This window comes from Xiphophorus hellerii, chromosome 5, assembly GCF_003331165.1.
Source record: "Xiphophorus hellerii strain 12219 chromosome 5, Xiphophorus_hellerii-4.1, whole genome shotgun sequence".
NCBI classification, from domain to species: Eukaryota; Metazoa; Chordata; class Actinopteri; order Cyprinodontiformes; family Poeciliidae; genus Xiphophorus; species Xiphophorus hellerii.
In genome coordinates, this window is record NC_045676.1 from 20,960,275 (window position 1) to 21,104,453 (window position 144,179).

General features: G+C 39.3%; 1 protein-coding gene across 1 annotated transcript; it reads right to left on the minus strand.

Moving 5' to 3' along the window:
* Positions 1 to 6,708: 6,708 nt before the first annotated feature.
* On the minus strand, positions 6,709 to 115,368 carry LOC116720185 (xylosyltransferase 1-like). Its single transcript, XM_032563311.1, has 11 exons — positions 112,526 to 115,368; positions 62,423 to 63,005; positions 54,963 to 55,135; positions 54,676 to 54,878; positions 46,880 to 46,960; positions 44,854 to 45,070; positions 44,256 to 44,432; positions 38,286 to 38,551; positions 30,395 to 30,593; positions 17,465 to 17,798; positions 6,709 to 12,113 (listed from the first exon to the last, which is right to left on the minus strand). Exons 1-11 carry the CDS (start codon positions 112,820 to 112,822, stop codon positions 11,791 to 11,793), a joined length of 2,853 nt encoding a protein of 950 aa, XP_032419202.1. The 5' UTR covers positions 112,823 to 115,368; the 3' UTR covers positions 6,709 to 11,790.
* Between the last annotated feature and the right edge of the window lie 28,811 nt (positions 115,369 to 144,179).

The window sequence follows — 144,179 nt, forward strand, 5'->3', positions numbered from 1 at the left end:
TATTTGTATGCAGAGTGGCAGCAGTGCCCAGATGGCCACTTATCACTTTCTTGGGTCGATACTTGTCTTTGCTGTGAGCTGTGCGGTGGAATGGTTGCAGACTTTACTGTGAAGTTTTCACTATTTTTGAACATCAAGAAAATACCAATGTACACTGATAGCACCGAACGCTGATTAATGATTTTGTTTCAGAAATACTAGTTTTAATGAAACGACCACCTGAGTTGTTTAAATTTTTTTGGTCCATAAAAATAAAATATAACTTTTTTGATGTTATCTCTAATGTAAAAAAAAAATAATTATCTTCAGTGTTTTTTTGTTTGTTTGTCTTGAGCCCTGGAAGTGTTTTATAGATTTCATAAAAAAACAACTTTCATTCATTTTACAATGATGACGATGGCTTTGCAGAAAGATAAGCTTGACTGCGGAGCAGTTTTGCTAGATGGGATGTGAAATGTGAAATTCTGATACGTAGTATCTCAGAGCTGCAGGCTGCACAGATGGAGGATGAGGGATGAGAGGGAAGAAGCAAGTATCTTTCAATTTGAGTGTTTGTGGGAAAGTTAAACATGTAGCATTTTATATGAGGGAAATAAGATGGAGTGACGAGCGCACGGCGCGTATCAGGTTTAAAATTTCTTCTGCTGCAGACAGAAAGAGGAGAACTGTGAGTGGGAGTAAAGATGAAAGCCGAGGACAACATAAGTCATATTTACCACATAAGTCTGATGCATCTGTAATTCAATACGTCTCATACCAATCTTACTCACAGCTGCAAAGGTAACTGTAAAGTTTCATGTTTAGGGAAAAAGTTTTCTGTTAAATTAAAATGAAATAATGAGCAGGAGTTCATTGGCATTGAAGTTGTTTAAGAGATTAAGTGAGAGTACTAAAATCTTTGTTCTTAAAGAGGACTAACCCTGAGAAACCCAACATCTATAACAACCATTTTCACTGCACTTGTGATATTCAAAAATCTTTGTGAAAATAAAATCTCAAAAGTGAACTTGTGTCGCTGCGTTGCAGAACCAACCTTTCCTGTCTTTCAGGTTGCTCATCCTCTAAAGGTTTGGCTAATTTCTCTCCTTTGCTGAACAGCTCCAGCTTTGGCAGAATGAATGCAAAGTTTCTGAGGTTTTCAATTTTCAACTCTGGAAACATGCCTTGATTGGACTTAGATCTGGACTTTGACATATCAACACGTGCTTTCATCTACTCCATCACAGCTCTGAACATATGTTGAAGGTTGTGGTCCTGCTTGAATGTCTTTTCCAGGTTTTAGGTCATGTCGAACACTGCTAAAGATGGAGAAACAACTTACCGTTACAGAAACATCATTTGTGGCCATTCTAACTTACCCTTACCGACTGACTCTGGTCCGTACAACTAGCAATAGCAGAGAACAAGGAGGAGTGACCCTCCTCCATGCTTTTCTCCCCCATTTTGTGTTGGTTGTTCACTGATTAATCTAACTTGTCCTGAGACAGGAGTGTGTTTGTGTATAGTTGCACCCCGCCTCTAACTCTATGACTGCTGCAGATAAGCACCAGTCCCCCCGGTGACCCTGCATGGATAAGTGGGTTTAGATAATGGATGTTTGAAATTACTCACCTGAAACATCTTCCTTTTCAAGATTCATTCAATATAACCCTAATAAAGAATGAGACGGCTGACGCTGTCAGTAAATATTGTCCACAAATCCCTAGAGAGGAGTTGAGTGTCTGCCCATTTTTCATCATTTACTGTGTGGTTTGGTGTCTCATATCCGTGCCTGTCTGTTGAGGTCTCAGCTCTAAAGATTTTCTTAAACCGGGCTCAGGATTAGGTTTCATAGAAACTCCAGTCACACTCTTTTGTCACATCACATGAATTCTTGCAGAAGCTTGTGTTAGTTTTCCTTATAAATGGCATACTTCTATTTGTTTCTTTTCAAAAATAACTGAAAGTGGCAGCATCTGTCTAATGCTGGCACAGCTTACTCTTAAACCTGGAAAAGTCATGAGATGAGACTGAAATCATAATCAGAAACTATTCTGGGAACTAAAATACCAGATGGAATTCAAAGAAAACCAAAATTGGAGCTCATACATGTTTCGTCAAAATGAGGCAGAGCGGTGGCTGATTGCAAGAACAAATAGAAATTTAAAACTATGGAGGGGCGACAAAAAACCTCCAGTTTTGCTATAAAATAATACACATTTTTCATGTAAATAATGCGTTTCAGAGACTCAGAAAATAGGATGATTCGTACATTTGCAAGCCTGTAGTGTTTGTGTTCATCAATAGATTGCTCTGGAATAGAACTTTGTAAAATACCAACACATTAAACCCTGGGGAAATATCTCTTTGTGAGGTCATCTCATTCATTAGTTTCTTAATTAGTCTGGTTATTTGCAGGCAGTAATTAAAACACATTACATCACAGTTTTCTTCAATCTCAAGAGAGTCAAAATGTTTGCTCGTTGTCAAATTAATAAATGCAGCTATATCTTTGGGAAAATGTGAAAACCTCGAATCTCTCAAGGTAACAATTTAGCTGTGTATCATCAACTGATGGTTTTTAAGGATTTACAATAACAAATTATAGATTCATAACATCATAAAGTTACTATATAGTGTTAGATCTGTGACTTTCACATCACAGTAAATCCAAAGATGCTTCAAAGCCTCTCTACAGTATAAACTATTTTAAATTGTGACAGACATGCTTTCCCATTTGGAAAGCACATACATTGATGTGCATAAATATAGAACAGCAGAAGCTCGTGCTAATCAAGCTGCTTTCTCCCACTAGGGCAAATCTCTCTGAGAGGAAAGTAGATGGAATCTGTAGTTTTCCTTTGATTAGCGCCTCGCAAACACTCGACAGAACTGCTGTATGTTAGAGAGCGTCTGGGGAAATCACACACAGGACGAGGAAAGTCTGAAATTGTGCGCTTGCATGTCGTATGTAAAACTGTAAACAATTGAAAGTTTAAAAATGCCTAACCCTGACGCACACAAAAAAATTATGTTAAGTGAAGAGAGGATTTAAATTAGAAAGCAGAGGAGCACTGGGCTTTTGAAAAGTATTAATCACCCTCATATTTGGCACACATTGTCACATTAAATGTTTAAATTTTGAATTGTGATGTGAAAGGAAAGTGATCCATCCATTAATGGTCTACCAGCCTACCTGGCAGACATGCACAGATAGACATTATTAGGTGCTAGTGCCCCTGTACTTTTTCTTTTTGACAAAAAATGTGTCCTTCTGAAATGTTTCTTTTTTTTATTGCATGCTGTGTGTGGCCCGAGACACTTATAGCTATCAGAACATCTATGAGAAGTCATCTGTTCCAGGCAAAAGTCGGAAATCTTACGACAGGAACCTTCGAAGCAAGTTTGATGGAGGGAGCTCTGACAGAAATGTTTTGTGGATGAGGCTATTTAAGTTTGTGACTATCACGTGACAAGATGTGAAAAACTATAAGTAGCATGAATCCTTTTGCATCCTTGTAATGTAGCTGTGTTTAGGTGACAAATGCCGGGGGGAGTCAAATTATTTACCAAAAGGCCCCTTCATTGAAGTCAGCTTGTCATCCTTCACTAATCACACTTTCCAGCTGAACATTGTTGACAGATCTGGATGGCAGTTTTATGAACCCAACCACAGGGTTAAGGGAAACTGTCAGATGTCAGATGTAGTTATTCTAAGATTAGAGGAGCTTAAAAATGCGCCTGAGCTGACGGAAGAGGTGTCATTCTCAAATATCACATCCAAAGCAGCAGTGAGGACGGGGGAGCAACTGGGTTCACTTTGTCGCTTTCCGGAGTGATTTAAAATCCTCTTCATCAGACAAATGAAACTCCTTGTACACAAAATTTATGTAACACTTTTAATGGACCTGACGCCTTCACTGAAAAAAGAAAAAGAAAATCTGTGCTGTATCTTGGTGCCATTTTTCAACATTAACAGCTGCAGGTCACCATATTTCCTGACTACTGTTTTATGGTGTCTGCAAAGCTAAAAGGACTTTCTTATATACTTTGGTTTTCTGGGGCTTTTAAGGTATTATTTGGCTTTAAAAAAACATCTTATGGTTGTTAAATATTGTAAGTTGAGTAAATTTATCATTTTGGAAATTATAAATGTACTAAACGAACACAATTTTTGGATTGCTGATACCAATTCATATTTCTTTTTCAAGAACTATAATACAAAAACTATATATCTAAGACGTTACCAATATTTCCCTACTATGTTTCTGCAGTGAGGAGCATGAGAGAGCGGCCAACTTTAAACAAGATTTAGCTTTTAATTTTAAGCAGACAAAAGTGTTATCAGCTAATGTTTTAGGCTATCTATACAAAAAACAGCCGTCATTCTGTGTGTGCCATGGAGAATATAAATCTGTATCCCAGCCTGTTCTATGAACAACAGAGGAAAGGCCAGAAGAATAACACACGCTTGCCCGCATAGTGCGGATCTTCTTCACTGCACAGGAACCTGAATGAATCTCAGTGATGTTGCAAAATGGCGTATTAAATATGTTTTACTTATATATATATATATATATATATATATATACAGTACAGACCAAAAGTTTGGGAACACCTTTTAATTCAATGAGTTTCCTTTATTTTCATGACTATTGACATTGTAGATTCACACTGAAGGCATCAAAACTATGAATAACGTGTGGAAATATGAACTAAACAAAAAAGTGTAAAACAACTGAAAATACCCCTTATATTCTAGTTTCTTCAAAGTAGCAACCTTTTGCTGTGATTACTGCTTTGCACACACTCTGCATTTTCTTGATGAGCTTCAAGAGGTAGTCACCTGAAATGGTTTTCACTTCATAGGTGTGCCCTGTCAGGTTAATAAGTGGGATTTCTTGCCTTATAAATAGTCATGAAAATAAAGAAAACCCATTGAATTAGAAGGTGTGTCCAAACAGTTTGGTCTGTACTGTATATATATACAGTACAGAACAGAGAGAATATATATATATATATATATATATATATATATATATATATATATATATATATATATATATATATATATATATATATATATTCTCTCTCTCTATATATATATATATATATATATATATATATATATATATATATATATATATATTCTCTCTGTTCATCCTCAGACATAATTTTCTCCTCCACACTGAAAGGTCTTATGAGACCTGGTAGCGCTCAGTATGCTGCTCAAAACTAACATTTTTGACAACCCAATTGAGACCAAACAGCTAAGGTTATGACACTAAATGAATTGTTTGGTGAGACTCTTTGTTTTTAAGAAGGAACCTACCCACACACCCGCATGTAGTAAACGTAGTAAAACCGTGGTACTTGTGAGAATTCACCGAGAATATTTTATTGGAACAATTCATGTTTTTTAAAGTGTAAATAAGTGTGCTGGAAGTGGTGATGTGCAACATGTGTGCTGCAACAAACCTTTCTGCTTGGATTTATTTGACAGAAAATCCCTTTTATGTTTTTTTTTTTTTACAGACACATTCTGTCCTCTACATAGAGGAAAGTCGATCAACCAAAATGTACAGTTAGCCTTGGTTATATCCAGCAGCTTATTCTTGACACTCAGCAGTCGGCTGAAACTGCAGCCTCAGAAAACCTAAGACGTTCTGAACAAATAAGAAGCTGCTGCGTAAGAGCAAGAAAGTAAACCACTACGGTTCCCATGAACCTCCGTCCTGCGGTTCATGCTGTACAAACCTCTATTTGGAAATTGGAGCAGTGGACCTGGCCACCGCTCTGAGGATTAGGACGGGGAATCTTTACTCTTCAGTGTATATAAAATCCTGAATGGTACCATTCATAATAAACACTCTGACCAGATTGCCGCAGCGTGTAGTGACGAAAGGAAGGTCTGCAATCTGGATTAACCGCAGCGACTCAATACGTGAGATGCCCTCTGAAGCCACTGCTGTCACAGGATTACATGACCTGTAAGATAAAGAAAGTGGCCAAACCACTTGAGCTGCTGGATGTTAATGTGAGGGTTAGACTTATGACAAGAGAATAAAAGTGACTGTCTCTATGAAGGCTAGAAACTGTGATGCGCAATTTTATTAATATAACAAAGCAAAGTCTTTACAAGCTATGATGAAGCGCATTGCTATCAGTAAAGTGATTCTGCTTAAAAAAGCATTTAATTCGAGCTCTGCCTGGTTTATCTGTTCTGTTTTGCTGTATTTTAATAAGATGTCAGGTTAAAGGTTTTCTTAAATAGCCCAACAGTTTGGTATGAACAACCGTGCTTTTGATTGTCACAGAAATTAAGTACCTTTAAAACGATCTAATAAATGACACTGTTGACTTTTCAGTATGAAATAAATAAAATATTTCCTTTTATTTGATTATGTGTGAAGTATTTGCTCCAAATATTAATTTTTATTTTTATTAAAAGCCTTTAAAACTGTTTAAAACATTTTATGTATTTACTATTAGCTAAGCTTGTTTCAAAAGTTGAACAAGGAAAAAAAGCAAAGGGTTTGAATACTCACATAAATGTGACTTCTTGGTTTTTTTTCAATGAAATTGAAAAAATAAAAACGAAAAAAAAACCTCAAAACCGTTTTTCCACATTGCCATAATGTAATATTTGTATGTATAATTTAGAAAACAGCAATTAATTTAATACAATTAGGAACAAAGTTTTAACATAACAAAATGTGGAAGAAGTGAAACGCTATGAATCCATCCTTTTTAATAATACATCCAGTTCATATCACATATTTACTGCATTGTAGGTCAGTTAGGATCACCAAAATAATTTTTTATGATCCTGGCATTTAGCAAATAAAACACCATTTGCTAACCCTGCAGACCCATAACAGGAAACAATTAACCTACAGGTCCACAGATCGGAGGAGGCAACCCATAGAGAGAGGTTGGAACAAGAACCATTCTTGGTAAATTGCGGCTCATTAGAGGTTCAGTGCTGTAGACCGCGGTACATCACACATCCACATGAGCTGCTGTTTTACAGAATTTTATTTCCAAAAAGCAGTCAAAGAAAAGTAAAACAAGCCATTTTGATCAAACAAATTCCCAAAAGGGAGGAACAAGAAAAAAAAAGAAAAGAAAGAAAAGTCGATCACAGCAAGAGAAGGCCTGATGATATATACAACAGCAGACATCAATTTGGTGTCAGAGTTACTGATAGATCACTTGATGGACTCATGGCTTTCTTCACATGAGGTCAAAAAGACGAAAAAAAAAAAATAAAAATTTCTGTAATGGACAGAGAAGGTTCTAAAAATCAGCTAAGGCACACTGAGCCTCTCTGAATAAAATAACACGGGGGACATGATGAGTCAGAGATATTTGTGCAACAGATGCTCAACAATACATTCCAGCAAGAACAACAACAATCTGGATTCTCTGGGACACGTATAGGCAAAGGTTGCCTTTTCTCAGCAGTCGGAAATACTGAAACATCTTATGTCTTTTACTTGATAAAACACTGAATTCACTCTTTTTGTCCAGTTAGCAACACTTTGGAAAAAAACAAAAAACAACTCTTCACACTTCAGTGTCAATTCGCCACCTTTGTATTTACACGAATGGTGTTCTTTTGAAACAACATTTCAATACAAAATACCTATATACAGTACATCTTCATTTGTTAATCATTTTGTTACAAAATATGACTTTTCACATTAAGTTACATTGAATTAATTTTATCCAAACCTGCCAATGAGCTTACAGCGTAATAAGTACTGTGTGTGTGTGACGCAGCGGTTCAGAGCACGGCGGTCAGAATGAGGACGTTTCACACCAGAAACAGTCGATTTGAAAGGGAAGAGAGACAGCAGTTATAATCCTGCCCATCTGACAGAGAGGCAAGGTGAACTTGACGTTAATGAACAGTAATGTCTCTTCATTAGCCTGTGCAAAACCACTCATTTAGCTCATGTGATGACTAAACAATGCTGACAATCACAGATTGAAAACCTAATTGGCTTCAGATGAAACTGTTTTTCAAGGTAAAGCAAATATGTGACTGAACTCCTTGTTCAGGATCAGTTGCCGTCCCGAGTGTGGTTAAGTTGACGCAAGTGTCCGGAGATTGTCTTGATGAGAGAAAAGGTACTTTAAAGAGAGCAGAGCTGACAAGGTGCCATGTCTAATAAATTATTCATTTTTTGCACTCAATATACAATATAATATTCACTTGAAATTGTACATTTTTTGTCACAGCATGAAAACTACAACCACTCACTGTCATTCGGAAACAACACCAAAAGACACAGTTTCTCCTTCAAGTCCACACGTTGTCCAGAGTATTTGCTTATAAGGACAGTTTCTATTTTTCCTACAGATGCAGTGCTCTGCAAGATTTAAACTTTTTCCATGTTTGTCACATTACAACCACAAACTATAATGTATTTAATTAACATTTAACGCAACACAAAGAAATGAAAAACTGTGAAGTGGAAACAAATCTGGACCAGTGGAAAGGAGAAAGCTCGTTTAAGAAGTGGCATTTGTGTTATATAGGGAACGTTGCAAACGTGTGGAGAAAGGAGCTCTGGGTGGGACGAAAGCAAAATTAAGAGACAACATTGTGAGAGTGCTTTTCTTCGCTACAGACAAATAACTTAGTAGGATTTGCTCAAAAGATGCTAAATTGTGGAAGCGAGACACTTAAAAAGTGAGCTGGATGCTCACCTTTCAGCAGGACAACGACTAAGCATATAGCCAGAGCTACAATGGCTCTGCTCCAATCAAAGCGTATTCTTGTGTTAAAATTGCCCAGTCAAAGTTCAGGACTAAATCCATTTGAGAATCTGTAGAATAACTCAAAAATGGTTGTTCACAGATACTCCACATTCAATCTGGGGCCTTGTACGCACAGGAACGGTTTCAGAAAAGCTTTCATTCACGTGAACCTGCACAAACACGCCACTGGACGTTGCTTTAAACATGCCAAACCCATAGGGGGCAGTGTAACGCAAAGCTAAAACCTATATCAGCCAATCAGAATGTTTAAAAAATAACAACAACTTCCTGTTAAAAATTAAACATGGCGCCAGCTGGCCCATATGTGTGGACAGATAGGTTGAACTTTATATTATTAAACACAAGACGATGTCTATTGGGAATCACATGATTAAAGCAAGTATGTGGAGACATGGCGCAGTATTTGTCACAGACTGTAATATGCAGAGCCCTGCGGCCTGAGCTACGTTGAAAAAAATAGGCAAATATTTCAATCTCAGACATAAAACAAAATCAAGCGTCTTATTTCCTTTCACTTCGTAACTGAGCATTGCAAAGTGTTGGGCTAACATAATAGTACGATGTAGAAGAGTTTGTGCTTGTAACATGACAAAATGTTAAAAAGTTCAGGCACCGTTTTTCTCTTGTGAGCTTCACTGAAAACAGCCATGAAAGAAACCGGGACGAGAAGGTCTTATTCAGACAGGACAACACAGACACACACACACAAGTGCGGGCCATAAAAACGTACAATATTAAGTTCGGGGTGATGGCCTTTGTAAATAAAGGCGGCTTTCATTACAAAAAAATACTCATCATGCTGCCAAGGCAGCGTTGCAGTTATTTAGTCACTGACTAAAAATATCAGTATTAATATAAACTTAGAAATAAATAACAATACCTCTTCCTCACTCATACAATTTTGAAGATACTTGAATAATTATGTACAACAGTAGGTGTTGTGAAATGACTGGAATAAACTCAACAAGCACAAGACTTTTAAGGTTAGCTTAAGGTAATTTAGTTTCAAGTTTGAGGCAGATTGAATTAAGAAAAGAAGAAACTATTACTTTCTTCTCTTCTGCCTGTCATAAACCCTGGCTGTTATAAAAAAAAAAAGAGTCTAATCTATGTAAATGTTAAATCTAAAAACAAAGTAACACAACTTACAAATGTCTACAAGCAGGTTTTTTGTGTGTAATATATATTTTTTCCAATTAACTAATTATTCAAAAAAGGCATTTTTATCCCGACAAAACAAAACCAGCCACAGCTGCTCTGAAACCTAATCAGGCACTCAACTGCAGAAATGTGTGATTTTACAGCGCCCCACACATTAATCGGCACCCCTGGTAAAAAGAAAAGAAAAAAAAAATACAAATTTAAAAATTAAATTAAATCCCTGTGAAACTGAATAAGTTTTCATTACTTCTTTTTAAAATTGATCATAAAGTCTGGAAATTTATCTTGGTAAATGGGATGTTAGAAAGACTAATTTCTGGCCTGACTGTTCAAAATGCAAACCAAGTAAGGCAGATGTGTTACTTGCCTAAGGCTGTCCATGTCTACATGGATTGTCAAGATAAACAATATTTAAATATGATCAACATAAAAAAGGAAGTTAGGTGCTATTTGCGTCACAGCAGATACCAACTGAGCAACTTTAATGTCCCCAAGTTGGCACACAACTTCGCACAGCAGCGCTGTGGAAATGCAGACACTCAGTCCCTCCCCTTCCTGCTGAGGCTCACCTGAACTATCCAGGTTGAAACAATGTGCTGCTGGAAGTTTAAAAATCTGCTAATTTTGCAGATCAGAAAAGCTCCCAGTTAGTAAGGAGTTTGGTACGAAATGGTGAAAGAGCAAAAAACCCAGAACATCCATTCAGATCCTGGATTACAATGTTAAAACCATTTTTCTTCCAATTGATTGCACGGATGAATTCTGAATTCTTCCTTAAACACTTTTGCATTTTTAGGTGTTCTAGTTTAGTTTTTGCTAAACAAAAAAAAACTTAAATAAAAGTTTGTTTTTTTTTTGAATTACTAATTATTTATCGGTTGTGTGTACAATGAGAAATATTGCCGAGGAGCAATTCGTTACTTTTGATCTGTATTACAAGGAATCCTTTGCTTTTACAATCAAAAATTGATATTCAATGTTGTTGAGTTGAAACTTTACCATCATGACGACCCTCATGTCTACAGTCGGCGTGATAAATAAAAAAAGCTTAAAACAGCTGGTAGTGTGACAAAAAAGGTTGCATGAAAAGCAAAGCTTAAATTGCTAACATGCAGAGTGAGGGGGATGGTAAAGAGGTAAATAAAAATATCCAAAAACACACTTGGAAAATTTTTCATCAGGAGATTATATTACTCCAGTAAGAGATGTACTTTTTTTTTTTTTAAGGCTTCTTACATATCCTTACCAGGGGTGCCTCTATATAGATAGATATAAGGGCTGGTGTGTTTATCTAATAAATAAAATCTGAGCTGTCACAAAATGTTACTAATCTGTTTAGGGGTGCTTATCGGTCAGTTGTTGTCATAGTGTTTCTGTTGATGAGGTTTTAGGAGCCAGGTTTGTATCAGTGCTCGGCTACCTCCTGGTGAATCTCTTCCCACTAAGGCTTCGTTGCAGCAGTGTCGACAGTTCAGACTCGCATGGCCACACAGCCCAAAAGCAGGGCGTCGCAATTCATTGGGCTGCACAGTAAAAAGCTCCAAAATTGCAACGTTTTATCACAGTAAAACTCAGCCATGAAAAGAAAAATAAATACACTGAGAAAGTGAAATAGCAAAGCCAGCAAAATCCCCTCAAGGAATAAACTCTGTGGGAGGTTCAGAGAAATGCTTCCCCTCGCTTTTAAGACAGCCTTACCCACAGCACGCTGATGGACGCCACCTTTTTTCATTTGCTTCTGCTCAGAGGTGCAGAGGAAGAGCTTCTCCTCTTCCTCCCTCCCCCTACCCCTTGCAATAAGCCTCTCGAATAAATAAAACCAAAGTGTCACGGCCTCCCGTCCAGCTGGAGGCCTCGCTGCTACCTTATGCGGCCGTCGGGGTGCGGCGCTCCCAGTTGGGATTTGGGATCCGGGCTCATGGAGCTCCAAGGGCTCTTGGCACAGGGCTGCATGACGGGGCAGGCGGTGAGGCCAACGGCGCAGATGTCGGCGGCCTCCCACAGCTCTCCCACGAGGCCGTCTACCCAGCCCTCGAGCTCCGGTCCGGTGAGGGCCGCGTTCCTCTTGGCTTGCTCCACGTAAGCCAAGCTGACGGGGATGTTGAGCACCGGGTTCAGGCCGTGGAAGCTCTGCTCCATGTAGCTGTTCTTTGCTGGCCCGTTGTGGAGCCTCAGCGTGTCCTCTGAAGACAGGGAGGAAACGACAAAGAGTCAGGGATGAGCAGTAACGAAAGCAGCTTTTTTGTAATCTAAGGTTAAGGGCCGGAACTTTAACCTACTAATTTTTATTAATTAGTTAAAGGAAAAAATGACATGGTAAAGAAAAAATGACACATTTAACCGCAGTGTGGAGTTTGACCCCATATTCCATCTGAACTGGTGATTAAATTAGTGAATGGGGAACAGAGTGCTCCATGAGCTGCATTGAGGTTCCCCTCCTCAGTCTGGCTGGCGTTGTGGAGCAAGTGATGAGAGCGGTGCTGTTTAATAACCACAATCACATTGCATAAACAAAGGAATTTTGCCAAATATTTTTGGTCCAGTTTCTTAGCACACTAGCAATAAGGCAAAACCAACTTACAAGCAACTTTTCAGCAAGATATAAGAGCTTGTTTTAGGTCAAAACCTCCTAAATATTGATGAAAAAGTACTGGTTATTAGTGAAATAATATTCCAGTGGAACAAGACATTTTATTATATTGGAAAAATGTCTCTAAGAGTTAAGATTTTGTGTTTTTCCAGTGCAATGACTAAACATCGCAGCATAACGTTATTGTATTCTAAATGTAAACTTTCTAGATACTCATGACTATGGAGCTCCAAAACTGAAAATCTAAAGCCGAAGAATATCTGTGATGAAATCAAACATCCTGATGAGAGGAGAGGAAAAAGAATCAATCAAATCAAATTGTATTTGTATGGCACATTTCAGCAACAAGGCATTTCAAAGGCATCATAAAAATACAACAATATGCTGAACATGTGAAGACACACAGCTGTTGTATTGAGCCAAGCTCCAGTGTTGAGATTTGTTCCTCCACTAGATGCTCCTCTCTTTGCCTTTTACAGTTACGTTTTAACTTGGTGGTGCATTCGCATCCAATTAAACTCTGGATGATCTTTGCTGAAATACCTCCAAAAAAGCTAAGTTATTTCTCAAAGTTCTTCCTCAACAGTTCATGAATAAAATACTTGTCTGTTTCTAACAAGGTTTATCGTTGTATAATTTAGTTTTATTAGCTGATCAAATCTAACCATCTTGTTCTAAACCAGCCATTTTTCAGGTGCTTCACCATTGAAATCATAAATTGTTATCCAAAAATCTCAACATGCTCCGAGTCTAAACACACCTTGAAGCATATTTCAAGGTGTGGATCAGGGCGAAATATAAGCAAATGTTACTGTATTTCTTTTCCTAGTAAACATGGACGGCTCAGTGTTTACCAGCTGGACGGTCACTGGAATGCGTAAAGAAGACTGGAATTCGAATCTCCTGCATTCCTTCATGTAAATATATATTTCTTCATAAGCATGTCGTAAAACTTTGTTGACATGGTGACGTAGACTATGTGTGCCTCTTTGAGTCAAAGTTAACTTGCTAATAGTTTAAAAACTAATAATTCAAGAAGCTTTTCTTTTATGGTTACCACATATTTCCTTCCCTGGGTAATAATAAAGACTGTACTAATAAACTATTTATTTTGTAAAAAAAATTAAATAGAGGCCACCTTCTGATAAGCCTCTGTCATTTAATACAATTAGTATACAATACTAACACTGTATTGTCGTGGATGTTATTCATCATCTTGGTTAAATTTAATAACAATAAAGCTTGATAAATCATTTAAAGGTTATTTCAACACTGAGCATGTAATATACAAACAGTGCTTGAACGCACCGTGAAGCTACCATTCGTTTCCATTACAACATTATTTAGAAGTTCAGTGGCCTGACTGCAGGCCAGAACTGAAGACTGGTGTTGAATGACTCCAAAAACACACTGATGTGCGGTTCCCATGCAGACATCTTGTGACTACACCACCTGAACAATCATAATTGGGTCAGGCGAATCTGATTATAATATTAAAATCAAAAATTCTGTTATTTTATCTTCTATCCTGGTCTACATTTGAAGGTTCGATGCAAATGAAGCAGTCACTCTAAATCTTTGACAACTGAAAAGTGGAAGAGAATAATGAAGGATGTGAGAATTTTTAGAGCCCAGTTTCAGTGTGCAGATGCTCAAGACTTAAGAAAAAGAACTCCACTACCACACAAGTCTACTGCTGAGCCAGAAAGGCCCAATTTCTCTACTTATTTATAACAGGAACTAGAGCACTAACTGTTCAACAAGTCAGAATCAAACTTTTCAAAATACAAAATGCTTTGTACAGCGGTGAGACCTGGGAATTAGGTACAAACTGGTTCATAATTTGCTTGGATTTAAATCTGCAATTCGATCTCCCAAGTGTGCTTTTGATGTGGTGTGCCACATTGTTGCAATGCCAGATTTATGTAAACAGAAGGATCCAAGACATGCCCTCATTCCTGTTTCCTGTGATGACAAAGCCATGGAAGGGAGGCTATGAAATCACAAACACAGCTTCTCTTTTAAAGCACCCACTCCACCCTGGGCTCCAGTGAAGCTTTAAATTCCTCACTGGTCTCCTAACTGGGATGCCAGCCATCCCTTCGAAGCATGGCTATGGAGGAAGGAAAAAAAAAAACACTCCTCCCCTCACACCCAGATGTTTGCAGACATCAGCGTTTTTCACACACTTGTGACAGAATGATGCAGTCAAACCCGAGGTGCAGTCAGCACATCAGACGGTTCGCTTTGTGTTATCGCTGTGTGTTATAAAGCTCTGCACCTTGAAAGACTGTTTCTGCATCTAATGCGTGTGTGTGGGTGCGTGTATGTGTGTGTGTGGGGGGGGGTGTGGGGGTGTGTGTGTGCTGTTGCCAGATCATAAAGTTTTACCAGCACTGCATGTAGGAAGGGAACATGGTGCCAGACACAGCAGTAAGTTATAAGCAGTAAGATGAAACGCTGAAACCAAAGCACATGCTGGGAGTCAAGAATGCAGTTATTCCATCTGATAGCGTAGTTTTTAACAGAAAAATATATGAACAAACTGTGGTTCAGTACATCCTTCTTAGAATGTAATTGCTGTGACCGTCTTTTTTTTTTTTTTTTTTTTTTTTAGTGAGAATGAAATACGAAAACCATAACTTCATATATCAACCACACACCTGCTGGAGCAAACTAATATTGTTTGACACTCTTAGGATGGAAATGGAGATTTATTGATGGCGAATTAAAATTGTCCATATAGCTACTTATATTTCAAACCTTTTTCTCATATCCAAGCATTTTTGATACCAAGTCCACTTAAAAAAAATATTGGTAATTGTCCCTAAAGCAACTTTCTTTTTGTTCCATGTTTTTGGAATAAAACATGAAAATATCCATCGTCAGACAACTTCCGTTTCTTAAAATTTTTAAGTGTTTTAAAAACTTCTCAGAAAGAAACGAGGCCTGGAACAAGTAAGCCTTAATATAGTGGATATTGGTTTCAAATACTTTAACACCTTCATAGTTTTATTTCTACTTCAGCTTCTGTTCATGTAAGAAAATCTAGGCTAATTTATCGTTGCGCCCCCAATTTCAACTGAAGCCTGACACACTCACGACTTCCTACTGTCCCAGCTCAGAGCGCATGTGTTCGGTGAAAACGTTTCGGTTGCAGGCAGAGCAGAGGCGGGACACAGACGCACCACCATGAGTGGAAAAATAACTTACCTGGACCACTGTCAGCACCACCATTTACTTGTGACTAATACGTGACACAAAAACACATATTAGTCATGTGTCGTCTCATGAGAGACTCGCATGAGGCGACAGATGCAACTTCATGTGTTGTTTCTCTGCATCATTAAAGTAGCTCAGGCGGATTATTAAACCAAGCCTTCTTGGTTTAATAATCTGCCTGAACTGAGGAACTGATTACGCCGAAGTCGGCATCTCAGCTCTCATGTGACTTTCAGAGGAAACTGGTGGCTTATGGACTGGAACACTGCAGTCTTGTTTCTTGCCCATGCTGACTGATTGATTTAATTGTGTCATTGTTTTTAGAGGGCTAAGTGCGCTGTTGTTTAACACTCTGTTTAGTATGTATGAGCTGCTCGCTGGGTTATTAGGGGTGACTTGATGACAAATAACCAGGGTCTGTAGAGGCCCGAGGCTTGATTAGAAAGGGCATCACTGCAGATACAAGGCTGCGTGCGGGTGTGTGTGTATGTGTTTGGACCTTTTGGGACACCTAAATCAGCAAACATTACTTCATGGTCAATGTAGCCGCTCAATATAGCATCTGACATAATGTCAGTGTCGGCGAGAAAAAAAATTATAAACACAAGACAACTTCAGCGACTGCCTTTTAGTGGAATGACATAAAGTTGGAGTTAAAACACTGACTCCAGGTAAAACGGCCAGAGATTTAGATGTGAGCAGAGAATAATGTGAAAGTCTGCACACATCAGTAATATGCAAAAATAATATTTTAATCAAGTAAGTTTTACTTTCAGCCCACGATTAATGTCCATGCCATGACTCAAATTGTCTTACTAATTAATATTCAGATTAAAAGAAAGATGTAAGGACTGAAAATTTTGTTTTTCATTAAAACAATTAAAATTTAGAATTAAGATGGACTTTTAGAAGTGGGATTCTGTGAAGAGGTAATGAACAGTCAGTATCTTACCTGAAGAGATGACTAAACAGAATTTGATTATGCCCTTTTGCATTACAGTTTATGCATTTCATATTAAAGATCTTGTGTGTCTGGGCTTGTTTGAGTCAAACATAACAAAACATGATTATGTTACTTGAAGGGATTATCTAAGGAAAAAAACGGTGGACATGTATCAAAACAATGTCCCTATAATTTCTACAATATCTCAGTTGTTTTAATTTCACAGTAGTAACGAAACAATTCCTTGGAAACTGAAAACATTCTGTTTTAGATAAAGTCTTACACAGAAAGGTTATCTGCAGACTACCATGCTGTTCACTGTAAAAAAGAAGGTTTTTTTTGTAATCATCAAAATCAAACGTGGCATTTGTGTGAACGTCAATAAAACTCAGTTTGGATGAACCTCTGAAACATTTGAGATTGAAGTCTTAAAATGGTAGAAATCAACTTTTTATCTTCGCTCCATTTTAACAAGAAGTTGGCTTGAGCTAACCGAGGGACCAAATCTAATCCATGTTCATTAGAGTGAGGTCGCACAGAGAGCAGCGACTGAAGGAAAGACACCGACTGCTGATTAAAGTGGTTTGTGGCTTCAAGGTGTACGAAAGTTTTAAAATGTTTCTGTTTTAAAAAACCCCCAAATTTTCCACCACACTGATCCTCATAATGAGAAGGGAGAGAAATTGCTGGAGTTTTCTCTGGCTGAAATCAATGTCACGTTCAAGCTGTAATAAATGAGAAATGCTGATTACAACAGAAGGTATATGAATGTTTCTCACCTTGTCTTATAGGCTGGTGCTTGCTATAGGCCAGCGGAACGATAAGGAAACGAATCTCGGCCACAGGGCTCCAGTTATGTAGGATTCGGACGTTCCAGACTCCGGGTCGCAGCGGCTGGTTGAGTGGCGGACGATAGTGGGTGAACTCTGCACTCGCGTCGATCAGGATGTCGTAGGTGGCTGCGATGACGTTGGTGGGGTCGATCCAGACCACAGTGACTGTGACGTTTGGCCCTTTGTTCCACTTCTGCATGCCTACCGTCTCATCCATGGGGCCCATCAGGCCGCCGATGTTCCTGAACATGCGCTCTTTAGCGTCCCACTCTGTGCCAATCTGAGAGAAACAAAAGGAAAATTGAGAGGAGTGAGCATAAAGACTTGTGGAAAAACGAGGGCACCCCACAACAACCTGTGGGTTCTTCTCACATATTTTAACATATAATTATTTCATATCAATTTGAACAATACTACCAAAGCTGAGTAATGTAAATATACAATAAAAGCTAAAGAAATGTTCAACATTTTTGCAAAATGCAGTAACAAATGCATTTAGCTTGATGTGCACTTGAATGTTGAAGTGAGAGTGAACGCTCTTTTCACTGCATATGGAAGAATGGAGGACATTCAAAACAGCTCACAACAAGCACATTTATCCTAAGAGCCAAACACAATATCTTAGGGTTTAACTAAACCCTATGATGTAAGTATAGGACCCACGGCAGACTTTTGCTACTGTGGATATGACAGCGTACACAGCCTGTACAATCAGCATAAACCTCAGAAACTGCAGAAGATTAACTTTCATGACGGGTGCGCTCTAAGAAAAACAAGAAGTCCACAGTGAAGTTTACCAGAGAAACATTTTTTCCAGGCCTGGATGTCTGGGAAAATGTCATTTTGACTAAAATTGAATTATTTGGACACCAGAGCAGAAGATTTTATTCTCAAACAATATATAGTACTCCAGGAAAAGAAATTCATGTCAGCTATGAAGCAGTAAGTGTCATGGTTTGGAGACCTGGTAAGTCCACTATCACCGATTTTACCATGTATCAGAGGATTCTTTTTTTTTTTCCATTTTTTTCTCCGAAGAGTTTTTGCGGCGCTAGTGGCTCGTATTTTTTCAATAGTAGGCAGACAGGAAGGAGGGTGAGGAGAGGGGGAAGACATGCGTCAAAGGTCTACGGGACCGGGAGTCGAACCCGTGACGTCCGTGTCGAGGACTAAGGCCTCCAAACGTGGGGCGTACTAACCCCCTGCGCCACCACAGCACGCCCCAGTATCAGAGGATTCTTGAGGAATATGACTATTAGAAGTATTTCACTGAAGTTATTCCAGCCAAAGAAGGTTCAGCTTTGTTGATGTTTTATTCCAAGAAGTAATGAAAAGTACATTTTTGGTGTTTATCTGTAGCTACACCACTTTGTTTTTCAAACATAATCAATAAGATCATTCATGTTAGAGGAAATGAATGTTTAATGTGGTATTCTAAAATTTTCAACGCTGTGTATATGCTATAAATTCCCTCTTAGGACTTTATGCAGACCTGAATAATAAACAGAATGTCACTTTCTACAGAAACGTTTTTAACCCCCACCAAAGCTGCAGTAAATTATCATGAGAAGCAGTCCCCAGCATGATTTTTCCCATCAATCAAAATCTACCTCAGTCATCACAACTGCCCTCCACTGTTAAAGAACGCACATGGCGACAAGCCTGATCCGTTTCCTCTTCCACATTTACGGTTTTCTTTCAGACGTATGCTGCAACGCGCTGGATTGGGAGACAGGCGAAAGAAACATGCGGTGACGCCCTAACCACATCCCCAAGGTGTGAGTGGCAGTGGCAGAAGGCAATGGACACCTTTACTCACCGAGAGACAGACTCGTTCTAAACAGTGAAGAAGATTACAACCTCAGATCAGTGAATAAAAAGCCAAAACAGTGGAAGACTCTAAGTATATCTAGACGCATCCATTATAGCCTTTTTTGACAGGAAAAAACACGGCAGTCTAGAGAGAAGAGATACATAAAAAGGGGCTTTCAAACGTTTCCACCAGCACTGGAAGAGGCTGCATTTTCTGTGACAATATATAGAGAAATAAAGTGAGAATAAAACCGAACAGGCAGTATCAGTGAGTAAAATATATCTGAATATGAATTAGAAACATAAAGTACAGCTGTGGAATATGAAAGAAGCTGACAGCTTGGATTGCACCAGAAGACTGTCTGAGGAACAACGAGCCTCTTCAGGGTATTATTTACAGAAAGCTTATTAGCCTTATAGTTAGTGTTCGAAGATTTGCAGAGCATTGGTTTTTAACGTCAGTTTAAAAAATGCTGTCAAAGGGATAGCATAGATTGTTTGAAGTCAAATTCTCTGATGTTTTCATTAGTGATATTTATCTTCAGAGATGCAACAACAAACTGGCTTTTGACAGTAACTGACCGAACGCCGCTACGTCACACGGACAGCAGCACTGCGGAACCGGGCTGTATTTGAAAAGGCGTTTCAAAATGAAGTCAGCAATAGCACAAAGATGTAACAAAAACTGAATTTTTGATGGCTATATTGGACTTGGGAATGTTGGCAAACTTTTGGAAATCTGAGTTAGGGTGCTGATCTAAGCATCCTGTGAATGCAGACACCGATTATTGTCTTAGTAATGCTAATCGCTGTTTTCCATCGACTGCTCTCTTGCATGCACAACGCGACGTTTCTTCTGCTCCTAATATAAATTAATGACCACTTACAGCAAAAAAACGACAAAAATCGTCATCCTTAAGTCTCCACATATTGAAGTGGACACGTTTGTCTGCTGCTGCTGTTTTTGTTGCAGTCCCTCCCTGGATCTGGAATTATGTTACTGCCTGTGGCGTCTCCTCAACTATCTCTCTTTATGCTGATGTGAGATGAAGTTCAAAGAATCTCTTTTATTAGGGACACAGCCAGGGCACAGCGACAAAACCGCGTTTTATTTATCTGAAGGTTAAGTCAAAATTTTAGAAAACAATCTTATAGTGTGTTAGTTTTTTAAGTTCCTATATACCAAACGCCTACTTTTTAGTGAGTACGTTTTTTTAACCTAAGCTAAAACCAGTGTCTATGTTGAAAATGCCCTTGACAGCAAAAACTGCTGTAAGCCAATTATTACAGCTGCCAATGAGTCTTTAACGTCTAAGTGGAGGACTTTAGTTGGAGGCCAAGCATAGCATCTCAAACAGAACTTCAGTCATAAGTCCTTACTTTGACTAGACCACTGCAAAAGCTACATTTTAACTATTTATTTTGCCAATTTAAAATTTCCTTCTGCTTTGGATCATTTTTCGCGCTGCAGCTGTGCCAATGATGGAGAAACAACTTCCTGTTACAGGAAAACCGTTTAGCCACCGTCATCGGTGGCAAAACCGATGCAGCATATCTGCTGCATATCAACCGATATGCAGCAGATATGCTGCAAGGGAGAGGGTATGCATACACAAACATGATTGACAGGACTAAGATCCTCCTCCTGGCTCTGATTGGTCATTTCTGACTGGGAGCCGTGCATTTCTGCAAGTGGCTGAAGGACAACTGGGAGGAGGCAGAGGAGCTTGATTTTTTTTCACAGATTATCTATCTCATATTGTACTGTCATGACAAAAAAAAAACACAACAGACAAAAAACTTTTTTTTTATGTAAAAGTTACATACGGCAGCTATAATAAATAAAATAATAATTTGAAAACTGCATTTTGCACTCATATCATTTTCATCTTACACTAAAGTGTGTTTCTGTTTCACCATTTTTGTTTCAGAGTGTGATATATATATATATATATATATATATATATATATATATATATATATATATATATATGTATATATATATATATATGTATATGTATATATAACATCTGAAGCAAAAGAACCCTTAAGACTCAGCAGCAAAAGAGTCTTTAAAATGTTTTTTTTAGTTGAATTTGAATAAAGAAAGGATATTCGGATGGATGGATAGAGGGAGAACAAATCTAAACATCAGGAAAGCTAAATGAGTATGCAAAAGGAGACATGGAGCCGTGAGGATGATGAGGAAGGCAGCAACACACACATACATATGTATGTGTGTGTTGCATGCGCATATACACAAAACTGACAGAAAAAAATGCCTGGGGCATGCTGGCAGAAATGTGAGAGGAAAGTCTGCTTTTGGAAGCGCTCATTGTGACAATGGTAGCTGATTAATACAGCCTCACCCTGCTGGAGGATCAATGGCTGACTGGAACTGATTCAGTATTACATCCTCCGAGAGCTTAGATTGCTGTGCACGGTAAAAATAGACATTACTTGCTTAAATGAAACCAACAGGAAAAGACAGAGATTCTTGGCCATCTGGTAAAGACACCTTGCTTTCATCTCAATTACTGGAGATTTTTCTGCAGTTCCAGCATTGTGGAGCGTGATCTGCTTTCTATTGCGAATCAGCTGCCTTGTTTGGCTTTTGTATAGCTTTTTGCATTAAGCCAGATGGACACACACACACACACACTGAAGCCTACAATCAAGCTTTTCAAAGTTATGCAGTATTATTGACTGAATGTTGAATTATGTTCCAGGGAGAGCTTGGAAACGGCCGTCTAAACTTAAGGTTGCGGAAAACAAGGCTGCCTATGCTTACGCGTCGCAGGTAGGAGGGAAGCTCAAGAGACTTGGATCTTGCCCTCAGTTTATTTGGCAACAAGCATTGATTAAGTGCAACATGCAGTAAATAATGAACAGAAGGTTCTGCTGCAGTCCAGACAGCACATTTTTCAAGCCGTTTCAAGTCAGACGAGTGGGCAGCATACCCTTTAAGCTCTACAGGCCTTACTCTAACTGAACATGCATTTTAAGCATACAGAGTTTAATAGGAGGCACATAAACACTGCTTGACAAGCTGTCTGCCTAATAACCAAAAGCCAAATCCGCTCCTTGAGAAGAAGAAGAAGACAGTATTGTAAACATGCTGCTGTTTACTTTGGGCAGCACCAGAGAAAAAAGGCTTCAATGCAAATGATTGAGTTGGATATGAAAAGTGTGTTGTGTCCATTTGTATTTAACCCTGTTTTCTCTGATACCACTATATATAACATAATACAATAAACATCGCAAAAGTTCTGCGAGGTAACGCAAAAGAAAAAAAAAAATCTTCTTTGTCCCCTAGGGGGCGCCGTAAGATTCAGTTTTATGGCTTACAAAAACCTACATAGAAAACTAACAAAGAACACAACCCTGAACAATACCATGGCAAAACATGGTGGTAGCACCATCATGCTGTGGGAGCGTAGGTCAAAGTTTATAGGAAGATGGATGAAGCTAAATACTGAGCTCCAAAATAGGAGAAATAGTTAAAGGCTGCAAAAGTTTTGATATTTAGGCAGTGTTTCTCTTCCTAGCAGAACACTATCCATACAGTCAGAACTAAATGGTTTAGATAAACTGTATTTATGTATTAGGCCTGGTGAAAATCCACACCTAAACCCAATTTGGAAATAGTGGAAAGAAGAAGAACGGGCACAAAAGTATCAGTTTCTAGATGCATGAAGCAGCGAGACACTTGACGTGCAGTCAAAGGTAGTTCAACAAAGTGTTAACTTGAAAGGGCTTAAAGCAAATTTTGTTATTTGTTTATTTTTGACCTCCAACTGTCTCCAGTGATCTGAAGTTGAGTGTAACCTTTCTGAATGCAGAATAAAGAAGTTCAAATAGTTTGGAAGGTCTTGTTCATGGGTACAAATTTTAACATGTTTAATGCAAATTACGGCCGACAGTTTGTAGTCAAACAACGTTCACAGCATTCGCTTATTACAATAGCTGGAAGTTTGATGAAAAATTAACTATTAACTTCTTCCAAAGCAGGCCAAAGAGAGATTACCTTCTGGCCCTTTTCAGCTACAGCCTACAGCGTACAATGACCTCCACATTTAGCTTGTCACTAGCTGTGTGTCTACTCATTAGGTTTTGGCTTAAGACCAATACCCAATTAAATCGCATGACCTCTCAGCAAAGCCCAGCCTTATTTCTCTGATGGATGATTGGCTTTTTTGAGGAACTAATACTGAACTGGCAGCTTTGTCATTACTTTTCCCCCCAGTGTTTGGATCCCTATTCTTTAATAGATCTCGCTCTAATCACTCAAAGTTTTATGTAAGCTTGAAAGGAAGAAAGTTGGAAGGAGAAACTCCTGATTTAGCAACTTTTTATATTTCACTTTTATTACTTTCCTGAACATACCCCCTATATACAAACGTTCCCTCCACATCGCGAGCTTGGCGGCGCCAATAGTCTGACACCTCCATTAAATAAGGCAGGTCAGTTTGATCAATCAGGGGCATGGATAGTCTCGCTCTACATCTGGCTTTGTTTGAAACCACAGGGCATGAGCACCCCTGGAGGCTCATTAGTGACACTTTTTAGAGGAGGAAAATGAAACACAGGTGAACAAACTTCAGACTTTTACAAGAGAGGGATTCCAGGAGCAACGCTGACTGATTCCCACGGGGCTCTCTTTAACCCGCAGGGAAAGATTGATGAATGCTAAGAAAGACACGGGGCAAAGATGGATGTGACGAGACGGATGATGAGAACATGTGTCCAACTCTGAGGAAGAACTTTTGGCACCAAAACAGACTTTGGTTTATAGTTTAATCGATCTTAAGCAAGCCCCTGTAGCTTTTGATTGTTAAAAAAGAATGGTAAATGGACAAAGTAAAAATGACTAATGACCTGAAAGTTATTTAGACCTCACCTTGAGCTTACAAAGTACAAATTTCAAACTGTCCTTATTTAGTTGACAAACATTAAGTTAAAATGAATAGATCTGTGAGTGAAAAACTAAGTACATCTCAGGAACAACGTTTAGCAATGTATCCCTGGACGCTAAGTGTTGTTTTCTGTTGACTATTAGAGTTTAAATTTATGGCCCGACTCAATCCTGACCCAAATCTCTGGTCAGATGAGGCCAGAGTTATTTGTTTGATGGTCAGGTCTGGTTCGAACCCAGTAAGCATTCCTGCACAGCTGTCTTCCGGTTCGACCCCAGCAGTACAACCAGGCCAAGACTTTGACTGAGCCATTGCAGCACCCTGATATGATTCTTTTTCACCAATTTAATTTGTCTGCTGCTATATTTGAGGCCACTAGGCCTGTCACGATAACAAATTTTGCTGAACAATTAATTGTCTCAAAAATTATTGCGATAAACGATAATATTGTTTGAAGACCTTTTTACACTGATGTAATGGAAATGACGTAATAATGCATGCGATTTCCTGCCAAAGATATATACACTTTATTTTCAAAAGAACACTAAACACTGGAACTGATAAACAAAATAAACAAAACTACCAAAAACAAAAATAAAATGGATTCTCAGTCTCCATTAACAAAAAATTTACTTGAAAAAAAACTAAACAACATAAAGCCAAAGTGGAAATAAATACTGCATTCAACCAAAAGAGTAAAGATTATGAAGTCTGTATACCATGTTGCCCTTCAGTAATAATTAGATTTAAATAGAGAAAATGGGCACATCTACTACCTGATGCAATAATTCACACTACAAGGTTTTTTTGCCCCTATTTTTCCCCTTAAGACAATGTTAGAACACCGGCCGTTCTAACATTGTCGCTTACGATTTCGTAACCGATCATCCTGTAGTGTTTGGTGTGTTACGGAAGATCAGGGCTGCTCAATACGTCGATCACGGGAAGGTTTTGAGTTGTTCTCGGCAGTAGGTGACAAACTGAAAGCCGCCAGGACGATGAGACCAGAACTTCCTCTTCTGACGCGCTTATCAAAATATTCACTCAGATCCTAAACGTTTGTAGCTTCATTAAAGAATAATATATATATATATATATATATATATATATATATATATATATATATATATATATATATATATATATATATATATATATTTTAAATCAACAAAACCTGTTAAAATTTATATTCTCAGTAATTATTGTTTCAACAAGGTGTTGCGCAATTCAGTGCGTTTCAGTTCCATTAACAAAAAAAGGCGACAAAGACCGACTGACTAGCAGAGCAGGAGTTTACATTAGCTAATCAACCAATAATCGAGAAATAAATACCAAGTCTGGAAACTTGACATAGTAACGGACTGAATGTTACGTTTTTAACGTCGCTGCCCCGTTGCGGGGCGCAGTCGGTTGCCACGGCAACGGGCGTGCTTAACGACAAAGAGAGAGAGAGTAAAACGGTAGGAAAATCTCACCGAGGAAGAAATATACTGCATTAGGTTTTCTATCACTTTATTAACCTCCTGAGACCCGGGCTTTTGTTTGATGTGCATTTTTTATGTCTCCTTACTATTTGGGATTAGTATGACCTAATTTTAGTTGAAATTAAATTTTAGCTTTCTATGTGCTTTTGAACTATGTCAAAACCAATGCCCTCATATAAGGACAATGGGTCTGTTTTTGCATATACATTTTTTCCTTGTCATTTGGGATTATAAGGACCCAATTAGCCTAAAAATGAAATTTTAGCTTTCTACAATAAGTGGTTATCTCAAAACCCAATGTCCTCAGATGATGACATTGGGTCTATCTGTGTGACGATAAGACCATTCAATCAATGTTATTATTTACATCTGTGTTTCACAGTATGTACATTTACTCTGCTTTCTGTCCAGACTTTCATAATGAAGACACCATTGGTTAACAAAGTACAAAACTTTATTTTATACTGTCAACAAACATAAAAGTGCAGATAAAAGTGTGCAGCTTTTGCATGGAAAAGTGCAAACTTTATGAACTTCATTATGAACATGTCATAGCGAGCTCAGTCATTAATTCAAGTATTCCTGCTTGCCTATGTGAAAGGCTTTGCATGGAAAAGTGCAACGTTTATGAGCATCATTATGAACGTGTCATAGCAAACTCAAACAATAATGTAATGATAAAAATGCACAATCTATTTCCTTGTAATAGGAAATAAAAACTTGCTCCACTGGCAAATTATTCTACTTATTTTTTAGTGAAAGTTCGCTTGAAACAAGTGGTGATTGTCTAAAAACAAGTTACTTTTTACAGGATGAGTCTTATTTTAAGTGTAATAAGACTTATTTTGACTAGAAATTAGACATTTTGACTAGAAATAACACAAATGCTCTTGGAAAAATTTTACGTTTTTGCACTGAAGGTAGACCTGACGTCCTTAAAGAAGTACGTCATGTTTACAGACGTTGTAGCTTGCTAATATTACTCAAATATATCAAATAAGCATGCCACGTGAAGCTACAGACATTATTGTGCATAAATAAACTAGTTTCAATCATAAAATTTGATTAGGATTTTTACCTTGTCCATGTTTCTGTCGGGAGCTGCCGTAGAAGACGTTCGCTGTCATCCCCGCCATGTTGTTTTTTTTCAAATGAGTGTAATTTCATTATGAGACCACTAGGTGGTGCAGGCAGGGCCCCCATATGAGGGCAATTGGTCAAAATTCTTACAAATTAAGTATCATGGTGCAGAACAGCAAAAATGTAATGTCCTCATATGAGGATGCAGGGTCTCAGGAGGTTATTTCTGCTATAACTGATGTATATTCGCATATAAAATAAGTCAATAAAGTTTAATTTACAATTTTTATGTCTTCGTGTCATGAGGTAGATCTCAGCCGGCTGGTGAGAGAAAAAGTAGATCTTGGTCTCAAAAGGTGCAACCCTGCGGTAGATCGTCGTTGCCGCTCCGATCTAAATCAGGGGTTTTCCCCGACTGGGAGCCTGTTGAATGTGACAGGTAGCCAATCAGAAAGCGCGGATTCTCCTCCGCGCTTTCTGAGGGGAAATTACGTCGGGGAATCCCAAACAGCTGACACGGCGCAACCCGAAGTCCAGCGGACATTGGAGATGATATGTGGAAACAACATTAATGTTTATTCAACATGCAAAGAATATAGAAATGACAAGAGGAGGAGTTGGAGCGAAATTGCTACCGCAGTTGATAAACCCGGTAACTTTTCAGCTGTTCTTCGTTAACGTGACGTAAATAGGTTCTAATGATTTTGATTCAGTCAGGACTTTACGCTGACTCTAGTTACATGCATTGCAGGTAGATTGTAGTAAAGCATTGATTAATGCCTGGTTTTAAAATTAGTTAACTGAACTTGTAGCCATTATTTTGTGCCCATTGTTGGACACCACACGGCAGGAACGAACCCGATCGAACCGTTATACCTAGGATTTCTGTCGGCTAATGTGTGGTCTGTCAGGTTTTAAAAATGGGCCGACAATCGGCCGACAGCTCTAAGATCGTGTAGTGTGCGCTGGGCTTTACACTGAGGAAATGAGGAAGGGAGGAGTCGGTGGAGAGCACCGGAGTTGAGCCTTTTTTCATTTAGTGTCATTAACAGAAAGAGAAAAAGGCCGGAAGAGACGATAGTGCCGATAATTAAAATGACGTCGATAGTTTTAATTTATCGTAAGATTAATTGATTTATCGTTTATTGCAGGCCTAGAGACCACTGTCCTACTGAGGGCCCAATTTGGTCGTGTGTCAGCTGTGGGACAGATGACCTCACATTTGACTCTGACAGTATTGGTGTCCAGGTTCTGTGGCTTTGAAACGAGCCTGCAGCCTTGCTAGGCTGCACACATCTGCAAAGATTAGCATTTTCCACAAGAGTATAATCTATTTTAGTGCAGAGTGATGGGTTTCAAATGGTTTAGAAAAGGTTTTATAACCCTTTCCAGGTTATTGGCAGAAACAATTTGGTCATTTACAACTTTGCATGGTATTTATGACACTTCATTACGCTTCAAACCCACACCTGAAAAAAAAACTCTGGCATTTATAGACGTGCAATAACCTTCTGATGATCAGTTAAACAAGTGCATTTTATTAGTGACACCTATTAAATCCTGTTAAAAGGAGCAATCAAACTCACATATACAGTATATATATACACATAGACACATTTATATATATTTACATTTTGGCTGTTAATAAAAAAGCTAATTGCTTGCAAGGTTCCAATGACGTGCTTGCTCATCCTTTGTTTATATTCCTGTCCCAACTAGAGTATTTATTTCCTCTAAGACTGATCTCACCAAAGCTTTTGTGATAATTGAACAGATAGGCTTTTTGGTGGTATTGCTCTTACCTACTGGTTTTATGTAGAGTTGGTGACCCCAGGATCCCACTCTTTGAAGTGGTTCTCCAACATTGAGCTTTGGAGATATTTTTTATTTATTTTGTATTTTTTTTTATCTTCTTTACTACGTATATTCTCAATACTGTGTGGTGACAAAAAAAAGAAGAACATGTCTGGATTATATTTCCAAGAAGTTTTGATCAAATAATAAAAAATAGATGAACAAAATTAGGTAAATTCATTTTATAGGACTCCTTTAATAAGCTATGTGCTATTGGCTCTGTGAAACACAATTAAAAGATTTTTTCCTGCACTGAATAAATGTACTTAAGCTAAAGCTTAGGCTACTAAAACAAAGAGCAAACTATTTTTAAGGCCTTTAATACATCTTTCCAGGGGTGCCCATAAATGTGAAGGGTACTGCATGTATATCTGTATAAATTTGGAACAATGTGCTACGAGCAAGGATAAAACTGGTTAGATTCACGCAGCAGAGTAATAAACCTCTCAATGTCAAATCCGTGCAATAAGTGAAATACTAATTTTAACTGTGTTGGCTTCGAGTGCCTCTATATTAAAAGTTCAAAAAGAGCCATACACGCGGCCGGGAGGCAGAGAAGGAAGAGTGCAAAGAAAGAAAGAAACGTGTCTGGCTTTGTACATATCTAAAGAAGGACAGGGAACACGTTGTTCAGCCAGCCGCGTGGTTTATCTCGGAAACTACAGTTGTAAAACCTGAGTAATATGGTTCATATCTGCTAAGTTGACAAAAAGCACCGACCCTCTGCAGCAGAGTCAGGCTGTCTCATTTAAGCTCTTGCTGCCGGTTTTGACTGACAGACGGACAAACTGAGTGACAGTCAAGGCGCTGCAGCCGACGACGAATGCTTTCCAAAGCTTAGCATCCAGATAAAAGCCACCGCTCACATTGCTTCTCTGTCACTCACGGCTTCGCAGGCCTGACACACAGAAAGCGTCTCTTTCTGATTCCTTCTGAGTCGGTTCCCAAAGGTGAACAAGGTGAAGGTGAGTGTGAGTGTGCTGGTTGCAGGCTCGAAACAAAGCAAACAAACTCACTGACAGATTTGTTGACATTTCTGCACCTCGCAAAGCAGGATAACGCCGGGAGAAAAAGGTCAATTTATATTTGCTCAGTTAATTTCTTTCTAGACTAGACTGGCTGTCGCATCACAGCTGAGTGACTGTATCCTAAACAGAAACAAAGATTAACATAACAAGACAATCAGGGGAAGCATCCCGGTGTGAAGGTGAGGAGTCATTATATTAGGAGGCAACAAACGAGCGACACGTGAGGCACTCATCTCCGTAGACTCGGGTGCATTCAATCAACTCGCATTTTACAAGGCCATCACAGGCAATGGTTTAATTGTGTGAAGATGTGCTGCTATAACTATGGGCAATAAAGGAATGAATAAAATGTCACCGTAGCGATAAACTGCAAATAATGTATAATTATAGATTTATTCTGGGGTATTTTTTGGCCTGGATACTCCCAGGTCTGCAGAACCAGAAAATTCCCCGTTTGATGACGTGAAGAAGGCCGAAAGATCTCAATAGCAACCAACCATGCTCCGATTTAAAAACATTGTAAAACACAGGAGAGCCAGTCGTATGTAGTTTGTCCTGCAAGAGTTACAAGGACATTTCTAAGCTACTGAGACTCTAGTAAACACTCTGATGGCTTTCTGGTTGTTTTATTTTTTTTTGCCAAAATATGTTCTTGATTTAAAAAAAATAAATAAAATCAAACTAAAAACAGATAAGACTCACCTCGGCAAACTGAAGCCGGCTGAATGTGCTGCCTGGAAGCGAGGTCAGCTCAAAGTTCCTTTTTGGTGCCACCCAGGTCTCCATGATCTCCAGCTTGCTTGTTGCCAGGTTGGTGGCATGGTGCTTGACCAGGTAGCCCTGGAACTGGTCTAGGTGGAAGTAGAGATGCACTGACACAGGGTGGCCCATTGGGAAATACCTGACACAATAAAAAAAAGGATAAATCCATCAGAAAAGCCTCAGACTATGGAGCAGCTTTTCACAGATAGGACTGTAAAAAGGGAGAAAGGAAGATTTTCAGGATTTATTTAGGTAATGTCTAGAGGGAGTCTGCCTTGCACATGCTAATGTGGCCGGATGCAAATGTGTACTTGCTGTAAAGGTTAGTGGGGAGTCAATGTGCTCTGTAATTGTGTGACATGGTGGACATTAATTCAGTGACCTTTAAACAGAGATGTAATCTGTCAAAGACATGTCGACAATACAGATTATTCCAGGGAAGTGCTGCTCGTCGGCTGTTAAACCCACACTTATATGACTGGAGTTTATATGTTTTATTATCTGGGCCTGAACACTGAACATTATTATGAAGGACACTATTATAACAAAGCTACCCCATTATAACAAAACTATCCCATTATAACAAAACTACCCCTTAAATCATCTAACCTGGGTATTCTCATTACTTCCATAAGTACAGGTTCATCTTAGATAAGGATCAGAAACATGATCAGCAATTTAAAAAAGAAATTCAGCACAACATAAAAAAGGTGGGGCATTTTTGAAAGAGGTCAAAAAAAAGATGGGTGTAACTTTTGAAAATTTTCAGTATGACAAACCCAAACAAACATTTACTGTCTTTTTTTTAGATTTGCTGCTAAGATTAGGCCTGATCAAAAGGAAAATGAAAACAATAGAATGCCCCTATAGGATATATTTATACAGTTTAGGAATCTGTAAGTACTAATTATAACCTGATTTAAACATGTTTTTTTTAGCCTCAGTGCAATTTACTGACTATTTGATATATATTTGACAGTTCATATGATTTGTATATGTTTATTATGTCAATCAATCAATCAAATTTAATTTGTATAGCACTGTTCAGCAACACGGCATTTCAAAGTGCTTACATCATAAAATCACAAAAATACAAAGTCATAGTAAAGTGTCTTTATAATACTCACCTAATTTTCCATGCGTACCTAATATCATTTGAAAGCAGCGTCAAAGACATCCATACATGTATCATTAAAACTCATCCATTTCTCCTTTAGATACAAGAATAAAAATAATTATGCTAGCCAAAATGCACTAGTGGTTGAGGTAGCACATACACAGCGGCGGTGGGTCACCCTGATCTGACCTCACAAATGCTAAACACAGTCCTACCTCTTGTGAAAATCCTTCTCAAAATAGCTGAAGCTCTAATAATTTCAAAGATGCGGCCTACTGCTTCATGTTACGGCCTATGCATTACAAATGGGATGCAGTTAAAATTAAAGTGTGTATGAAAGCAAGTGTCTCAATACCTTTGGTAATATAGTGCACCTTAAAACTCTTGTAAACCACAAAGAGAATAACGGCAAATAACATATCTATTGTTAAGTGGGTGTGTGAGTACTGATGCGAGAAAAGGAACAAAGAACAATGTAAGCTGGCAGCATGGAGTTGAACTGGGTCATCCAGTTATCTGAAGCAGAATGAAGATCTCGCCCTGTGATTAGAGTGTTTATTTGTGCGTGGCTTCATATGTGGCAGAGGGCTGCCCTGAGGCCAGACAGCCGCAGCAACTTCTGGAAAAACATAAAAGGATTGAGAGTGGGCGATGTTGGGGGATGCTCAACAGCTGCTGACTGCTCATGTTCTCACTCCTTCTCACCCAGATTTCTAATCTCTGTGTATCCCAAACTCCTTATTCCACGTTTTCTTGTGTACACACACACACACTCACCCACACACACCCACCTTAACACAAACACACAGTGTTCCCCCCAGCTCCCCTGTGCAGCAGGCAGCCTCATCAGTATTCAGCTAAAGCACCAAGAGTCAACCAGAGCTAGCAAACGCTACCCTGACAAGCAGAACAGCAAATACTTACACCCCCAAGGATTGCATTGCACACTCCCCCCAATCTCTTGCTTCGTTTTCTGTGTCTTTCTCCTTTCCTTTATTTTTGCCCCCCCTCTTGCAGCTCTTGGCGCTTTTCTTTCACCTTGCTTTACCTCGGCTCTCAGGTCTCTCTGACCTGCCTTTCCAAAAAGTCGATACGAGAGGCTGAGCGAAGGGGGCCGGACAGCAACCTGCACAGAAGCTCCATTCAGGCTTTTACTGCTCTGCCTCTCCAAGAAAGTCACAGCAAGCTGCTAAAAGATCCAAATCACTCTTCTTGTTCGTCTACTCTCTTTCACCATAGTCTTATGCCGAAGCCAAACCACCCATCTGTTAGTCTCAATGTATGCTTTGCATGCAGGCAGCAACAAACACCTCTGCCATATGAGAGCAAACTTAGCACAACAGGCAGTTCCTATAAACAAACTCCTAAGTAATCATTTTTGCTGTGACATGCGTCAAGGTAAACCCTGATCGATTGAATTACTTGGCTCCATCGGTAAAATTTCAGACCGATAAAATATAAAGAAGACAGCTCAAGGCACGGGGCTTTGCATCGTTTCACTGGACTAATTACACATTCAGTCATTATGCCGACAAACCAGAGAGAGGCCAGATATGTACAAGTGTAATTTTTATTTGTCTCCATTTTATTTATCTCATTGTTCTTAAAGCTTTTGTGTGCTTCTTCCAAACTGTTTCAATGAAATCTATGAGAGATTATTAAATTAGAAAAAGTTTTTAATGCAAAGAAGGGAATGCAATGAATAAAGAATTGTGTTTTTGAGAGAACATCCACATCTAAATGTTTATCATTAAAAAAAAAAAGAACTTAGAGAATCATTTTGTCACACTGCAGCAGAAGTATCAAACTATGGGGGGAAAAATAGAGAAGATCCAAAGAAATTCAAACTTTCCAAGGAGATTTTTCTGTTCAAGGAAAACAAGATGTATGTGAACTGTAGCATTTGTCGATCTTATTGAGAGATGTCTTTTAAAGGCTTTTCTAACTAAATAACTGCTGTGTAGTATGTTATTTTTATAGATCAAAATCTAAAAATTTAAAACAGCCTCTACCTGAAGAAGGCCACAGTCTTTGATCAAAGTTTTATTTAGATTTACAAAAGTTAAGAAATGTTGGTAGGTGAGTTCATTAGTTTCTGAGCCCATTACTAACATCATTATGTAATAAATGCATTGTGGTTCTTTTAAATGTGATTGCTTTTTTCTTCTCTGATGTTAACACATAAATTAGGTATGAAATTTGTACTGATTAGTCTATTTAGCTGTAAAACATTTCAATACACTTCATTCACTGCACACAAATACCTGCAAATCCTTGACACCCCCTCTAAAAATGTTTTTGTAATTACTTCTTTTAATAGTTCAAATACTAAATACACTATAATATGCATTAATGCACCCAGTGGAAATTGACATTGCATAGGACACTAAGCTAAAATCTACAGTCTTCCTTTTCTCCACTCTTGGGGGAACAGCCAATCAATACCAATGAAGGTCTTTCCTTTTAGAGCTGCTGTTCAGTGTTGTTTAATGTTGCCACAACATGTTAGTGAAAATACATTTTCACTTACTGATGAAAAACCTAGAAATTTACCTGCTTCATCACAGACCATGGGAGCTCAGGATTATAAGAGTATCAGAGAACTAAGAGCAGCATTCAAATTATGGTTCACATTAGAATATAATATATTCTTGGGAGGACAAGAATGTCCCCCTTCTCCAACTAACTACCGGGATTGTGGCAGGATTCTACAATTTGGTATTTTTATCAGTAGTTTCACTTAGTAGGAGTATAATTTGCTGATGTAAACACTCACACTGTCCCTGAGCAAAACAGACAAACAGGATTAAAAGCTCAAACAGGATGAATGAATCTGTGAAAGTCCTGTCACTAAAGATACTGCTATGTATTTTCTCATTTAACTTTCTCCTTTTGCAGAGAATCATTCTTGCTCCTTTCACCCTCTGATGTTTTTCCTCGGAGTCTGCAGACTCTCTGCTGTAAATCAAAGAAATTGCTGTAATGGTCGTAAAGCCTAGAACACAAACATAAACCTGAGGAAAAAAACGATTAGATTCAACCCTATGACTTTATTTAGCTCTGGATCTGGACTGAATTTACTACTGTACATGGTGGCATATTTTTGAACAACACCTGTTTATACATTTTAGTTCAGTTTTGTATTTTTAACCTGCTTTATGACTAGATTGCATCTATAAGACTTTTATCCATTTATTTTGGCTCTCTGTGACCTTGTGTTTTTGCTCATGCATTGATCAATTTTTATAGCTTTAGAACCGTCTTAGTATTGTTGTGTCTGGGTTATGTTTTCTGACTCTGGTCTTGTAGTATTTATGATACAGCAATATAGACGAGTCATGGTATTTTGCTATAAAGCAAAAAAAAAAATTTTTTTTAATATCTGAATATGTGAGAAGAATTAAACTCACTGTAAAATGCAGCAGGAAGTTGTAACTGGAAAAAATAAGTAAATAAAATTTGTCTATATTTGTTTATTGTTGCAGGATTATGAGGGAGTTTGGCGTCTTTTTCCCGGCGGTCATTAGGTGAGAGTTCAGGGTAGATTAGTCATACCTGCATACTTCCACTCTCACATGCACAACTTTATCTCAAATAGACACACATCATTTGTGACCTCTGGGTTTTTAACCATTTACAATTGTCCCCATTGCTTCAATTTAAAAAAAAAAAAAAAAGCACTACGTTGCCAAAAAGTATTGGGTCACAACTCCAAATGAATTAATTCAGTTGGTTGAACCAGATAACAGAAAGGCTAATTGGAACAGCTCCTATTACATACCATACATTTATTTTTAGGTACGCTGGTCCTCAAGACACACTGCCTGGCATGGTCTAGATGTTTTCCTGCATCAGCACACCTGATTTCAATTGACATCTGATTAACAGGGGTTCACTGAACTGCAATCATCTGAATCAGGTGTGTTAAAACAGGGAAACATCTAAAACATGCAGGGTAATGAGTCTTGAGTTAGGGTTGGGAAACGCTGCTCTATGGAAAAGATCCAGTGCCTGAATTAAAAAAAAAATCCCTATAGCTGGCAGTCATTTTTTTTGGTTTGACGTATGGAAACCGCGAAATCTGTCTTCCTTTCATCTCTTGCTTTTACCTGGAACATTTTAAAGAACGTTTACATTGCAGACCGGACAGTGGGTGGTAGAGGGGTTTGCTACTGCTTTATTTTCTGCATATGAGGAGGAAATCACACAAAGAGGTGATTGATTCTGCAATGCCACCCAGATTTACTAAACAAATGAGACAGTCAGTTCACTTAAGTGGGTCTAAAACTTTCCCAAAGCATGATGTGGACTCGCCATTTGGAAGACGACCAACAAAAGCAGTTCAACTCAATTCAGTTCATTTGCATCGCCTCACATCTAGGGCTACCACTAATGACTGCTTTATACGAGCTCTTCTGTGGACAAATGATGAATTAACTGATTGATCTAACCACTTGATTTTCCTTCTTTTCTCAAACAGAAGTTTGAAAGTTTCTCATTTCTGAGTAAAAACAGAGCAAGAAATTAAGTTGTAGGTACATTTTGTTTCATTTTTGTAACAAATGTGAAGAAGTATGAGTTCTTTTATAGCACTATCTGAAAATGCCTCGACTTGAATCCTTTGCTTTCGAACTGCTACAGCAGACAGACCGCCTGTCTATCTTCATAGAGTCTATTAAGTAGATTTCTCAGCCAAAAATGTGTCTTTTTTCAAATGGTCATGCTTTATGGTTGTGCTCCTGTGAGGAGCATCCAAACCATTAGTTTATCATCTGTTGTTTGCACAGAACCAGCCAATGAGTGAAGCCGACCGCGACGGATGTATGAAATGACAGGCACGCATTCCTGCAGCCTGCTACAGTAGGAAGGAGAGGAAAATATTTGTTATTTTTGTTAAACAAAGGTAAAGTGATAAAAAACAATTATAATTCAATAAAAATGATGTATTCACTAAGAGTTTTAATGTTAATGATATTACAGTCAGCTTAATCAGTCATAACAGTTAGTCACAACAGTCCTAATCAAATCACACCAAATGTATACTTTTAATGAAAACAAGAGGGTCCAGCTCCAATTTGATTACCACCCTTCAATTCATTTCAGGCAGAACTGCAATATTCACCTTCAGACTAATAGCACAAAGTCAAAATCTAGCCAATTAAAATGCCATTTCAAACAATCTGATTAAAGAAATCACAAAATGCCAGTTTCAGTTGAAAAAAACCCAGCAATTTGCTGTTTGAAGAAAATTCAAAAAACTTGATTTTGTTTTAATCCCTCACCATGTGCAAGAACTGAACAACAGTGGAGAGGAACATGTCCCCTCTGACAGGAAGTGATGTCAAGCAGAACCAAGATCATGATCAGGCTTGACCAGCGAGTCAAGGAGATGAGAGGATAAGAAGAAAGCACAACCACAGACCCGACCGGATGTGATGAATATGTTTTGTACAATTTTTAGATCGACCGTCCCTGACCGCTGACCAGTTGTTTGTAAACTCAAAAAAATTGAATTTTTTTCTAATGACTACTGTACCAAGTGCAACCACATCCAGTTGGCACGTCACTTGTCAATGAGGAAGTTGTTCCTGAGGGAGGAAGACTCAAAGTTAGCCAGTATCAATAAGGTGAAGTAAGAATGAATTACACACAGAGATGTGAGAGGTGTTTCATAAATTAAAGAAAAAAAGCTTTTCTATGACAAGTCCATACAGGTCTGCTGTTCATTTAGGCCAGGGGTCTCAAACTCCAGTCCTCAAGGGCTGCAGTCCTGCAGTTTTTAGATGTGCCACAGGTACAAAACACTGGAAGGAAATGATTTAATCACCTCCTCCTTGTGTAGATCAGTTTTCCAGAGCCTTAATGACCTAATTATTCTGTTCAGGTGTGGTGCAGCATCTAAAAGTTGCAGGACAGCGGCCCTCGAGGACTGGAGTTTGAGACCCCTGACACTCTATTATGCTAAAACCCTGCTTCACAGTGACACCTCCTTCACACACAATGTTAACTATGTTCCTTATAAAATTAAGAATTTACTGGAACTGTTATTCTCAATAAGAAAAAAAAACTGAACTTACCTAAGATTGGTATCGGGTAAAAACTTTACCAAAACGAGATTAGTGCATCACAATTAGCTTCTGTTTGGAAAAGTTTTTTTGAAAAAGGAAAACCAAACTAATAAAAACAAAATTACACCAAATGGCAAGTACATCAAATTGACATACAGCCTTTTGTTCTTTTTATTTCAACCACATACAATGTGTTAACAGCACTCTGAAATTCATTCATTCCTACTAATAATAGACCAGGCTGGCTTTCTGCGGTATGACCTACATAGCCTCATTATCGCAGAGATAAATTGATGGTGTCATATTGTGTTACAAAATGAAAGGCTTTAGCCAGGCCTCCCAGTTGCTTATTGAAGTTATCCATTGTTATCCTATTTCCATGATATGTGATCTTATGAGGCGATGCACCAGGAGAAACACGGAAGGCCATTTATGTGCTGCACAATGTGGTTTCCAAAGCTAATAAAGGTGCATCTGGTTTCTGAGAAGACAAAGAACTGGACAAACACAAGCTGCAGGTGTGTAATAGCAGCAATTACAAGAGTGGTTGTAGTGAAATAAATGCTGAAGAGCTACATGCTTGTGTATCGGTAAATGCACACGCATGTTTACCCTCTCAAGCGCACACATTTTTATGAAAACCAACCTGCAGCTGTGATCGTTTAGGTTCCCCTGAAGCGAGGCCGCAGCCCTCACCAGGCCCATCCGCGTGAAGGAGTGGTAATACGTGAGCAGCGTGTCCGACAGGCTGGCGACGCCATCTGGCTCGTCGTAAACATTCTCCCAGTACGAGTTCAGTCCCAGCGTCCCCTGAGGAAACGGTCCAAACAGGTAGGCGTCCAGCTGGTTCACTATCTCCTGGTTCACGCTGGCCTCAAACTTCCTGGCAAAGAAGGTGGGCCGCACCGTTTGCTGCAGGAACGCAGAGCGAGGCGGGAGGCGAGCAGAGGAGCGAAGCAGGGACAGAGGAGATAAAGAGAAGAAAAAAAAGAGGAGAAGATTATTAAACGGTGGTGTGCCAGGATGTGAGGGGAACGAAATGTGATGTGTGAGATATGTGTGGAAGTGATAGGTGGGCAGAGAAGAGAGAAAAAGAAAATGCTGATAAGAGGTTGAGTAGGGGGGCGGCTGAAGGCAGCAGACCGAAAACGGGGAAATCGTTTTCTTAGAGATTTGTGAATGAATTAGAATCTGTATTAAATCAAAATTGCCCTCTATTTGGTCTCACTTTTCAATCTGCAAATACATTTGTGTTAAAGGCTCCCAATGGTAATGTGTCAGTATTACCAAAATGGCTACAAGAGGAACTGAAAAAGCTTAGGGTGTTTAATGCTTTCACAAAATACATAGATATTAAAAAATGAAAAGTTAAATAATATATAAACTTTAAATCAGGAATTTATATTGTGCCTTATCCCAAAACAGGTTTGTTTTGCTTTCATCAATGATTGCATCCAGTTCTTTCAATATTTACTTACAGTAGTTTAGTATAAGACTGTTTTGCATTTTCTAAAGCCAGTTTTAATCTGGGTTTTGGATTTTTGTCCCATCAGTCTAACCTAAACTGAAATATAGAGGATATTTCAAAACCTAAGAGCTTTATAGCAAAAGCCACACATGGTAGTGGTAGTATCATACTGAGGGTCAGTTTCACTGCCTGCCTATGGCACTAATGCATTGCAGTCGCGCTGCCAATTGTCAAAGGCATATTTACTCAGATATTAGGGACGGTGTATGAATATATCGGAGCCTGGAGACAATATCCACATACAAACATTTAAACCCTCACCACCCAGTTGCTATTTTAAAAATCACTGAAGTTCTCTTTCAACATTCGTTTCGGTATCTCACTATGTGATGTGGCGACTCCCGTATTGCCAGATAAGCTTACTCGAAGACCAAAAGATGCATCCTGCAGTTATCTAAGTGTGGATCCCACGCCCAGAACTGTGTGAGCCAGAGTTGGTGCCGTGACATCCAGTCTATAGAACCTGGTGAAGGTGTGAGGAGTTGCCCAGCTGGCAGCATCACATACATCCTCAAAAGGTATACCCTGAAACAGTGCCCAGGATGAGGCCATGCCACGAGCCATGCCATTCCGTAGATCCGCAGATCTACGGAATGAGCTCGTAGATCTGCAGGGGGTGCAAGGCCTTTACTCTGATAGGCCATAGCAATAGCTCCGACTATCCAATGGGAAAGGCGTTGCTTTGTTAGAGGTTTCCCTTTATGTGGTGAAGCCCAGGACACAAACAGCTGCTCAGATTTGCGAAAACCAGCTGTTTTCTCCACGTAGATCCGAAGCGCTCGCACAGGGCAGAGCGTATGCAGTCGTTCATGCTCCTGAGAGGAGAATGGTGGAGGGCAGAAAGCCATCAACTCCAAAGGGCGGCATGGCAAGGCCGGGTAAAAACCTTTGGTATATAAGCCGGATTGGGTTTCAGTAAAACCTTATGATTCCGCTCAGTAAACCGCATGCAGGAGGGGTTTACTGAAAAAGTTTGAATGTCGCTCACACATTTGGCAGAAACCAATGCGACTAACAAGGCTGTTACAAATCTCTTAATTGTAATTTAAAATAGGTAGGGAAGAAAAAAAATTCTTATTTCCCAGCTATCTGCATTTAAATGTGGGCAGAGTTGGAAAGTATGATTCAACAGAAACTTCCGACTAACATGCCCCCATTTTATCTGTCTCAGTCTGGTCTTTGCCTCCAATTCATCCACATCTTTTTCCACTTCTTTGTCCATGCCACGTCGTTTATTCTGTGGTTGATGATGCGTCATGAAATTCGCCTCCTCCACAGCTTGGCTTAGACTCAAAGACATCTAACGTTAGTCCCAGACATCAAAACTATTTATCTTGCAGTACCAAACACGTTGGTGTTACCTGCAAAGAAAAAAAAAAACCCTTAACCGATAAAAGAGGAGACCTAATGAGGTGGTTGCTCATTTTCTTGGAATTCAGTTTTTTTTTCTCATGTAGCAGTAAGTGTGGGATGATGTACGGCAAGCCGGAGGTGTTAAATTAAACATAGATATGCTTCCAGAGTGAGGGGCCCCCGGCTCACATTCTGTGGAGTCGTTTGAAAGAACTGATTTGTTTTTTCTGAAACATGCTAAAGTATATCTTAGTAAATTAGAATAACATAAAAACGTTCTTTATTTTAATGATGCAGTTCAAATTCATGTATTATACAAATTAAATACACAGAGTCTGACACAATGCATGTGTTTGTTTCTGCTAATCTTTATGATTGTGGGTTACTGCTAATAAAAAACAAACTTCAATTTATCAAAAAGAAACATCAACTACATAATAAAAAAATCACAAAACAAAAATGTTATATTTTGACTTTTTTTTTTTTGGCTTACACGATCTTGAGAAAATTGACTTGGCAGTTGTCCATCACTCCTTGTCACCCGTCACAACCAGGGTGAGTCAATAAAAGGTCATTGCTAAAGAAGCTGACTGTTTCTCGAGTATATTAGTAGTAAGTCGAGTAGAAGAAAAGCGTGAGGTAGAACTTTTCTGTTTCCGGTAAATGTGATATTTATATTAGGATCGCTTTTAACACATGAACATACTGCTTCAAAGTATGTCTGTGTACATTATGTGCGCTCAACACTTGGTTGAGACTCATTTTGCATGAATTACTACAAAACGCAGCATGCTGTGGAGGCAATCAGTCTGTTGTTCTGCTGAGGTGTTCAGAAAGCCTATAGAGCTTTAAAAGCAGCTTTTAGCTCGTCTGTGTTTTTGGATCCGGTGTCTCTCATCTTCCTCTAAACAATAGTTCATAATTTTTCTCCGAGGTTTAAATCAGGACAGTTTGCTGGCCAATCAGTCACTATGGTCATTAAAGCAGGTATTCTTGATGGGAAGTGAAATCAGCTTTTCCATAAATCTTGAAAAGCAATAAGAGTGTTGCACCCTGGAAATAGTTAATTTAGATTATAATTTTTTAAAAGTTATGGATAAAACACTACATTAATTTACATAATGTATTTTATTTGCAAATTATATGCAGATACACAGACAGGCAGGTAGACGGATTTTATTGTAGATTATGCAATTTTATTGTTTAAAACATTATGTCTAGTTATTTTTGTTCAGGCGCATAAGTTTTACAGAATTTGAGGTATGTGCTATGTCACTGATAGAATCAAAAGTAGAAAAAGAAACTGTAATGTGACTGTCAGTGCATCCATGGGTATAACATATAACATTTCTGTGAAAAACAAAATTCTGAAGGTTTTATGTAATATTTACATTTTCTGAAAAACTGAATTTGGATTTCCATTAGCTGTAAGTCACACGCATTAAAGTTAACAGAAATAAACCATTTAAATATGTCACTCTCTGTGTAATTTTTCCCAGAGATAACAGGGAAAAACCACAAATAATAACAAAAAGATCTCAAACTCTCTCAAGTTCCCCAAGATAATTAACTTTAAATTGACTTTATTTGAGACTTTTCCCTGTCTAAATTGTTACTTAATTGATATAATATTGTTCAAAAGATATTTCTTGTTAGCATTGCTTAATTTCATGCGTTTTCTTTTAGTCCATCTTTCTCCACTGTGTTGGCCAGGACTTTGGTTCAGCTTGCAAGGTTTTGAATGCAGTTCATGTATAAATTAACATCATTACTAAAATAATTTATAAGAGCATCAGTTAGTCCTCTCACAGGGCTGCTTTGTTTCCAGGGTCAGACCTCACTGACACCATGCTGAATGCCAAGCGGACCCTGCAGCAGCGCCAAGGAGCTCAGGGCAATGTTTTGGCACCGATCTGCCAGAGACAGAAGCGAGACAACCGGGTTTGGCAAAGGGAGAGTGGAGGTCAGTGTGATGGCTGGTATTTGGAGAGCATTGCACATGAAGTGACTCACCACATGAAGGATATGAGTAAAAATGAAGCTAAGCTGAGGCAGACGGTTTATGGTTACTTTGTTCTTTTCTGTTTTAAGAGCCGTCTGAAAGTCAAATAGTGAAACAAAGTTACTTTATTTGTGATAAGCTGGCCAAATCCCCTTTCTCTCTCTCAATACCAAAGGCAAACAGGACCTAATTACTGTCGCTGCTGCTTTTCTCTCCTCTATCAGGGTCATCCTAATGGAGATGTGATTTTGCACATATTGACAGTGAATGCTGTGGGACGCCGAGCGTGAGAGGACTGGTTCGTTTTATTACGATTGACTGCTGTTGATTTTCTACTAAATGCTGCACTCATGCGTTAAAAGGAGACATTATTTATGTTGATTTTAGTTTTTAAAACCGGCCCTCAGGACTATATCTGATATGTATGTTGGTAATTATTTGTGCGACCTTTGTTTTACCAAAACAACCTTTCTAAACTTTTGTAGTTTAGGAGAAGAGTAAAAGAAATAGGGGAATCCTTTTGTTCAACATCAGCATTAAGATAAAAAAAATTGCTTTTAGTTACATTGTTATGAAGTTTGTTCCAATTAGATTACTTATTTTATTGCTTGTTTGTTACACTTGAGTGTTTCAGATCACGTAGTTTGATTAGAGAAACAAAGCAGAGAGTCATAAATATAGAAAGCAATTTTCAAAATTAACTTATAAAAGTTATCCAAACTAACTAGCCTGATGTCAAAAAGAAACTGCCTCTTCAACCTGATGACTAAAGAATGAAGAGGTTTTTTTGCATCAATTTGGAAGAATTTTGTCTCACTTGCAGAATTAGTTTTATGTAGGGCTGTTTCCAATCAATCGATTTGATTGATTTATCAAATTTTCTGTCTTGTAAAGATGTAATTTTCAAAACATTTGGATGTTTTTGTTTTTTTTTTACAAATGCACTTCTAGGGTTTCCATAGTTCAGACTGATGTTATCCAACCCAACAACTAGCAGCTTGTGTGACAACCATGTTTTACAGCTTAAAGAAGGAATGGTTGAAATAAAAGCCAGTTTTCAAAATATATTTTCTCATTCTATATTTTTTTAACAGAAAACAGTGAAGAAAAAATTTATTAAAATCAGAAACTGCATGTGGAATAAAAACAAATCCGAGATTTACTATCGGATTTTACTATCAGTTTTACATCAGTTTTATCTGATGTAAAACTGAGCCCAGCCTCAATTTTACATCAGATACAGAACTTTAAGAAAGTTTCACTGATGTCTCGTCATACCAAATAATATTTTCCAAAAGCTGTTGGAGATCATCAAGATGTTTTCTAACAGATGTGCAATTTTGAGTTATTTTTGATCAGGTGGGGTTTTTTGCCTTGAAACTCTCCTATGGAGGTCATGTTGCCTAATCTGTTCCCCGTTGTTCAGTTATAAACACTGACCTCAACTAAGGCAAGTGAGAGCTGCTTTAAATGTTGTTCATTCAGGTTAAGTTCAACCAAGTTTGTCTGATGTCAAAATTTGTTTTATCTGCAAAAAAAAACAGAAGTTGGTGCACACTGTTTCTTTACACTATTTTTGAATGTTTTGTCTTTTACTAATAATAACCCTACAAAACTGATGTTATCAGGAAGAAGGAAAAATATGCATCTGTCACCAAGACACCAGTTATTATGAATTTTGACTTCAAGGTGTTGCTGTTGACCAATCAGAACAGCCGGCGTGTTGCGTTTACCTGGAAGCGGTGAAAGTCTGAAGGCTTGAAGTCATTGGGCGAGCATCCACACCAGTCCACGATGTGCTTGTACTGACATTTGCAGCCCAGTTTACGGTTCCAGTTGGTGATGCGCAGGTTGTTGTCCACCATGCTCTCGCAGTGGGCGCTGTTCTCCAGCACAGTGTGGAAGAACGACTGGGAAATGAGGGGCAAAAATAGGCGGCGAGATAAGGAGGGAAAAATAAAAGAGATGGAAAATTAGAAAACTGTGCGCCTGTTGTTTTTTCACATAATCCACTTGACAAGAGGAAATAAGATTGGGAGCAGGAAAAAAATGGATTTACTACAGCTCTTGATAAACATTCAATTTCCCTGCAGAGGTTTATGTTGTTTCCCCCCAACCTGAGTTAATGGCTGCTAGGTTAGGATCTTAAGTCTTGCCTTCACTCTCAGACTCAGTGTCCGCCTTTGAGTCATCTCACATTAACAAAAGGAGAACAGTGTGACTGTTGTTTGTTAAATGATGCAGCGCAAATACAAAGCAGGGCCTGCAAGTTAGAGAGTAAAAAAAAAAAAGATGTGACCTTGTCTGTGTTTGTGTGCTGGCCTGTGTTACCTCAGCAGGCAGCAGCGTGTACGTGTAGAATCGCTTCATGTTGGTGACCAGATCGTCCTTGGAGTTGATCACATATTCCACAAACATGCGGTTGAGGAGGAACCAGTCAGAGCCGCCGTCCACAGAGATGCCTTCTGGGATTTTTCGGTCACCCAGCCTCCACATGTGAGTGTCACACTCATAGAAGAGACGATCTAGACCCTGCTTACGGATGAACCTAATAGAGACGAACAGGACGGTCACACAGCTGACTACTGGACAAAAATCTTCTTTCATGAGATAAAGATTGTAGAAAAAGTACAAAAATGTATCTAAGATTTTTTTTTCTTGGCAGTTATTCTTAGAAAATGGTTTCACATTTGTGAGAAAAATATGGGTTGAGTCTATGTGATGGCTACCAATCCTAAACAGTGCCTCTTTAGGCTCCGTTCACACAGAAGGCAAATGCGACCCAAATCTGTGGTTTTCCCCAAAATGCAACTTATATCCAGCTTTTTCAACGCTGTCTGAACACACCAATCTTTTCACCCCCCAAAAAATCCGATCTGTGTCACTTCCATGTGTGCTACTGATTCGGATACATATCCAATTGTTTTCAAAGCGTCTGTTGTCTTAACTGTCACGCTGCATTTAATCTGACTTTTATGTCATCGATGTGAGACGTGTCATAATTCGGCACCAGACAAAGCCACATGTGGTAAGTCGGGATGTAAACAATGTCTGAAAATTACAATTGTGAACTTATGAAAGAAGTGCGTCACTGAAGCGCATCACAATCAGACCACTGCTGGGTCTGACTACACATCCAAACCGATTTCTCTACAGAAGTTGCAGTCAATGTTCCACAAAAAGCCATCGCTATTAGTTATGCTTTCTTATTAGCGTTCTTCATGTTGTTATGATTTTGTGGCATTGTTGGCTATAAACATCAAAATCGTTCAATAAACTCCTCCATCCATTATGACTTCTGTAAACAATGCTTGCTGAATGACATCAGTGTTTTTCTTCTGCGCATGTGGGTCACTTTGGGGACGTAAACCGGTCACACAGAAATCTCATTTCGGTCGAGCTTAATTAGTAGTATAAATAAAAAAACAAAAAATAAGATCAGAATTGTGCACCAAGAACTGCTATGTGAATTTTATTCTCTATTCCCTAATGATTATCTTTACTATAGGTTACACCTTTGAGACAACATTTCCATCCTTGTTCCAAACCCAATATGAAACCTAATTCCCCATCTATTTTGGAGACACTCCTCTCTGTAAAGATACAAAAAATGTGAGCAAACGGCACAAAAAATTCACGCAGAAATACTGCACAGAGAGCTGGGCAGCTACAACTTCTCACTAAATATTTCACTACACCCGCTGCAGTAACAGTGACAGCCTACAGACACAGCAGGTGGTGTTACTCCTGCGAACAGATCAAGTGTTGGATGCGGGGAGTCAAATTTAGGTCAGGCAGGTCAGACTGCTCCCTCTGCTATCTGAATGGTGATGTGTTGAACCGGTGCCACACGCTCAGACATTAATCTTTGTAGTAAAGAGGTTAGAAGCGATTAATGCAATCGTTGAGATGTTTGATTTTATTAGTCGTGCGCGTATTTTAATAAACAAGAAGCTCCTCTGTCAGAGAGAATCACGTGATCAGACACAGCGGCCACAATCACAAAAAGGTACCGCTGAGTCACACTGACTCATGCGTGCTTGCGGGACATTTGTTCCCTCTGCTTTGGGTCTTTCTGCCCACGGTGCTGAGCGATGAGTGGCCGACCACGAGGGCGCGACCGGGCAGAGAGAGGGGTGGCGTCAGCACCGAGCGGCGCTCTGGCAGCAACCTCTCCTCACCAAGAAGGTTAATTAATGGAGCCCACAGATGGGGGCTAATTGTGTTATGATTCTCTGTCCACGTTGTGTTGGCACACGAGCTGCAAGTGTGGGTGCGAGTGTGGAAAAGAGACAGAAGGAAGGAGAGGGCTGCTAGAAGTGAGGTTAAAAAGGAAGATTCAAAATGTACACCTTACCTGGCATTGTCCCGGCCGTGGGACTTAATGAAATTCAGGTCTCTGTACTTGGACAGGAACGCCACCAGCTGGTTATTGTTCCTGAAATAAAAAGAGAATGACTTACTCTTGACTGGGAACATATGGTGGGCGCTGTATAATGGAGGGAAATTGATTCTCCAGCACAAATTATAGGTTTAATGACTTTTTGGAGGACAGTTACGCAAATGGGTTCATCTGTTACAGTCTGGTTGTAAAAGACGCCTTAAAAAATATATAAATTATGCTGCATTTCTAATTAGCAAACGCCTGAGAACAACACAGAGAGAACAAAGTGTAACAAACGGAGAGTTGAGACTGAGAACTCAAGATGCTTTGTGAGACATGCGCCTGCCGTGACTTTGACTCATGTTTGTCCGAGTTTTGAACTAATTCAGGTTTTAAGTCGACTCTGTAAGTGCTGGAACATCCGCTGCACCAAAGAGAGAAAGCGATGCTGTTGGCTAAAAATAAATGAGAAGTTTACAAACATTTATCAGTGGTACAGAGCCATTAATCTTTGGCCTTCAATAATATATTCACTCCCTCAAAGCTCTAAACAAGTGTGTTATGGTTTGTGGATTGGTAGGATGAAAGTGCGTGCCTGAGGTAGGCAGAATCATATTAACAGTGATTTATAGAGGAAAAAGTGTATTACAATCTAAAGATTGGTAAACTGGCACAAAGTGGGCAAAATCATGTAAATGTGTGTTTCTCTACCTGGAACTCAGGGATCACTGTCTGCATGTTTTAGGTGTATAACGGCTGTTAAATACCTGACTTAAATAAATGTCTGATTGACAGAATGCTAAGGACGCAATGCGACCAAATGAATCAGATGTGCTGGAGCTGAGATGCATCTAAAACATGAGATATGAGACAAACTGTAAACCGTAACTGGATTGTTACTGATAAACACAAGGAGACAACTTACGACAAAAGACCTCCATACACATACCTGAGCCTGTATGTATAATTTTGACTCAGTTAATGAATATCCACAAAAAATATTTTCTGCACCCAGTTTTTTGCTGCATAATTGTTTGAATCGGGGCAAAGAATGAATTACAGTAAGCATTTATCAGGGAGAAGGTTGACTGATTAAGTCATCCAGGTGAGGGAAGGGAGTGATAACCCCGTTTTTCAAAACTCCTCAAAAATCACAGAGGAAAAAAAAAAAACAGGCCTTGCTACTTCTGTTTCACAGCATCTTGGAAATGTGAGTGATGGGGTCCTTCATGGGTCCTTGTGTTTAAGCTCTTATTGCTGCTTTAAAACAGGGAGAAAGAGATGATGTATGTTCTGCCATCGTTCATAAATTTGTCTTAAGCTGGTGTCAGGCAGATCGGATGTGTCTTCTGAGGGATAAATTCATTAAAAATAATGACTAAGGACGGAAATCTTTTTAAAATTCAAATCTGGCATGCTCTAGCTCCGCGCGGTGTTGCTGCTAAAGGAGAATTGACCAGCCACGTGCTCCTAATATCCGCGTGTCGGCACCGTTAAACAATGAAATAGATGTTTCCTTTCTAACTTTAAATCCATTCCCAGCTTCCTTTTCACATTAAAGTTTACAACCCTCCACATTACAGCAATATAAACTCATTTGGAGTTGCAGCTGGCTTCTGTGAGTGTTTGTAATGCCACAAAACCAAACTTATAAATCTCCTGTCTTAAGTGAGCACAGAAATATCCCCCCTTATGTCGACAACAATAGCTTTTTACATTCCAAACTGCACATACAGCAAGCAGAGGACTCGACTGGCAGGAACAGCTCAAACATTCCTAAGCAAAAAAGGGGTGGGGGGAAGATTTGACATTTTATACAGGAATATTTGAGGTTTTAAAGGGGATCACTGAAGGACTTCAAGTCACACATACCAATCAATTAAAGATGTTGCCTGTGCTACTCCTCCACTTCCTTCAAGCTGTTAAAAGCTATTTAGGGTTACACAAAAGACCGTGTCGCTATCCGCTATTTTGATCAATGCCTCCACGCTGCTCTGAAGCTGTAGAGGGGTCTGCTTCCACCAAGACATGGGCCAGACAGGCTAAAAGCTTTGCTCTGCAGGCTCTGCCCCAGTCAATGGCTCCAACATCTCATCTGCGCCGGAGCCTTTCACGACGGCTGGGATTGTCTTTCTGAAAAAGAGCAGTGAGGCTCAAGGATCAGTGGGGGGAGAGACAAGTGCATATTAATGTCATTTTCCCCTGAAGGAGCAATTTCACAGCCTGGGGGGTTTATCTTAGGAGGTCTTGAGCCATAAAGTCTAACGGATGATGTGCTGCACAGACCTCTGTCTCCGTCGCAGCTCCCCCCAACAACTCCTGCACACGCTGTCTATCTGCTGGTATGCACACTGGCAGTGCAGCGTACAGTCCTTGCGCACAGACACACAATGCCTTCAGGCAGGAGGGCAGACACACACACACACACACCCCGACAGAAGCAGGGGAATTCATGTCAAGCTCCAGATTTGCCACCTGAGTGGTCACCCTGTCCACTGGGTGCAGTTTGCTAACTGTCAGCCCTGTGGCCGCCCTGTCTCGCAGTGCTGTTCACACACAGAGACACACTCGTACCTGAGAAAGCCTTGTACAGGTCTTTATAGTGCTTAACCTTTCAAATGTTGATTCATTGCATCCACAAATTGTAATGTATTTACTAGGATTGTTTGTTTTTATTGTTGTTGGGTTTTTTTTTGCCACAGCCCAACACAAAGATGGGCAAAAGCAGGAAGTAGAAAGGAATGGATACTCGGATTTTCAAAACCTTTTATGAATAAAAAAATGGAGAGCTGAGTGAATGCCTAAAATGATTCACTCAGCTTTAGTGTAATGCAATTTTAGGTAGTTTTAATTACAATCTTTTACTGTAAATCTTTTGAGGTTTGTCTGTACCAGATATTTTTCTGTTACGCTAATTTTTTTTAAGACTTGCCACAGCTTCTCAACTTTTAGGTCTGGACTTTGACTAGGTCCTTGTGACACCTGGACATTTTTATCAGCCACTTACAAGTTTGTCGTTCTGCCCTGTTCCAGCAAAAGAAAACATTCCCCGAGCATGATGCTTCCACTACCATGTTTCATTGTGGTGGACTGTTGGTATAACAGCAACAGGACTATCCAAAGAACCAAATGAGAAAGTAATATTATTTACAAGGATATATATGAGATCTGAAACCTTTTAGACTTCCGTTTGACATCTGTGCAACCCCTGCGACGCAGCACAGTCTCACCCTCTCAGGCGCCTTTTCTGTGCTGTTGCCTTTTTCTCACACAGAGCAACATGCTCAGTAACTCGCTGCTTCCTCTGGTCATCAGGCTGGGCAGCTTCTTGTCATAGTGCCCTAAATGAACAGCTGTTGTAACTACATGATGCAGTTCGGGCAACGTGGTCTACTTTAAAAGTGCATATTCAAAGTTTAAAAAAAAAAAAATCAAAATGTGAAATCGTCTGACGCTTCCTGCACAACTGAGTCGAGTCTCCTGGGCTTTTCAGTATCACAACTTCCTTAGTTACCTGTCAGATGTTTTGTATATAGGCCAAAGAGTAGCTTCTGCTGTATGCTTAGTATCCCCTACATTGATTGTGGCAACACACAAATAAGAGTTATGACTTTACTTCTTGTCACAGAGCTGTAGAGTGCAGGGTCATATTTTGGAAAGTCTATGATTGTATCATACGCTTTCTACATAACATCTTCTCTAACAAACCACTTAGTTTAAGTCAGAGACAGGTGACTCTGTCTACTAATGCTAGGTATCCTTGTTTTTTATGGACTCTTTCATAATTTTACTACTTCTTGCAGACATCAAATCCAAACAAAATAGAGGTGACAAAACGTGATTGTGTCTGCTGTGAGGAGAATCGTAACAATGAGGCACAGGTTCCTCCACTCATCACTGTTTTTCCAACAGGATCTACAATCACCTCACTTTGATAGAGTGAGTCACGTTTATTTTCCAAATCAGGAATGGCATCCACAAGACTGAAGCTCCGCAATTTTATTACCCCACATGAATACCATGTGATGCCGATGAGTCAATCATTGCCCCACAAAGCTGTGACTTCAAAAAAGAAGCGGTAAAGTCTATAAAAGATTTTTTATTTTTTTTTAAAGGAGCCGGCAGAGATTAAAGCTGGGAAAGAGGCCTGCGCTCGCTGGCAAAGAGGGCGTGTAACTCATCCTCCACCCCGACTGGACTCACACAGACACCAATGCAAACATGCATGCTATATCTCCCCGGTGGACACACAGCAGCCTCTCAACCAGCGACTCTGGGATTGCCTTTGAGAGCCATCCATGCGGCAGAACAGACAATATCAGGGAATTAGCGAGGAAATAATGCTTGTCTCCAGTCCCACTGATAACAACAATAACAGTCAGGCAGTCCAGGGCCGAGGGGCGCCCCCCCGCATTCCAGACTGCAACAACGCACGGCATTCACACCGGGCGACAACATTTAGGGACAAAAATGATTGTATTTGTAGGAAGCAGCAGCTCAAGCTTAAGTTTATGAGGTGAATTTATTGGCTGGATGACGGCTCAGGAGGTGGAGTTTTCTTTTCATGCTTGCTACAAATTTTCCAGATGCAAAATTCTATGTTTCTTTGCCGATTAATTTAACAAATCACTATGTGTATGGACGCCTAAATGTCCCACAATTCATTCATAGTCTCATAAAAAAGATTCGAAGCATGTTGCATTCTGCAAAGTCTTACATTTATCCAAATATAGTTTACTCTGTTTGAAATATAGAGTAATACAAAATTGCCCCTCCCCCATGTGCTGCTATTGATTGCAGGCCTATAGAAGGCCTCTGCACTTTTCACTCTCCTGCAAAAAAGACAAAATGATCTCTTTGGAAATTTTTCAAACACAGAAGCCCAGAGGAGCACCGACCATCACTTGTATAAGTTAGAAAACCAGGAGCAGCATTTTTTATCAGCAGGTTCTCTACTTATAAAAAACCACAGCAGATGGCTAGATTCAACAATCAGGTAATATAAGTTAGTAGTATTTGTGTTACTTTATGAAGAGCTGCAAAATCTTTTAATAATCTCAACAATAAGCATTTAGCATTTCTTCTTTTTACCCATTTTTGCTATAGGTAGCACAATCACAGCTATACTGTAGTAATGTCAAGTTCTTTTTTTCGGCAGAACATATAATCACTGCTTTTCATGTTTTAAATAGAAGCAATTTGGTAATGTTGAACTTTTTTGTGATGTCACTGTGAAATTGTGGTATTCTTACTCATGGTTATCATAGTGGCCTTTGACTATCACAGCACAAACAGACATGCTAAAAAAGCACGTAATTGTTTCTTTTTAGGCTGCAAAATGATGAGCAACACACAAACCGTGTTTCAAGGAGAAAATAAACCATCGAAGCTCAGTGTAATTGCATTTTATAAATCCATCAACGTTATTTTGTTTGGTGCCTTTAATTATTCAGCTAAATATTAGTCTAGTTAAGAACTGTAATATAGTAGCTTTGATGGTCCTCGAAGAAGCTCTCTATCCGCTGATGTTTTTGAGAGAGTGAGTACAAAATAATAATGTAGAGCTGATTGTTACACAGAGAAAATATAATTTTTTTTTTTTTCTCAGATTCCCTCCTGAAGATAGGAGACGGGGTTGTCAACTGGAAAAAAGGCTGAATGGGTCTCAGCTTGTTGCTTGAGGGCACTTGAGCAGCAATGGGCTCACTCTCACTTAGGCTGGAACCCAGACCTGGCACTTACAGGAAAAAAAATTAATAAAAAAAAGATCTGCAAGTTCAACTCAATAAAAACACGCACTTCGCAGACTTGGTTAAAGACATGCCTTGGCTGCACATGCACTTCCTAAGCAAAGATACAAGAGTGCAATTTCCATATTTTCATATTGCATGGATCCAAATCGTGCAGTTTCCTCTCATTCCCCTCCTCTAACCGCCTATTCGTTCTCCTTTTCCTGTCATTTCTGCCTCTCTGCTCCTTCTTTCGCTCCATCAATCGTTTCGTTTCCCAGCAGACGGGGCTTAAAAACCTCCACTGTCAGCCGTTTTCCTAACACCAACACCCTCCACATGCAAATGATAGAAAATAATAATAATAAAAAAAACCCAGCACACTCACAAATACGTTTAATCAGACGGCCTAACAAGCGTTTAGAGAGAATAAATCTGCACAACTTTGCACAAACAGCGGCTGAGACCAGAACTAAGATGGCAGCACACAATTTGTGCAAACAGTATTGATGCAGAGATACAAAAGCAAAGCATGCCATTGATTAGGCCAAAACAGATGAGACTGAACCAGCCCATCATCCGAATCCACATGTGCTCCAGCATCTTCGCTCCAGCTGCAGAGACATCGCGGCTTTTCACCCGGTGGCCATTACAGCTTGTCTAAATTCAACTGGTGGACATCTGGCTGTGCTGAGGAGATAACTCTCTCCTTAATAGGGGGATTTTAATTGGCTGCTGTGGAGCTACATCAAAAACCCAGCAGACCCTCAAGTCCCAGAAGGACTGTAAACTCACACCAGTGATGAAAATTTCTCCTCCAAAAGGCTATTTCCATGACTTCATGTCTCGCCTGTGTAGACTTTGCAGCAGTTAATTACACTTTACAGCTTCCTAAGTGGGATGTTTTTGAGTTGGAGGGATGATTCTCGGACGACGAGGTCCACAACAGACCTGGAAAGTCAATGGGTATTGACCTTAGGCAATTAAATCGCAGTAAGTTAAACATGTAAACTGTTCAATGTTGTGAGAACTAGAAGGCAGACGCTTGGAAAAAAAAGGGTAGGAATGAACAGTGTTTAAGAAAGCAGAGGTGCTACATCATTGATCTGTTTGGTTTGACTGTATTTAAAGCTCACAGTTAACGACAGAAGCATAGACTGGAGAGTATCGGATTACTTGTGCATTGACTCAGAGTGGGATAGTACTGTGGTGACAAGATGCTTAAAAGGAAAATCCTTTTCTACATTACACTGCAATATCTTCACTGTGACCTCATGTCTTTATTTTAAAGATGCCAACATTTCTTACTACAGAATAGTATTCTATGGCAAAAATATTGTTCTTGTTATGTTTAAAGGTGGTTTTTATCAATAGTTCTCTGGGACATTGTTTTTTGGGGGTTTTTTTATAGATTTTTAGTCCAGTACCTGGCTATTTCAGATCGTTGTAAATCTGGTCAATTCAGTCATATGACTCGTACATAAAGGCTGTTACAGAGCTGTATTTTGAATTTATGTCCTAATTCTTAAAAGAAATGAAAGACACCATTCACAAATGAATAAAAACAAAATTTTGGCAGTCGATGTTGTCTTGTTGTACCTCTGTTTCTACTGACTTAACATATTTTATACTCATTTGACAAATGTAAAGTATTTTCTTGTTTTATAGTTGAATGGAAGGTGAACGGTTCTGCTCTAGAACATTCTACTCTATTTTTCCTACTCACTGACTATAGTCTCTTATTGTTTAGCTATGCTAGCTGCTCTGACTGCACTAGTAACAAAGTAAGACCCTACAGCATCTGCTCCTAATATAAATAATAATCAGCTGTATAAGGAAGTCAGCAAAACATCTTGAATGCTGTTGTTATGTGTTCTGCTTAAGACAAATGCTTTTAAGAAAACAAGAACTAACATCTAAAAATTCTGATCCACGTTTCCTAACACAGAACAGAATGGGAAGATTACTCATCTTTATGGAGCCCTGCATATCTTTATTTCAGCCGCCAGGCTTTTACTGTAACGTGAGGTCCTCTGTTACCTGATAGGATAGTCGGCAGCGCTGAGATTGATGAAAAAATCCCAGCTCCAGTCCCTCATGGCCAGCAGGTCAGCCATGCTGCGCAGATACATGGTCAGCAAACTGGCTCCCCCCCAGATGGTGGCCATGCGCCAGGGCGTCACCCTCACGTTGGGATACTGAGAAGCGAGGGCCTGCACCTGCCTGTGCAGGTAGTTGGAGCGCTGAAAGAGAGAGGGGAAACAAATTGTGTTTTGGAGTCGCGTGGCTCCTGTTTTAGACCATGTTTCAGGTTCTCTGCAGCTCACCTGGTCGACGTGGATGTAGTAGAAGTGAGAGGTGTGGTAGATGGCTTTGAAGAGACGTTGGAACTGGCGAGAGGCTCGTCCGTGAATCACCAGAACAAAAGCTATTCTCACTGGTTTCAATGGAAAGCTCTCCACAGAGTCTTCATCCCACTGGATGTTCACATTGGCTTTACCTTCATAGGTTGACAGACAGCAAAGAGTTTTGTATTATTCATGGGAAATTACTAAATCAAACCAGAATAAAGGGAGTAAATGCAAAGAATGAGTCATAGTCATTTTTTTAGGGTCAGCTACATTAGAGAAATTAGGCCAAAGAGTCTTCTTTTGTCCGATCCTTTTTATCTGTTTGGGCAATTTTACCTATTTTTATCAGGCACATTTGAAAGTTAATGCTTGAGACCACAGGGATAAATGATTCCAGGCTGTTTCTAGACAAAATATGTATTTTAATATGACAGGTAAAAGAAAAAGACAACACTGAGATAGTGCACTCTTGGTACATAACGTCAAAGAAGCTAAAGGAAAAAAAGAAAAATAAGCGTAGAAATGTTATGGATCATCTATCTATCTATCTATCTGTCTGTCTGTCTGTCTGTCTGTCTGTCTGTCTGTCTGTCTATCGAATTTGCACAGTTATGATTCATATAGGTTTATATTGTTGCATGTATCTTAAAAAAAAGGGGATCCAACACTGGTCCGCACTCCATTTAAACAAGGGGGAAAAATAACCACTCCAGACTGAGTGCTCAGTGAGATGTTAACACCCAAATTTGTCACAATTACAAAACCAAACGAGAACATAAAAACAGAATCAGGAAAGATGTAATGCTACAGAAGCTCAACGCTACAAGTCGCTCATTCAGTTGTCATTTGATTGAATTGGAGCCATTTCAACAATCCCAGCCACATAAAATCTGCTGTAACCACTGTCCTCCCACAGACAGGAATCCTATGAGAGGTTCCTCCGGGAATCCGGGCGTAGCTTGGAATGACAGAGTGCCGTCATACCACAACAGGCCAAACTCCCCAAAGACGCCTTGGACTTTGCAAAAGATGACAACAGTATGAATGTGAGCACACACACCCAGGTTGTGGCCTGTCAAGTGAAACAATCCCAGAGGTCCGTGGAGAATTGTTGGAAACATGGCTTAGCTTCATTGGATGGCTTTCTACCACGCTTAAACAACCCTTAAAAATTTATACCAACATAAATCTTATGATGTAAAATAAACTGTAGAGATTTTAAATCAGTACAAAAGAGGAACGGACTTTCATTGAATCCCTTAAAGCTGGTAACCTCCCCTGCTCTTCCCCTCAAAAAATTATCATGGGCATTGTTTGTTTTTAAAATCTTTAGCTATCACAGCAAATGCACACAGAGAGTGTATGAAAGATTTCTGTTCACTAAATATGCCTTGGGCTGAAACCTCAAATTACTATAATTTAGGGTTACAGCTCCCAAGAGCCTGTCTGTAGTGTAGACACGGGGAACCTAAGGGAATACTGACATGTGGACTGTTTATTCGCCTGGCATTAAGGAAAAGCCCTTTCTGCAGGCCCCGAGGCCTTGTAATTACAACGGGTTTCGGTGCATGTATCTGTCATATCCATATTCTGTAGAAAACGATTGCACTTGCTGAAATTTAAGGTGGATTTGCTTAAAGGCCAACGACAAGAGTAAGGATCACTATACGCTCGCTTGGTTCTAACTGGCTTTACCTCCCGTCATCCCGTCTGTGTAGCACAGAGTTTGTGCTACACCATTTGCACATGTGTGCGTGTGGGTGTGTGTGTGTGTGCTCTGAGGGAAATCTGCTGCGGGCCGTATCAGATTGAACAGTAATTGGTGACCGGCTAAGAAGATCCACTGGCTTGCTTTGCAGTCAGATAATTGGCCAGTCGCTTCTCAAAGCACTCCAAGAGTGTGAGCAAGACTGTCTGGCTGAACTAATGAGCACTTCTGTGCGCGCTAAACATTTTTTTTTATTGTCAATTTGGTCAACCTGTTCATCTGCAGAAGAGCAGCTTTGCGTGGCGTATTCTCTGAGCAGACTGTGTACCTGAGCTAAGAGCTTGCTATCAATCTTTGAAACTGCCTTTCCCTCATCTGCTATCATCCCGCACTCTTCCTCCATCATCCTGTGTAACGTCTGGCTCTGACACACCCTCCATCTTAAATGCTCATATGAGAGGTTAGAAGAAGAGCTGAGTAAGGTCCCAGAGGGCATGTACCAAATTGCATTAGAAAATGTCTCAAGGATTGTCTCTGCTTTAAAAGAGAAGAAAAAGAGACAAAGTGAGATTTGCAGATAAAAAAACCCCGTATGAATAACAAAATTGGTATTGCATTTGATGTTTTCAAAGTGTCATATTTGGTTTATCTTCAGGCAGACAGTGTGAAGGCACATTTTCATATCTTTCCGCAGATTTCCTATTGGATTTACTGCAGTTTGACTTGGCCATTCTAGCACATGAATATACTTTGGTCTTTGTAGCTCTGGCTGGATGTTTATGGTCGCCCTGCTGGAAGATGAATGCCAACTCCAAGTCTTTTACAAACGCGAGTAAGTTTTCTTCCAGGATTTTATTTGGCTCCATCCATCTTCTCCGTGGCTAAATAAAAGAATGATGCTGCCACCACCATGTTTCTCCGTAGCGGTATCTATGCAGGTTAATGTGTGAAGTTCCATATACTGTATGTCAGTAAGATCTGTACTAGATAACATAAAAACAAAAGCCCAACTAATTTACAACTTTATTACATGACATTATGAAACCCAAAGGCTGTGCTGCAGTAAACCAGGCCATAAGATAGGCCTCCTGGTTTATTACTTTTTATATTATGGATGGTCTGGCTTTAGCATAACGTTTTCCTTAGAAGCTGCAAGTAAAATAATAGTTTGGAGAAGTAAGTGGGCTCTTGTTCTTTTGGTTAATTTATTTACTTTTTTTCTGGATTTTTCTTTTTTTATTTACTCTTATATTTCTTACCACAGTTTGTAGGGTACTGTAACAGCCGTAATTGTGTAGTGTCTCTTTAAGATACTCTAGTATCGCTAATGATATCACAAGTATGCGCGAAGCAGCGTGGGAGAAATGTGCTGAGACTGACATGTTAGCTCCCTAACTTTTCTAGCGACATGACTGGAGTGCGCGCTCTGCTCTGGCTGCCGCATCAACAGGCAGCTGCTTTCTGATGGGAGCAGAAAGGCCTCATTTGGAAAAAGATCCAACTGAATAGTGATAAATATTGGTAGAAAAATGATGACTGTGTCATAAACCATGAAGAATTATTTAGATCTATTGAAAAATATAAATAATTAGTGGCCATTTTTAAAATTCTATTGAGACCATCCTATTGAAATATATCTCAATAAATAGTTAGGAGTGACCTGGCAGTCCTTATTGGACAATTGCAGAATTGGACTAAAAGTCATGAAAGCACTTGAAGTTCAGATATTTGTGAAAGACTATTGTACTGTAATGCTTGGCTTGTGTTTAAGGGACGAGAGGAGGCGGCAGACTCGTCAGGACGGTCAAAAACTCACAACCACACTGGTACTAGCAATTCCACAGTGTTGTCCTTCAATAAACACTCTCTTCACCAACCTTACAAAGCCAGGTTGAACGGCTGCTATGTTATCAAACATGAAAATGAGCAGAGTCCAAACAACCTGTAACGTTACGAAAAGTTAGCATGTGAGGGTGAACATGTTCCCCCTAAATTCAACGACTCTAATGCAGAACTAACACAATCGCTAATCTAGCCGAAGCCTTGAGGATTGAAAGTCGATCAAGCCAAATTGGGCATTTTTGGCTAACAAGGTTAAGACTTGATTGGGAAGGGAGGAGAAATAACACGTTGGCAGGCAGCAGGCGGACGAAGAAAAAGAAAAGTGATTTAATTTAGTTGTTGTGTTGTTACAGCCCAGCCACCAGGGGAGAGCCCTTTTCAATTTCTTTGTCTCTTTTGATCAAATTGTCAGTTCGAGTGGGGCTGCGACTTGCTGTGCGAGATGACAAGAGATCAGGCACAGACGGCAGACGTTCCCGCTGATGAGGAAAAGGAATGCGCCAAAGTTGCAAAGTCATTGTGCTTCGTCAAGTTACAACAACAGGAGCCAGGGCAGGAGAGGTATCTCAGCAGAACAGGCAGGAGGTATAATAGGTTTCTCCTCCTCTCCTGCTGTCTGCGTTGCATACAGTCCGCTGCCTTGCGTGCGCTCGCATGGGTGTGTATGCAATGTTCACTTCAACATGCCTGCTGATGCGTGCAACTCGCTGATGGCTGCCGGCGCAACAGATTTTGTTTACAGAATCCACAACCAGCCTGCAGATGTCCATAAATTTGTGAGCGTGGTGCGTCTGAAAAAGATGAGGGAACCTGTGTTCTGTGGCCAGCTTGACAAAACAAACCAAAAAACCAATTTGGGGAGAACACAAGCAGCATCCCAATTTTATCCAACAATTTACTCCACCAATTACACATTGGAGGGGTGAGAGCGGAGGACGTATCTCGGCTTTGATGAGAAATTGCAATTACGAGACGAGGAAATTTTTCTCCGTCTACTTAAGCTTCACTATAGACCTACTGTCTGTACTTAACTTTGTGAAGTGGTTACTTTTGTTGTTTTCTCTGGGGGGGGGGGGGGGGAAGAGCCTTCACGGCAAAGATTAGGCAGACGTAATGAGAAAAGTAACATGTAAAAACAAGACAAAAAGGCAGGAAAATAATTCGGAATAACTTTTAACAAGATTTTCTCCGAATGATAGCTCCCCAGAGCCCTTAATTTCATTCCACTTAATGTATTGCTCACTCCTATTTTTTATCTATAGCTCCTGCTTTCCTATAAAAGTTGCACTGAAACATTCAATTTAATTCTACTTATTTAAAGACACAGTGACATGTTTTAGGAGGAATTGTCTAAATCATTGTCATTACCATAAATTAATTGCAGTGATTTTGTAGATGGCTAACTTATGTTCCAAAAAATTTACATTTAACTTGGTGTGTACGGTTCTGAAAAAAGAAAAAAGTATTTGTTCCTTTCTGATATCTTCTTGTTTTGTTTTTTGTTAAAATTTTCTCAAACCATCACACATGTTTCAGTTTCAAAGATAACCTAAGTAATCAGTATTTCGTTTTTAAATAATGATTTCATTTGTTAAAGGAAAAACCAATCAAGCCTCACTCTCAAATGATTCATTTCCATGTTAAATCATAAAGAAACTGTGACAGTTACCATTTTGGTTTGGTTTTAGGACTCAAACCCAGGCGTTCCCACTGACTGACCTGGGGAACCAATAAATAAATGAAAGAAAACCTGTCTGACATCCTGAAGTGGGCTCAAAGATCAGAACAGAAAGAATACAGAAAAACGATGAGAGAGCTTCAGGAGCCACTTTCCCCAGTCCGGGTCAGTGTTCACGATTTAACAAGGAAAGGTGTCGGGAAAAATTTAATCCATGGGAGAGCTCTGAAGAAAAGAAAAAAAGAAAGAAAGAATAAGAAAAAAGCCTACAAAGGCCTGTCTCAAATTTGCCATCTTCATCATCTTCAAAACTTTGGGAAAAAATATTCTGTGAATTAACAAAATAAAAGTGGAACTTCAATGAAGTTGCGTGTCGTGTTGCATGTGGGATTGAACTAAACAGTCAAACGCGATGGCGGCAGTGTGATGGTCTGAGCCTAATAAAATCGTTGTTTTTGCTCTCTAACGGACAGTCAAAACAGCCAAGTTGAACCCTAGAGAAAAAAATATAAATAATTGAGGGTTTTGGAGAGGCCGAGTCAACGTCTGGGCTTAAATCCCGTAGAGATGATGTTGTCTGATCCTAAATAGATTTTACAAGCTCAAAAACCCACCAATGAGACGGCAATAAATAATCCAATAAGGGATTACTGGCTAAAGTTTCTCTTCAGCAATTGAAAAGACTCATTGCCAGTTGGTAGTTTTAGCTGCCAAGGGTGGTACAATCTACTACCTTTTTACTTTTTTTCATACATCAGAACTCTGTAAGGAACCAAATACATTTTCCCCCAACACTGTTATACAAGTAACTTTACAGCTTCAAGCAACTATGCAAAACTCTCTGTGGACTGGAGAACTCGGCGTATAGTGAGGATGCTTCCCATTTCAAATGCTGCTCTGTCAGCAGCACTGAGGACAGCGGCGCTTAGTGCAACACTGAAATGTGAGGAGCGACTGAAAGAGAAGTGTCACAGCAAAATGGCAGCTCTTTTTCACAATTCCAACTAGAGGGAGAAGAAGAGGAGGGGGCATTAGTCGCAAGGAATCTTTGGAAACTTTTTAATCAGAAAATTCGTCTGGTGACAGCTCCGACAATCAGATCATATCCTGAATTTGCATTCAGATGTCTCAGTGTTGGCTGAGATGCAGTGATACCTTTTCAAACGGTAATTATAATTTCTAGTCACAAATGAGTTAGAATGTCTCAGAGGAAGCTTAGGAAAAAAGCTGTTTGCCTGAAATACGTATTTCTGTTTGATTTTAAAAAAGTTAAATGGCCATTCATAGCCATCAACTTTAACATAATCTGTATTTTCCTATAGAAACTAGATTCAACACATTTGAATGACGCGCAACTTTTTATGAACTGTGCAGTGCTGTGAGAGCTCGCGTACAGCCAGCTGCACTTTGCAAAACAAAAGCAAAACCACACCATCGTCCACTACTTCCTGTTGTCTTCTTCGTCCTTTTCACCAGTAGCAACATCTGGCTGTTCATCATGTGAGTCGTGTGATGTAAAAAAAAGTGTTTCAATGTGGCTGAAAAATTCTCATTCTAGTGCAAAAGCGTTTTCTCTAGCAATGTGAGTTTTTCTTTTGAAATTGCTGCATTTCCGTCAAGTGGATTTATTTTTGTAATTGCAATTTGCGCAATTTTACAGTTGATGGAAACGCAGCTACTGTCTCTTTTTAAGACAGAGCAACCGACCCCATTAACTACTACAGCTACTCTTTCTGTTTTTCTTTCCCATAGAAAGTACTCTTGGCTCAGTGCTTCTGCTGAATTGTGTCTCCTTCCAAGATGTAGCTAATTTGTTTATGGCTTTTGCAGCCATAAACCCTGTTGTATTCTCACAGTTAATGTCTCCAGAGAAAAAAGTCCAGACTCATTGCTTCAATGTTTAGTGGTGTCACTTTCCTCAAACAAAATCATTGATGGAGCTATTGTGGTAGTTAAATATGTGTATACACTTTGTAGTTATCTTTTCCTTACAAAGTATCCCTGACCTGGTGCTTCCATTCTTTCCAACTCCTGCTGCAATCTAGATCATCTTACTGGAACAGATTCACACCGTTCTTCTTGATTGGAAATTGTGAAAGAAAGTTTGCGTAATCAAATAAAAGCCACACAAATTGGTAGAGCATTCAAATTCTGCCTCTCATGTAAACATAAAACCTTGACAGCCCTTCGCTAGAGTAATGCACTTACCTTCAATAGGGCAATAACGAGTTACTGCATCAGGCATTAGCTGGCCCTCTTTGTGTCTACAGTAGACTTCAGCAATCTGTTGCCGGCACTCCTTGCTCTTGGCTCTGGACAGGGCAGAAATGGCTTCCTTGCCGCTGATCTCACATTGCGGCGGCTGATCGTACGTCACCTCCAGTGTTGGTGTAGTCGCCTGCTTCCCGTGTGGATGCTGATGTCTGTGCTGGGACTGGCCAGGCTGGTCAAGTGAGGCACGAGTGTGCTGCTGCTGCAGGCCTCCGGCGATGCCCTGGCCACCAGGATAGGAGGCATTGTTTCCCAGTTCTAGGGACTGGTGGCCTATGGGCAAAATCTCATTGGAGCTGCGGCCCAGTCTGGGGGAGCTGTCGTGCCACGCCTGCTGCTGGGTGTGGGGCTTCCCTTGCACACGCTCCCGCTGCTTGCTGCTGGTGGCGCCTACAGATTGCCGGTGCGAACGGGCACCAAAATTACTATTATCTATGTTCTCAAAGTCTTTCGGCACCGAGTTCTCATTGTTGCTGTCAACTCTGCTTTTCTCCTTCGGCCGGTGGGAGTAATACCCGTCCTGGAAGGAGACAGGTGGAGCAGAGGAGGAGAGAGAAGAAGGAAGTGTTGGGTAAATAGAGTGGAGACAGAGGTAAGAGGAAGAGCAAAGGGGGGACACAAACAAGAAAAACAAGATCAGGACTGAGCGAGCATCATGCATATCAAGTGTTGGATTAACAATCAACATGGCATTAATGACTAGGCAGCACGACACTGAACCAAGAGCCATGAAATGAAGCAGCAAGGCATCACAGGGTGCTACATAACTCAAGGGGATACAGGTCTAGGGACTCTGTTGCTCTGTGCCATCATCAGATTAGCCCTTGGTTTCAATTAAAATCTCCTTCAAACAGACCCAACGCTCCGCAAACAACACCAAGAGGGAATAAAGATGCAGAACATGACTGAGCGTGAGCGTAGATGAGCAAGTGTGCGCGCGTGTCTTCTCTCTTTTGCTTGAGACAAATAAAAATGCAAAGAAATTGCAGAGGCGTGGCGTCTGACTGCACTGCTCAGCACTGCATGGCTGCATAGTGGAGATAGTCTCAGAGTGAACGGGATTGTTTGCTTGTGCCCGTCCTCTGTTTTTCTAGCAGAATAGGCTGAAAGCATAGGGGAGCACGGGGCACAGCAGCACAAAAATCTGCTAGTGAGTGACACAGCAGTGGAGGATGAAGGATGAAGGAGCACTGGCACAGGGTGAGAGCTATGTTGATTTTCTCTACTGAAATGTTCTGTGATGCATGAAACGGGAAAAAAAACAGAAAAAGCTGCCGCCAACCTGCTGTAATGCACCCTTCTACAGAAGCTAATCTGAAATTTGAAAGGGAAAAAAAAATGAAGGTGGGAAACAGGACGACAAAGAGCAGCCGAGGAAAGACATATAGGGGGCTTTCAACCAATTTAAATATTTTCTTGGCTTAAGCCCACAAAGTTTCTTTGAATTTTACAAGGATTTTAAGTAAAACATTAACTGAAAGTAGCATAGAACTGCGAAGTGAAGCTAAAACTCATGAAATTTGTCAAATTATTAAAAATGAAATGTTAAAATGTGAAAAAAATTACCCAGAGTTTGGATCTTTTTACCAGGCACTACAACAGCAGGGATCATAGATATGTTTGGAAAATAAAGCCTGTAAGAGAGAATCAGAACCAGGACAGGTGAGAAGCAAGAGAGAGAAGCGAGATTGGTTGAAAATGTCTTTCCACCCCTACAGCCAGGTCTGTTATCGCCCCGTTGACCTTTCCTCGCTGTAAACACCTTGTACTCGCACAATTACAAAGGTGGGACACTTTCACGCTCAAAGAGACAGGAGGGGGGATGATATTATACGGCGCAATGCAAAACTGCAGGGAAAACAAGGCGGGGGACAACGCTCCCATTGTCATTTCCCTCTAAGCTTCCTCCTTGGCGGAGGCCTGGTTCTCACTAAATTAGATGCGTTAAAGCTGCCTGCCTCTCTTCTCCTCTGAATCTCTGCCTCTTCCCTCGCTCCTGCCCTTCACACTTCTCTTCACACATCTCGTTCCCTCCCCTCCGCTTCACTCCGATCATCCCTCATCCTTTCTTGAACATCTCCCTCCTCTTCTCTGATCATCTGCTACCCATTTTGCCTCTCACACCTCACTTTCTCCCTCTTCTCACCTCCTCTTTATTAATCCACCACTTTGCCACCTCTCCTGCCTGTCATAACCTCTCCCCGTCTCCCCTTTGCCCTTGTCTGTGACTACTTTCCTCCCCCGCCATACCCTCACAACTAGTTTAAACAAGGCTGTGTTTCTTGTGAATGGCAGAACTTGTTAATCCTGCGTGTAACAGCTGCTTAGGCCGGTGATCACCTAAAAAGAAATCCCTGCCTCTGAGTTTCAAAGGGAATGCTTTAGGAGACTAATCCACGCAGTGCAAGTCACTGGATGTTTCCAGAGGTAAAATGAGGCTGTGTGCAGTCATGATTATGTCTGTAAAGCTCGTGCTTGTAGTGGATTTTGTTCAAAATGTGCACGACGGAGAGTGTTGTTCTTTGTTTAAAGCAGAAAGAGTGAAGTAGAAGCAGCATGTGTTTGCCCTGGAGGCACTTGTGCTCTGATCCCTGCTGAGAGAGATATGAGAAGATGAGGGACACAGTTAAATTGGAAAAATGCCTGGAAAAAAAAAACACCACCACAAGTGTGTGCCTCAACTTAGTAGCAGACAGACACGACGCAGAAGTTAGAGAGGTAGATGCCAGTAGTTAAAAGCTTTTCTTGCTTTTAAAATAAGACCGTTTTTTTTCTCTCTCTAGTGTTCTCTTGTTAAATTAAAAATGACAAGTCTGGCATGAGGTGACGATGTGTTGTTGGACTTGTAAGGCACGTACTCCCCACAGCAAAGCTAATGGTAGAGAGTCTAAATCTTTTACACTTTGTGGGAGAGCATAAAATCCTTTAACTTCGCTACCAGGAAGACAAGCTGGGGCGTGATCACGCAGACAATTCAACATAGAGGATCTAACGTCTTCTAGACAACGTATCAAGAGATGCGGCGAGCAGAATCCTTTTTGATTTCTGATCTCAGGTCTTTGGAAAGCTTTGACCTGGCTTCCTGCAGTGGTTGATAATCAATTATTTATATTGGTGGCAGCGAGGCTGCAGGGGGGAGCAGTGGGTTGCGGTGTTGGAGCGCAGAAGGAACGACAAAGGAGTGAATCTCTTCCTAAAGTCTTTCTGCATAGAGTTGGAAGATTCTTTCCCACTCCAACTAATTGGTTTAGACAGGGTTTCTGTGTAACTAATGGCTTTGAGGACGTGGAACACCTCTGACAACACAACAAAAACACCCTCATACATTTTACGGATTTTTTTGATTTTGAATAATGCCATACAAAGACATTGATTAAAATTGTTTATCTTTATAGAGTTTGCAAAATTTCTGCCTTATATTGTTCCAGATCTTTGCGATTTTGATTTGAGTTACTAAAACCAATACAGTGAAGCAGCCCCTTGTGGCCTGAAGTCCAAACGAGTGGCATGTGTAAGCAGAGACTGAGGAGATTCCTGTGAATCCACAACCTTCACACGGTGTTCCTCTCTTCCTCCTTCTGTGAGCAAAGGACTCCAGTAGCTGTGCTGCTGTTTAATCTCGAGGACCGGGAGGAAACGGTGGGACACAGAATTAATAGCGGAGGCACTCACTGAAGATAGAGCTGCCTTGGACTACAGCTGGGGCATGGAGCTGCAGGGAGCTATCGATTGTTGCTGGGGATGTGTTTTCCGCTCCCTGGGAATGTCAGGGAGGCAAAGCGGGGATTGCCTGGCATATGGCGAGGTGGCTGTGCAGACACACACGCACAAATGAGCACAAGCAGGGAGCGCCCTGAGCTGTGCTGAACAGTGAGGAAAATGCAGAGGGGGTAAACAAGAAAAGAAAAGAAAAATCATCCATCACTGGTAGGTACATTTAGAGAGAGGCCCAATGGAGCTGGGAGTTTCAGTTCCCCCTCTGGGGATGGTTTAGTCCATTTCTCAATACTAAGCTGGCCCTTTCCACTTTACCTCATTTCCTCTCCCACTGGGGGAAATAGTTCACCTGTCCTTTTTTCTCTGTTTCTCACTTCCTTTTGCCTCGATCTTCTGTGCAGCAAAGGGGAGAAAAAAGCACATATCTGTCTTTCAGCACCTGTCCAGCTTCACCCTTCTCCTCATCCTCCTCTTCTCTGGCATTTTATTCCTTGCTCTCAGTAAAAGAAAAAAAAAAAAAAAACTATTCATCTGGTCCACCCTACTCCCCTTTCCTAATGCCATCATTTGCTCTTGCAGTCCCAAGGAATATGATAACAACACAGATCAGATTCACCCCACCATTTCAGTTGGCTTTTATTTTAAAGGTATATTTAAAGGGCTTGTTTTAATCTAACCCTGCAATAGCTCTTGAGTTTCCCTGCTGTGCTCATTGAGCTAAAATGCAAATACTTTGGTATATGTGTAACAGACAAGTTACAAAAGATTTGAAAATATATGGCAGGCCGTTTTAACACAAAACGGCCTGCCATATTGGTCTGCATTACATTATCTAAAAAGCGTTTTGACGCGACACAAGTGACTCACTGACTAACCTTCAGCTGCTATGCTAACGTTAACATCCGAGATCACCACAGTGCCAAAGTAAAGGGCTATTACACTGTTTTTTCAGATTACTCTGGATGTTTATGTCACTTATCTGGCAACATTTTGAGTAGTAATAATGGGATGATGGACCTGATAGGAATGTTTGTAAGCATGTATATTGTGACATAAATGAAGCCATAATTTGATGTGTGAAAACACAAAGAGTGATTATTCTTAATGCTTTTTTTGGAATTAGGACCACTTTAAAAATAGATATATTGTTATTCTACATGTGGGAAAAAAAAAAATTAAGGTGAATTCTTGATTTTCAAAACTATTTTGCTAAAATTTGCCTTGTCCTCGTCAACCTGGTGTCATCTATGGTCACATTTTGTGAGCTGGATGTATAACCTTTATCTGATCAAATTGGTCCACCAAACCTGATTAGCATCCTCATCGTTCAGACAAAATTTAGTCTGGATATTTGACCTTAAAAATGTTTACTTTTCAAAAAGAAATTCCTCTGCTAAATACAGAAAATAAACCGCTTGTTTACGAATAACTATCATTGGATGCTCTATTTATATAGAGGTTTGATTGAATTTTACAATTAAGCTAATTAAAAAAAGCAAAAAAATCTAATGATGTTCAAGATTCCCGGTGCACGTCTACACACAATGGACAGCCATTACAAACCTAACACCAGAGAACTGACCAAACCAAAAAAAACAAAACAAACAACTCCTCATAGACTCTAAAACCCTCAGAGTCACTATATACAAGAGAGTGTGTGTGCTGTGTTGCCAATATCGAGAGTGTGGGCAAATCTCTGTACAACCTGCCTTCCATGTGGCTAACGAGCTCAGATTAATTACCTGAACCGAGTGGCAGCAATTCTCTGAGCAAGACGTGGCGTCTGGCGCGACATGGAAGACTGATGCAGTTGACAGACTTGGTGCACAGCTGCTCTAGCACCTGAGGACGCCACAGTGAGAAATGAGCCAGAATGGAGTTAAATGTGTCAATGAGGGGGCCCCCAAAGTGTACCAGTCAAACATGACAAAGATTTGTAAGTGACTAAGTGGGCTGATCTCTCAGTTTGAATAAAAACTGAATGTTCTTTAGTTGCCAGATGTATGAGGAATGAGTATGAGAGAGTTATTTCTCAGAGGATACGTTAAATACTCATCCCTGCTCCAGCACAACAAACAGGATCAAATAACTGTTTTTACCTCCTCAAGATGTCATCGTGTTAGACTATAGTTAGACTTCTCCATTCTAGACAAAGGTTGCTAATCACTGGTGAATGAAAATTTGCTTGCAAATTTGCATCTGCTCCCTTTTTTTTTTTTCTTACCAAGGTAAAAAAAAAAACATGTCTACACTGTGTGTAGACATGCTCTCTGAAAAAACAGACTTGATTCATGTTGTTGGTGTGAGAAGGAATACAATTCTTGAGTTAGTCTTTTGAGCTGAAATGAAAACACCCAACTCAACTTGCACCCACCAGGTAGATGTTTTTTTGGGCAGGGTTTTTTTTATCACTATTGACATCAATGTTTTAAAGTCAGTCTTTTTTTTACCATCCTGCTAATCCTTTACAGCATATTTCTAAATCTCTAGTCCTTGAGGGACACTGGCCTACAAGTTAAAGTTTGTCTCTTGTCCAAAAATTATTAGCATGTAAAACTGTGGCTACATAACTCCAATCAACAATGCCTCTTTCAACATGAGGTGTCTTCGTGTAATCCTAGGTTTGATCATAGAACCCCGCCTTTCAGATTTCACAACTCAAATAAGAAGCAAAATAAATGGAAATAGTTTAATACAAAAATAATCACCCAACCGTAATTTAACTCTAAATCTAATCTTCTGAATTAGTGAAGATACTTAAGAAGAAAAACAAAAACAACAAATGGTTTGTAGGTATGACATAGTTTATCCACAGTTGTGAAATGGGGTTACAAATCAGCAAAGAGGAGGATTGATCGAGAACCCACATTTTCTTTTCCCATTGTCCGCCTATTTGTTAACAATTACTGCTTTTAATTGTGAATGAATAAAGTGCATATTCATGCCTGGGAAACATTTAGATGACACATCTTTCTGGCTTCTGGAAACACAAAATAGTCTCTTCACTGGCAACCAAGCTGTAAGATTTCATTACTTTCTGTGTTCTGCGTGTTTTCCAAGCTTCCTTCCTTTCTCTGTCTCTCCCTTTAGACATTCTCTTAAAACCCCCTTTTTTTTTTACCACAGGCCAAAACTGGAGAATGCTGGTCACATGTATGGTAAAAGAAGGAGTGTGTGCGTGTGTGTGTGCACGCAAATACACGATTAGCACCCACAGCAGCTCCAAATGAACTGGGTTTGGTATGCACAGAAGCTGCTTGTGTGCCCCGTGACAAGCCCTGGAGCTGGAGTGTTGGAGGGGGGGGGGGCGTCTTTTCATCAGAGTGAAAGTTAGTAACAATTTCTGTCTAGGAAATTTGAGGTGGACACATTGTATGTACTGATAGCAAAATATATTTAAGAATCAGACAAAGACTTTGGTTAAAACCAAAGAGAAAAGATTTTGGAGTTACATAGACAAGGATCAAGGGTTTTCACTGAGACCAGAGGTCAAAGGTGAGGTTTCAAACTGATGCAGAATTCCCATTTCATCCGAACAGACATTCTTCTGTTGCAACTATGTGGCTTCGCAAACTGTGTTTGCACATGTGTATTTTTGCTTTGTCAAGATAATAAAGTGCCCAGAAAGACAGAATCATTCCCACAGACACTGTAGTTTCTATTCCTTAAATATTACAAAACTGCACATAAACATGAACTCATAATGAAACATTCATTTTGTGACTGTTTCTATAAGCTCACAATGGCATTAAAAGTGAAAAATGTCTTTGTTTTATTTGTTATTAGTTGAGGAAGCTGCAGGTTGTGATTCTTTTCTCAGATCCAGGCTTACTTTGTTATATTACTGTTAATGGTTCTCACATTAAATCGTTTCTATTCTCTAATCATCTCAATCTGTACAGTCAGAACCTCTCAGTCTTTTTTAAGCACTACTGTGGGAATTATGTTTAACATGTAATGGCAGCAGATAACCAGGGGATCTTTCACTCATCAAATAAACCTGCAGGTTTGTGAAAAACAGACTCATTCCTGCCTACTTCTTCAGCCAAGTTTCCAAAAAAGGAAAGTCAGAAAGCACCAACGATGTGTTAACTCATTTTTTAAACTACGTATAACAGTGAGTCAGTCATCTTAGTCACAGGCTCAACGTTCGAGTTTGTGAAGAACAACATTTTTTATAAATCTACAATAACAGAAAGGTTAGTCATTTGTAAATTAGAGCTGCGTCTAGATATGTAGTTGTCTGTTTTTTTTTTCTTTTTGATTTTTACACACAACAGAAAAGGCAAGGCTGTATACAGTGAAACAATAATTGCTAAATGTCCCTGTAGCTTTTACAATCGTTTCAGGGTCACTTCTTTTGTTCACGCTGGCTGATTTATGACTCATTAGAGTGCCTTCAGAGCCATTACTGATCCCATTACATATTCACCCTGCACAGCATAGCAGGGTAAACTGAAAGCTACTTATATTTTTTGGGATAGATAGGCTTTTCAGAGTAACGTTTGCACACTAAAATAAACTACAAAACAGCTAAAAGTTTCGTATGGAGCAAAAAACTTTTTTTTTTTTTTTTTTTTACAATTGACCACAATATCTCTGACAACAGTTAATTATATGTATATGAAAAAAAGCTTACTGATTGCTGCAGCACATTGGCTCTTATAAATACCAACTTGATAATATCATCACTATCTAATTTGACCGTCTCTTTGCCAGAAATCCAGGAAATAACTCCTTTATAAATGTGGTATCAAAAAACAAGAACTCTGTAAGGAGGTAAATATGTTTTTATTACACTTTAAATTAAATCAGATTAAATCAGAATTGGAATGCAACACCTCTAAAATTATGATCCTTATGACAAATAGGTGGCAAAAACTTAAATACCACCAAAGAACAGGGAAAGCAGCACTGCTACTGATAGGGAATAGGTTATGCAGGAGTTTTTCCTATTTTTGCAAGACTAAAGTAATGATCCTTACCTTTTAGTCTGTGCTTACAATGAAACGATAACAAACTCGACATGTAATTCTTGGCAAAAAACAGTATTCTGGTAAAAATGCTTTATGTGGCAAGACTTATCAAATTCACCTTGTTTTGAGTGATCAAAGCAAAATATGTTTCTGCAGATTTCAAAAAAGAAGAGAAAAAAAACTTGAATGAAAAAAAAAGATTAAAGGGGGTAATTTCTCTACTTTCGAGACACATTTCCAGCCAATTGTTTCGGACCGTGATCCTGATTATGTTCTGGTTGTTTGATGCTGGATCTTCTGCAATTAATTATATTCCTCTTCAAGCAGAAAAAAAGAAACATATCTCCTGATTACAAAACACAACATGTACAGCTGAATCTTTGTATTCTAATCTTAAACGCTGAATTATTTAAATCACTGCTCATTGCTTTTTAGAATATATAAATTCAAGCTAATGCATTCTGCACACATAAGACGTGTGTTTCTGAATAATATCATCAGATAAATGTCATAAAGTGTCATTTCATTAACATCAGCTTTCTGATGTGGAAATGACCTGATGTGACCGTTACGGTGGAAATGTAAGAAAATCTGCGCGGAGATGAACAATATTCACTTCTGAAACTTCTACACTTGAATTGGATTAAGTAGAAAATTAAGTTGAAAGATGACCCTGAAGATTTGCTCTGTGTGGGATCTCACATAGCAAATTATGTTAGAGCAAAAAGATCTAAAGAACAACTAAATGAATGCAGTGCTTCAGTTTTGGTTCACCTTCTTGGCATTAAGGCAGCTTCCATAGATGTTTTAACAAGCACACACGCCAACACACGTATGCACCTGTACATCAAACTGAACAACACCAGCACCGCTCAGTCACACAAACCCAGCCATGTCTGTGTGTTTGGTTGTGTCCATGTGTGTATGAGTGACTGTGCAGCTTGTGGAGGTTCCAGAAACCCAGCTGGGTTTGAGAAATCTCCAAAATATATGTCCTGTACAACACATGTCTGCAACCTGAAATTTATCTTTACACACATAAGTCACGTGACATAGCTAAAGACTGAATTGGTTATTTGACAAGTATTGTTTGCTTTCAACGTGAGAAGTGATCAGGTTTTGCACTTTCTCCTCACCATCTTCTGTAATAAAATACAAGTTTTCTGCTGGGTAGCTAAAGTCATAACTATACTTAAAATTAAACATCTGATTTTAGGCTAAATGAAGTTAGCGTGCACAGTTACTCCATCAAACTTCTCACATTTCATTCACATCTTTAATTGGTACAGTACATCCACCAGTAGTTGAGGTGTGCTGGGTTGGACATCCACATGTGAATAGCTAAAATCTGAAAACTTGAGATCCCCTCTGGTCTTCTTAACATGCATTAACACATAGAGTGGAAACCATTTTAGTGCTATATTAGAACATAATATCTACAGTTTTCTTGTTCTCTGCTTTTGGGGGTACAGCCAGTCATTGCTAAGGAAAATAAATGGCGCTCCTGGATTGGCTGATTGCAAACAACAGTCAACAATGTGTTAAGTAGCATTGAGCTTTCAGCATCCCAAGCAGCCTCTTTTTGGAATAGTTTCAATATGCTCTACAAAAATAAAAAAATAAAAAATCTGTGAATAATTTTAAGCCATGTTCTACAGAAAAATCTGCAAGTCCTTGAATCCACAAATAGTGATCCATAAACAGGCTGGAGTCCACCGCACATCATGTCTTTCTCCCATTGATTCGTCTTTCCTTTTATGTGTGTGTAGGCAGCAATCACTCTATGTGTTCTAGTTCTGGATAAGGTATTTGGGTGTTCTCATACTGTGAGAAAACTAATCAGAGCAGAAATTTATTTCACCCTACATTCGGCGTTTCTCACAAGTTTGCTGGTGAAACTGACTGCTTGCTGATTGTTTGGAGAAATCAAATCAACATGGATCTCAACAGCTGGATAAAACCTATCAGTAAGGTTCAGGATGCCTACTTCAGAACCTACTGTGCTCAGATTGGCAAACCAAAGTGCAAAGCGAACACTCATCCCAAAGTTCAGTCAGTGTATTTTAACACAAAACTGCATGGCCAGCAGTTGCTTGTAATATTAACTGTGTGACAGAAAACAGAGGAAAACAAGACTGACAGTGAGGTACAGGCTTTTATTAACTTGTTTACAACAGAGGAAATGGTACTAAATTTAAACTGTCTGTGAACCACCAGGCAGCTGTTTCACAAATACGGGAAGCTTTATATTGCTGATCCCAGTCACTGTTTGCTAACAAGAGTCTGAACCGCCATCATTACAAAGCACTGAATCAATACCTGACACTATTCAACGTGGTATTCTTCCACAATTAATCCCACGTTGAATAATATCAATGTCAGACAGAATTCAACATTTGATTAGTAGTCCAAGAACACCTGTGATAACAAGAGAAGTCCTTGGCTTATGACTTATTTTCTGAAATGCTACATAAAAACGGATCAAAACGGTAGTCTTGATGAGATCCTGTATGGTTCAGCTTATGTATAACACTGTTGTCAAAAATAACTTAGGAGAAATGTTAGTGTTTATTTTTGCTGTGATCACAAAGAGAAATTCAATATTGTATGAATCACGATCACCACATGATGCCAAAACTGAAACACCAGTAGCTTTAAGGGAGGGATATTATGTCAAATTTGACTAATTTTAAACTCCATTTTAGGTTTAAACCCTGACCAATGTCTGTAAAATTATGTTGAAAAACGTTTTAGAAGCTCAATAACTCCTTAAACTAATTGTTTTATGTGACAGTGGGGTCTAAATACGCCTCTCATGCCTTCAGGTTGATGCTGAAATAACTTGTCCTTTATCCTCAACAGCCTCCTCACTAGGTAAATCCAGAAACTTTCCAGATGACAACAGGAATCTAAATCATTCAGCTTGCAAACAGTGCATTAAGCCCATATATCTCCAGCCACTGAAAGCCATTTAACAGGCCTTGTTAAGATATAGCCAATTCTCCTACTGTGCCTCTTCACGCTCTTTTCTCTCCTATAGCGTCCTAATATTTCCTCTCTTTGACTAAACCCCAGAAACTTACATCTCCCGACTTTGAATAAAGCCCATCAGGCGATTTCTGAGCCATATCTCACAAGGGCATGAAGAAAAGTTTCTTACCCCTCCTCTTCCTCCTGTCGCGCACCTCCCTGTTCAGCCATGAAATGACACCCCTATTTAATCAATTGTGAATCATGAAATTTTGCACAAGAGACCCCTTTTCTTTGCACTTGACAGTGATTGAACTGCACAGCCATGCAATTCCATTCACCACGGCGATGGGAAGAAAAGGGAGCGGAGGGGGAGGGGCCGCGTCTCTGTGCAGTCAGCGTGCGAGTGAGGGATGACGGCAATTTCCCTGTGACATCATGAGGCCCCGCTCAATGGCGCAGCAACACAGGGTCCCTTCTATGCATCGAGGCTGCGTGGTCTGTCAGCGCAGTGGGGTCCCATAAGGGTGCAAAGAGGGCGGTGTATGCGTGATGTGCGAGAGACAAACATTTTACATAGGCCCAAAAATAGATTAGGGGCAGGAAAAACTCAGACAGACAAAGGGTTTGGCATGAGAGAGATTAAAAGTAGAAAAGAAGAACTTAAGAAATAGAAAGAGCAGGGTATGTTGGCGGGGTATCCCTTCTCTTCCTCAGTGGTGTGACGGGAAAGACATGTAGAAGTACGGTATGCGGTCTGCTGAGTACAAAGCAGTGACACAGCAAGGTACGTACACAAAGCCGAGCGGAGAGTCACGTTCATCTGTTTTTGTCTGTGAGGCAAATTACATTTGATCCCAGTTCGATTTGTGTTTTGCATGCTTAAAAAAAAGCAGTCACCATATTTAGGAACAGCATGCAAATGATTTGCAAATATACCACATGGTGAGGCAATTTGGTTTCACTTCCACTGTGCTGTCAAACGTTCTGCCTGCAGGACAAACCCCAAGGCACATGGTTGGTAATTCTGAATGATAAGGAAGACTGGAAAACAATTGCCTGATGCCCAATTCTTTTAATTTTTTTGCAAAATGCACAAAGATAGCACAATGCCTCATTGTTTATCTTGGCGTGTACACCTTCTTGTTTCTAAGAGAATCCCTGTCTGTTTCCTCAAGCCTTTTAATTAAAACCCATCATCAAGTAATGTGACAAAGACTTAGAAGTTGAAATACTGGACAACAACTAATTCAAATCTGTTATATTCCAACTATGTACTTAGTAGTGTCCAAAGAAACATTTTTAACTTAAAATATGACAGAAATAACCAAATGTCTTAATAACCAGCAAGAGTTTTCCTTGAGACCTGCTGACAACTTAATATATTGGGGATTATGTCATCAAATTAATGAGGTTAGACTAGATCAGGCAAACTATGACCTATTCTTTTGCGTCTTAAGTCCAGTTTATTCTGGCAGTGCAGGTTATTTATAAAATACCACACACTTACCGCGTTGCTAATATCAGCACTCTCTTAAGGTTTTCTGTTGTTTTCTGAGTGAGTACTTCAAGGTGAGAATCAAATAATGACTTCTTCTTTAGCAGAAAGAAACCGTGGTGGACGCTGCCGGTTAGATGTTGTTTCTACTGAAAGACTTGAGGGTGAAAAAACTGTTTACCGAAGCAGAGAAACTCAAAAACGCCGCTTTCAGACACCTGTTGCATTTAAATGTTCTTAATGCACTGTTTGCTGAGAGTTTAACATCCTTCTTGAATAAAATTCTTCAAACGATTATAATCAATCCATTTGGAAGTCACATCATGTGGTCAAATTTGCATTTTGCAAAACAAACACAGAGCTAATGTGTTGTGTCCAAACAACTGTGAATGCAGTATGTCTGAACAGTCAATGCGAAATGAAAAATTACATTCATAGAGCAATCTATGGTTTTTGAAAGGTGTAGTTTGTGAGTTTTAAAAGTCGTTAAAGTTACAGTTATCTCCTTGTGGGAGATAAAAATCAAAGTGAAAGTAGTAAGAAGGAGAGGAAGTGAAGGGGAGATGTGAAGGAAAAGGCAATAGCAAGAGCACAGATGGCTGATCAGATTTTTACATTTGACAGTCGCATCATAAAAATTTCAAGGACAAGTTATTTCCAAGCAAGAAAGTAGATTTCAAGCCTTAGCTTCTTAAAATGTAAGAGAAAAAAAGCCTTCAGTGAAATCTAAAAAGATATCAAAAAGATTATTTGTCCTTCTCTAAATCAGGCAGCTTGTGGTTCAGTGGTTAACAAGATTGCATGACAAGAAGAGGGTTGGGGCAATAAACTAAAAAAGTTGGCTGAAGAAGAAGGAACCAGATTAATGCTTAAGTCTGCAGTTCTGTAAGTGGCCACTTACAGAACTGCCTCTGCCTCTGCCTCTCTGTTGCTTCTGCTTGCAACAACAAGTCAAACCCACAGATGTTCAGAAAACATAAAATTGTTTCCAGTTTGCAAAATTAAGCAGTTTTGGTTCATGAAGAGAATTTCAGCAGACAATCATTGGCTTCTTTTAACCTCATCCTTAAATTGCAGCATGACTTAAGGGAATGAGTTATCATTCACATGTACAGTATGTTGAAAAGACATTTTCCACATTAGGAACGTGTAAGTTTGATCTGGTAGTGCCAACAATATGTTGGTGCATGAACCATGGGAAAAGATCACATTTTTACATTTCAAGCAGGTAAAATCTTTGGATCTAGTCACCGGTTCATTTCCCTTATATATTCCAGGAATGTATGCTATAGCCAAAACCAACTTAATTGGCAGATGAGACATTATAGTGTCACATTTGTATAACAATGGCCTATGATCTTTTTTGACAAACTTTTAGCAAAAAATAAACACTTTTGCCAAAAAAGATAGACATACAGTAGGTAATTATTTTTAGAAAGGTGATTATATATAGATTTACAGTATCCCTGAAATTAAACTAAGATAATCTCATTAGAGGGACTTAAAAGGGAGAGGTATGATGTAAATTGCTTGTGATGTGATGTTGATTCTACTGCGTTTCTTATGTTTGGTTTATGCTTTGTATAGTTTTAAGGTTGATTTCTATTGCACAGTGCTTTGTGATTTTATGTCTGTGAAAAGCGCTTTATAAATAAACTTTACTTATAAGCTTGCAAAATGGTTTTCAAATGGTTAGGCTGAGTTAATGTCACTCTAAGCTCTGACGTCCAACTTCTGAGTGAAATGGAACCTTAATGTCTATTTTAATTTTGCTAACATTAATATTTTAAGTCATTGTATGTCTTGAATTTGAAAATTACCCAGATCAGGACATTTTCAAGTTTTCCCCTGAATTTTGAAAATGATTTTTTTTATTTATATAAAAATGATATAAAATCGTCAACGCAGTACCTCAATCATCTCTAAAAACAAATTAAAATTGTTCAAATAAAATCAAAACAAAAAAATGTATAGTGAATACCAATAAAAAGTAAAAGCAAGTCATTTTCTCCAAATAAATTTGTTCACATTTTAGCATTGATCTAGAAAGATCTCATACATGTATTTAAATGTGAGCAAAAATTATATTCAGTACTTATTTTACTTAATGAAAAATGTATTGCTGACATCTGCAAATACTATCTAGTACCAAATCTTGCACATGGCTTGTTTAATTCATCTCTTTGTCTTCTAAATCAAATCACATTACATCAGTCAGGAAATTACAAAATAAGAGCATACCTGCAAAACAGAATAAACCAAAAATATTAAAAATTTTTGCGACATTGTTTTTGCAATTGACTGGAACAAACATTGAAAATGAAACTGATTAACTGCTCTACCATAGTAAATACTGTGAGTACACTTCCCTGTATACTGTAGAAATCAGACAGTGACATCTTCTCTTGAGATTTTGACAATATCACTTAAAAAAAACATCCAGTTCTTCTCTATTGCAACAGAAAACAACCCCCAACACGCTTGATTTCTCACCGCTCTCTCTTTTCCCAATGTCAGTCCCACCTCTGAGCAGCATGGGGTTTCCAATAAAATTCCCTCCCCCCCATGAACCTTTTAAACCTGACATCAAAAGCCATTTGTTGCCAGCAGGGCTCCCTGACCAGGCCACACCCAAAACAAGTCGCGACACAATCTGGTCAAATTACAAACTTCCCCCTCCTCTCTTCTCTACCATTAAAGGGCACCTTAATATCCCCTCCACCACCACCTGCATGGCATCAAAGTCTGGAAACCCGGTGCTTTTCAGGAAGACACATCAACAGCAATTTTGGCTCTCATTTCCTCCCTCACAGCAGGAGTTTAGCAGGACATGCCAAAGCCTCCGCTCAGCGTGACAGAGGGAAAAAAAAAAGGACGGTAGACTGGGAGTCTTGTCCTGCAGACAACAATGTCCCTAATTTGTCCACAGATTGAGGGAAGAAGAGACCGGCCCTCAGACACCACTAATTCAGATGAAAGCACTTTTATGAGCTTGTGTGTTTGCGTTTGATTGCCTCGGTGTGTGAGCGCGCAATTAGCAGGAAGTGCTGCAGCCATCTCGCTTGGCTGCAGGGTTACTGGTCACCAGGAGGCCTTCATCAACCCCCCACCTCTGCTCCGCAGCTACAGATGTGCAGCGTGGCGTGGCATCGGCACAAGGAGCGGGACAGATGTTTATGCACACGCACGCTGCGATTTATACAGATGGATCTGTGTGAGGCAGTCGTTCTGATAGCGGATACCGACGCTTCTACTTCACTGTCTCGCCTGCTGGCCTGGTATGCCCTCTACAGCCCCCCAACATATGCTAATTGCTGCCAGAGAGCTGTAATTTGTAAATGATTTAACCTTTTAATAGCAGAAAAAATGAGGTTGGATACAACTGAGTCCCTCTGGATGTAAAGCCATAGAAGAAAAATAAGAATTTGAGCAGCGATTTGGACATCACTTAATTGTGCCATCCAATTATCTGTGGGGCTTCATGCGCGGACGTGATCTGTCCACAGTGTGTGTGAATGGCTACAGTAGACGTTGAATTTGTTATTGGATTCTTATATACTGTATATATATATATATATATATATATATATATATATATATATATATATATATATATAAGTGTGTGTGTATGTGTGTCTGTGTGGCTTTCAAAACAAGCTGGTGCCAGGGCTTAGCTGATAGGCTAATTAAGCTCACCACAGGGAATAAATGTTTCCTCTCTGCCTGCCATTTGTCACACCTGGCACAGAAATGTCACTGGGAAAAAGGAAACACAGACAGACATACACACTGCGAGTAGGAGCATTGCTGAGGCAACAGGGCTACTGTGTGAAATTAAGCAGAAGCTAACAAAAAGTAGCAGGGTACTGGAAAAAAAAGCAGACAAATGAGACATAGATATATGCCAAACAAAGAGTGTGTGTAGTGGTAAATTAGAACGGTTAGAGTGCAAAGAAGTGCAGAAAAAAGAATGGATAACATAGAGAAAAATGTTCTAAGCTGTACAACTCAACAGAATATTATAATAAGATAATATTAAGCTTATAATAATATGAAGGTGCTGTGACTAAAACTGGGAAAATATCCAACTGGGCATCGGGAGATTGCAAAATTAACCAAGCAACTGAAAGTCATAAATCTTGGCTCCTTGCTGCGATGTCTCATCTGTGATTTTTCTTTTTTATTTAATAAAGGTTACAATTTAATCAGCTACTTTCAAAAAATAGTTCTAAAAGTATGGAAGTCTTAGTTTACTATATTAATTTGGTACTAAAAAGTGTTATACTTTCCCTTTAACAGTTGGCACTGAACACTGAAGTACACTGTGGCCCATAAAGTTGGAATAAAATAGTTTTACATGTTCTCATGAAATCACTGTGCCTCTGTTCTTTGCAGATCAAGTGTGTATCCTTTCAGAAAGTTGTTGGTCACTCTCTCCCGAATATAAAGCAATGAAAATCAAGAAACACATTTTCCAGCTTGTTTTATCAAAGGCTGGTGTAAGATTCTCACTGTTTGACAACCTTGACTAGCAATAATACAATACCACAGTTTTAACACAAAAAGAGCAACGGTTATTCAACCGGAAATATTTCAGTCGAGTCAGTTTTTCTTGTAGAAAAGGGAAAGGCATTAGAGAAGTTTAATTTAACCAGTACTATGCAGCAACAGGTGGGGGATGGGCAGAATTTCAATACCCTACGTACCAAATAGCTAAAAAAAAAAAACTGAAGTCATTCGCTTGGCTGCATGGTAAGCGAATGACCCTGCAGTCAGAGCAGAGCAAAGTCAGAGCATTTTCTCTGACTTCCAATTAAAACAGATTTCAATCTTAAGAACAGCATGATATGAAATTGAATTTATTTCAAACTATTATTCCAAAGGCTGCAAAAACAACACATAGATAATTGCAGTCAAAATACAGTGTCCATCACGTTATTTCTTCCCATTTCAGAGCTCAGACATAAATTTGGACAAAACCGTACGATGCACACCCACTGAATTATCCAGTAGTTTTCAAGTTGCACAGAATATTAAGCCTGTGTGCAATGGCTCTTTCACAGAGTAACACAATTATAACAAGCTCTTATTAGCAGGTTCATTAGTTACTACTAATTAGTATTTGCTCAGGTAGAACCTGCAGCCAGCTGCGTAACAGAAATGTCTCCCTGTAACTGGCTGTCTGTTGTTTTAAAAGAGCATTCACTAATTTATTTAAATTCACAGGTAGTCTGGAGAAATACGGAATTACAAGTTTTATCATTTTCCACGTCTGTGTAAGTATGGACAAATCAAAACTGAGTATGGAATAAAGTTCCCAAATTTTATTCCATTAAATAAACGATAAACATTTCAGAATCACAAACTGTGATCAGTGACTACTATAGGCATAGATGTATGGGTAGAAGAAAAGCATGTAACTGTTTTAAGTTTGTCCAATTCCAGAAAACACCGAAATAACCCTTTACAACATTAGATTCACCATTGTGTTTTTTTATGATTTGTGAAAACAAATACAGAAAATAAAGCCCAACTAGTTTAAAGAGGCAGTATTATGTTACAACCATGTTACATTATAACATGGTGTGAAGTTCAAAAAAGTAATTTTTACATAATATTGTCCCTTTAATAATTACAGATAAGTGCCCATAATAAAAGTCTAGAAAAAGTGTAAAAAAAAATTGAAGTAATCCTGAATGAAAGTAATGGGTGGCCCTCTTAGTTTTCCCACCATTGGTAACTACAAAAACTCCAAATTGTTCAGTGTTGTGAGCAGGACTTAAAATCAGAGGAATAGCAATTATAGCAGTTTTGGAACTTTTTTAGAGCTTTGTAGACCTTGAGATTAATAACAGGAACATTTTCAAAAGAACATAACAAATATTTAAAAATTAAAAATGCATGAAAGACAATGAACTGCAAATTGTAGGAAGGTCAAGATGTAATATTTATAAAACCTTGCAATACACTGGACACTGGCCTGTGTCTTTGCTAATACAGGCAGAAAGAAATGAAGGAGACCAGATCATCCATCCAGAAGTCCATGCAACCCTCTCTATGTTTGCCTGGTGAGTCTTTGGTTGTCTTTCAGAAATACATATTGCTTCACACTGAAACTGACCCATTATCACACGTGTGACAGTCGAAGTGGAGTGTTGCCCCACAGCTGTTGTAGTGTTAACAACCAACCACCAGCCCCACCAAACATGGCAGCCCCAAAAACACTCAATGTCTGGATAAGCCCTGAAGAAAAAATATGTAAAGTCTCTCTCATCTAGCTTGACCTTTTAGGAGTAGCTGAACATAAATAAATAAATAAACAAACAAATAACCCTCTGTTTGGATTTTGGAGCACAGCCCTGAAATACTCACATACTGATCAAATACATGCTTGCATTTCACGGAGTAAGTCAGAGTGCTGGAGTGTGACATGGAAACGCTGGAGGGGGGTAATTCAGACTCGGAACTGTAACTACTTTTCATTTGGAAGCGATCGAGGCCAAATAAATTAGATAAAACCTTCATTTCAGTTCAGAAGTTTGTTGCTGTGAAAACTTTGATGGAGTGCAACTTTCAGAATTGATTGCGGCTGAAAGCAAAGCGAGTGCGGCATGCACAGCAGGGTGAGGAGGAACATTAATGTAACATCGCATTATGCTGAAGATGCTGCAGATGTTGCAGATGATGTGCAAGACAGTAAGGCCGGTGAAGTCTCGGTTTTAGAAAAACCAGGGATTAACTTTTATTTTTTATTACGTCAACAAATAAATGCATGGTGCTGTTCCCAATTCTATGTTGATAGGAATACAGTAATTTATGACTTATTGGAAGTAACTGCCGTTAAACATTTATGGAGTCATTTTGCATCTTGTCAACATGTCACTAACGCATCCTTTACTAACTTCAACATGCCAGCTGTCCATTCTTCCTCCTCCTCCCTTCATCCTCCTACATCTGCCCTTCATTGTTCATGGCACCCCACCGTCCCCCCTTTCTTTGCAACAACAGACATATTATCTTTGCTGTCTCCTGCTTTAATACACACTCCGTGCAGTCTGACAGCGGCTGTATGGCCCCATCCTGTCCAGCACCGCAGAAAAATGTTGGCCCCATATGGAGCTTCCCCACAGGGGAGAATGTATTTGGAAAGGCTGAGGGCATTGAGTTGGGTTGAAAGCTTCACAAGGCTCACAGAACACAGAGCTTAAAAGGAACTACGGTTAAGCAAAGATGCTGACTTTTCCAAGGTTCGGCTTTCATGCTGGAGTCCTGCTGTTTCCTCATTCACTTAGTCTTTGTTATGTTATTCTAGGTTTCCGTTTTAAAAAATATCCTCATCATCAAACCATATCAGCTGTTTGAGACAATTAAGATTTTCACTTTCAACTAAAAAACAGAGATGAAATAGGACACTGACCTCAACAAACTTTTTGCTTGACCAGCCCTGAATGGTGATCATCTGGTCGGAAACTGGCATGGTAGATTCTGGATTCGGAAACATTGGCAGTATTTTCATAAACAGAGCTAGCCTCCCTGGCTAAAGTAAGGGTCCATTACTTCTAAAAACAACGCACACTTAAGGGTCCAGCATGGTCGGAAAGAAGCCGAACACTTGACACGCGGTCACATGGTTTTCCAATGTCCGTTTTTGCACAGACCTCTTACAATCCACAAGACCCACCGAGCCAAGCTCCTGTGAAACATCATAATGATTTGCTTCATTTGTGGTTTACAACAGTGCAGAAAACACAGCGATCATGGCAGAGAGAAACAAATACTACAAGTCACAAAATCACAAATTCAGAATAGGAGGAAATACTGATTGTTGATTTGAGAAATCTCATTTTATTTTCCTAGGTTTTCCTTCTTTATCAGAAAAAAAAACAGAAGGCCTCGGTGAGACGTTACAGGTGATATGTTTCAGTTCACAGATTAAACTTCACCTCTAATTAATTTAGCTTGTTTTGAAGGACTGGTGAAATACTGTTTCACTACAAAGCTGTGTTATACTGATTGCTTTCTCTCTCTCTCAGTCTCACTCACACTGTGTGACGTCTCCCTTCACAAAAAACATTAGTGATCTTATAAAACTTCCTAAAGCTGGTGGTATAAACGAATGAAAGAATGGCTACACAATCTAAAGAGTAACGGTAAATGTGAGCATCTGTTGAATTTTCTTCCCTTTCAGAAGTTGTGGTTCTTCTGTTTTCACAAGTCATTACAGACAACCTCTTCAAGTACTGAACTGGTTAATAAAAAAACAACAACCAGCAACTCGATATGTCGTCGTTTTAGAGCAATGTTCCCATGCTTCACTGATAAACGGGAAAAAGAGGAGAAAAAAAATCAGACAGTATACGAGCTTGCGCCTCTTAATCTCCCTCCTCCGGCTCAGCCTAACTGACATTTTCTTAATTTATTTCTCTCAGGATTCCAACATTTTAATTAGGTCACTCCAAATCTCCTCCCACGTAGTGTTATTCTGAAAAAAAGAAAAACTTTTCTTTATTTCAGCCTGTTTGTCACTTGCCTTCTTTGGTCTGTCGCTGTCTCTGTTCCCTTTTCTTTCCCCATCCTTGTCAGTTCGGCTCAAGGCGTTATCGTGTTAATGATGTTCAATAGTTTCTCAAGCGACTTCTGAATCCACCACAGGTAAATACATAATTGAAACTTTCAAATTTGTAGCAGGTCTCTGTAGAAATAAATCCTTTCAATACTTCAGCTTTGGCAGGTGTGAAAAAATGAGTAAAAAACAGTGAAGGTTTGTGCATGAATTTATATTTGTTCACATCAACATGTGGGTTTGAGATAATATTTTAACCCCTTGTAACAGTTGTCAGTACTCTCACCTGTTTGAGTATATTTGTCCTGTAACTACAAGAGAAATTATTTATAATCTTTAGGTTTTTCTAAGCTAGAAGTGCTAGATTGACTGGAAACAAAAGTCAATTGCTTTTTTGTAAAGTCTTTAAGAAAGCCAAAACCTTTCAACATTTTCCATTGACAACAGTAGGGAATTTATTATGCCTCGTGTTTTGTGGCCAAGGTAGAGGCTTTTAGGATTTAGTTTTCTTTTATGATCAGTCAGTGGCTGTAAGTTTCCAGACACACCAAGGTGACAGTCTACTCTCAGCTGTACTAAAAAAGGCTTTGGGCAATTGTTACCTGCAATACTGGCAGACGGTGTCCCATAATTCATTACAATGTTGTCATAACAAAATGGCTGAAACTTTTAAGAATCCCAGCAGAATTAATTGCAAAGAGCTTTTTTAATTTCAAATAGTTTTACTAATTAGAAATCCTCAAAAAGTTTGTCAGGATTTTTGGCTTTGGATTGACAACATAGAAATGGTACAGGCTTGCAACTCTTTTGTTGGCTAAAGTATGCAAACTTTGATAAAGAGTCAAGAGGCTTCTAATTAGACAATTGTATGCTTGGTCATTTATGACATTTGACCACTTAGTTGGCTTTTTCTGCAACCGATGAATGCATAACGTCACCAACTTTCACCAAAAACAACACTCTTCGGTGTGGAAGTCTCTCCCTAATAAAGGAGTCTCAAAGTTAGCAATAATTAACATCTGTCATGATTAGAGCAGCACAATTAGCAATAGCACATTTACAGCTATGACAGTATCAAGCATCGTGTATTAAGGCTTTCTATGCCAGTATTAAACTTTGTGAAGTTTGTTGTTTAAGGAAGTAAAAGCTGCTTAAGGAGAGCAATTAATATGTTCTAGTAAAGACTTTTTTTCAGTCTACAGCAAAGGTAGCCATGATTTTTGCTGAAAATTTTGAAGAAATTGTATCTTATTTTTGGTATTTATCAATTACTCACTACCTGGAGTCTGTGTTTGCTATGAGTCCTAAACAGACTTGTTGATTTCCATATGTATTTATTGAATATAGCAATATTGTTATCACAACATTCAACAAGATTATTGCATATCTAATATATCCAAGTATCCTGTAGCTCTGGTTAGGGTGTTGAAAACGTCTATAAAGGAATCTGTACTTTCTGCAGTCTACAGAGGTTATGACAGAGAGCAACACTCAAGCAGATATCAGGAAGGTTAAGATATTGCAGCTCTGTTTTATACTTTATATTTAGTATCTTGTGGTATGGGAAAGTTCTACAACAAAATAGAAGAGAGAAAATGAGAAGTGCTGCAGTTATGTCTTATTTACGTCTTGTTTTTACATCAAGCACGGCGGCGTCATAACCTGGAGAACATCAGATATGTATTTTAGAAGCATTTTTAGAAATTCAGAGACAGTAACTTTGGCCACAGAATTCATTATTTTATTTCAACATGAACATCCTAGAGTTATAGCAGTTTAATTTTCAATTATACAGAAAGAATAAAAAAAGTTGTATTTCTTCTTAAAAAGACATTTGAAGTAATTAGTGCCTGAAATTACATCAGAGTGTGAGAGCTCTCCAAAATCTGTTACTGGTATATTCACTCATAAGTTAAAAGCTTTATTTTGAAAATAATAAAAAATGCAACAGTTGCAGAATGAGTTCAAGAAGAAAAAAAAAACGAGCTGCATAAATGTAATTGCTTTCTATAAGTTTTCAAAATTTTGTAGTAAGGTCAAGTCATCAACAAATCTACTCTCAGTTACTCCATGCTCTTACTTTGATAAGATTGTCCTCAAATTTCCTTTATGATATTTTAAAAATAAAAAGCGAACTGGTTTGGCATCCAATGTTCTTGGTTAAGGAGGAAAAGTTTCCTCCAAGTCTCCCAGTTTCATGGACGAGTACATTAAGATACAGTAACTTTAAACTTTTCCTGGCTTTTTTCAGCTTTTCCTTCAGCTGTATATTGCCAGGGGAAATTTATGTCATTCATGTCCACTTGCACTAAAACTTTTTACGGGTTGGGCATGTCATAAGACCGAAACGTCCCAACATTTTCACCAACATTTTATTGGTTTGTTCTTTCTGTTTCTCTCTGCTATTTACAGAAACAGTGACTCTTTAGTCCTGAGGAAAAAACCCAGCAAGATCCATTATGGGCCAAACACCAGCAATCAGATTTTCCTACCACAACATACAGCACTTTAAGCTCCCCATACTGATTTGTTGACTCCGCACAGCGTGGATCCATAAGAGCGGGTGATGGCTACAAGGCCCAGGGATTACTAATCCATGACCTTTTAATAGAGATAAGCCGAGCAAACCAGTACTATCTTCTCCTCTCTACAGAAAGGGTTATGAGTCCGCAGCCTCGGCTTTGTAGTCTCGTGTGCTTTTCAACCTAAGCAGCTCATCTTCGACAGTAGGATCACGCTCCTGTGCCGGATTGAAAAGTGATCCATCCAGATGAGTGCAGCAATTATGTGGTTAACCTTGGCGAGTTGCGGAGACTAGCTGATGGTTGCTACAGCTGAAGAAAATGGAAGCTAAAGTCGTGTGCCATGTGGCAAACTAAGCCTGGGCAGGAGCTGTTTTGCTCCAGTTTGTATGAAAACTGTGCCACACAGAGCATCCTCTGTGTGTTTGTGAAACTGGGAATGAAACAGCAAGCTTGAGTGTTTGTGAGTGGGTGACCATTAGCAGAGGTTGGTGGCATTGCGCTGCACTATCAAAAAGGTATATTGCTATCCAGTACTACAAACGACTTTCCCAAATAAATAAACTGTAAATGGCCCGAACTTGTACTGCATTTTATCAAGTGTGAGGACTCCAAAGCAATTTGTACTGCATTCACCCATTCACACACATTCACACACTTCAACAAGATTACTGCATATCTAATATTTTCAGAGTATTACAATGTAGTAAGCTACATTGTAGCCCCAGCTGGTCTGGGGCAGTCTGACAGAAGGCTGCTATACAAGCCTACGACTGAGGATAGAACCGCCAACCCAAACGTCTACCAGCTGAGCCTAAATATACACATATTAATCATATTAGTGTAAGATCATTTGACAGTTTTTATTTTATTTTTAATTTCAGCAATGCTAAGAAAAGAATGGTGGTGGAGCTTGTTTAGATAAGAGGAAGTAACCAATTACAGCTAAACAGCCTTAATAAACAGCAGTCTTCATAAAGCCTTTTTTGAGGAAGCACAAAAGATCATCCGAACTGAAAAGTGCTCTATGCCAAACAGTAATTTGAGTTTTCCAGCTACTCACACTTCTTCTGGAAATATAAAAGATGGAAAATACTTCTTTGCTGAAACTTGAGGATGCCCCGATTACTATATCTGTTTTTTTTCTCATGAGCAACAATCTGCATGGCAAACATTCATGGAAAATGTCAGAATGTGACCAACTCACATTTATTTTCTGTCTTATTCAAATACAAACACAATTCAAAGTGATGCAAAGAGGAGTATTTGGGCCGTAAGATGAGAAGAAAGCATTAATTTTCAATAATATTAATAAATACTGTAATGTAGACTGCAACTACGACACATGGTCCTCTCTCCTCACCTTCATTTTCACAATGTACCCCATAACTTTAACATTAGCATCTTGGTCACTAAAATGTACATTAGATGCGGGTATTAAGCCAGTGGAACTCCATTAAACTCAGCAACTGTTTTGAGTTAAGAGTTAGAAGACCACTGAGGAGTCAAAACTCAAAAATCAGATCTTTTTTCTTGCAGTAAACATACCATATTTCAAACTATCAAATTACAATGCTTTGAAGCATACACATTTGATATGCTTTGCGAGTTTGAAAACATGGTAGAGGAAATGTTATGGTCTACAATCATTAAGACTCCAAGAAGCTTTCTTTTTCACATTGCTTTGGCATTATGACAAAATTAGAATCAATAAAAATAAACTTTTAAAAATTGTGCCACCTAATATCACTGTATGTATAATGCCAGTCCAGATGATATGCTCATGAATCTTAGACACACAAACTTTTCACTTTTGTTTTACACTCGCTGCTTGTACTGTCTATGCAGTTGAAAGACTTATTGATCATGTTACCAAGTACAACCCTTTCTATACAAATATGTAGATCAAGCTGATGCTCAGTTGCACATATGGAAGCCATATGTGTTTTTTACGAGAATAAAGACACCTCCTGTTGTGCTAATAGTTTTGACATAGCAGATGCCCAGACTGCAGTGTTACTGGTAAAAACAAACCTACCATCCTCCCTTTTCAAAGCTGCCCAAAATTTGATAGGGCATAAGCTGAAGAGAAACAAGAGGAAAGGAGGAGAACTGGCAATGGGAAATATGGAAGGAAGCAATGGCTGATAGCCATACCCACAGTGACTCAGATCAGATCCCCCAGAGCTGAGGATTAGGGTTTTTGATCCAGATTTCAGACTGGATTTGGTGGTTTTTCCTCAAGCGAAGCCCAGCTAAAAGACGGGTCTGCTCCCTGATCTCGTATTTGTTTGTTTGCGCGTGTGGAAACAAAGAGGCAGAGGGAAGCGCCCCGTGCCATCGCTTGGTATTCACAGTACGCTGCAGCAGCGCCAGCCACAGAAGGAGCAGTTAGCCAGTCCGGCAGCATCAATTTGTCAGCATAGCCAAGCAAAAAAGCTCTGAGGCCTCTGGGAGTCAAAGCAGGGCACTGGCAAGAGCACAGAGTGCCTGGGGTGAGCCAGCAGGCGCTAAATACACACAGTCGCACACTGCCATGCAAAACACAGGGAGATGCACATAGCCTTCTGTAAGAAGGGATACTAACAGTGACAAGAACGCAACAAATATACATATTGAGCTGCGTTTAGTGGTGTTAGAACACAGCAACATAAATAAGCACACAGCTGCAGAATTATAGTAACAGCTGCTGTAGTAAAGGGTCAGACTCTGTGAATGCAATGCAGCCTGTGTCCTTTGAATCATTGGGTCTGCTGCAGGCTGAGACGACATGTGGAGCTTGACACATCGTACACACACGCGCACGGGAAGAAGAAGCGTTCATCACCTTCGCTGACCTTTGATGTTCAGTGGTGCGTACACATTCAAAAACACATGGTAAACATGAGCAAAGCCAGAGGCGTGATGCACTCTTCATCTATTAAACATTAGTGATGTATCACGATGCAGAATTTGCCTCAAAAATGTCAACAGTTTGTCTGCAGTGATTACTGACAGTCAGGCATTTCTGAGACCCAACACTCGCTGTATTTCCATTTCGACTTCATCTAAGTTTTAATGGTGGCAATTTACTGGGCCCATCCAGAGAGAGAGCTACAGCCGTCAATACAGTCTCAGCTGAAAAGTACTTTCATTGTTATGGAAAATCTAACAAAACAAAGTGCATGGAAAATAATACAGGATTACAAATCAAGTAAAACAATTGTTGGGTTTGTAGTCTTTTAAATGGTGCTGCCTAACAGAAAATCTGACTACTGACAGATATTTTCATAGAAAATATGTAAAAAACAAATAAATAAAAAAAATCGAAAGAAAAGGCAGTTTGGAAACGTGAGACACGTAGCTGCAATATTACTTGACATGCTATTGGCTGGAGTCTGCAAACCAGCCAATCCAGGAGTACCATTTGTTTTCCTTGGCAGTGATAGGCTGTGACCCCAACAGCAAAAAATAAGGAAGATTGTGGTAGTGCTATGGTAGTGCTATGATATGGTATGGTATGGTATGGTATGGTATGGTATGGTATGGTATGGTAGTACCATAAATGGCACTACCATAGCGGTAGTGCTATGGATAGTGGTGAATGGTTTTTAGTTTGTGTATTAATGCATGTTAAAGTATATTTAGGGTTTCAACTATTAAAATAGTTGACTTAAAAACACAATAAACTATGAGTAATTACTACAGTAAACTTATTCCTCCTCAGTTAAAATAAAACAACCACAGAACAAATGTCAGCCAACAGCTAATTGCTCAAAAACCTCGATGGAAAATGCTAGTGACTAAGTGGTATTTCAATCACAAATTTTTTTTCAGTAATATCCAACTGTTCATTTCACTCACACTTAAGTATTTCTTCCCGTTGTAGAAGAAAAACATAATCTTAAAAAAAAAAAAGATTTGAAGCAATTAAATTTATTTTTACTTTATGAATGACATTGTACAAAAAGTTGAGAAGAAAAAAAAACAGCTTAGATTTGTGACTTCAGGGTGATGTCTGGATTTTCTAAGGTTGTTGCTTTTATGTTTACCTGCAGAAAATGATCTTGGCTAAGTTTTTTGACTGTGGCACATGTCGGCATCACTTCATGTCAACACAAACCATCTCCACTCAAGGCGCAACTATTTATTTGCCGCGGTGCTCTCAACTGCATCCCCTATTAGCAGATGGTGTGTTCTGTATAATGAGCTCTTTTAACATCTGCAGCTCCGCTGAAACTCAAAGGACTCGTACAGAGCAGTCATCTGCCAAACCCAAAGCCCCCGAATCTCAAATCGAGGTGAGGCGAGATTCAGATCTGTATCAAGATCCGATCAGTCCTTTGGTTATGCTTCGCTTATTGATGAAATGTCTGTTTCTATTTGCATAATCTCACTGACAAACAAACAAACATTAGCAGTTAAAGTTTACCTCCACTTTCCCCTTGATGGAGGGGGGAATGAGAAACTCCATCTGCTGATAAGGACTAAGCCGAAGGGGTCGTTGGATGTAGCGGTAGATAACCTATCTCTTGTCAGTCCTATCTGAAATTGCCAACGTTAAAAGCTGCTGCGTTCGAGTAGCCGCCAAAGTGAGTTTATCCTGAGCTGATGAGCTGACTGAAAGGAAAGCTGGAAAACCTAAATGATGATGAAATTCCGTCATAAGATCTGCCTAATCTCGGTAAAAATGTCACGTTCAAAAACACGATCAAAATGCCGGGACTGTTAGAATAAATACGCTTATGTGCGGTCTTGCTGTGAATTAGATGAGCGGATCAATATCGCTTCATGGCTGTGCACTACAGCGGTCACTTTCTGGGAGTTTGGCTCGGCATACGGATGGAAAACAGAGGGGATACAGATATTCATCCACTGATAACCAAATGCTCTCTCTCACATCTGTCCTTGGATTTTGTTTAATCTGAGGGGCATGTCCTCATTGTGCTATGAAAATCAATGGTCTTATAAGCAAATAAAAGGCATCTCTGTCTACTGGATGCCACTACGATCACCAGCCATCCCAGTGTTTATCAAAGCATTTCAGCAAAGCCTAAATACTGTAGTGCTTGAGCCAAATTTCTGCATGTAAGAAAGGAAAATATGCATAATAATTCAGAGAAACTTAATAACTTTCCTCTGTATTAATCGCCTTTCCTGCCACTGGATTTAAAACTGGTAAAATAAAGTCCCATTCCTTTGATAATTCCTTCCACCTTACAGCGACACAGTCACATGAGGCAAACAGTTAACAACTCATTACACTCCCTCGATTGCTGTTAAATTGCAGGAATGTGTGTCTTTTAGGCAAATAGACTTGAGTGCTAAGCAAGCAGACATGCCTAGGTGGAATTATAATTGCTTCGACCAAATCTCTCGCTCAGCATTTGTGATGTTTGCATTCTCTCCATATCTTTGGACTGTATGGTGAAAATGTGAAAAGCTGATGTACAGCAAATCACAGAAGTGAGTACACCCCATGTCGTTTTCTAAGTATTATAAAAATGTTGTATACTGTATTTAGAAGTGCATCAAACTGCAGCTCATTCCTGCAGTGCAGGTTTCTGATGCTTGCAACTGGGATATCTAGAGGCTAATTAATATTTTTCTCTTTTGGACCTTTTCCTAAATGCATCCGATTCTGTTATTCCACCAAAATTGCTTTTTATTTTCTCTGAAGCAAATTAGTTTATAATAATATACGAAATTAACACAAATAAAAACAGAAAAAAAACAACAATTAAATGAAAACGTAATACTCATGTATAGACATTTAGATGGAATGATAGATTGACAGATAGATATTTTTAATTAATCTGAATAATTAGCTGAACTTTACTGCCTTTTTGGGGTCTATTAAATAAACCGAACTTTTTTCTATTTTCAGATTAGAGCTTCGTGTTGCCATATCCATATCAATATTTGATCATCACGGTCACTCTGGATTGATACTGGATTCAATAGGGCACTAATATTTAGTTTCATATACATTATGTTGAAATGCATGATTTAGTGTGATGTATGGTATTTGAAAACAAAATCTTTTATCTGATTCTCATATGCAGTGACCTCAATAACTATTAGCAACCCTGGTAAGACAAAAAGTGGTCAAAAGTTTTTAAGAAGTGTATTCTTTACTGCAGAAGCATAATTTCAGATTAAAAATGGCTGTTTTTTAACAACAGTAATATCTGGAGAGTTTTTAAACATCTATTAATATTCTGTTCTGTGTTTGGTGAAAAGATTAATGTAAATCCTTGCCAGCCTTGTTTCTCATATGGATGCATCCCGGAAGCCACATCTTGACTGTTTTCAGTCAACACACACCGGCCTTACTTGAATACTGTGATCTGCTTAGGCTTGTTTCATAAGATTATTTTTATAAAAACCAACAACTTCATCATCTGTGATTTTGCTTAGAGTAATTGTTTCCAAAGTTAGTTGTTTTTTTTTATGAGATCATAGCACAGAGAGTTAATGTCTTCAAAAATATGATATAATTTTCTAAAGAATCTGTCAAAAAACGGCCCATCATTAGACTATTCTCTACATAAATTTTCTTTGTGTTAGTGAAATGTAACACAGACCCCTGTTTTTATGTTTCTGTTTAAGGTTTTAAGAGATTAACTCTGCTGCGCTGTTTTTTTCCCTCTAGCCTGGCATTTTATTTTTCTCTGCATTGCCTTGTTTTTTTATGCTGGTTTTGCTTCAGATTAGTCTTGACTGCTGCCACAGAAAATTTCACTGGTCACACAAAAGTATTTTCCAGCACATGTTTTCAAAAGTTGCAGGCAGAGTTTCAGGAAGACTTTTCCTCCACAGTTACAAAACTGCTACACATTTCCAAATCAAAATCGAAATGTGTCCGTTTTCTTCCTGTCTGTAAAACAAAGGACTGTTTTATTTCACAACGTGCTAATGGTTCTTTTAGGTGATAGATGAAATCTTTTATCGATAACACGGAGGCTGAACATAGTAGATAAAAGATGCTCTGTTTTATCCTTTCAAGTGTTAAACATCTGATATTGAAATTTGGAATATTGAGTTTTTTAAATTTCAGAGTTAAGGTAAGAAACTGCTGTTTTCCATACTAATTGCAAATAAAAGATGCTAAAGAGTTCAAAATATTAACTCAAAATCCCTCTGACTTTATTTTTAAAAGAATATAATCTGCAACATAAAAGGTGGGACACTGGAATAACATAAAATTGACATTGGCAGGCCAAAATTCAGCCAAATACTCTGATCGGTACATCTCTATGGCATGATTTTTTTTCAGGCCTGAAAATTTTCTTTTTAACCTCAAAGAGTTGCTTAATACACTTGCTCAGCAAACATATCTCATCTGTTTACTCAAATTCACAACTTTGTTGAGACAAGTTCACCAAACCACGAATGCTACATAAAAATGGGACTTAAACTTTCAGAAAAATTTATCTGAACACCAAGTGAAATGAGTTGCATAAAAAAAGACATATGTGCATATTTACTGGTGCAAACCAATTTCCCCCCTGCTGTAGTTCGAGGACAAAGGAACAAGTCAAGAAACGCTCTAACCTTTAGCTCCTGCAAAATGTCGTCTGGCCATTAGGAAAGGAGAGGAGGGAGAAAAAAAAAGAGCAGCATTGTTCTTTGTTTGAGCTTACACACACAAACACTAGTAGAGTGCTGACACTAATAAGCCGCCAATGATTTTCTTAATGGTTCTCTGCTATGGAAAGGCATTTCTCATGAGAATGGTTAAAGTACTCTGAGCCGTGTGTAAACTCTCCTACTGCTCACAGACGCACACAAATGCTCCCCAGAATCTAAACTGCAACGCCAAAAGCCCTCGACTACCACCGACTTATCTTTTCAGGTCAGCTTTGGTTGCTCTGATTAACCCTTTCTGTCTATAACATTCAGAAGTAGCTCTGATGCAGTGTAACTGCTTCCTGTTCAGATACAGAAGGATTCTCTATTATCTTAAGCAAACAGCCTGGGCATGCCAAAAAGACAAACAAAGAGGCCTTTATGCTTTATAAAAAGAGCCACTTGTATGTGAGAATGCAGGTATGTCTGAATATTTTTAGCTCAGATGTCTTTATAGAGGGAGACTTTATACAAAGTGAATTCAAACTTGTTCTAATCCAGGGACAGGAGATAAGAGCTCCTAGTTTGAAGGTTTGCACCAAACAAACGGAGACGCACAGGAGTGACTCATGAACCAGCAATGTCTTAAAAAGCTCACATTATGTGAATCTAAAGACACGATTTTCCTTCAGAGGTCCACTAGAACAGCCTTAGCTGCTTTTTAAGAGACAATATTTTAATCATGCTTTCCTTCGAAACGATTGATGAAGTTCCTTTTTCTTAAATGTCTGCTTCTCAAAATGACACATTTCCAGGACTTTGTCACCTGAGAAACAGTGTTCCTGAACATTTTTCAAGTCCAAATGTTCTTAGTGCTCTTTAGCTTCTTTTTCTTTTTTTTTAAAATTTAAACAGGAAAAAAATCTTGTTGGGTTTTTACCTACCTACCCGACTTTAGCATGGATGGATGTAATACACATGAATATTCACACCCATTGAGGGTTTTAAAACTCTGTTAGACCCAGAAAATTTCAATGAGTTCTATTAGGATTTTATCTGATAAACCAAAAATGGATGGAGCTAAGAACAGGCAAACATTTACCATATTTGAGGGTGCAAAACAAGGCAGGCTGGAGTATTTGCAGTAAAAGGTAGTTTTACAAAGTGTTAATAAAAATGTACACCACAAATTAATATTTTTATTGGAGAAAAATAAGACAAAAATATTTAGCATTCATCTACCTTCACAATTATGCAACTCTGTGTTGATCCGTCAGTTAAATTTTTTTTATTTTCTTGTTAAGCACTTCTGGATGGATGCAAGTACAAAAGCATTTCGCTGGTTGTACTTGTGACATGTGCAATGACAATAAAGTTGAATTCTATCCTATTCTATTCTAAAATCTCAATTAAACACATTGAAATTTGTAGTTGTGTCGAAAATATAATGAAGGGTTCGTCAATGTTGAGTAACGCTAGCAACAAAAGCTATCTCTAAACTACAGGAAAACAATTTTCCAGTGAACAGAAATGCAACAGTTCAGCTACATTACCTTTTGTTCTCACCACATTTGTTTTCACAAGGATATTTAGATTGACTGCTGATATTGCACAAGAGAAAATATGTGCAGCCCACACCAGCCACCAGGACCCTACGGCTCATGGACCAGCTGGCTGACTAAGCCAGAGGTCTGAGCTGAGATGTCTGCAAGTCCTTCTCACCAAAGTAGCAAATGGGCAGCGATTTTGAAAATGCATCGGAAATTGTGAAGTCGTTAAGCAGAAAGCCAGGGCGACGACTTGCAGCTCAGAGCTTTCTTGTAGAAGGCATGACACGCTGAGCTTTGCATTTTTACCACCTTGGACTTTGCAAACAAACAAAACACAAAAGAGAAAAATGGCCAGAAACAACTTTGGTGTCTCAGTGAAAAAAAATACACATCCTAATTATGTTCTCTTCTTGTCAATTCTCTCCTCACACAACAACTAGCTACTCAAAACATTGTCATTTATGTAGCCTGCACCTCCGAGGCACGCCACCCGAGGCCATGAAACAGAAACTGGAAAGATATTTGGCTGAACGGGTCTGAGCGCAGAGTGAGGGAAGAGCAGGAGAGCAGAAATAGAAATAAAAAAGGTGCAGTAAAAGCAATTGACGAGAAAGCGAGAGACTGAAGCGAAAGAGCAGGTCAGCTTCGATGGCGGCGGCGGCAGCAGCAGCGTGGAAGTGTTGATGTGATGGCACGATGATGATGGTGTTGATGATTCGCCGCTGTTAGGAAATCAGAGGGAAGAACGTATTATTATCACGCAGCTCAATTACACCGCAATTTCTTCCCGGCTGCGACGGGCCTCTGTGGGGCTTCTCATTGAGTCTGATTTGGAGGGCCTGCGGCGTCTGGAGGGCCGATGAACGCCTCAGCGGCGCGGTGAGATACTCAAGGAGGTAGAGGAAGACGAAAGGGAGGGGGCAAAGCGGATGATAAAGGAGAGGAAGTAGTCAAGGTGTACAAACATGCCAACGTTAATACCGGCATTAAGACCACATGAGCTCTCTCTCTCTCTGTCTCGGAGCTGTCGGCAGTCGGGAAAGAACAGCCGGGATGTAAATGCACCACTGATGGAGAAAAAACACCTGCTCCGTAATGAGAGCGAGCTTTCCGACTTGTCCTAACATGAATACTGAAGAGCAGCTATTCAGGTGGTGAGCAGAGACGTTATGCATGAGCCGAGAGAAGAGGAAGAGGATGATTGAGATCTTTGTGTGTGTGCGCGTGTGTGTGTGCTGGCACGTACGCGAGTGTGTTCATGAAGGGTCTGTGAGTGCTTTTCTGATTCAGGAAGCAGAATATTTTATTATTTTAGCTATTCTGTGGGTGTTTCTTCAGGGGAGAAGGATGCTGAAGAGGTTGCTGGAGTGTGTGTGTGTGGGTGTTCAGATACATGTATAAATATTATGCTAAGACTCTCTTAATGCTATGAAATTGCATCTCAATAAGTTTGAATGTCATTGAAAAGTTCATTCTTTTCAGCAGTTCAATTCAAAAAGTGAAACTTGTGTATTGCATAGAGTTTAGTACACGCAGTCAAACATGTTTATGTTAATTTGGATGATTATGGCTTACAGCAAATGAGAACTATATTTTCACTGACACCCTTAACAAGCATGGCAGGCAAAGAAGCTGATTGTTCATAGACTGCTGTAACTAAGACACATTACTGGAACATTTAGTGGGAGGAAAAAGTGCACATAATAATATAATTGAAGCCTTGAGAGGGTGGTGAAGCAAAGGCCATTCCAAAGCTGGTTCAGAGACAATGGCACCACTGTGCTTGTAAACTGGTATGACAGCATAAAAGCTAAACAAGAAAACTGACTCATGGTGCCGACAAGTAACCCTGATGATGATCTTTAATACAGCACATTATCTACAACTTACAAAATATAATATACCTATGGTCTGACCTTTTAAATTCAAGATCCTGAGAACAATTCTCACTCAAACAGCATTTAAACTTAGACTTTTCTAGTCAAATACTGTATTGAAGAACACATAAGAGGAGGGGAGGTAGGAGGCAAGGAAACAAGTGAGGTAGGAGGCAAATAGGGAAGAACTAAACACAAGACAGGAAATGAAGGAGAGCCACAAGAAACAAACAAAAGGGTGGATGGGATCTGGGCAGGACACAAGGAACGAAAGGAAAGAAGACCACAAGAAAAGAAAGGTGGGACACAGAAAAGAAAGTATGGAAGATACATAAAAGTAAGGACAAGAGGAAGGAGACAAGAAAGAAGAGAACAAAAAGTGAAAAGTGACAAAAAAGTGATGAAAGTTAGAGGCCAAGGAAGGAGGGAGGAAAGGACAAAAGGAAGGACAACATTTAAAGAGTTGAATAGGGAAAAAAGTTTGAAATGCAAACATTTCTGTGTACTCCTATGTTCTCATACTTCCAGACCTGGAAAACATTCACATCCAAGTCCAGACGTTTCCAGACTGTGTAAGAACCATGGTCCACAAAAGAATTGAGATTCTGTCCAAACCTTCAAGAAGTAATGTTTGTGTGTCCTAGTGGGTGAAGCTAGAACAACTGAGTCTTGTCTACTGATTCTGTACCTTTTTTCTACCATCTGGTTGTTAACAGTCAAAGGTCCAACATGAAAAATCAAAAACAAACAAAAAACAATTTAAAGCATAATCTCTGTGTGATCACAGAAAAAAGTCTTCAATGTCATATCCATACCCAAGCAATGCTAACAAGCCTTCACACCAAAAACGGGTTATTCCCCCCCCCCCCCCCTCCGGATTACGCCTGGATTTGAGTCAACATCGGATTTGTAGAAAGGAAGATGAGACATTTATCTTTTCTTTTCTTCTCCCCCTCAAACCCTTTTTCCTCCAGCTTTCTTCCGTCTTGCGTATATGTATATGTGTGTTTCTCTCTTTTCTCGGCATTTTCTTTTTCTCTCCCTTTCTTCTGCTCTCACTTTCTCCCTCTAATCACTGAGACAAGTCTTCTGGGGTTTCTGGTATTCAACTCCAGTGGTGATGAGGAGAGAAAAAAGGGAGGAGAAGGAAGAGGAAGAAAAGCACCGCTGTCAGTTCCTCTCCTTGTGCTCCACGGGACTGGAAGGACAAAAGCTTTCCCTGACAGGCCGGATCGCTTCTATCTCTGCCCAGCCAACATGTCATCGGCCTGTGTCTTTGCCGCAGAGCCATGTAGCCTTTTCACTTCCTGCCACGGTCCCCCTCCCCGTCGCTTAAGGACAACGTAGCACACCGAGATTAGTGTATGATGTGTTGAGAGAGGAGCAGCAAGGCAGCGGCCCATGCTCGGCGTCATTAGTCTGCGTGGGTGTGATTACAAGTTCATGTGCATTTCTATTGTACATGTGAATCAGCACGTTGCCTGTCACTGGAGCAGAATGAGGCAGAGCTGCGATGATTTCAGAGAAGAGGGCAGTCAAGCTCTTTCCCCAGTGACATGCGACTATTACAGCTGAAAGACAAGCACGCTCCACGCTGTCTAATGACCTACTGCACAAAACTATTCATGGGGAATGCTGCGGGGGACATAGCAGAGATGTTAGATTTACTATAAGTCATCAGTGCTAAAAGAAAAGCAAAAAAAATAAAAAAGAAACAGCAAGAAAACGGATATGTGGCTGTCACTTCTAGCAACATTACCCGCAGCCTCTCATCACATCAAACTTGACAAACAACACCATAAAGGGAAAATTCACTTACATTTTATGTGCCATTACCGGAAAACTGCAAGATCCTCTCCTAAATAATCTGTACTTTGCCACAGAATAAGTAAGAAGCAGCACTATAACAGCGGATTGATTTTAATTGTGTTGCATGAGTGAAAGTTAGAGTCATGCTGTGTTTTAGTTGCAATAATTCTCATGTTTTATGCTCCCATGGAATCACTTCATTCAAATAGCTCATTTTCTGAAATAAATTAGTTTAATCCTACATTTTCAGGGCATAATTACAATGTGAAAGTCTATTTTTAAAAGCATGATTTACAGCTATTGAAAACTTGGCCTTGAAACCTAATTTAGGTTTGTGGTTAGATTGTATATGGGAGATTATTACAATATGATAACCTTTGGTAAAATAAACAAAACAAAACAATGGTTTCACAGTATTACATTACTTACAAAAACAGAAACGCAACAGTTATTCCTTTTGCTGCCAAAACAGTGTGAGCTGGTGATTAACGGAGGTATAATAATGTTGTCATCTCAACTTATGCATTTCTTTCCACCACATTTTACCTTCCAAATAACTTTCCATTGAAATTATTCATGTACCTTTTGTGTCTTAGTTAGTGGGTGTTCGCTGAACAACTGTCAAGTCAGCACTTTCCCTCATAAGTGTGTAGAAGATAATACAAAATATTTAAAAAGAAAAAATTTTGATCTTGTGTTATACATTTGGAAATAAGCTATATTCATCAAACAAAAACTCTCTCTGCAAGTGGTGGGACTCCATTAATAAAAAATAGAACGAGCAAGAGAGAGACAGACAGAGAGAAATGTTCTCATGGTAACAGTCCTGTTCTGCTAACAGAGCTCTATTTGAAAGAATCATCTGGAAACTGCTAGCAGGTAAGGAAGTAGACAAGGGCCACTCATCGTAATCAAGATGCACAAGGGTTTCAGAACCTCAAAATGTTCCCCTCGTATCAATCCTACGGTTTAAAGTCCTTTCAATCAGGTCCCAGAGAAAGTGACTAAGTTTCTCCTTGAACTGCTGGCTCAAAGAGGTTGCTACACTTTTCGGCTGTTTGAAAATAAAGGCAATTACATTCTGTTATATGTTTTTATCTGCATCTTTTTGTTAGTACCGTGAACAGTTGTACTTATAGTTTTAGCTAAGGTTTTTCACACTGTGAGAATCTCCTACCAGCTCATCCATAAAAAAAAAGCTGCGTGACAGAGCTTAAAATCCTTGTATATATACGATGTTTCAAATATTTCTTGGGCCACCATTTAGCGCTGCACTAAGTAATGGATCTTTATGTAAATTTCTATTTCACCACCAATAGCCCAAAAAACTATACCTCCTATCTCGCCTGTGTGTGTCTTCCAGGGCTGCCTGCTAAGCCTCTTACCTGCAAGAATATTGTCATCACCGAGTATAATATAGGTTCATTCATCTGGATGATGCATTAATAATGTATCGGAGAATGAAACCATTTGCAACAGTGGTTGCAGAGGATGTGTGTGTGTATGGGGAAACTAGGAGGCAGGAGACAGTAGTGTGCGCTGGTATTATGTGAGGATTGGCTGTTTGTTCACAGAGGGATATTGGACAGAGGGATGCAGATCTAATTGGTGTTAAATGTTGGGCTTTGTTGGAGTAGATTTGACAGGATAGAAATTAACTATAGTTACGATCTTTGATTTTTTACAAATCATCCATAGGAAAGGCGCCATGCTGAGGTTGGAGCACACACAGATTCACCGAAGCACAAAAAAGCGTTAAGACCTGATTGGAGAAACAAGCTTCTTGCAAGAGAATGTGGGGCTCTTCCACAACTATCTACACTAAATCTGTGAAAAATCGTTTTATAAATACATTTTTGTGAGCATGTTGCTGTGCACAAACTGCACAAGGGACAAGCAAAACTAAAATATTTCCTGCTTGGGTCATATAAGCACCAGGAAGGGGTCAGGCCACAACATGACCTGTAGCATTCACTAGAGCGATCACTAGAGTCAGGACCTCTTTAGTCTGAGGTCATAGTTCATAGCCAGAAAACATGGAATGCTCTTTCCTGAACTGGGGATGAGGCTTTACCTGGAGCCTAATAGTGTTCCTGTCTTGGTAGGGTTTTAGAAATTAGCAAAACATGTAACTGTGTTCTCAGCCTAGACTGCAGCCTCTATGATCTCACCCTGGGTTAAGCAGAAGACAATGGGAGAAGGATGGTTCAGCAACAATTTCTTGGCTCCTCTCCTTCCATTCTATGAAACTTGGGATTTCTGTCAATAAGACTTATGAACAGTTTGTGCATCAAGAAGAACAAAAGTCCCACTCATTTGGCCAAACATATTGGCATGTGAGGGTAAATGAATGTTACTTGAAGTATAACGATCTACCAACATTTTCATCCAAGTAGTCATTGTTGCATGCACTGATTTTGCAACGACAACAATGAATCAGCCTATTGTGCAGCTCCACATATTGAGTGTCTTGGTAAATGATTATGGCAGAATCTTTCTCCACAGTAAATGAGGAAAATATTCCCGTAGCGATAAAGAAGAAGTTAAATGAGGAAGCTTTTGATTTACTGATCCATCTGTTTTTTTCAAATGTTTTCAACTGCAGTCAAGAGAAATGGAACAGGAACCAAGAGAACATGTGCCAAACAACAGACAGATGGACAACAAGAACCTTAATGTCTTCTACAGAATCTACGGGAACAACACTGGTTACTATGTAACTCCATGTAAATATGGAGCTCAAAAATACCTCAATTTACTTCATGTTCCATATGTATGGAGACCTAGAAAATACTCCAATAACTCTCCAATCTGGTCATAAAGTCTGTAAAATCAAAATTTTCCACAATTTCTGCTAAAACCAAAACTCTTACTTATTTTTCTTCCTATGGAACGTGGCGACCATTACTTGTTCGTAAAAAACCTCAAACCAAGAAGGGCAGCAGAAGTCCTTCCCACACGTGCAACACAGACCACGTTAATCCAAGCAGAATAACTGCACACACCCTCTGCCGTTAAATCCTCGACACACAGTTTTTGCTCCTAACTCGATGCTGCAGTTATCCATTTGCCCTATTAACCATAATATGGTAATGGAACTTGCTCCGCTCTCATCGCCCAGGCGGGGAGTCAATATAATTGACCGGACTGTGTGAGTCACTCCCCTGTGTTTTCTGTTTGCAAAGACATGCGTAGTATTTTCAGCAGCGTAACACCTGTTGAATGGCTGTTGTCTCATTACACAATGACGGCAAAGAAACAGAGGAAGACGGGAAAAAGGAGTCTTTCGATACTGCGAACAGATGGCATGCATGCATGGTGCACTGAAGAGTCCATTCAGCACCTGTGCTGCACAATGGGCTTAGCAGGGAAGTCTGTGGCTTGTTGTGTTTGAGTTGCTTTGGATACTCCGTCGGTGCTCTTCTGCACATCATTTCACACACTCAGGATTCCACACTGACGCTGACAGTTTTCACATTAGTGGCATCGGCTTAGCAAAGTAACATGACAGGGGTTTTGCATTATGGTAATGATAAAATGTTTTTCCTGTTGCGGCACGAAGGACTGTGTCATGTGTACAAATTACACTTCAGCATCAAAGTATTTTAGGTTTTCCGGGAGTCTCTTTCAAGTCTCTCAGGTGCACACTTCTTCCTTTAGATCTGAATATGTTGCCAACCTCTCTCAGACTAATGGCACTTGGAAAAGAGGCTCTCTGTGTTCAAAACCACAATACGTTTTTGATGGATGGGCAGGCTGCACTCTACTCTTCTCCTTATTGCGGATTTTTACAGAATAACACGTTATTGTTGTAAAGATTGGGCCATTAAGAGTTTTTAAATCACAGTCTCCTTGGGGAGTTTTTTCAGGACCGTAATCATGTGTGTATAAAGGTTTGTTTAAAGCAGAGCAACTCATGCTCACGTCTGAACGATTTACTTTTTGGGAGAGCCAATTTAAATGCCAATTACCACACTGAGAGTGGCTTTGATGTATTACGAAACCCAGCGCTGACAGTGACTGGTGCATGCAGCGGAGCAGGAACAAACGGCACCCCCAGGAATGGCAGTGTGAGAATGAAGTGGACTTGACGTGAGGGGAAGATGGGGGGGGGGAAAGCAGCTTTATTACAGTGTGAATGAAAGCCCTTTCATGATAAATGAAAACGCCGGCCGTTAAATAATGACACCATTAAAAATGTCACACCAGACAATGGCGGGCTTTTGTTTCACTTTAGTGAAATACGTTGCACAGGTTGGATCTGCCACCGTCAGTGAGAAGTAACAAATTGCTCAAATGAATGGAGACGAATGATGATTAGCCTAATATTAGGCTTTGTTTGCAGGATTCAGATTCTCCCTCTGCCTCAGTGGAAGAATGGGCGTACACAAACCACAGAGCCTTTGTCGGCTGGGCAAAAAGGCAGATAAGGCAGCTCAAACAAAGTTTAATGCTGTCTGTTTAAACAGATAAGATGTCAATTTATTTAAATTTACAATTGACTTTAAAGAAGCACCATCTTCTAGCGTAGATGGCATAAAATAAGACTTGTGCAGAAATACAGCAACTTGGAATTTGCTTGAAAGGCAATTTCTTCTGCTTTTGCTTTTTTAATCACAATTAAGTGTTCAAGATCATCAAACTAATTTTATTACCAAAGATAACATGAGAAAATACAGATGGTTTTCAAATAGCAATGATTTCTTTTCAGCCTATCCATACCAACCAGGCAGTATTTGAAAAAGTAAGCTTTTTTCATAATAATTGGTTGTGCAGGCCCTGGTGACAGCAACTCTGAAAAAAACTTTGCAATAATTTGTTAAGTTTTTTGGAGGAATTTAACCACGCTTATTGTTTTAATTCAGCCACACTGCATAGTGATTTTTTACATTAATGCCTTCTTTAGGGTCATAGCACATCAGATCAACGGGGAATAAGCCTGGATGTAAGCCAACCCATGTTGTTCCTTATACTTGTACGGTAAAGCCCCCCAGAGGAAAACTTTTTAGTATGTTTTGGGTTGTTATCAAAATATTCAATATTTCATTATAAAAAATACTAAAAAATTTCCTAAATTGCCTTTATCGGGGACAAGATAAGCCTTCCACTCTAAAAATCTTAGAAATACGAGTCAATTTTATTATGGTCAGTAATAAAACAAGTGATATTAAAGGTCCACTATATTAGAACAAGCTGTGGGATAGGTCTGTGGGCTGTACAAAACATGTTCATAGCATCTAATACACAAAATTAATCCCAGATATTGAGATTTCACCTGATCAGTTCTGCCTGTTTTGAGCTCCTTAAGGAATGCGCTGTTTTAGGGATACATCATGATTATGCAAATGAGCTGTTGGCCAAGCCCTCCTGACTCAGTGTTTACATTAGCACCTCCTCAAAATGGCTACAAACAAACACACAGTAGTCTTTAACCCAAAGCAGACACAAAAGCACAAAAATTCAGCACAAAGCCTGTGTTTTTGCTCAAATGCAACCTGTTTTAAAAAATATATTTGCGAGGTTAGACAGAGGAGAAGCATTTAGCGTTAGCAAATGCTAGCTGACATATTATGTTTGTGTGGAACAACAATACAAAACAAACACATCGTTATGTACTTACATCGCCATCATCTGCAGAACTGTGATGAACAGTAGAAACAGAACCTTCCTTCAGTTCAGTCAAGACTTTTGGTAATTCCTGCCATGTACTGTCTGTAGTTTTCAAAGGACTCCTTCCTAAACTGATTTGTGTAAACTTCTTTTGGCAATTTCACAGGGACTTTGCAAGCAAAAAACTAATTGTATCATTTGCTCAATATTGCAATAAATATCATATTGTGAACAGAATATCGCATATCGTATAATGAGATTAGTGTATCGCTATTGCCCTCATGGGTATGCTGCTGTATGCATCACTGAGGTTTTTCTTTTTCATACTAAATTGTTGTTGTATTACCAACTTGTTATTGGCATGACACTGTCAGGATCTGTGTTTTTCTGTGTTTATTTAGAGTTTCTGTGTCCGTAAGTCTCTTCGTTGTCCTGTCCTCCCCTTGATTGTTCCCAGGTGTGTCTCGTCTCTGTGATTACCCTCCCGTGTATTTAACTCCACCTGTGTTCTTTGTTCCTCGTCGGGTCCTCGTCAATGTTAGCTTCTGTGTCGTCAGTGTTTCCATGTGCCTGCTGTTCGTAGTTTTGCCTGGTTTTTCTTCATTAAATCTTCATATTCTTCATACCTGGGTCTGCTGCCTCTGCCTCACCACCAACGCCGCACCGTTTCATGACAGACACTAATTAACTCAATAAAAATCATCTCAAACTGTTACTGGTTATATTTTCCAATTTTGTTCACTTAGAAAACTATGCTTTAAAAGAAAAATTGTAGCATCAACAATATTATCAAGTATTCTTTAGAATAAGTAGTAAGTATGACTTTTTTTACTGTGACATTACCAAAGTGTGCTTGAGTCTAAGTTCATTTCTAACAAGAGGAAAGTTTTCAATATTTTTATACCCCATTTGAGCAGTATTATGTTCTTCACTTTCTATTAAAGACCATCCCTGACCTACCTTTATTTTATCCAGAGAAACAATGGGACAGATGAAAACCTGTGTGTGCACTTGGGAGTGGTCATCTAGCGGTAGACAGATTGTGAAGCAGAAATCAAAGTACTTATACTACAACCTTTCGACCTTCTGTGAGACTATTTTTTGTTACCAAGTGTTTAACTTCTGGTGCTAACAGAAATTGTGAAGGGAAATATAAACTGACTGTACATATTTAAAAGGTAGATTTTCCATATCACACGAGACACACCTTAATGTCATGTAATTTGAAATTAACAGGAAATGGTACAAGTGTTGCATGAAAATCCAGAGATTCAAGGACTCCAGGGGAATGGTTTCACACAGTAGACCAAAGCAATTTACCCATGGAAGGCCAAAATGATCATTTTCTTAGTGGAAACATGGTGTGTATGCATTTGTCAGCGTGACTCAGTGCTGTGATCATAGACATACTGGGATGAATCATTTTGTGAATGCGGCTGGAGGATAAATGGTTACAAGAGATTGAAGCATTGAATGTAGACTATGCATTATTAAAACTAACAATAATCCTTGTATGTTATGTTCTTTCAATCAATCTATTAATGTTAATTTTGTCAGTCTTTGAGGTCACTTGCGTTCTATTTGCCTAAACATGTCTATCCATGTATCTATTTTACTCTTATATTTCAGTATAGGCTGATGAATACACTTGTTCAGTATTTTCACCTCTCACAATGGAGGTTACTTGATGATACAATCTCTTTTCTGCAGCAAATATCACTAACACTAACTCATATGAATTAAATGTCATCATCACATTACAAGTGTGCTAATAGATTCTAAGATCATGTGAGCCAACGTAATATTTAACATCTAGTACATTTTCTTTCTTTCTAAAGCAAATTAGTGCCAATTATGCCAAAGAGTTTTGGAAGCACAGAGAAGAAAGAGAAAAACAGAAAAAAGAGGATGCTTCACAGAGAGTCTGAGCTTTCTCCCATTTACTGCAGGTAGAACAAAAAGAACAGAAGTTGTGAACGATGATGTTTTCTGCACTGTTTTAGAATTATAGTCTGCCTGTAGTTTTAGCAAAGGCAGCCGAGGAAGTGAATGAATGATCTTTGGGACTCCAGCTAAGCACATCTTTGAACCGTTTGGTTTGTGTCTCTTAACATTCATATCCACAGTCAAACATGGTAATGGTAGTGAAATTGATGATGACCTATAATGGAAAATCCTGAAGGAGAATCTCTTGCCATCAGCCTTTGAGCTTTATTGAACTCAAGCATACTAATGCAGGTAGAAAATTAAATATAGAAATGAACATTTTTGAGTGATCTAGTCAAACTCTGGATATGCATCCCTCTGTGATATTATGACATGACCTTAAAAAGGTACAAAATAATAATAAATAATAAGGTACATAAAAATCTACATGTATTCAAAGTACAGCGCTTGTATTTCTCTGGATTCAGTCAGTGAGCCATTCTTCTCAGAGACAAATCCTTCACCTTTCAAGTGTCTGGCTGAGTGTGTTGTGGCATAAGAACAAACTTCCTAATATTATAACTTGTAATCACTTGTAGTTAAGGCAGACGTGTGCCATTATTATACTGTGGAAACAGTTAAAAAGAAGAATAAAATTCACATGCAACCAGATGGCTGGTGATGACTTTACTGCCATAGGAGACCATTTGGAAAACTTGATGCAATGGAAAACATGTACATCAGGGCTAATGTTGCACGTATTACCATGACTAAGAGGAGAAATCTTAACAACGGGAGTGAGCCTGAACTCCCGCTACGCCTGGGAGAGGGGGATCATGACAGAATATGAGTGGAGTGCTGGGACAGATGGAAAGAAACTGCTGATGGCCAGATGTGTAGACTTTCATAGCTTTTCCTCAATCTGCTGCTGAGGGCATGTTTCTCTTTCTTCACACACACCCTTACAAGCCTATTAATAATAATTGTGACATTAACTCTTGTAATAAATGGATGTGAGAATAAAGACGACAGGCTAATTAATAAATATGGAACTTTTAGGGGATGATAAATGCTCAACAGGTAGTCAAAGCATGTGTGAAAACACAAACTCTGCACACTCTTCAAGGAGAAATTCCCTAAAAACAACAACAAAACAAGAAATATGCTCTAATGACAGCTGTGGCTTCTGCCTGCTGGGATGACACATCTGAAGATCTGCATAATTTTCCCATGTAACACCAGTTATCATGTAGAAATGCTGCCTTTTGTCAAAGTCTAGCTCCTGGCTCATTCTGTTCTGGATCGAATTGCTGCTCGAACTTTCCTCAGACGCACTGCCTCATATAGCATCAGTTGGCACTCATGCGGCAGTCTTACACAAGGCAAGGCGGCCTTGCCAACTCACAGAGATCCACTCAGACATGCATGCTTCTCATAACTAAAGAGGGAATGAAAATACGGTGATTAGGTAGGAGAAAGTATGTGGATGTCGAATCTGGAGGTTACAGAACTATACAGTGTAGAGAGAATGAGCCAGAGACGGGAGTTGTCTAATCTGCCCCTTACGGGCTCATATCAGTAATCGGAGGGTTAGGTGCTGTGGAAATTTTATATATTTTTTTTAGAGATGTTCCAATAAATCAGTGAGAAATCAACATCACCTAATTTCCTGTTGACCAGCTCTGATAAGAGATCAGCAGGTACAGATTTTACAATCAAAATTCTTAAGAGATAAACCAATCAATCTGTCAATTTTTCCTTTATTGTCCATGAGTTGTTGAAAAGTGACATATTAAAATTGTATTAGAGATAAATTAATCAATCACCAGAGTCAAACGGCCAGATTGTCCTATCAAATCTTGAAAACACTTATTATTGTTCCTGTTAAATACATGCTAGAAGAAGCACTTTCACAATTTTTGATCTATCGATGTATCAACTAAAAACCTGTATTATGATTCACTTTTTTGACTTTCAGAAGAAATGGATAAAAGTTAGAGATGATTCATAAATAGTAATCCTTAATTTTTTTGGTTCTATGTTGGATTCTAATCTGTTACTTTAATTTAGGAACACTGCAGTACTTTTTTTTTCTCATGTTTGTATTACAGTCGGAAAAATAAGTTCTGTATCTGTCATTATTGGAAACAGCTGGTAAGTTCTCAAAGAAAGCCCGAACTCGGTATCAACCAAGAAAAGCCTGACTGGTGCATCTCAAAATTTTACTTCCTATTTTTTAAATTCATTACATCTCAGGTTGTTCTTCAATACAATATATTATGTAATATGTCCTGGAGGCATTGTTTTCTGGTGGATTAGAAAGTTATTACCTCTGTTGAAAATCCTCCATCACATTTTTCTCACCTCTGATGTGGTATAGTCCTTATGAAGAATCAATAGGTCAAATCAAATCTCCACAAAAACCTATAATTGGTATTGGTATGATCAGACAGGAAAAGTCTGATCATAGCATCTCTACGGTATTTTTTTCCTAATCGTTAAATGCATCAAAGCTAAAAGATAACTACATTTTAGGTGAGTGTTAGGGGTATTTAATTTGACGCATACATCTTCTGTAATCTTGACATTCCTTCATTTTGTGTTCTATTCAATTCTACTATATTTACCAAAGAACATGAAGCACATTTTTTCCTTTTTTATATAATTCCTAGAATTAATGACTGGAATCTGTAGATCAGATCTGAAAGACACTGATATTGACATGGCAAAGCCTGATTGGTTTCTCTCAACCACAAAGAGATTTGACGTTCTGAAACAGATGAGCAAAGCGCCCACGTCTAATAGATGAAAAGAAAAAGAGGTGTTTTAACAATGAAGCACAACTGGATGAGTTAGTGTGGACGCAGCATGAAAAGGTTCTAACATGACTAATCCGGAGTTGCTGTTATGTAATTCATGTGCAGCACAGTAATTCAATGCAGCGCATCATAACAACACCCTAATGTGCTGTAATTTCTCCTAATTTCCCTCAAGATCCAAATGAAGAGTAGACTGGTGTATCAGATAAATCCACACCACTATGTAATGCCATACCCAACAAACTGCGATGCACTTTGTTATCTGACTGCTTTTCATCTGCACCAGCATTAACTTCATCAGTAACCTGATCTACAGAAGCTCGGCTGTTAGGTCAGACCACACCGGCCAGCCTTCGCTTCTCTGGTGCCTCAAATGACCCTGTCGCCAGTATCACTTGGTTCTCTGCTGTCGTTATGATTTAAGTTTTTATCTATTTGAATAGATAAAAATAGGTAATGCAGATGCATTTTGGTTATCTGGGGATGCTATATTAAGTCTGATGTATGATAGGGTAATTTTTTTCATTTCTTGTTTTTGTCTGTAAAGCCTGGGGAAGAAAACAAGTGCTGCTGGTTGTGTTTAAAAATGTAATGGTGTTTTTGTGGAGCATGTGATTTGTATGCGGCCATCTTGTTTTGTATGTGGCGTGTCGTACAAGTCCATGTAGCCTGGGCGCCAGAGGTGCATGACACTTAAGTACAATTAATTTTTCAGTCTAGAAGTGATGATTTAATAATGTGATATAAAAATTCATTAGATTTAAGGAATGTAGTCTATAGTACAGATGCTAACATTTCAATGGAGCCTGTTAGTTGTCATTAAGCAATGTTATTAAATGCTAATAAAACAGATACAACAGAATGAATGACAGGGTTTCAGTGAGATTTGGTATGCTAAATTTGAAACTTTTCAAAATATTTGTGACATGTATTATTTATATTTAAGAATGTTATTAATTCTGAGAAATAGCATATTCCTTTTATAGCTTAACTTACAAAATAGTCTAAATAAGTTAAATATACAGCTGCATATTGTTTTATTAACTAATGAAATTCCTTTCTTGAAGCCAAACCCAGTTAAATATACACTTCTTCTGAGTTTATAGTGGACATGCAAAGAACAATTCTACTGTGATTGCCAAAACATTTAGTTGTTTTAATTTTTTCCTTATTTAACAAAGGAAGCCCTTTGAATCCTAAAATATCATTTTAAAAGCTTGCCTTGGCAAATAAGACAGCATATAAAGGCAGCACTAAAAAGCAATTAAAAAACTCATAAAATTGGTTAGACGTTACAAAATGTCACTAAAAATATCCCAGAACTCAAATGAGACCAGTGACACAAGCAATAGTTCAATACAGTTAAAATATTTGCATCCAGATATTTAGTTCTCTAAAATTGTTAACATCTGTTTAAATTTGCTCAATGAAATGAGTTCCTTTATATTCTGGAGTTGATTACACAGATAAGCAGCAAACAGAGAGAGGCAACATCCAATAAACCAGCTTGATTTATTGTTACAAATAGATGAAGTATGAAGCAATAAATGAATAATCCATACTCAACATATTGATTGATCAAATTTAAGACCTAGTATGGGAAATCCGGAGGTACCGGAGACTTTTAGCCCTCTGGGTTCCCTTCAGTTTCAGCTCCACCTTTAAGGACTGGAGTTGTCAAAAAGTAGAGTTATTTAACCTATCTCAAATATGCAAATAAAATAGACATTAACTTGCAAAGAAAGAGGAAAAAAACAGCACTATGGTATGAGTCATAGGACCCAACAAAATTGAAAGGACACAGACTGTTCCGTTTCATGTTCAAAGCATATGAAAGACTTAAAGAAAAAACACTAATTTCATCCAAAATAGCCAAACTCAGCCCATGTTTATGCAATTTGCAACGAAACAACTTGTTGTGAAATTAAAAATAAGCAAGAAAAAGTCAATGGACTGGATGGAAGTATAAGATTTTTTTAATACCCAGCAGAAACTGCGGTATTAGCTGATTTGTTCATAGGTATGAAGATTTGTCCTCATGTTTAATTTGACGACTCTAATTCCTCTGCACTCATCAAAACCAACCCTGCAAATTAGGTTATGTTTCAGTTTGGCATTGCCCAGACAGTGCTGCTGAGCTGTGCATAAACTGTTGACTTGAAATACCAAATAGACCCTGACAGGTATAGACTACAACCCCAGACAGTGGCTCTGCTGTCCAGGCATCTTCACAGCTGCTATCTTGTGAAAGGATTTTTTTTTTTTCCCCCCCTACTTTCTCCCCTTTTCGCCCTTCCCTGCAACCACACTGCCCTGGAGTGAACTGATTCCACTCTGCTTTGGCATATCTTTTTTTTTCCTGTGAAGAAAGGAAGTCTGGCGTTCATTCTACAGATGCACTGGATGACTAAAAGGGAGCATGCTTTGCATCTTGCTCATGTAAGACAATCATTTTCTTCCAGAGGAGCCCGACAACGATCAAAAATTCATTCAGAGGCCCTGCAGAGCGATTGTCTCCACACACACAAAAAACCAGAGATCTAAGCCGAAGATGTTTTACCCAGCCTGCCAACCGCTACATCCTTCCCCCCGATGAGGTCCTTTACACCGAGCATAAGATGCGACCACACGGTCACAGCGCTGCTGTCTTACCGGCTGCTGTATGTGACGAGACGTCCCCCTCCCCGGAGGAGGAAGATGCTGCTGCTGGCCGGGCTGCCGCTGCTGCTGGTCTCCGCGCTGGAGATACTCGCTGCCGGCGGCTCTGCTGCCCGCCACCCGGTCCCTCTTCTCTCGCACGCTGGAGCCTGCGTTTTCTCGCTCTTCGCCGGAGTCGAGGGAGCTGAAGTTCCACACAATGAGGGTCTGCACCAGCAGCACGGTGAGGGCTGCGATCAGGGCGGACCGAGACCGACGGGCCAGCTTGCGAGCACAGGAGCCGCCGACCATGTTCGCACGCCGCGCTGCACAGAGCTGGAGGAGCGTCTGTGGCTCTGAGCGAGCGAGCGAGCAGGGGAGACGGGATGAGAAGAGTGGAAGTACTGAGGGAGGCAGAGGAGGAGGAGGAGGTGGTGGTGTTGGTGGAGGGAGGCTGAGCTTTATGGTGGCGGCGGAGGCGAGGAGGAGCGTCGGGAAGGAGAGACAGGGGGGCCACCGTGTGGTGAAACCCGACAGAAGTGATGCTCCGGGCGCTTGGAGTCCACTTCCAGTTCAATCTCCGTGAGACGGAAATTAGTCCACGTTTTAATCTACCAAAAGAAGAATTTGGATAATATCAAATACGTACAGGTAATTGCAAATATGGAAATGTTCACTTTGCGTTATTAGAAGGCAGAAAATTGCAGAATTACTGGGCCTGTAGGGCTTCTTGACAGTCAAGTTAACTGATGTCAATAGAGGCATTGACTGTGGGGTCCCTAGTTTTATTATGTTGCCTTGGGCAGCTTTATTAATTCATATCAGTCAACTTTCTATTGGGCTAAACGGCAAAAAAAAGGGGGGGTTTTCTCCAATAAACCTTCAGTCAGGTAAAAAGGATTTTCTCTCTTACAGGTTGCCTCTTTATTTGAAGAAGCAACCACTAGATCATCAAGCAAAGATAGCCCGACCAAATACAAAATGCTGCTTAAAATGCCAACTTAATTTATTAAGTGGAAAAAATGCTACCCAAGCAAACCTAACCACAAAGTAAAAATAATCATTTTTTAATTAAACGTAATTAAACCTCTTTATTGGTTTTAATCGTGAATTAATTGGGAAGAACATGATGTTTTTTGCAAAGCTAAGTCAAACAACAGCTCTGATCACTGCCATATAACTTCATTAGGCCAACAAAGAAACATCAACACACCATGACCTAATCTAAAGAAATTCAAAAATGCATGAGAAAGTATTTTACATCAGATGGAGAGAAGGTGATTTCTAACCAATCCTTTGGAGCTCAAGGGAACTGCAGTAACAGCCATTAACCACTAATGAACAGGGAGCAGTGATTCCTTCACATGGTGTTGATAGTGGAATGGTTCGGGACTGTTTTGCTGCTTTACAACTTCTGCCTGTTGTTATTGATGGAACTGTATGAATTATTGTCTGGCCCTGAAGAAAAATATCCAGTCATCAGTTTGACCTAAGTCTCAAGTGAACTTGGGTTATGCAGCAGGACAATGAAGCACACCAGCAATTCCCCCTTTAAATTCTTCAAAACAAAACAAAATAAATGGACATTTCTGGCTTGGTCTAGTCAGGTTCTGGACTTAAATCCAATTGGGATGCAGTGGCGTTCCCTTAGACAGGCTTTACATAGACAAGAGAGCCAAACCTCCTTCACAGCAATGTAAAAAAGACTCATCACCAGTTACTGCAAACACATTCTAGGCTTTGTTGCTGCCAATGGTGGCACAACTAGTCATTAAGATTGGGATTCAATTACTTTTAAACATATGGGCAGCTTGGTTTGGATAACTTTTTTTCCCTCAATATAAGAAATCATAATTTCAGTCTGTAGTTTACTCTCTTTATCTTGTCTAAAATTAACATTTGTTTGATCATCTGGAACACTTAACTGTGACCAAAAAAAAAAAAAACAGAAGACATCTGATAGAGGCAAATGCCAGTGGAACAAAAGCTTAATGTTCTCAAGTCATCAGTAAAGAAAGTAGGTTTTAAATAATACTCGTTGCCCATTTATACTCATTCTGTAGTAAATGTTTCACATTTGTTATCGGTAATGATTGACCAACATTAATTAGACTAAATCTGTTGTAAAATGGCAGTAATCTGCTTCAGACTTGGCCCCTCGGTGACAGGCCATTAGCTCAAATATGGGAGGTACTTTGGATGGTCGTCTACAACAGGTGAGATACAAACAGCTCATCATTTCCCAATGGAAGTGTTCCCTAACCCTGTTCCTAAGGGAACACTAGGCAGCATGTTTTGGATGTGTCCAAAATCATCAAATGGTCATTATTACCTCCCCCAAGATTCCATAATGTTCTGCAGAAATCCATAAATGAACACCTCATTTAAATCAAGTGGCAGTAGGGAAACACCTAAAACATGCAGATGTAGGAATGAAGACTACTGCTCTACAAAACTCAGCCTCAGAAAAGTTGCCACTGAATTCTGAATATGTTGTGAATTCAAATGATGTTTTCACTTGTTCCAGCTGACCATTTTCACCATTTGAGTTCTATATACTTAGCTGTCAGTAATGTCTTTCTTTACATGTGCATCATTTTCTTATTTCTTTCACTGTTTCATCCTTGTTGGCTCATATATTACCTCCAGTGTTATTGTGTTGAGTTAGTATGAGGTCAACTGCCTCTGCAGTGCTTTTCCAGCTTTCAGGTTTCAGCTCATCACCCTTCCCCTTTCCTTCTTGTCAGCTACATAAATAAGTTTATAATGAATGAAGGGCTTTTACAATTTTCTTGTTTTCAGTTTAACTTTGTTCCTTTTTTTTCAATCAAGCAATCTGCATACATTTCACATAAATAAAAGAGGCCGTCCTCCTGTTCGGAGTGCTTTGTTGATTATCTTTACTACTAAGTCCAATTTACATTGACATTTCTTAAGTATTCAGAGCCTAATATAGCTCTTTGACAGTGTGTAGGACATCTTCTTGAAAGTAACTCTTTTTGAAAGGGCAAGCTTCAGAACTGCATTCATTTCCAGCACTTTTTATTGTTACTCAGTTAGGGAACAGATCCAGAATCTGGATTCATCAAAGACTTTGGCGTCATTTTCTTAATATAATTTACTTTTGATACTGTTAGTTATAATTCTTTAACGCTGGTTTGTTCTATGTTTACCACTTCCAGCTTTCCATTTATTCTGACTTGCGCTCCCTTTTCGTTTTGTCATATTACTTTGCTGAAATATTGGCACCACTAGTGAAAATAGAGAAAAGCCTTAAGGGAAATTTTAGAAAAACAGATTCAAATTAAAGATTGGATTTAGGGCGTGCCGTGGTGGCGTAGGGGTTAGCGCGACCCGTATTTGGAGGCCTTGAGTCCTCGATGCGGCCGTCGCGGGTTCGACTCCCGGACCCGACGACATTTGCCGCATGTCTTTCCCCGTTTCCTGTCAGCCTACTGTCGTATAAGGGACACTAGAGCCCACAAAAGACCCCCTGGAGGGGTAAAAAAAAAAAGATTGGATTTAGGCCCTGCACTAAATGATTAAGTCTTAAAATAAATTAAGCTTTTAGTGCAGACAAATAGATCTAGGTAAATTGAATACACTCATTCAGTTGGTACTTTACTATATTGAAAACAAAAATCATGAAAAAAAAACCTTTGTTGTCTGTCATTGCTTTAAAACAAATCACAACATATGGAAGAATTTTGAACTGTCAGTATAACTGAATGAGCTCTGACAAATACAACCATTTTCAAAGACTTTTTTCTTCACAAATTGGGCACATTTTCAGGTAAGTGGTTGCTACAAAGGCCTCAGTCTTTGTGTCTGCCTCCCTTGCCCTTCTCCTGAAGCCGTTCATGGTTCTCAGGTTTGGCAATCATATAAACAGAGTCACAATATCTCCTGCAGCAGGCCCTTTTTCTACACAGCAGGCATTTTGACTTGTCATGGTAGGAAAGGCAAAGGTGTTACTAAAAACATTAAGCCATGGCTCACTGCAAGTCAAGTCTCTCAAAAAGTCCCCGCAGTAAGCCAACGTGAATGGCCAGCAGAATCATCAGAGTGAAAGGCTGTCATTTTATGCCTCTTAAAGCAGGGACACACATAAGCTTAACATTGTACATGTCGCCTGTCCTGTTTTATCAGAGTGACACTATTTGAAGACAATGTAAGGTCCTAAAGGATTGTGTTTTCTGGCCAAACCAGGTGTTTCTGTTCCCTAAAGCTACCAATTTACAGCATCAGTTCATTCATCCATTGTCAGTACCTGCTTATCTTGGCTGGGGGGCTTGTGTATTTCAGTATTTCAAATGGTCATTGGGCGAGGGGCTGGGTGCGCCACCGAGAATTCACCAGTCCATCAGAAAGGCACACAATGAGAACACACACATACATAGGGAGAATATGCAAACTAGATGGAGAAAGACCTCAGGCCTGGATTCAAACTCAGCAACCATGTACAACAACAAGACAATAACCAACATTTTTAGCCTAGACTGAGCTTCTCTTCCAGTTACCATTAACAATATATGTTGCCTTATTTCAGTGTACTCCTTACATGTTTGTACATTGTGTCAGGTCACATTCAAAGTCTGTGGGTTAAACTCTCCATCTATTTGGACTGAGCACTGGTACTTGTTTAGAAAGCAATGGGATTTTTATTCTATACAATAAAGCCAAAAATAAGGAGGAAAGCCAAAATGTTCTTCCACGTTAAGCCTTTTTCAAGTTTCAAGCAGAAGAAATTAATGAGAACTTGACATGTATGAATACTTTTGCATACTCACTACAAGTATCGCCTGCCCTTCTTAACCCAAAAGCATGATTGTTTGCCATAGTGCCTATCCTGTCTGTTTCCTTTGCATAATCTCGCCACTTAAAAGTACCACTGTCTAAAAAAGATCAGAGACTGACAAAGAATTTTTAAGCGTTTCCACAATGTTAACATGCAGCATCTGTGCCCAATTTCAGCACGATTCACATTATGTCATTTTACTGCACACTATAATTTCCTTGGCTCAATGTACACGTGTTAGGCCCGGGAGGAAAATTTCCCCTCGGTTGAGGCTGCAGCTCACGCCAAGCTGACTGACAGCACCGCTGGTTCTGCGGTGGCTCACAATACATGGAGCTTTCCTGCTTCAGTTCATGTTACTTCTCACTCCAGGAAAAATCCAGAAAGATGGAAAATCTCTCTAGTTTTCACTCCATATTTCTTGTCGCGTCAAGTGCACTGCGGTTGTTACCAGCATCACTTTAGGAGAATAATAGTCAAGCCAAGCTGCCTCATCCACTGTCTACTTTAAAAATAAGGTGAAAAACCCAAATAATTAAAAGCTTTTTTGTGAATGTTTTAGAAGGCGCTTTGTGTAACCCAAAAGTATGTTTTTCATGTCTATAAAAAACAAGTATGATTTCAAATGATCCTACTGCTATCACTATCACTATAACTGTTAAATGTCAAGTTTGATTTCTCCCAGGTGTCAGTGTGTTTTGTCAGTTTTTTGCATGTTGGACTCGTTGGGCCTGGTGAGGTTATTGGAGCTTTAACATCACCTTCCTTTTCGCTGACATTTAATTGATGAACTCTCAGTTTGCAGTTTGAATTAAGCACAGAAAATCACAGGCGTGGAGGATTTTTCTTCATTTTCTTATTTTGTTATTTTTGACGTAAATACGTTTGCAGCATGAACACCATGCTGTGTTTTATATGTAAGCAGACATGACATACAAAGGACAGTGACGTCAGACATAAGCTAAAAACTATAGGACGCCCTCTGCATGCATGTTTTTCTAGCATATCAAAGCATATGGATGTCTAAAATCCATTTTACCCATAGTACCGTATTCAAGCAACATGTCTAAACACTTAAAGACTAATGAAAATATATTTTAAACCTCCTGTAAAATGTAATTTAAATGCAAGAAATTCTTGGAGAGGGATATAGGAAACAAAGGAGTGTAAGCTTTTATAACAGTGACACACACTGGGCCCAGGTGTCCCAATCAATGTCATGATGGCCTCCTGACGCTCCAGCATAGATTGAAATCAGATAGATTTTATTGTGCAGAAGAAGAATGTGGCGCTCACCATCTAGGTGTTTTTTTTATTGGGTGAGATGGCTCTGTGTCCTTTATGTAAGCAATGCTAAAACATATTGCACATCACAGAAGATTTGATTCACATCCTTAAATATGTGCTTAGCTAAATAGCCCTTTCTGTCTTTATTAATTGCCTTTAACCATCTCAAGTTCGAAACGGAAAATAATTTGAATACTTATTTGGAATAATAAGTATTCCAAATAATAATACTTGGAATACTTATTATTTGGGGAATAAGTATTCCACTTATTCCCTAAATAAGTGGAATACTAAAGCTCCATAATTCTACACTGGACAAAGGCTATTTGAAACTCAATGTTGTATTTATAAAACTTCTACTCTATTCTATTCTAGTTTATCTTCTGATAGTGTCACAACAACTGAGTGAAAGTGAGTTTATTTTATGAAACACCTTAAACACACTTTCTCTGTGACCTCATAAGAGCAAATCATCAGCAATCAACCAAGATATTAATACATTTAGTTTATTGTTGTTTTCAGTCTCCACATACCTGAACATTCATTTGTTCCAAGCATTGTATTCAAGCATGGATGTACTGGGCAGGGATTGGACCATTCACAAACGACACTGGTTCCGTCACCCAGAGAATGATGTGTTGGTCCAAATCGTGTGTTCCTTCCCAATGTGGAGAGATCTGCCATATATTCACAATTAACTTCTGTATTTTAGATTTTTAAAGGGGTATTAAGATACCTGTACCGTGGACAATGAAGTCTTGGAAAGTCCAGAATTTTTCAATGAGAAAGAATCCTGAATTAATTACATTTACCATCATGGGGCCAGAATAAATAGTTAATGGAAGTTCCAGTGGTACTAGAGTTTTGAGCTCTTGTCAAAGTGGTGTAGGTCTTTCATTTACCTTTTTCTCTTTATTTTGCATAGATACATCTGCCAGTAGATCAGGGTGATGGGTGAATATTTACTTAATGCCCAAAATCCAGATCCAAGCAAATTTCTTCTGATGTTCTCTTGTTTTCAGAGTTCTGCGACATCATAGGCAGATATTCCTAATATTAATAAGTCAAATTATGCTAAATCAGATTATTCTCAACCAGTATGACATAAAATAGCACAGTCCTACGTTTGTTTTCTGTCTTTGATACACAATGTGTTGCAGCAATCATATAATTTTGCCTGACTACACAACGACAGTAGCAATTGCTTCCTGACAAATTGATAGCTGGTTATGTTTATTGAAGGGCAAAATAACATAACTCGGGGAAGAAAACAATAAAATTGCTAGATGCAGATTCCAACACCCAGCAATGTTTTGCATATATTGCCCCTCGGACTGGGAAGTAAATTACACACTGTGGTGGCTATTGAAACACAGAAATAGGAAGTATTATTTTGAGCCACACATTGTGGGTTTCATCTTCAGGGATCACATTACTGACACACAGACAAAGCAAATGCAGAGTCCAAAACAAGAGTCTGATAGCAGACAAAGGAAGCTGCTTCTCACAGACAGCGAGTTGCTAACCTTGTCACTTTTGATTCAACAGTGTAATTAGACATTCTAGTCAGTTTCTGAGTTACAGAAGTTTGTTTTTATTGCTGCACATTTAAAGACTGTTAAATTTGGTCTGATGGACAAAAAGAGAGAAATAAAAATCTCACTCAATATACTAAAGAGGAGTACTCAAATTACAGGGCCTTGCAAATGCATTTATACCTATTAAACTAAAAAAACACACATTTAGGTTACAACACCAAAACTATCTTTGTATTTGTATTCAGACTCCCTGGGTCAATTATTTGTAGAGACAATTTTTGCTGCAGTTACAGCTGCAAGTCTGGTGGCATATGTTTCAACCAGCTTTGCAAATTTAAAGACTTAAGCTTTTGCCTATTCTCCTTTGCACAATAGCTCAAGCACAGTCAGATGAGATGGAGATTCTCAATTGGATTTGGATCTGGACTTTGACTGGTCCATTAGAAGACATAACTATGCATCAATCACAACTATTCAGTTGTATCTCTGCCTGGATGTAAAAAGTTGTTGTCCTGCTACAAGCAGAACCTTCGTCCCAGACTCAAGTCTTCGGCAGCCTCTAATAGAGTAGTCTCAAACCCCAGTCCTGCAACTTTTAGGTGTTTTTCCGCTTCAGCACACCTGACTCTAATAGAAGCTCATTAGTTGTAGAATTATTATTAGCTGTAGAGCTTGACTGCATGCTAGCTAGGCAGTTTTGCCATTTAACACAAATGCGTAGGACAAGGGACACATCTAAAAGTTGCACGACTCTGGCCCTTGAGGACTGCAGTTTGAGACCACTGCTGTAACATAAATACGCAAAGCTCAATCGTACTACATATCCCACAATGCACTCACAACACAGCTTTTACCCCTTCGGTTGGGAAAAGGAGCACAGAGGCCTGTCTTACATTTAGCTTCACCAACTTTCCGTCTGCCATGACCAACTTCCCTTCTTGAAGACAAGAACATCCAAAGCATGAGCTGTGGATCTCTGCATCTCTTCCAGTTACCATGGGCCTCTTGGCTGCTTCTCTGGTTAATGTTCTTCTTCGCTTGACCTATCAGTTTACGTTGACAGCTATATGTTGGTAGATTTATAGTTGCACCATATTGCTTCCATTGTCAGATGATGGATTGAACAGAGCTCTGAGACGCATGAAGCCTGGGATATTGCTTTGTATCCCAACTCTGATTTAAACTTCTCCACTTTCTCCGTGACCTGCCCGAGGTTTTCCTCGGTCTTCGCAATGCTGTTTGTTCTCCAGCGTTCTCCGACAAACCTCTGAGGTCTTCACAGAACAGGTAAATTTACACTGAGATTAGCTGGGCACCCTTTCCAAATTAGGTGACCTCTAATATTGTTGTTCACAGTGGATATTTTTTAAGGGATAGTCAATTAAAGAGAGATGAATACAAATACTTAGCACGGTTTTGACATCTGTATTATTTAAATTATAAACTACATAATATTTTACTTCAACTTGATGCCTGAAGACCCATTATGCATCCTTTTAAAGAAGGATAGGTCTATGGGTTGTACAAGACATGTTTTTATTTTTACTTTTTGCACAAAATTGTTCTTAGATAAAGTGATTTCACCTGGTCAGTTCTGCCTTTGTTGAGCCTTTTTCAGAACGAACAGTTTCCTCAACTTTTTGGGCTTTTTTACTTAGGCTCCCTTAAGCACTACTGTGTTCGTCTGTCAAATATAATCCAAATAAAATACATCAAGATTGGTGGTATTGGTGTGAGAAAATGTGAAAAGGTTCAAATGGTATGATTAGTTTTTGGTAGTTGCTACACATTACCTGCGAGGTAAAAATAACACAAAAGCATAGAAAATGTGACACCACGACTCGAGCCTCAGCAATTAAAATGAAAGTGTTGCCATATTTTCTTCAGATAAGTTCGAAAAGTTTGTAAAAAGGTGAAGGTAAAAGATGACAAGAACAAAATAACAGAATTATCCTTGCATTTTGCAACTTGTAAGTGAATAGTGAAAAAGCTACATGAATAAAAGTAAATTAGTTTTAATATCTGTCGTTTCAGACATCAAAGACGGACAAAATGTTATCCAGACAGCTTGATTTAAAAAGCCTCCTCCAAAGCATTCAGCTTATTTGGCCTGAGATTTCATGTGAAAAGAAGCAAGAAAGCCCTCAAAGTAAATGTTCCTGTTACAAGGACTGCTTTTTGGATGAAGTACAATCATATCAGTGGCTTCCTATTGAAGCCTTGGGTCAGTTTTCTCTACTTGGGAGGAGTTGTTTATTTACAACTTTTGTAGAAGTTGCTATTTTGACAGAACCGTTTGCACAATATATTACCTGGGATGTAAGAGAGCCAACTGGAAAGATGATATTTTACTGTAACAGCACAGTTTTTTTATGAGTAAATAGAAACACTGCTCTCAATGTTTCTATGTCTCTAATCTATAATCTCATTGTAAAGTTTTCTTTCACTGTTTGAGCTTCAGAATCTCTAATTTAGCGATCAAATCGCTTGCATTTCTGCAGGCAAACATAGTTTCAAAAACAGAGATAAGGCTGCGGCGTTCAGACGGAAACACGCGCAGAATCTCAAAACACGCTGAAGATATTTGAGCATCTTCTAAATGTTAATTCATATTTCATCAAGGAGAGTGAAAAAGGCCAGGGGGACTGAAGCTGTTCATTGCTGCATACACGAGAACGAGACAGAAGCCAAGAAACGGCGGTGTGAGGTGGGATGGATGTTTTAGCAGAGATAAAGGCTGAGAGAAAGATGAGACAAATGAAGAACTGTTGAATGACAAAAATTGACATTATTGGAGAGTGAGAATGGAAAAGAGAAGTGAAAACATAATTAAACCTCGGAACCCACGTCTGCTAAATGAATTATGAATGAAGAAGGGAGCAAAAAAACTGGTAAGCTGATTAAGAAGAAAGATACAAAGAAGAAAAAAACAGAGAAAGATGGAGGCAGAGGAGACATGACTTTCTCTGATTAGCTGCCGGGCGCCAAGCGATCCAACTGTTGCCGTGTCCGTGGTCACCGTTCCCTCTGGCAACATGGGCTGGTTTTAATAAAGTCGACCTTTATGTCACTCTGGTAGCTAGACAGACAGCCACGCTCGCTGACTGACTGACTGACTGGCTGACTGAACTGACCAGCAGCTAAAAGCAAACATGTGCTCGCTCCGCGCAAACAATCCACCTGCATCTACGTGTTGAGGTGAAACAGCAGACAGGCACAGATGAGCAGCCAGCTGGTGGACTGAGTCTGGGACAGAAGGGAGAGGAGCCCGGGTGGGCGATACACAACATAGCTGCTGAAGCCTCAGGCGTCCTGCTGTAAGACACTCTCCTGCACTCAACGGTTTATGTAATCAGCCTGCTTGCTGACTGGAGAGCAGCAGAAAACAGAGAAACACAGCTGCAGACAGGTAGCTCTGACAGGGATGCCCTGGGGGACGGCAGGGAGGGGTTTTTTTCCCCTCACACTGGGATACAACCAGAGAATAAAGTGGCTCTGGCTACTATAGAGAGAGGAAGAGAGCTAAAATTATGAGAGTCCACAGAGATCCAGAGCTGTACAGTCTTTGAATAGAATATGGTGCACTTTTTCAGTAGTCTTGTGATTTTGCCTAAGTCAAAACAGAAATCAATTTTCACAAGAAGATTTCATTTATTAAGGGAAGGAAGCTGTCCAAACCAGATGCCTCTATGTAAAAAACAGTAATTACCCCTTAACTTTAATACATGGTTGTATGACTCTTGGCAGCGATAACTGCCCTCAAGTGTTCCTTTAACTGGTTATGAATCTTTTATATCACTGTGGGGGAATATTGGGCCAAAGCATCGTGATTTAAACCAGGGCTTTGACTGAGTCTCTCCAAAACACTCAGGTCGGGGTTGGTGAAGTCATTCAGAGTTTGACCTGCTGGTTTGTTTTTGATCTTTGTCATGCCGAGCGTAAGCTCCTTAAGCTACGGTTGTAATGTTTTTTGTTGAATTTTCGGCTAGAGAGCAGAATATATGACTTAGTCACAATTTCTTCAGATTCTGAACAAATGAAACAGTCGCAGACCATCACACTGCCACCACTGTGTTTGACTGCAAATATGATTATCTTTTTCTTAAATGCTGTTAGTGTAACAGGACAGAGACCTTTGATAAAGTTGTACCTTTGTCTCCACAGAATATTTGACCAAATGTCTTGAGGACTGGCAAGATTTGGATTTTTTGTTGTTGTTGTTTTTTCATGCTTTAGGCTTCTTTTTGCCTAGCAGCTGCTTTATATATGACTCATGTATACCAAGTATTTGGAAAAGTTTCTTAAATTCGTTTTATTTCAAACTAATTTATTTAGGAAATATCTGACTGAGATCGAAGTCTCTCTCTCTCTCTCTATGGAGACCTGGCAAAAAAAAAAGTTTTCTGTTCTTTCAGCACATTTTTAAAAAAGTATTTAGAAATTAGGAACTATGCTCATCACAAATGGTGTTGCGTACCTTTAATGGGTCTGCCAAATTCAAAACATTTGATTATTAATTTCGTTATTTTATTCTCCAAGACTAAATCTGATGCACAATTATTAGGAGACAGAAGAGTGAGTGTACAGATTGATGATACTGTTAAGGCTTCAGCAGAATCTGGTCTATTAATCCTGTTGAAGGTAATTCATAAACCAAATTGGCCAAAATTCCTCTAACTATCCCTCTATGACCAATCCAAATCTGCAGCGGCTCCCTGCCACACTTTTTCTGGAACTGCCCAAATTTGTATAATTTTTGGTCTGAAACGTTTAAATGGTTTACCAAAATGTGTTATTGCGAACTTAAACCTGGCTAAGTTTGGCAGCAAAGCAGAAAGCACAATAAAAACACAGGACAAAATTCAACACAGAGTAATCAAAGAAGAAAGGTACAATTTGCAAGGAATTTGTAAAAAAAAATAATAATAAAATAAAATAAGAATGTACTAAAAACAATTACAAATGACTTTGAAATCTTCAAAGTGAAACATTTAAAGTGACAAAGAAGGTAAAAAATGAAATAAAAAACACAGAAGGGTGCAAATGCTTTGATCACATCACATCAGAAAGAATCAAATCTGCTAGATTTGTTAACAAACCTATTTGTAGCCTTGCAATCATCATGAAGCCAATTGTTCAATTGAAAATTTGATCAAAACCTTTGAAATGACTTTCTGTGGGACTCAGTGGGTGGAAGCTGTTATTCTCAGCTAATATCAATTGATTAGTTTTAGTTCAGATTGTTTTAAAATATGACAGCAATGCATTATTATAAGCTCCATACGGCCAAACTGTGGGACTCTTTTACGCAAAACATTTAAGTAAAGAATATGTTAACTAAATAAATTTTAGTGCTAGACTTTAAAAAAAAACAACATAATTTTTGGAGTCTGGGTTGTTTTTCTCTCTTTAATTCCCTTTGAGTAATCATTTAAGACAAAGTGTTAAATCAAACACTGATGGCTGCAGTTTGCAGAAGTGTGCCACAGAGAGCTCAAATGCTTGTCTGGCATAGCAACGGTAACTAGTGGAGACGGCTTTTGAGAAAGGTTTCTTAAAAGACTGACAGAGCACGAGATGAAATAAATGCATAACTACGAGGTTAATAGAGGTAGATCAGCAGATTCTCTGGTTTCAAAGCTGATCTGGGAATGTGTGGACCAGAAATCCACACATTAGTGTAAAAACTTAAGATATGCCCACATGTGCAAATGCGATGGTGAATTCTGGAGAAATGTTCAAATCCTGGGGAGCTAAGCGGCTCTCACATCAGACCGTTTGCCCTAGAGGAGCGCAGCACTTCTTATCAGGTACAAAGCTTGAATCACCACCAGGGAAAACAGACCAGCCAGTACATGTCGAGGCTGAAGCTTTAAAAGGGCAAATGGATAAGGAAAAGTGAAGTCAGCCACAGGAAAATTGCAACAAACTGCAAAACATCACATTTTCACAACTAAAGACCAACAAAAGATATGGAAACGTACGCGAACATCAAGGTGGTGACTGAATGTGGGATTTCTTTGTTTGCGCAGTGACAGAGTGGCACTACATCAATGCATAGAAAGAACAACACAGTCTCCTGGAAAAATCGACCTCCCCTTTTAAATGAAGTGGAAGGAAAATGAGGTGAAGGGAATGAAGCGTCTTTTTGTAGAACCACCTTTTGCTTTGATTACAGCTGCTAGTCTTTGGGGTCTCCCGTTTTGAGGTTGACATTTTTGACAACTTTTCTTTGTAAAATAACTCGAGTTCAGTTTAGCATGTTTCTGAACGTCTATTTTCAAGCATTGGCATGGTGATTAACCACATTGTAAGCTTCAGCTTCACTTTCGCTTGTCCCAATCTGAGGAACCAAGACATTTCAGAAACAAACACCTGGCTCACAGCATGAAGTAGATAAAATATATAAATAAAAAATCAACAAATTATGTTGATCCAATAACATTCAAAAACAGGAAACAAAAAAAAATCCTTCCTCAAAGCCATCCGTCGGTCTGGAAAGGGTTAAAAACCCACACCAGCAAACCATATTATTATCCACAAATGGAGCACTGCACTCCACAGCTCTGCCAGCCTCGCTTGCCACAATTAAGGCTTCGGTTGCCTCAGTCAGTGTTCAAAAAAGTGGTGTTCAAAATGACAGATGACTCACAGCAGCAAATAGACAGAAATATAAAGAAAAACCTGGAAACATAACACCTAGAAGTTGTGGTAAGGTTTATAGTTACTTGATTTAAGTTGTGTCGTGACGTCGCTAATAGTTGCTAATCTGTTCACTTAAAAAATATATTTGTAAAGCCTGGCTACAAATATATTACTTTTGTTTTTCGCTCTGTGTCATGGAACATAGGCGGCAGATACATTTCTTTTATTATTATTCTACTTTGCAAAAACACACACTTTTAGGTGCTTATGGAACATCTCTACAATTATGACAAAGTCTGTAGAGTGTAGAGGAAAAGCTTCTGACAATACCGTCCAATTGGCCTTTTATCATCACCCAGTAGAAACTTAAAAACTGCAATGTGGGGCAGATATCATCTGAACAATCCAGTTACTGGCTTTTGATGGTTTTCAGCAATGCTACAGCTACACATCATTATTTAGATGACGACTATTTTTCGCTAACAAAATTGTGCAAGTGGCTCATATTCACAGTAATGGAGCTGATGGTGGTTTTAGATTTATGGTTTAGCTGCAAACCATTTTTTTTTTTTTACGTTGTTAGATCCTGAGTTTGATTTAAAAAAAAAAAAAAAAAAGAAAGAAAAGTTTCTCTTGGCCAAAATGCAAGCAAAGCATTTGTTAGTCAAAAATGTTAAGTCAAACTCCACGACCCTCTTCAGATACTAATTTGCTTGTGAGGTGAGACGAAGAGGAATCTTCAGCATGTCTGCAGTTTGATCACTCTGGGCCCTCGCAGTAACACTCAGCAATCAAAGCCCCTCCAAACAACTCGCACAGGATCTTCAAAGAATGATACTTGATCCTTCAAAGCAGCGGACGCTATAGAAAAATATCAAAGTGCTTCATCATTAAGAAAGGGGCTTTGAGAGGAAGTGTGGAAACATCTGAAGGAGTTGGAGCTGATTTTGATAACAAATGCAAAGGACAAATGCAGTTTATATGGAGGTCTTTGGTCAGAGTGATTAAAGGCAAAGAGATGCTGATCAAAAGAATTTACCACCACAATGTTTAGCGTCATATAGCAGCGAACTGAAGTTGAACTGTTTATTCGAAAAACATGTGAACTCTGAATGAAAATGATCTATGTGCAAAGAGGATGACGACAAATCAGGTTGTAGTCTTTTTTGCATAAATTGTAAACTTGTTAAAGCCTGATTATCATATTATCATGCCCAGTTACACTAATCAGATGATGCACACATTAGAATATTGCAACTATCTAAATATGTTTGATAAAACAAAATGCCATAGAGTCATCATATGGCTGAAATGTCTGTAAAACACTTAATTTGTCTCATTCATTCAGATAATACTGGCTAAGAAATCTCAGGAATTCTTGTACGGATCCAAACTCCTTGGTTCAGAAACATGTACGACAACTCAAGGTTGTTGTGACAAACTCTGGGAAAGCTGGGGGAAAAAAATAATAAATCCTTGCAGGCCTAAAATTAAATGACATGGGGCACAAGCACATCAAACCATAACTTCATGGTCGGGTAGATCTCAATCGTTTTGATATGTTCTTCTGATTGCTCCACTGACCTTTTGAACCAGCTTCTGAAGTACAACCAGTGCACAGTTCACAGATGGGTTCACATCTGTGAACTGTGCACATATTGACAAATTCATATAATAGTGGCTGATTTATGCAAATTCAGTGACATTAAATGGTTCAGCTCAAACCTTCAGAGGCAGCTGGGCATCAGTTCTGCATTCACTGCGCCAGAGCATTGGAGTAAGGTAAGAAACATAATGCAGGGTTTCTACATCATGTAGAGATCGTATGCTATAATCAATCAATCAATCTTTATCTAGCACTTTAAACACATGAAGTGATCAAGATACAGGGATTAAACTAAGACAAGTCCAACAAGACACAAACACCTATGATAAACAGATCAGCAACAAAAAAAGAAAAACTAACAATCAATAAAACAAATGGAACTAGAGGTCTTGTTATATGAACACAGTACATTAAATACATTGAACAAGAGGTCATAATCTCTCATACCACACTGGTAATAAACCCAAGACACTTTAAAAAAAAGAGACTAAGAAGAAAACATCTTGAATTTGAAAATGTAAAGAAAAAAAAAAAGATGAATCCTGATGGATGTTTTAAAATGGCTGATTGCCACGAATGAACATAAATTTGATATTTTTTATTTAAAATGTGTTGTAATTCACTTTGACCTTTATTGTTACAGTGAGATAATATATCCAAATGAAAAAGAGCATCTTCTACTGCAGCCTTCTTGTTTCTGAGCCAGACTTTGCAGATGCCATGTGACCCATAACCTGTCTGTAGCGCTTCACTTTTTGGGAATTAATACAACTCTCTATTGCTCCATGTCTATTAATACTGTAATTCAATCACCTTGGAGCTATTCTGTTTGTCCCACGTCACTCAGTGAACTTCCTGTCCATGGAAGACACTATTTCATGGACCATGTCCAGCACTGTGTGCCCTCATTAAGCCAATGAATAATTTATCTCTGCCAGATCCAATTCCCTCTGGGTTTTTGCTGAGTGGTCGAATGATAACACACACTTTAAACAGGTCTGCATGGACGTCTGCTGACAAAACGGCAGCTTGTGAATTGACATGTGCTTTTCCTGGGACATGAAAGTCAATTGTTTATTTCACAAAGGTTGTGTGAAATCTACCTGTCAGTTATATTTAGGATATTGAGTTTCATTTTACCGTTTCAAGGTCCTACTACAAGTACATTTTCTTTGGAAATGGAAACACATCCTGCATGTAAAATGTGTATCTGCGACTAGCTTGGTGCTATAATTCAGTATATATTTGTGATTTTAACAAATTCCCACTGGATTTTAATAAAAAATGATATTTGTGTAAAATATTACACCTTTTTAGGACAACTTCAGCTGAGATATTGCCTTACTGACAGCTGGTCTTAAGTTACACCTGTCAGGCGCAGCATTAAAACCACCTGGCTAACGCTGTGTAGGTCTTTGATCTGCCTGCCAAAACAGCTCTTTCTCACTGGGGAAAGAACAGTGGACTTCTGGGAGTGTCCTGCTTTGTCCTTACTGCCAAAGTTGGCAGATTAATCAGCATCTAAAAGTCACGAGATGCTTTAACACCGCGTTTTTGCTATTGGACAACATCAGAACAGACAGAACATGAACCATAATTGAAGGAGCTCCGGAAGAAAATAAGGAGACCCAGCAATTAGGCGCTAATACTTCTTGAAATGCATTTTGCACTGCACTGCATATCATAATTGGCTGTAAAATGCAATAGAGGAAATAAGTGTGGGAAGGCCTTTTTGTCTCATTAGATGACTCCGTTGCTCATCATCAGCAAGGGCAGCATGGGGTGTTGCATGTCGCCTCCAGGGATGGGCCAGCTCCAAGCGCCAAGGTACACCAGGATTTAAAATCCCTGAACTGATCTCATACAGAGAGTGCCAGTGATTGGAGTTTTCTCCCACTATTAAAGAGACAGGCTTATTTTAAGGCATTAAATTGTGAGGGCAAAAGTCTTCTAAGTTATGTTTGGTAAATAGGGTATTTTCATAACATTTGAGTATGCTATAAGATGGCATTATATGCTTCTTTTTAAGCACATAGACTTTGTGTTTTGTAGCTTATACCCCATAAAAAATTTGTTGAGTTAATTTTGGACATGTACATGTCAGTAATGTCAAGATATCCACTTATCTATCTAACGGGGTGGTGTGGTGACTTGTCCCTATCTCCAGCGGTTATTCGACATGCACCTCTTCAACAAGTTACAGAGAGCAAGGTAATATACTATAAATGGTAAATGGCCTGTACTTGGACTGGCAACCTGTCCAGGGTGAACCCCGCCTCTCGCCCGTTGACGGCTGGAGATAGGCACCAGCGCCCCTCACAACCCCACAGGGGATAAGCGTGTTAGAAAATGGAGGGATGGATGGGCCTGTACCTGTATCAAGTCCAGAGGACCCCGAAGTGCTGCACACTGCATTCAGTCATTCACCCATTCAAGCACACATTGACACGTTGATGGTGGCAAGCTACTGGATTGTACCCTGGGACAGTCTGGCACAGGTCAGCAAAGCAAAGTAGTTGAAGAGACTTTGACCACAGAGACAGACAGAGCGGGGATCAACCAGACAACCCACCGATTACGGAACGAATGTTGCCACCATTATCCTATAATGTAACATAATGTTATATAATATAATACAATGAAATTATTGTCAGACATAAATTGCATATTTGCCACACAATGAAAAGAACAGGAACTCTTAAATTGTAGCCATTAGTGTGTAGAAGCTGCTCAAGGTCAAGTGAGCATCATTTCATACTTTGAAGGCTTGTTTGTCACTAAATAAAGATATATTTTTGAAATGTGGATGCTCTGTTATGACGGGTGTTCAGCTAAACCTTTTGAAGTGACGTTTAATTTTAATGCTGCCTAAAATGTAAAGCTGCAGCCAGATGTGAGTCAGCTTAGCACAAAAAGCAGACACAAAATAAGGGGAAACAAGTTTAGAAGACAGATGACACAATGCTTATGTTAGATACCTCTGGGGAAAGTTAACATTGCAAGAGGGGAGGACTAGTTCACACAGCTCAGTGCATTCCAGGTTCTCTCTATATTTATATGAAAGCCTTTGTGCATGTTTGACTTTTCAAAGAGTCAAACTGTGTCTCATTTAAAGCGAAACAGCACATCTGTCATTTAGACATTCAGCTCCAGGCCAGCTCTTTTCATTTGTTTCAAGACTAAGAGTTTTGCTAACCACTGTCAGCTCTCGCTCCGACATTGTCTCCCTTTCCCTCCACCTCTTAGAGCTGTGCAGGCAGGCATAACACAAGTACCGTCTTTACTGCTGATCTCAGAGAGCGTTTTTCTGCATCTTCTGTGACCAATATCTTGTTAGTCAGGTATAAATAGAAACCCCAGCTTTAATGTGAGAGAAAGCGAGAGTCTGATTACACATATATTTATGTAAAAAAAAAAAGGTGAGAGACGGAGGAAAGTAATGATGGAGAGAGGCTATTCTGTCTACAGCAGCCCTCGCTGCAGCTCTCAGTTGCGTAGGTTGAAAGAGATTATGTTCTCCTACTGGTTCGGCTGATTAGCAATGACCTTTTGTAGAGTGGCAGCGACAACACAAACAACTTCATAGAGTGCACCTAAATCACAGTCACAGACACAACACGTCCTTAATCAGCAAGTAAGGTTTATAATTTGAATCCTCCAGTTAAGCTTTTTCTGCTTTTTGCTATATTAGTTGTGCTCTGTTATTAAGATAATTGAATACATATGTTTTCTATTTAAAATCAAAATGCTAAACTCTCAGAGTTCAGAGAGCCATGTAGTGACATTTGTAGTACATACATTGAACACCCCGGTTGAAACGCCAGGTTTCTGTGATGTGTAATAGCAAGACCAGTATATTTTATTTCAGAACTTTTTCCATCTGGCATGTGACCTATAACCTGTGCAACTCAATAAAAACACACCTGATTGTTTTGTCATTCTCAGTGGATCTGTTTGTCAAAACATTGCCTTTAGGAGAACGATAAAATGATTTTTCAAGGCTTTAGATTTGCAGTGGAGGACTTTGAAAACAGGGATTAGCAAGTGACATTGGCAAGAACTGTCCCTCCAAAATGAAAGCAGTGATTAGAAGAAAACTGGCCAAGGAAGCTGTCAGAAGCCAATGGCCACAACTAGAGAGCTGCAGACATTTCTGGCAAATACTGGCTGTGCAGGGCATGTGAAAACAATATCCTATATTCTCATGTCTGGGGAATGGGTATAAAAACTGTTAGGTCAGAATGAGAAAAGCAGGATTTTTTTTGGATGCTTGTTTATTTTTAACAGACAAGGAATTATGATATGATCTCTCCATGGGGTTTTCTTGTTTGCACAAATTGTTTTGAGAAATGTACTTACTCTTTTGAAAATATCGAGGATGATTCAAGAGATGCTCCAAAGTGACTGAGACAAGTCAAGATGTGCCAAGCTGATTGGCTCCTAATGTACGTACACTCACATTATTTTATTCTTTTATTTTCCGGTAAGAGATTTTACTTGTATTTCAGTTGTACTGATTAGGTTAATGGCAGAAAAAAGTATTGTAATTATTGATCCTGTTCCTTTTTTTTTTTTGCACCGCAAGTTTCAGGCATTTCATCAGAGCTGTGCACACTCTTACATCCACAACATAATATTAAACACCTTTTGGCTTTGAATGTGGAACAGAAAATGGCTTCGGTTTTCAGCGTTTCCTCTTAAGTCAAAAGGTCAAACTTTTCTGATGAGTTTGGCGGCGCAATGGTGGCTGTGAACTAGAAAGCTCTGGTGAATTCAGCATTAAATAGTCTCCCTCCCACCCAGTGCTCAATCAATAGAGTGTTGGAGTAATTGTTTGCTGCTCTCACATAAACTCAGGAATTCATTTAGATTTGCTCCTCCTGCTCCACCCCTCACAACAATCTGTGACTGCTGTGATCCCACTGTTGGTGCCGGCGGTTTACTTTTCTGTCTTGGTAATGGAAGAAGAAAAAAAAAAGCGCTCAGCTTATTGATTTGTTTTCCCAGATACACGCTAACGTCCGCTCGCTTTTACCACTCCTAGATTCCCGTGGCTTGACTGCGGTGACGATTCTTCAAATTAAGAGCGTAACGAGCGGGAGTGGAAAATAGGGCACGTGTCAACAAATGATAAACATTTTACATTTTTGCCCAATTTGTTTTCTTTGTACGCTTGATGAGGTCAGTAATGAATCTAATCTATGAAGTGCCCCTTTCCACTGACAACAAGTAATAAGTCTTTGGCAGGGAGCACTGCACGGATAAGGTGGGTCTTCCTCAGTGAGGATTGTGATAAATGAGAGCTATTATAGCTGATGCATGTGATTTTGTGATGCGAACTGACCTGACAAACATGGTCCTAAGCTCTACCTTGTGTATTCCGCTAAAATTACGAGGAGACGTTCAGTGCATGAGTTGGCTCAACATTAGCAAGGGACATACATCTATTATGCATTAATTAGAGTTGGATTTTAGCCACAGGAGCCACAGGTGTGTGCTTTCACAAGATAGCACATTGTTCTCTGGCATATGCACTAATCTTCTGAAGATCGAAGAGCGTTATGAGGGCCAAAACTGGGTCCTAATGTGGTGTGTCCCATTTTTTAGGTTTAGGGGTTAGATTTAAGATTAAGGTGTCTTTGTGAAGCTAGAACGACATACACTGTGTGTGGCCTTATATTTGATGCAGTGTAAAAAAAAATCATCTTCCTGACATATACTATATCGTGGGGACCAACAGCTCCTCATGGGGCCCAAAGCTTGAGACTTATAAGAAGAAGGGCTGTTTTTGGGTTATGGGTTAGCTTTAAGATGTGAATTGAGTTTACAGCAGATACAGCGCTGAAGACGGTATTTTCTTGAGCTAAGTGGAAGAGTGATGTTCTGAAGGGAAACAGAAAGAAAGGGTTGCAGGTTGATATCCTCAGTCTGAGATCTGAGAAATAACCCAATACAAAAGTATAATGACATCAGAGCAAGCCAAAAATCCCAACCAAAAACTCAGTGCTCTAGGAAAAGCAAGAGTTGAACAAAAAAAGAATCCTGCGCTCACAGACTGGTGAGGGTGATGCTGAAGCACACAAGACAAGCAGAAACTTGATTATCTACTTGGTACAAACACATGAACAAAGTCCAAAAGGGACGAGAGGCTGAGGAGAAAACACACCAAGGCTCTTTAGATACGAACAAAACAGTGATGGAATGTTGAGACCAAAGGCTACAGATGATCTGGCAGCGAGCAGACACAACAGAGAGCGTAACGGTTAGCCAGCAAATGCATGTGATGAGTTATTCGTCTATCAGGGATCTGCGCTGCAGCATGTAGTGGTGAAACACGCTTGGAGCGAAGCATTATTAAACTGTAACATGTAGGAAGCAAAGGTTGAAAAAACAACTCAATCCTGGAAAAAAAAAATCTTTTTGGAGATTACAAAAATCTTGACAATGAGATGAAGGTCCAGGATGCAGCATGGCAACAACCTTAAATATAAAGACAGATGAATAATGGAATGATTTAGATCAAAGCATAATTGTGCATTAGCTATTACCAGGATGAATATTTGCATAAGAGTATCAGAGTAAAGATACTGAATAAAAATACATACCACCATTTTCAGATTTTTTCTTGTGAAAAAAAAAATGTGTATAAATGTTCCACTGCACATTTATACTCTATTTTGTGTTGGTCTATTTTGTAAAATGTCAATAAAATACATATTGTTGTAACATGACAAATAGTGAAAAGCCTAGTACAAGTCCTGCATGTTGTTCTCTGCCTTGACTCTCTTTTAGTCAAATTTTGCTTTATTTTCCTTTCACCTTCTCTTAATTTCATGGGAGAAATTCAACTCTTTCTTTACCTGTTGAAGTCCGAACGCTGTTTCTGAGCCTCCACTGTAAACTTGTCAACATTTGAAGAATTTGTCTCCCCTGAGCTGTATTTATCTAATTCAGCACAAACAGGCACAATCATAATTGTCTTGACAGTCATGCGGTGAAAAGAGGCTGACTAGTTAGTGTGGGTGGACGCATCGTCCCGCCGTCAAGGTCCTTCTGTCCTTAGCCTACATCCCCCGGACACTGTTGATCCTGTTGTCGGAGCTGATTAACATTTCAGAACACAGCAAACCGCAGCTCAGATTGTACAACAGAACTCATTTAACAAATACAGGCTACAAATGCGTGCAAAAACACTGTTTAAGAACACAGGCACAGACTGACAAGAAGAGTGTTGATGCAGAATGCCAGGCTTTGCAAGCTGCCAACAAAATATGTAGTGTGGAAGAACCGATGCATGAGTCTTTGAAATGAAGACTAAATTTGTATTTTTGATTGTATCATGCTTATTTTGGGAGAGATTCCAGCTGAGCAATTCTGGGGTTGGCAAATGACTTTCTCATTAATGCAACAGTATTTTTTCTTGGTTGGTGCTCTTCAACATTGTGGGTAAGAAACTGATCGACATCATTTTGTAATCTTTTTGCATTTCAAACTGGCAAATAATTAAGAGACTCGAAACTTTTGGAACAAACATAAACATTAAAAAGTCCTGATACATTTTACATGTTTTATTCAAAAGAAGCACAGACAATATTAGGACATCTACAACAGAGGAATTACTACAAAAGGAGATATTCTATATCTCCACTGTAACAAGCAGAATGTTAACAATTACATGTGACAGAACAACTGCAGCATTCAGCTAGAATAGATTAAATGCATTCTGCTGTCAGATGTAATATTCAGGAGTATCATGTAGTCTACAAAGCGTAAAAAAAACTACTAAAACATGCAGGAAACAAATTTGTTCTCTGAAGGCGCTTCACACCGTGCTCTGGGTGCACAACATCACTGTGAGCAGTTCGGTGTTGTGGATTTTAAAATTCAGATAAAAAGTTATAAATAAAATTATCTGCAAAATTTTGTGCTATGAATCTTTTGTAGAGACATTTCACAAAATGTAGTTGCTGTGTTGCCTACATGCAAACCTAAACAAAACACAGGAGCGTGGGAGAAGAAAATGTTGCATGAGATCAATATTGGTGTGTTTTGTCTAAACGCAAAACTGAACAGAAAAACTACATACAAAATCAACTCTACTGTGAAACATGGTGGAGCAAGCATCATGCTGTGGGGGATGCTTTTCTTCCACAGTGTCAGCGTCATGACCGTTTACTGTTTGTGAGTACGCACCTATTCATAAGTTTCATCCTGTGTAGCAGAGCTTTCACCGTCTGAGAGATCAGGAACCTCTCACACCTCACTGCAGTTGCACTCCTCAGTCTGCGGGGGATTTAAGGAGCTGTCGGCGGCCAGCAGAAGACTTGGTCTTCCCACATTGGTGGTAGAGTCGAGCCTCCTAGAGTCTCTGTGATCATTTTATTCATGCTTCTAACTCCCAGTGTTCCCTGTGCCTCCCAGGTTGGCTTTATCACTGCTTCCTTGGTTCAAAGTTGGATTCCTCGAATATTCGCCTCCTTCAAGTATACTCTCATGGAAGAACTAACTAATTCACACGATCGTCCTGAGCAGCCCTGGAAACATCGTCAAGAAACCTAAACCTGCCTGCATTACTTCACCTCATGCCTCTCCTTGTGACTGCGTTTTGTTTTTTGCTTGTTATAAGCACAACCTCCAGTTTTCGAGTTCATATTCTCCTTTCTGTGTTAACCCTCTTCTAACAGATCCTCTGTTCTTCTACAATAAAGGGTGTCTGATTAATGGACTCTGTTTTCATGCCACCGATATTGTAAATAAACTGCTTAGTATTCTATGAGTCTCCTCTGCATGTGGTTCTGGAAACCAAACATAAATGTCAGAGCTGATGGAAAGATGAATGAAGCAGGGAAGTCCTGGGAGAAAATTTGACCCAACTGGAAAATGTTTAGTCTTTGTTCAGTAGAAATGGACACAAATTATTTTTCCTTTCCTCAGAAATCCTCTCATTTTACTGTTACAAGCTCTAAAAGTCTTAGTTACCCAACAATCTTAATTACAGACAACTAACAGCCACATTTGCCAGGAAGCTAGGACACATTTAATATTAGAAAAATTCAGCAAAGCACAAGTGTTCTGAAAAACTGTCATGGTGCTTTAGATCATTGTGCTGCTTCACAGCCCAAGTGCACTTCAGCTTAAGGTCAGGAAAAGATGGCTGGTAGAGAGCAGGATTTATGGCCTCGCTGATCAGAATGAGCCATCTAGGTCCTGAAGCAGTTAAGCAGTCCTGGCTCATAACCCTTCCAACACTGTAATGTCATTTTCTTCTAAAATGCTCTGCTAGTTCCATGTAACAGGAAGCAAACCTTTCATAAGTTCTACTTCTTTATTATTAGTCTACTAAATGCTTTCTCAAAAATCTTGGGGCTCATGAAGATTGCTTGAAAACTCCAGTGGAGGCCATCTTTGCCCTGTCTCTTGTTGAATGATGGGAACTGACTAACTGAGGCTTATTGGGCTTAAGATGCTTTTGTTTATGGCCCTACGATGAAACATAGACATAGACCCTTGTGGTAATTCTGGTAAGCTGACCACTCCTGGGAAGGTTCTCCACTATTCAATGTTTTCTCTTATAGCATAAAAACAAAATAACACTCCAAACAAATCAGACAAAATTTGATTGTGAAGTATAAGGCAGGGGATGGATACAAAAAAATCTCTAAAGTACTGATACATCCCCTGAAGTTCAGTCAATTGCACCATCAAGTAATGAAAGGAATATGGCCCATGTGCAAATCTGCCAAGATCAGGCTGTCCTCACAAAGAGATGGACACTAGTCACACCAGGAAGCTTCAGTAGCTGCTATGGGAAAGATTCTGCAAACAAGGAAGGTTGGTGAGTGTTGCTATGTATGTGTGCGGGGGTGTGTATATGTATGTGGTTTTTTTAGCCTATTTTGAACGGAGCTAATGACACAAACATCCCTCAAACTGCAATTACACCCCACAGCTTCCTCTTTGAGAAATAAACAGAGTGCTATACTGAATGAAGGTAAATGTGGTGTGTAATCACTCTGGATTCGGCGTGGACTAGCGCTAATGTCTGGACAGGAACCAGTCGGTCCACAAGGATGTTTTCCATCTTTCTGTTCTCTTTATAATACATGTTGGAGAGAATGCAAATATAGAAAAGTGAGGAATAACAATGTTTAACACAATACAGAGTTCTGTTTCTCCAGAATTTACATCGGACTACAGCTGTCTGAGAGAATCGCAGTATGTGTTCTCTCAACTTGGCACAATAATAAGTTATAAAACCAGTTTTAGTTAACTTCTTGCACACAACATTTTGAGTTTGTGACAGCTTCTTTCATATACAGCCCCCCAATGGACAGGATATACGGAGAACCGTACATTCCTCCCGCAGTACGCTCTGTGCAACACTGAGAAAAACAAGACAGGACAGAGAAAATGGGAAAAATGGTAGAAATAAGAAGGAAAATATTGGGAGGCGGGTGGTAGATCTGCAGAGAAGCAGGTCTCTGGGAGCCGCCAGGGGACAGATTGAGGAGAAAAGCCGGTATTGTTTTCCTTTCTCTTTGATTTTGTGCCCTCAGCAACAGCACCGTGCAAACACATATGCTACACTCACATACAGCGAGAGAAACATGTAGGTTTGGTCTGTCTGCAACATTTATATATACCTGTCCATCTGTGATTACAAAAATAGATGCATATTTCCCATCACATTTGTCTGCAATTCCGATAAAATAAGAAATGAGTCTCAGCATTTTTTGTCATGAAATGTTAAATAATCTGCATTCTAAGTAGCTCTGATAAATTCCGTCATATATGCCAAGATAAACTGATATCGCCTGAAGTCTTACATCCATTAAATATACAGTATACTACCCTACAAACATCCGCAGCCCATAAACCTTTTAACTATTTATTGTGTTACAATCACAAACTTCTGTATGTTTTCATTGGGGTTTTATGTGAAAGACCAAATCAGAGTAATGCATGTTTGCAAAGAGGAAGGAAAAAGATTCATGGGTTTCAACATCCTCCTGCAAATAATTTGCATTTGTATTTAGCCTGCTTCACTCTGATACTGCACAATGAAGCCCAGTCAAACCACTTGCTTTCAAAAGTCATCCAATAGGAGATTGTTTCCAAAGGACAGATATTGGTTGGCCATTAATATAGGATTGGCAAAAAGAAAACTGTTGTTAAAACAAAGCTGTATGAAGAACACAGGCCATGTATCGGACTAACACATCATAATCACATCAGCCTGAACACACCAGACTCAACATAAATAAAATATAGTGGTGGCAGCATCATGCTCCTTACTATAAATTGTGTTAAATGAATCCGTTTCTTCAAAAGGAACATGTTTTGAGATTCCTGCAAATTTATTAAAAATAGAAAACCAAGAGATCACATTTACGCAAGTATCCAAAGAACTTGATTGTTTCGTTGTTGATCGACCTTCAGCAGCAGTTTCAGCCTCAAGTCTTTTTGAGTCTGATGCCTCTAGCTCGGCACACGTTTCTTTAGGCATTGTCGCCCATTCTTCTTCGCCGTTCTTTCCCAGTTCTAAAAGGGTGGATGGGAGATGTCTGTGCACCAATTTTCTTCAGTTCCTGGACATGAGCTTTTGTTTGTTGTTCTGCTGAGAAATGAACTGTTGTCCCAGACTGAAGTGGCGAGCGCTCTCGAAAAAGTGAAGCATTGTGTACGTTTTTGGTTGCAGTGTAATAAAATGGGGAAAGGTCTAGGATTCGTGCCCTATATGAGGACATGCAGCCACATTTGTTTTTGTTTTTTTCACTGCATTCTGAATCTAGCTGTAGATAGCTTCATCACTGCTGCTTTCTCCACCTACACAGCACTAAATGGCCGCAGACTGAGAAATGTCAAAGCCGACTCTGACAGAAAGGAAATGTCAGAGCAGTGAATGAATGTGTGCACCAGAAACAATAAATAAAAATAAAAAGCTGCAGACCTTTGACACCTAGAGAGTCATTAGATGATTTCATGTTGAAGTGTGTAACATCTGTATAAACAAACTCAGCTGAATCCAGATTCAGTAAAGGCCAGTTTAAAAGAAAAAAAAAAGTGGGTTTTTTTTTTTTACAGATTTATTCATTAAATCCCATCCCTCTAAAGTGTCTTATATGTCAGAGGAACTGAGGAAACAGTAAGCTGCATCTAAAGAATCCAGACGCATTTCATCTCCGCATGTGAAGGCCAGGCAGAGTCTGAGGGATGCTGGGCATGAAAGCTGGAGGCTCTGCTTTTTAAATGTCAGTCACACACTCCGGAGGAAGATCAACCTCCCCTGTTGGCCCTCCTCACTCCTTCCTCGTCTTTGCTTGTTGCGTTGTCAGGTGGAGGAGGTGAGTGCTCAGGGATAGGCTACATGTGTTAGCTGGATGATTGGGAATTCAATGTGAGAACATCATAACCAAGAAGAAGAGAGATGGACTGTAAACCCCAGGCCACACTGGGAAACGTCTGTATGTTTTTGGAGAGGTGTGGTTTGCATTCAGCTGGGCAAATGCAAAATTTGCAGGAGTTGTCATAATGCAGGTGCACATTTGTTTATTTGGTTTGGTATGCGTGCATTGGTGGTGAAGCCTTTCTGTTCTGACTGTGCATTACGGAAAATGTATTATTCTGTTAAGGGAATTCATGCTCCACTGTTTATTATCTGTATTCTACACTACTGTCTATAAAGTCTGCATAGATATTTAGACTTTAAATATGTAAAAAAAAAAAAAAAAAAAAAAAAATTCTACTTAGTTTCTAAACAAACTGAATGCAGTTTGGAGAACTACAGTATTACATTGCATGTGATATTACTATTTAAAAGTACAAGTTCTCCAACATGAGAATGTAAATATTTCAGGGTTTTGAGGTGGAGCTCTGCGCTCCTTCTGACTCAATCTGTCAGAAAGATCCGAGTACCGCAGGCCGAGTGAATCCTGCTGCAGCCAGCTTTTCTTTCTCTATGTTTCATGAAGATGATGCGATGACACAACAACAGCCGCTCCAACCACAGAATGTTAAACCAGCTTCAAGACGCTCCCTGCTGCTGTCAGAAATTCTCTGATGTCTCAATGAACACTAAAAATGCGGCGGCTTCATACAGTGTTTTCAGTCGTTCTGCCCGTTTCTTTTTCTACTCGAAGGGAAAACAACAATAAATCTGCAAAGTAAAACTTGTTAATAAAACTGTTGCTCTCCATCTAAAATCCTGTTAATAATTCAGACCCAACGCTGGCCTGTTGACCGACGCAGAGCACCAGAATAATCCCTCTGCGGTTTCAGCACTATATATTGGGTCTTGGTTGCAGGTAATGTAGAAGATTTATATGTTTAAAAGCTCTTCTGCATTCCACTGTGACCTTAATTAGCCTTTTAGTTTCTTAGAAATTATGTTTTTATTTTAGTAATCTAAACAATAAGCAAAGAAATGCATGAGTGAATGAATAAATAAATGATAACAATATTCCCAAACAACGTTCAAGTTAATAAACAATGAATCATACAGTTATATAAAGCTTAAAAATAATAATTTATTCTGCAATGCAAGGTGGTCAAAAAAAACTGGTAACCACCTTTGTGTTTAGATAGCATGCATCAGTCCACTGACAGTGCAGAGAAAGCACAATACATATTCCAGCATCTTAATGTAAAGTGTGGTAAATGCACATTTTCGAAGCTAACATTTCGCTGATTTATGCTGTATAATCATGCAATATAATTACATATCTACATGCCCAGAGCACATATGGTTTACCAAAAGGCATTTGTATTATTTTTGAGTTGTCTTATTTGGTTTTGAGCGATTGTTTTTTTTTTTTATCTTGTTGGGATTAAGAACAATTCTAACTCTCAACTTGTCTTGCTGTGGTGCAAAGCCATGTCCCAGCTGTCGTTCCTCAGCCATGTGTAACGGACACAAACGAACAGTCGAGGGCTGCTCCGTCTCTGAAAGCAAGCCATCGATCATAATATGGCACCACAAATTTCCTGGAAGACAGAGATAAACTGATGCGGATAGCAGGAGCCGTGGAGCCAGTGCAGGACTGCGTGTTTTCGAATGTGACTCTTTAAAACAAGAGGACAGTTACAACCTGCAGAAAACGACCTGACGTGTAAAAGAGACAGCTGCCACCTAACGCTTTCACAAAGCTTCCTGCCTCTGATTGGTCAGAGTTCTTCATCCTGCACGTCTGGCTGGTGGTGTACTGGTAAAAAAAACAAATGTGACTAAAGTGGAAAGTACAGATGAAAAATAAAACCAACGGGGAATACAAAGAGAGGGAGAGACTAAATGTTTCAGGTTTCTAAACACCGAGGTTCTGTGGGATTAGAAGCCTATTGATAATCCATTTCTTTCTTCTTATCACTTCCCCAGCCTATCTTCCCTCCTCAGCTCCCCCACCACCTCACCTGCCTTTCCTCGACTCATCTCTGCACCTTTAGGCTTCCTGTAATCTCAGTACCCCGCCCCGGGTCTTGAAGAAAAGTTCAATCTTTGCATTTTCATTGTCGTTGCCCAGACCGACGGTTGCACCTTATGAAAGTTTCATCTCCCCTATTCCCTTTTCTCTCGCATTAAGTCTGCATCGATAGTGGGTTCTGGCTCCCCAGGTGAAGAATGATGATGAGAGAACGCGAGGAAAGCAGCAGAGGCTTGTCGTGCAGGGCTCAGTGTGACTTATGCTTGGGGGTGACTGACACCAGACAACGTGGAGGGAAAAACTTTGAATCTGCTTTATATCTGCTATGTAGCCCTAGGCAAAGTGTGCTGTCTCTCTGATTTGAGATTTTATTTTTTTGCTTCCCTTGTACAAAGATCCTTTGGGCAAATCCCTCAAGTGGACAGCAGTGGACTAATCAGCTATACACTCATCGGACGCACAGCTCAAATCACTGATGTGACTTTATGCGTTCATACAGAAGCTCTTTGTCTTACTCTCACACATACCATAGGAATATATTTAAGTAACGTGGCTCCATAGGCACAAATGTGATGTAGCAGTGAAACACGAGGTGTAGGCAGTCTTGGAGAGGTGGGCTTCAAGTCCTGATTTAAGTAGGGAAAGAGTGTCAATGTTAAAAATGTTCCAGAGTTTGGGAGCAGAGCGGGAGCAAACCCCCATGGTGCTGGGATCAGTGAGATGGACGGCAGAGGAGGATCTGTGGAAGCGGGAGGAGATGGCACCGTGAAGAAGATCGGACAAGTAAGGGAGGAAGAGGTTGTGGATGACCTTGAATGTAAGCAGAAGAATTTAGCAGCCCGCTCTGAATTTGACCAGGAGTCAATGAAGCTGCTGTAAAACTGGAGCGATGCGATGAAAATTAATGGAGACGTTCCGGTGATAATCCGAGCAGCTGAGTACTGGACCATTTGGAGTTTATGGAGGGATCTTTGAGGGTGACCAAAAAGAAGAGAATCACGATCATCAATGTGGGAGGTAACAAGACTACGGACAGGAGTTAAAGCAGCGTGAGGGGAAAGGGAGGGACGGAGGCGATTAATGTTGCGTAGATGGAAATATGCGCACTGGGTGATGTTATTTTTGGAGAGGCCTTGTTAGAACAAAATGCACTCTGACTTACAGTCACTCAATTTCTTAAGTACACCTCTCCAGTTTCTTTTTTCTTCTTCTTTTCTTTAGTCACAAAATTGCAAGGATAGAAATCAGAGCTCAACTAGACTCAATGGGACTAAAGACCATAACGTAAACAAGAAACTGGCCTCAAATCAAAATAGAAGCTGTTGGTTATTTAGCTTATTTTCAAATTGAAAACATTACTTAATAAAAACTTTCTTGT

Bases quoted from the DNA above. Each gene is read 5' to 3' on its own strand.
- LOC116720185 (XM_032563311.1), bottom strand. From the start codon at position 112,822: ATGGTCGGCGGCTCCTGTGCTCGCAAGCTGGCCCGTCGGTCTCGGTCC. The intron at 54,879-54,962 runs GTGAGCTGCAGA...TCTCTCTTTCAG, and splicing joins ACTACATCCACGTCGACCAG to CGCTCCAACTACCTGCACAG. The intron at 38,552-44,255 runs GTAAACGCAACA...GCGTTCCTGCAG, and splicing joins CAGACTTTCACCGCTTCCAG to CAAACGGTGCGGCCCACCTT.